Source organism: Camponotus vicinus, unplaced genomic scaffold, assembly GCF_025532165.1.
Source record: "Camponotus vicinus isolate PSW18456_S1 unplaced genomic scaffold, iyCamVici1.0 SCAF_7, whole genome shotgun sequence".
NCBI classification, from domain to species: Eukaryota; Metazoa; Arthropoda; class Insecta; order Hymenoptera; family Formicidae; genus Camponotus; species Camponotus vicinus.
This window is the reverse complement of record NW_028141979.1, coordinates 2,702,887-2,843,918: the sequence shown is the minus strand read 5'-3', so window position 1 is coordinate 2,843,918 and position 141,032 is coordinate 2,702,887. Positions and strand designations below refer to the sequence as shown.

The 141,032-nt window shown below is 32.2% G+C and overlaps 17 protein-coding genes and 4 long non-coding RNA genes across 44 annotated transcripts in view; 12 read left to right on the top strand and 9 right to left on the bottom strand.

Annotated features, from left to right (window-relative positions):
- The window catches only part of LOC145975160 (uncharacterized), a 64,824-nt gene extending 28,357 nt beyond the window's left edge, over positions 1-36,467 (top strand). Inside the window, exons 2-17 of one of the 4 annotated variants that reach the window (XM_083105427.1) lie at positions 8,413-8,456; positions 26,873-28,291; positions 28,677-29,448; positions 30,130-30,303; positions 30,498-30,668; positions 30,836-31,147; positions 31,393-31,714; positions 31,793-32,039; positions 32,178-32,361; positions 32,456-32,672; positions 32,793-32,984; positions 33,223-33,473; positions 33,677-34,215; positions 34,568-34,696; positions 34,941-35,118; positions 35,533-36,467. In XM_083105427.1, coding sequence (XP_082961553.1) covers positions 27,321-28,291; positions 28,677-29,448; positions 30,130-30,303; positions 30,498-30,668; positions 30,836-31,147; positions 31,393-31,714; positions 31,793-32,039; positions 32,178-32,361; positions 32,456-32,672; positions 32,793-32,984; positions 33,223-33,473; positions 33,677-34,215; positions 34,568-34,696; positions 34,941-35,112 — 4,653 coding nt within the window. In that variant the 5' untranslated portion in view covers positions 8,413-8,456; positions 26,873-27,320 and the 3' untranslated portion in view covers positions 35,113-35,118; positions 35,533-36,467. Of the gene's footprint in view, positions 1-8,412; positions 8,457-22,951; positions 23,066-26,872; positions 28,292-28,676; positions 29,449-30,129; positions 30,304-30,497; positions 30,669-30,835; positions 31,148-31,392; positions 31,715-31,792; positions 32,040-32,177; positions 32,362-32,455; positions 32,673-32,792; positions 32,985-33,222; positions 33,474-33,676; positions 34,216-34,567; positions 34,697-34,940; positions 35,119-35,532 lie in introns of those variants that run through there. The other 3 variants (XM_083105429.1, XM_083105428.1, XM_083105431.1) reach the window with 3 other exon arrangements.
- A 548-nt stretch (positions 36,468-37,015) lies between these two features.
- LOC145975164 (excitatory amino acid transporter 3) lies at positions 37,016-40,827 on the top strand. Its single transcript, XM_083105436.1, has 10 exons — positions 37,016-37,194; positions 37,793-38,053; positions 38,219-38,396; positions 38,754-38,796; positions 38,874-38,913; positions 39,111-39,294; positions 39,517-39,750; positions 39,829-40,020; positions 40,147-40,281; positions 40,418-40,827. Exons 2-10 carry the CDS (start codon positions 37,813-37,815, stop codon positions 40,548-40,550), a joined length of 1,380 nt encoding a protein of 459 aa, XP_082961562.1. The 5' UTR covers positions 37,016-37,194; positions 37,793-37,812; the 3' UTR covers positions 40,551-40,827.
- A 31-nt stretch (positions 40,828-40,858) lies between these two features.
- On the bottom strand, positions 40,859-47,156 carry Aldh (Aldehyde dehydrogenase). The gene is made up of 8 exons (XM_083105435.1): positions 46,762-47,156; positions 43,551-43,796; positions 42,561-42,807; positions 42,084-42,418; positions 41,840-41,977; positions 41,594-41,758; positions 41,351-41,508; positions 40,859-41,270 (listed from the first exon to the last, which is right to left on the bottom strand). Exons 1-8 carry the CDS (start codon positions 46,855-46,857, stop codon positions 41,123-41,125), a joined length of 1,533 nt encoding a protein of 510 aa, XP_082961561.1. The 5' UTR covers positions 46,858-47,156; the 3' UTR covers positions 40,859-41,122.
- A 996-nt stretch (positions 47,157-48,152) lies between these two features.
- Mybbp1a (MYB binding protein 1a) lies at positions 48,153-53,119 on the bottom strand. The gene is made up of 10 exons (XM_083105432.1): positions 52,825-53,119; positions 52,501-52,695; positions 52,009-52,407; positions 51,320-51,903; positions 51,057-51,169; positions 50,465-50,982; positions 49,674-50,369; positions 49,330-49,578; positions 48,818-49,254; positions 48,153-48,708 (listed from the first exon to the last, which is right to left on the bottom strand). The coding sequence occupies exons 1-10, from the start codon at positions 52,930-52,932 to the stop codon at positions 48,240-48,242; spliced, it is 3,768 nt and encodes a 1,255-aa protein (XP_082961558.1). The 5' UTR covers positions 52,933-53,119; the 3' UTR covers positions 48,153-48,239.
- Positions 53,120-54,709: 1,590 nt separating this feature from the next.
- On the top strand, positions 54,710-58,646 carry Eif4h1 (eukaryotic translation initiation factor 4H1). 3 transcript variants are annotated; one of them, XM_083103963.1, is made up of 5 exons: positions 54,710-54,994; positions 55,961-56,128; positions 56,295-56,495; positions 56,761-56,991; positions 57,135-58,646. In XM_083103963.1, exons 2-5 carry the CDS (start codon positions 56,041-56,043, stop codon positions 57,275-57,277), a joined length of 663 nt encoding a protein of 220 aa, XP_082960089.1. In that variant the 5' UTR covers positions 54,710-54,994; positions 55,961-56,040; the 3' UTR covers positions 57,278-58,646. The 3 variants fall into 3 exon arrangements, with proteins under 3 accessions (XP_082960089.1, XP_082960088.1, XP_082960090.1); XM_083103962.1 differs by having other exon boundaries at positions 54,712-54,994; positions 56,263-56,495; XM_083103964.1 differs by lacking the exon at positions 54,710-54,994 and adding an exon at positions 55,351-55,371.
- Positions 56,767-60,448, bottom strand: LOC145974136 (uncharacterized). Its single transcript, XR_014439634.1, has 3 exons — positions 59,786-60,448; positions 59,423-59,637; positions 56,767-59,326 (listed from the first exon to the last, which is right to left on the bottom strand). It is a non-coding gene; the product is annotated as an uncharacterized LOC145974136 (long non-coding RNA).
- Septin1 (Septin 1) lies at positions 59,108-61,422 on the top strand. The gene is made up of 6 exons (XM_083103961.1): positions 59,108-59,566; positions 59,850-60,042; positions 60,165-60,423; positions 60,586-60,951; positions 61,032-61,136; positions 61,210-61,422. The coding sequence occupies exons 1-6, from the start codon at positions 59,543-59,545 to the stop codon at positions 61,340-61,342; spliced, it is 1,080 nt and encodes a 359-aa protein (XP_082960087.1). The 5' UTR covers positions 59,108-59,542; the 3' UTR covers positions 61,343-61,422.
- Positions 61,423-62,913: 1,491 nt separating this feature from the next.
- On the bottom strand, positions 62,914-64,062 carry LOC145974134 (mitochondrial import inner membrane translocase subunit Tim22). Its single transcript, XM_083103965.1, has 4 exons — positions 63,808-64,062; positions 63,498-63,682; positions 63,278-63,350; positions 62,914-63,189 (listed from the first exon to the last, which is right to left on the bottom strand). Exons 1-4 carry the CDS (start codon positions 64,046-64,048, stop codon positions 63,107-63,109), a joined length of 582 nt encoding a protein of 193 aa, XP_082960091.1. The 5' UTR covers positions 64,049-64,062; the 3' UTR covers positions 62,914-63,106.
- LOC145974135 (uncharacterized) lies at positions 63,821-66,459 on the top strand. The gene is made up of 3 exons (XR_014439633.1): positions 63,821-64,405; positions 65,063-65,224; positions 65,331-66,459. It is a non-coding gene; the product is annotated as an uncharacterized LOC145974135 (long non-coding RNA).
- On the bottom strand, positions 64,204-66,963 carry Hacd2 (3-hydroxyacyl-CoA dehydratase 2). 3 transcript variants are annotated; one of them, XM_083103959.1, is made up of 6 exons: positions 66,793-66,963; positions 66,473-66,695; positions 66,228-66,344; positions 65,905-66,139; positions 65,723-65,827; positions 64,204-65,542 (listed from the first exon to the last, which is right to left on the bottom strand). In XM_083103959.1, exons 2-6 carry the CDS (start codon positions 66,554-66,556, stop codon positions 64,977-64,979), a joined length of 1,107 nt encoding a protein of 368 aa, XP_082960085.1. In that variant the 5' UTR covers positions 66,557-66,695; positions 66,793-66,963; the 3' UTR covers positions 64,204-64,976. The 3 variants fall into 3 exon arrangements, with proteins under 3 accessions (XP_082960085.1, XP_082960084.1, XP_082960086.1); XM_083103958.1 differs by having other exon boundaries at positions 66,473-66,963; XM_083103960.1 differs by lacking the exon at positions 66,793-66,963 and having other exon boundaries at positions 66,424-66,559.
- Positions 66,964-80,832: 13,869 nt separating this feature from the next.
- LOC145974904 (metaxin-1) lies at positions 80,833-86,239 on the top strand. Of its 3 annotated transcripts, XM_083104978.1 has the most exons (6): positions 80,833-81,047; positions 81,896-82,146; positions 82,815-82,980; positions 83,117-83,500; positions 84,083-84,134; positions 85,136-86,239. In XM_083104978.1, the coding sequence occupies exons 1-6, from the start codon at positions 80,961-80,963 to the stop codon at positions 85,150-85,152; spliced, it is 957 nt and encodes a 318-aa protein (XP_082961104.1). In that variant the 5' UTR covers positions 80,833-80,960; the 3' UTR covers positions 85,153-86,239. The 3 variants fall into 3 exon arrangements, with proteins under 3 accessions (XP_082961104.1, XP_082961105.1, XP_082961103.1); XM_083104979.1 differs by lacking the exons at positions 84,083-84,134; positions 85,136-86,239 and adding an exon at positions 83,894-84,057; XM_083104977.1 differs by lacking the exon at positions 84,083-84,134 and having other exon boundaries at positions 80,834-81,047.
- Positions 84,320-88,023, bottom strand: Vps45 (vacuolar protein sorting 45). The gene is made up of 8 exons (XM_083104972.1): positions 87,704-88,023; positions 87,419-87,617; positions 87,123-87,272; positions 86,667-87,046; positions 86,227-86,499; positions 86,003-86,167; positions 85,697-85,926; positions 84,320-85,624 (listed from the first exon to the last, which is right to left on the bottom strand). Exons 1-8 carry the CDS (start codon positions 87,794-87,796, stop codon positions 85,426-85,428), a joined length of 1,689 nt encoding a protein of 562 aa, XP_082961098.1. The 5' UTR covers positions 87,797-88,023; the 3' UTR covers positions 84,320-85,425.
- A 228-nt stretch (positions 88,024-88,251) lies between these two features.
- Positions 88,252-93,379, top strand: Tfiia-l (transcription factor IIA L). 4 transcript variants are annotated; one of them, XM_083104974.1, is made up of 7 exons: positions 88,252-88,480; positions 89,117-89,327; positions 89,517-89,807; positions 90,010-90,218; positions 90,335-90,484; positions 90,753-90,842; positions 91,015-93,379. In XM_083104974.1, exons 1-7 carry the CDS (start codon positions 88,457-88,459, stop codon positions 91,120-91,122), a joined length of 1,083 nt encoding a protein of 360 aa, XP_082961100.1. In that variant the 5' UTR covers positions 88,252-88,456; the 3' UTR covers positions 91,123-93,379. The 4 variants fall into 4 exon arrangements, with proteins under 4 accessions (XP_082961100.1, XP_082961099.1, XP_082961101.1 ...); XM_083104973.1 differs by having other exon boundaries at positions 88,253-88,480; positions 89,472-89,807; XM_083104975.1 differs by having other exon boundaries at positions 88,253-88,508; positions 89,472-89,807.
- Positions 93,380-94,040: 661 nt separating this feature from the next.
- On the bottom strand, positions 94,041-97,528 carry Pex13 (peroxisomal biogenesis factor 13). The gene is made up of 5 exons (XM_083104971.1): positions 97,419-97,528; positions 96,687-96,938; positions 96,049-96,296; positions 95,754-95,951; positions 94,041-95,399 (listed from the first exon to the last, which is right to left on the bottom strand). The coding sequence occupies exons 1-5, from the start codon at positions 97,484-97,486 to the stop codon at positions 94,984-94,986; spliced, it is 1,182 nt and encodes a 393-aa protein (XP_082961097.1). The 5' UTR covers positions 97,487-97,528; the 3' UTR covers positions 94,041-94,983.
- Positions 97,529-97,970: 442 nt separating this feature from the next.
- LOC145974900 (NADH-cytochrome b5 reductase-like) lies at positions 97,971-100,216 on the top strand. 4 transcript variants are annotated; one of them, XM_083104968.1, is made up of 5 exons: positions 97,971-98,176; positions 98,603-98,727; positions 99,062-99,296; positions 99,361-99,572; positions 99,795-100,216. In XM_083104968.1, exons 1-5 carry the CDS (start codon positions 97,986-97,988, stop codon positions 99,983-99,985), a joined length of 954 nt encoding a protein of 317 aa, XP_082961094.1. In that variant the 5' UTR covers positions 97,971-97,985; the 3' UTR covers positions 99,986-100,216. The 4 variants fall into 4 exon arrangements, with proteins under 4 accessions (XP_082961094.1, XP_082961093.1, XP_082961096.1 ...); XM_083104967.1 differs by having other exon boundaries at positions 98,603-98,826; XM_083104970.1 differs by lacking the exon at positions 97,971-98,176 and adding an exon at positions 98,202-98,341 and having other exon boundaries at positions 98,603-98,826.
- Positions 98,713-102,234, bottom strand: Fancl (E3 ubiquitin-protein ligase Fancl). Of its 2 annotated transcripts, none has more exons than XM_083104966.1 (8): positions 102,137-102,234; positions 101,388-101,778; positions 101,213-101,314; positions 100,880-101,127; positions 100,542-100,725; positions 100,248-100,451; positions 100,019-100,121; positions 98,713-99,946 (listed from the first exon to the last, which is right to left on the bottom strand). In XM_083104966.1, exons 2-7 carry the CDS (start codon positions 101,715-101,717, stop codon positions 100,023-100,025), a joined length of 1,167 nt encoding a protein of 388 aa, XP_082961092.1. In that variant the 5' UTR covers positions 101,718-101,778; positions 102,137-102,234; the 3' UTR covers positions 98,713-99,946; positions 100,019-100,022. The 2 variants fall into 2 exon arrangements, with proteins under 2 accessions (XP_082961092.1, XP_082961091.1); XM_083104965.1 differs by having other exon boundaries at positions 101,974-102,222.
- Positions 102,235-102,557: 323 nt separating this feature from the next.
- Positions 102,558-103,958, top strand: LOC145974896 (transcription elongation factor 1 homolog). The gene is made up of 2 exons (XM_083104964.1): positions 102,558-102,995; positions 103,263-103,958. Exons 1-2 carry the CDS (start codon positions 102,880-102,882, stop codon positions 103,393-103,395), a joined length of 249 nt encoding a protein of 82 aa, XP_082961090.1. The 5' UTR covers positions 102,558-102,879; the 3' UTR covers positions 103,396-103,958.
- A 756-nt stretch (positions 103,959-104,714) lies between these two features.
- On the top strand, positions 104,715-121,352 carry LOC145974895 (uncharacterized). Of its 7 annotated transcripts, none has more exons than XR_014439843.1 (9): positions 104,715-105,592; positions 105,704-105,885; positions 106,446-106,990; positions 107,572-113,147; positions 113,594-114,455; positions 114,571-114,948; positions 115,047-116,786; positions 116,990-117,349; positions 118,206-121,352. XR_014439843.1 is itself a non-coding variant. In XM_083104963.1 (8 exons), exons 2-7 carry the CDS (start codon positions 106,588-106,590, stop codon positions 117,235-117,237), a joined length of 9,207 nt encoding a protein of 3,068 aa, XP_082961089.1. In that variant the 5' UTR covers positions 104,715-105,885; positions 106,446-106,587; the 3' UTR covers positions 117,238-117,256; positions 118,206-121,352. The 7 variants fall into 7 exon arrangements, 1 of the variants encoding a protein (XP_082961089.1); XR_014439846.1 differs by having other exon boundaries at positions 104,715-105,885; positions 118,206-118,350; positions 118,802-121,352; XR_014439845.1 differs by lacking the exon at positions 105,704-105,885 and having other exon boundaries at positions 104,715-105,337.
- Positions 120,961-123,497, bottom strand: LOC145974897 (uncharacterized). The gene is made up of 2 exons (XR_014439848.1): positions 123,344-123,497; positions 120,961-122,968 (listed from the first exon to the last, which is right to left on the bottom strand). It is a non-coding gene; the product is annotated as an uncharacterized LOC145974897 (long non-coding RNA).
- A 221-nt stretch (positions 123,498-123,718) lies between these two features.
- Positions 123,719-127,020, top strand: Glyrs (glycine--tRNA ligase). Its single transcript, XM_083104705.1, has 4 exons — positions 123,719-124,035; positions 124,281-125,964; positions 126,147-126,334; positions 126,522-127,020. The coding sequence occupies exons 1-4, from the start codon at positions 123,790-123,792 to the stop codon at positions 126,630-126,632; spliced, it is 2,229 nt and encodes a 742-aa protein (XP_082960831.1). The 5' UTR covers positions 123,719-123,789; the 3' UTR covers positions 126,633-127,020.
- Positions 127,021-128,081: 1,061 nt separating this feature from the next.
- Positions 128,082-129,106, top strand: LOC145974820 (uncharacterized). 2 transcript variants are annotated; one of them, XR_014439808.1, is made up of 3 exons: positions 128,082-128,189; positions 128,378-128,513; positions 128,979-129,106. It is a non-coding gene; the product is annotated as an uncharacterized LOC145974820 (long non-coding RNA). The 2 variants fall into 2 exon arrangements; XR_014439809.1 differs by having other exon boundaries at positions 128,358-128,513.
- Positions 129,107-141,032: the final 11,926 nt, after the last annotated feature.

The following is a 141,032-nucleotide window of genomic DNA, read 5'->3' as shown; positions in this document are numbered from 1 at the left end:
TCCTCTCGTGCAACCGATGCGCTATAAGCGTCGCGTGTTTTCGCAGAAAACGAAGCAGATACGCGATGTTGCGTGATTCGTCACGCGCTTCCTTATAAAAATTGGACGGGAGCCTGCTGGAAATGCGATTCACGCAAGATTCAATTATATTTCTATCTCTCGAGAAATCTGTGTCCTCCATTCGTATACCCGTGACATTTTGCTGTCACACAACCGTCGGCGGTTTTAAGTGACACGTGGAGATGTGACGTTTTTATTTCCTTAGATGCGCGACGTGAGGGAAGGTGAAAAATGGAGAATATCACGAAGACTGTCGAGTAAAGTGGAGTATATCGATCGTGAGAGGAGCGAAATATCGTGCGGCGATCGCACAAGTGACTGGTAACCAGCGAGGTAAATTGCAGGATAACACGAGAGATGCGAGAATGGAGTCTTAACGAGTCGCGAAGCACCTCGTGGCGCTTCCGTGTCGTCGCGGTTGGTTCCAATCGTCGCTCTTCGTCGTGTTTGCTGCTGCTGCTGCTGTTACCAAGGTCACGTACACGGTAGTGTGGTGGAGATTAATTATCCGCGATGTAAACTGTACGATGTAATACTAGCGTGGAATAAATTAGTCTCGCACTCGCCGGTCTCGATCGCAGATTAGTGAAATACGAGAGAGAGAGAGAGAGAGAGAGGGGGGGAGACGCGGAGAGCTCTATCTTGGAAAGAAGATGAATTATCCTCGTATTAATCTCGCGCGCTTGTCAAGCGAGCAATGAGCGTAGGAGAGGTGCCGTGAAGAATAGAGTACCTTATCCTGCGCGTCGAGGTGATTAATTTTCAAATTGGGAATTACACCTTTATTGTAAAACGAGATTTTCAAGCTGAGACGAGCATGTTGCTTGTATTTACTCGTGTCGCCTAATAGCACTTTACTAACAAAAAGGACGTCTCTTTCTCTCTCTAAGATCCTTAACATATCTTTTAATACGTAAAGTGTATTAGCGAGTGTGCATCGAAGCGAATATGTATCGAGGCTGTAATCTTGATCAAGGAAAATGAATTGAAATAGGATTTAATATTTTTCTGTTTACGCGCATTAATACATATTGAACCGTTTGACACAAGCAATTTGTTACATTCAGTTGAGATGTTTTTTCTTCGAGAATTATGCAAGAGATGCAAGATTGCGGTCGATCGTTTATCAATCGATATATATTTGTATTGCGATAGAACTATAGCGGAATGAATAAAAATCGGAAAAGAGGGCTTCCTTAAATGAATCGTTGACTCTTTTGTCCGTGCATCGTTCAGGCCTATTCTCGCGGTTAATAAAATGTCACGTACAGAAACAGAACGAAATTGATTGTAGGCCTGTGCGAACCATAAAGTCCGAGCCAAACGCTAGAACGAACTAATTACTCGACGAGTTTTTGCGAACTGCGACCGGAAGCGCGGTAATGAACTTTGCGCACGATTTCGCGAGTAACTCTAACATTCTATGCAGTCCGGTGCGTGCCATATGACTGATTCAAATTAAAAGAGAGAAAGAAAAACTTTATTAAAAAAATACGTCTTTCTTTATCGTAAAAGGGGAAAATATTAAATTGCTCTTCCGCAGATTTATTTATTAATATATAAAGATTTTTATAATTTATATATATTTTTATATGTTACAATATTTATATATATATAAAAAATTTATTTTATATAATTTTATGAAAATATTAAATGTTAAAATAATTTTATTAAAATTTTATTTCATAAAATGTATTAATATTAAATTTTAAAATTACCAGACATAAGAATAAATTATAAATTTAGAGTACACCTTTTTTGGTCGACTTTTTGGCCTCGGCCAGAGCGTGATATATATCCATACGACACTTCCGCATTTGGAAACGTCGCGCGTCGCTGCGATAATTTAAGCGCGTATAATGTAACCTTCGAACAATGCGAGGAACTAGCGGCCCATTATAAGTGAGAGGGTATTGTACCGGATGTCTCGAGCTCTCCGATGTCCTCAACGACCGACAGTTGCACGCTCACGCACGCACGCATCGCGGAAACGTGTGCACATACACGCTTTTCGCGTGCGACATGCGTCATTATAGAACAGGCAATGTATGTACATGTGTGTCTCGTCGGCTCTTCTTACTACGCTTCTGTAGCACCATGTGTTCGCAACACGCTCGATCATGCTTGTATCACAACGATATGTATCACAACGATATGTAAGCATGGGGCTTGGGTGTTTTATTTCATTATATACAGAGTGTCCTGGAATTGATAGAAAGTTCTCGACAGTTATTGGATTTGCATAAACTTAGAGTCACTCTCTTGGTGAGAATATAAAAAAAATAATAGAATATTTATAAAATAAGTTTGTAACTATAAATCATTTGGTATAAAAGTGTCCTCACAAATTGAACTTTTGAGACAATATAAATAAAATTATCTATATTCGTAGATTACAAAAATAATTTTAACGTTTTGAAAAGAATCTTGAATTTTGTTGAGATTTTATTAAAGAATTAAAGAAAAAAAATTTTTTAAAGAAAAGCATATATTAGCAAGTCTGAAAAAAGTTGTGATAAGTGCAAAAAATTTTAGGAGAGAGATGATTCTTTGTCGAAAATTAAGGAGGGAAATTTATTTTTTCATATAAACATATACTTCTGCATCCCTCCCTGTGGAGTTACACTCCTCCAAAAATGGGGGTAAAAATTAGGTTTTTAGGTTTTTATTATAATTTTGTTTGTTCCAATTTTGCCAACATTTACTCTAATTTTATTTTTATTTTAAAATTTAACTTCTCGTAATTCGAAACCTATGCTATTTAGCATCGTGCTGTGTACGATAACGTATTTTTTTCTCTTGAAAACTAATTTTATGAAAAAAATAAAGGCAATAAAAAAGTTTCTAAATAAATCAAACTTTTTAATGCATATTTTTAGATGATCATATTCCGGCCAATTAAAAAGTTCTAATAAAAAATTGAATAGTGGTTGTTAGTTTCATTCCCTTATAACAATACGGGAGACTGAAAAAAATATTAATAAATAACCTTTTTATTAGTAGAAAATATCCACCTAATTTCGTTTCTTTAACTTGCTCCAAATTTGAGAAAAAAATAAAAACCTAATTTTTACTTCCATTTTTGGAGGAGTGTAACTCCACAGAGGAGGATGTAAGAGTATATGAAAAATCTCCCTTAATTTTCGACAAAGAATGATCTCCTAAAATTTTTCGAATTTATTAAAAAACACCCTGTATATGCTTCTCTATTTATTTCTCTATTGTTTTTCTTCATCAAGAAAATAACATTATTGTAAATAATGTTATCCGACTGATGATATCGCTGCAACGCGGATATTGAACAAACACAAATAGCGAGGAATTCCCCCTACAGTTTGACTCGTGGAGAGCTGTATGAACGCGCATATATTTATGCATTTAAATAACTTATTTCCAAAGTTACACACGTGACGCACGGGAGATACACCCCGAATCTGTATTCTCATCACGAATGCAAATGCACACATTTTTCCGATTGAATTCGATAACCCCGCATGTTTAATCCAGATTCAATGTCGATGGTTTCGGAGACGAAATGAACTTTTAGCCATTCTATATCCACGAGAATCGAATCTACCGAAAAACTTTAATCTGGCTTTCAATCAACTAAGCCTGCTGTCGGCAAACATCTCCCGCGAATAAATCGATCGACGAATATACACGAATATATCTCTATCTAAGGATACTTGTAAAATACGATATTAAATTTGTGCGTGCCTGAAATTAAATTTTTGCAAGACAATTTTATGAATTTATCGACGAGATTCTCGAATATATACAAGACTAGACGGAAATATATTGACTTGTAATTAAGAAATAAATATTTTTAGTGGAAAATATTAATTATATGTATATATCAAATTTTTTAGCAATGAAATTACTCACGTGAAAGCGGTTGTTGCGGTACGTTTGCTTTTGTTTTCATTGTTTCTATAAAGTATATCTTGGAATCACAAGTTCTCTTTTCTCTTCTTAGATAATCTTTGTACAACCCTTGGGAGCTACTTTTTTTCTATAATATCCGAGTTAAATTTTCCGAAATTGTTTCTCCTCTAAAAGCTTCTTTTCTTTATGTATTCCGAGCTTATGTGTAAGCGTTAATTTCTATTAGCCTCCCTTTTATACTGATATTTCTCAACGGTTTACTTTTTGTACCCTACGAAATGAAAGCCACAGCATTACGAGGAGTGTTACAAAGAGAAAACGAGACACGGAGAGAAAAAGAAAAAGAGAGCAAACAGATGACTGGAAGAGAGCGATCTATTTTTTTACACTTTAATCTCTAGACTTCCTTTTAAAACGAATCAAGTACTCTAGAACTTTTTTGGCGAAGAATCAGATGGAGAGAATTCTATCTGGTATGTATTAAAATTCTAGAAGTGTGCAAACTTTACAGAGATAGAGCAATCTTTGACGATCAATGAGAGACTAGGTTGACGAACATCTCGCTCGTCGAACGTAATTGCCACTTCGTTTTCGCACTTTATACAGTTCTCGTACCTGACTGCAATTAACAGCGTGACTCCATTGATGTAGGACGAAAATTCAGTTGCCCGGGCAACGGATGATACGAAAATGCCCGGAATTCTATCGGACTTGAATGCGACAGTACGTCGCGTTTCGTTCCGATCAAAATACTATGGACCGCTGCTGGCAGATTCCATTCCCTTCCTGCGTAATTACAATATTTTCGTGGAAATGTTTTAATAACGGATGACATTGATATTCGATATCGATTTTAATTAAATAAAACACCGTTATACTCTTTGCTTTTTTGCTGCGCGGTCGCGTTTATGTCAAACTCACGATAACATAATATGCATTGTTTGCTTTTTTCTCCATTGGAGTCAATGTTTATCCAGCTAAATGTTAAACAAACACAAATATGTATCTTATTGCGATAGTATCGTTTAAAAAATTTGGAAATGTAATTATTTTTTATGCGATAATAATTGATAAATAATTAATAAAATTTCAAATTGGCGAATTATTCATTAGCATAAAATAGATTTCTCGGAAAATAAAATTTCATCATTACAGATACATTTTGATACAAATAGCACCTCTATGGTCATAAATAATGGTAGTGACGTGTACGAAAATAAATCGGCATGAAATACAATTTCCATTTTCGCTAATTGAATTAAATTCGTGCGTGCTAAATAGCGCTAAAATTGTAGAGTGGCAAATCACATTTTTATTTAATGCCACGAGCTCGTCGTCGACACTAAATAGCGAATGAATATGTATTAGTATGCAAAATTTCGCCGTCATGTAATAGCACGGCCCAACATTAAACGTGAAAACAACGTTCGATCGATATTGTTTTCCGCGCGATTAATTAAATTATAAACACATAAAAAGTTGAAAAGCATGTTATTATAATTATTATTCTTTTTAATCGATTGCTGACAGTGATTTATTTCTGACAATAAGCTTACATTTATTTCTATTCCACGTTACTCGCATCTACTTTTTATGTCGTATCCGACAAAGTCGACAGAGCGTATCGAACACTTCTCTCGAAGGAATTTTTCCGTCTAGACATTTTGCTAATGATATTTATGCGAATAGTTTGTACGTAAAAGAACATGAAAAGCCCCCGAAGTATTGAATATACATAGTTCGCAAAATGGAAAAAAATAAGGACAGATTCAATGAATCAGCCTATCATTACATTTCATCAATGTCATAAGTATTTAAAGGACGTACAATTTTTTCCTTTATAAAAATTCCTCGACATACTTTAAAGATAATCCTATTTCAAATTAGCACCTCTGACAAGTCAATTTCGACTAATTCAATTAAAATTAATTTCGAAATTAAATGATAATAATCTATCTAATAAATCTATTTAATAAACGAGTATGAATTAATGCCAGTAATCTAATCCTAATTTGGGGACAAGAATAATAGTCGCCGCCAGGTATAATTCATCAGTCTCTCGCGATGAATTAAAGTGAGTTTGGCCGTTCAATTTTTTTCCTCCCTTGATACACGACGGAATGCATTCATTTGCCGACGTTCAATGAAAAAGCAAATACAGCTGCTGTTCCACGGAGACTGCGTCGTGCATACGCGAATATACAAAAGACGTGAAAAATACAGCGAACGTGATTTATTTGATGCCGGGCTTATTTTGTATACGGTCTCTTTATCGCTGTATATACCTCAGCTCCGCGTTATACGTTACGAGTGACAAGGGAAGTGACGTGGGAAGTTATACTTTTTATTCGTCTCTTTTTCTTCGACAGCACATCCTCCATCTAATTGCGTCTATCGATCTCGATCGCTGTATAATGTGTCGTAAATTAAACCAGACTGTAAGTAAAGCAGGCTGTATACTATTCGGCCTTTGTTTACTTCAATCTTAAACAAAAAAGGTACTTTATAAATTGCTAAAGTTATACTAAACGACCATTCCGGCTGCTCCATTAATTCAAGACTGCTCAAGTCACTTTTTTGTCTTTTTTTCTCTTTATATTATTTATATTATTTTTTATTATATTTTTTATTATATTTATTTTATTATATTATTTTTTATTATATTAATGGATTATATTATTTTGATAAAAAAGATAAACTGTGTATCAGTTATCTGTGGATTTAGATATTTTGTCTAGTTTACTATATTTAAATTAACATTGTACGTTTAAATGTAAAACTGATGTGAAAATATGAAGTACTATTATTTGTAAAAGGCAAATAATCTCATTATTTGTAGAGTATAATACTACAATGATACTAAGAGAAATCATGAAATTTAATATGAAACAGTTCTTTATTATCCACAACGAAAAGAAAATAAAAATTCAATAATTAAAAGAGGTATACATGTTATTGGAATAATTTAGAGATTTTATAAATAATCTTTGATATTTTTATTCATAATTTCTGGTTTATTAAACGTATTAATTTAAAAAATCTCTGTAATACGGTGTAAATAAAAGAACGAAGCGCATTCTCTCTGTTCCGTTGACTGTAAAGATAATGCGAGCTAAAAGAAAGAAAACGACGAAATACGCAACAGAATTGATGCTGGTGTAATGCTGGAGGTAAACCCGAGGTGAACCCCACGAACGTAGTGTACTCGCTCCTTAAGAGGAGCGCATTCGCGAGCTCGAGTCGAGATTTATGCCACGCGCCGGATTTACGCCTGACGTGGAATTAATCTTTAGTCTCTCTCTCGATCCGCATTACTTCGCAAAGTGAGAAACCGCTCATTACTGTATCTGGCTTTGTAACTACGGTGTAACCATCGCGAATATAATTCACGGAGCTGTCCGGAGCTGTTACGAGCTAATCGCATGCTCGGTCACCCAAGTGGGATTCCTGGCTTCTCCCTTGGGTCCAAGTTGAAATTATTATTCGGCGAGAATCAAAATCCTTCTCGTATCCGATAATGCGTAATTAATCGGTTTACAAAGTGTAATAAAATTGTCTTAGAGATATAATATAAAAACAGATAATATTCCATGTGTATACGAAAAAAAAGGACATTCTTGCTTTGAAAATATATTTAGTTTTAACATGGAAATCTTGAAATGAGATTATATTGCGTTAATTAAAGAAAAATATAATTGCTTACTTGAATGAAGCCATTTTATATAGTTCAATCAAGAAAAATATATTCTTATGATTTAAGATTTAACTTTCTTGAATGGAGAAGAAACAATGTTAGATAGAAAATAACATTTTTAAATCAAAGATTATAATTTTCTTAAAGTAGAATTAAATAATTGTATATTCTTGAGGTTACAATATTAAAATAAGACTATAATATTGTTGAAATTTAAAATTATTAATAATAAATTAATTATAAATTAATTATAAATTCTTCTAAGAAGATTATAAATTGTTGCGTATATCCGGAACAATGAACGCGTTACTTTAAGTATATAAATTTTGATTTGATATATTCTCTCTCTCTCTTATTTTTTTTCTGTGTAAGAATTCAAATATTCTATACAATATATTTTTATTTCTCTATGAAATACGATATTTTTATGCTTAAAGATAAAAATATATAAAGATTTTCGAGAAACGTGTCGTAATAAATTTAATCAATTTACTTATTCTGTCTACGCGAATCGCGGTAAGCGATATCTACGGTAAAAGGCTATAAAATTTACAGTAAGATAAGATATATATTACTTGCAAATCCCATCGGGAGAAGCTGTGCTCTTTTACGATTTATAGCGTATGCATTAAAAGTGGAACATTTCGAGTAATGCAGCGCTCATTAATCTATGTCTTTAGATTCTTTTATACGCATCGTATCTTTAATCTTACCAAATAAAGTTAGGATGCGGACGAAAATGTATTAAATGGGTCGTTCTTTTTTCTTTTCAGGTCACGAACTTCTTGAAAATTAGTCTACCTCGCTGGACTTGTTGGTAAGTAATTTTTGAAATCCTTGGAGAGTTACGCGTTCAACCAGGATAAAACTTATCCAGAATGAATCCCAACGGTAATGTGGGAAATATTTTTTTTGTTTTATGCGACGCGTCGTGCGCTAACGCGGAAAACTTTGTTACGTAGTCGATGCCTCGTAAAAGAGTTTTGGCTTCTCGCGGGAAATTCGCAGTTCCGCCGTATTAAGCTTTTCCCGTTTGCGATAAAAAGTAATGACGCGAAAGCCTTACGCGGGGCTATTAAGATACCTACACAATTACAGTTTCGAGGTTTAACTAGCGAAGAATAATTTCGCATAAATACAGTTTACCAGGAAAGTGTTTCCGACAAAATTGTCAGCGAGTCTGTATTTCGTTCATTTCTTCCATTATAATTTTCTGAGATTAATCAGTCTGTGAGATACAGAATAGAGATATCCGTATTAATTGCTTTTCCGATAAATCGGTTCCAATAGTTTAATTATTCTCTTCGCCAGCTTTCTTTTCTCGCATTCTCGATTTACTGCATTTTTTTTATTTGAAATTTTATTTGAAATTAGAACAAATCGATATCCCTCTATTATTGTGATATTAAAATATTACTTGGACGAGAAATAACATAAATTTGGCATTTCTTTCTCCCTCGATGCTCCTTAAAATGCGGATGAGAATCGAATTATTCTTTATCGTCGTCATACGCATAACATTGGATCGTCGCGAACATTGGATCTATAGGTGTCGCCTATAGATTTTGAAAGACAACACGTTTTCTTGGCCGGGTTGGGTAAAAAGGATGAAAGGTGGATTTAGGACTTCGAATATTGGCAACGTCGCTTGTACCGAGGGGGGGGTGGATGGGGGAGGGAGACGACGAAGGTACGACGCCCCCAGAATCGTATCCAAAATTCACAGCACGTGCTTCGAGCGTAGCTCCCCCAGGAGAAGTCCTTTACCTGAAGAGGTTACTGCCTATTTTTATGTGTACCTACATAGTTATCGAGAGGGAAAGGGATGTGAAAGCTTGAACCAAAGCTCCTAGGGATCGTCCCAGCTGTCGGGCAATTCCGAGGGACCGACAATAAAATACTTGAAGCGCATAATTTTTATTTTCTTATATTAGGTTAACCATTCTCTAGTCTCTAAAAATAACATCTATATCTATCTTTTTAATTGCGATCTATCGATTTAATTGCGATGCTTTTTAATTCTCTCTCTCTTTTTCTCACAAGAATAAACGTAATTTTTTCGCAAAAGGAAGATTTTATGACAGTGTATTTTGCAAAACCATCTTGCTACTGTTAAAGTACTTTCGAGAGGCATAAAAATGACACTCGGTAATCGAAAAGTCACTTGTCAAATATTAGCTCCGGATCTTGTTTTTTTTCTTTTTCTTTTTTTATTCGAGGGACATCGTTGTCGGGATGAGTTCACTGATAATCCTGTCGAATGCCAAGAATGGCGCATCTTTCTCTCACGTTTGACCTTTTCTGGCTTGGCATACGACTAAGGAGGATCATGGTGATTTTTTTCATCGTCCATCGCCCTTATGTAATGCCCTGACATTCTCGGATGGCCGGACAACCCCTATAATGCAGAGCACATAATGCGTGCCGTTTTCCCGCCGCGGCAATCAACGTGCGAGATGCGATATCAAAGCGAATAGGAACAGCGGAAAAAAATATCTGACTTACAATTAGTTACAATAGTGTATGTATTAAGGGTCGACGGTTATATACAAAATGATATATCTGAATAAATATATACTTAAGCATCTTTATCGCTTTCAGATGCGAAAGTATTACATCTACAAATAGAATTATGTAAATTAATTTTTTTTTCCTATTATCAATTTTTTGAACAACTTTCTTCTTGAACGATATTTCCGGTTGTATTATTTTTCAATTATCTTATATTTTTAATAGAAGAATTGTGCAATTTATCGATTACCGATGATCGTAAGTATTAAAAGGATTGCCGAATATCACGACGGGAGGAAGAAAAGAGGCAGGGAGAAGAAGAAAACTCGTTTGAGAGCGAGGTGGAGACGTCGCCGAATCCCCCCCTCTCCCCCGCGTTAATTAAGGCTTCTTAATAGACGGGACGGGACAGACGGCGCGTGTGTAATTGTGCATTCCCCTGTTGGCAGCCTCGTCGCGGGGGCTTTGTCTCGACGAACCAGACTGGATCTTAGAATTTAGGTTTGCTTGCACGACTACGGACAATGGTAGCCTATTACAATACTACCCTGCTTATAGTATTTCCAAGACGCGAATCCCGCCTCTCGATAACATCTACCTCTCCTCCATCCCTCGTTCGTCTACACTTCTTTTATTTTTTCTTTTTCCCTCTCTTTTTCGTCTGCTCTTTTTTCTCTCTTTCTCTTTTTTTGGTTGCTCTAAGTATTACATTAACGGGGAGATAATGGATCAATAAATTGTATTGGAATCGATTTATGAGAAAAGTAATTAATGTAAATATATTTTTATATCTCACGAACTGGTGAATCTCAGAAATATCTTCTAATTGAAAGAAATTGACGGAATATATTGCAAATTCGTCGACGATTTTTTCGGAAACAATTTTTTGTTAAGACGACTACTTTGTTTAAAAATTTGAAAATGTTTAGAAAATATCCCTCCAAGATTTTTCCTTCTCGAATATATTTTCGATAGCAAGAAAAATAATTTGTCAATACATTTTTATTTATACTCTACTCTTATTTATACTACATATGACTCTTTTAATTTCTAACGACGCATGCAAATATTTGCTATGAAATAGCAAGTCAGAAGTAGGTTTGCGATAGAGATACATAGAATCGGTATATCAATTTAATGAAAATCAGTTTTGCTGGGGGGGGGAAGGGGGCAGAGGACTTTCCTCGCGAGTGTATGATTGATGAGGTGCGCTGCTTGAGCGAATTCATTGTGAAAGTAGATTAGCATTGCTGTCAACGAAATGTATTACGCCAGTGTGTCGCCGGAATAATAAATGTCATTTAATATGGCGCAAAACTATGACTCTCATGTGGGTTGCTATGTTCTTTGATCGTACATTACACGCGAATGTATACATATTTTTAGAAAAGAAAGCTAAATAGGTCAGATGCACATGCGAAGAAATATCGCAATGATGTGGCACGCAATTAATATCTTGCAAGATTTACAATAAGCAAGATTTACAATAGTAAAATAGTAATTAATAATAAAATTAAAAATAATGAATATTAATAAATATGGATGTAAAAAATTCCTTTGCTTTAGGTTGCATTTATATTGATTGTAAAATATAAAGAGATCTGTATCGATTGTTTAATTTTTTTTCTTATAAAAATTGATTTAATCGCCAGTTTGCGCCAAAGTGTCACACATCTAAAAATACAGAGCCAACAATAAGACAAATATATGTAATTCCTCGATAAATTTGCGTGCGATAAAGATCAGACAATCGAGAATTGGAATTGTTGATTATCTTTCGGTGTGGTAAATCATGACAATGGTATTTCGGAGGAGTTTGCATTATTCGCAGATGCGATCTCGGCTCTTAGTCTCCCGGTTATCAGACGGTGATATCGCCCTACATGGAACGTACACTATCGTAATAGAAGTAGCAAAAAACAGAGTAGAGACTTCTCGTACAATTTTTTTTGCTCGTGAATTTGTCCCAAGCTATTACATTACATCTTCCAACAAATTAAGGCGAGTTGCAAAGAAATTATCGTATGCTTAAGTGTAATCAAATTCACTCTTTTTTTTATGCGAGAGATTATATTTTTACCGTTTTGATAATAATTTTTTAAGTATAATGCTGCGTGCTTACATTGTGGAGATATATGTTATATATTTCTGAGAGTATAACGCGCTAATAATATCTCACTCCAAGATCCTCATCCCACGATGGCTCGATCTTTATCGTACATTCGCGTCGTCGACACTTAGGTCGGGCTATGTTGAAACGCACCCCCAGGTTTGCTCTTATCGGCATCTATTCCGTCGTATGTCGTAGCAACGCCCATTTTCCATCCCTTGCCTTATCTCGCTAGCTCGCGTGAAAACCCTCTTTAGTCCGACACGTTTCTCTCCCTTTTGTGAAACTGGAAACAATACCTTCTAAAAAGGCAACATATACGGTAACAAACTTTTTAGAGGTTGCAGGAAAGTTTCGAATGATGGAAGAAAACGAGCTTTTCGTATATACCTTTTACTATACTTTATACATAAAGTATCGTATATATTCATCTAACTGGAAGCTTTATGTGTACTTACTTTTAAGACTCGCGCTATTTCTTCAAATCGTGACATATGAATCTACACGTAATGTCGTGAATGTTGCATAAAGGGAAAAAAATAGCGATTGTTGCATACACAGTAAAAAATTGTGTGTCTATATGTTAAAATTTTCTTGTGTTATCACGTTTTCATTAGTACTTTAATGTAAAATTAACATACAGCTTATATGTTATTATTTTTATAACGTTTTCATGTGTTACATTTATGTCAACTTCATAACTTAACACTTTGTATATGTCTCTTAGAAATGGAATATTTATTTTGAATACTTTTAACATAATCATTTTAAACAATCAATATGTCTCAAAGTCAATTTAACATTCTAAGAAAAGTTAAAGTAAATCTTCAAATAATCTTAAACTTTGATATACAAAATAATCAAATTTACTAAAATCAAATGTTTCTATTATAAATAATTTAAGTTAAAATAATTACTATTATATGTTAATGTCCTACAATAATTCTTACGAGTTATTGTAACTATTTTTTCATGTAATTTTTAATTAATTTGTGTGTTATTTTTATATTACACTTAAAGTCACAATAACAAGAATAAATGTAAAGTATTGTGTCAATTATTTAACATTTTTAGTTTATCAATAAGTAACATACGACGAATGAGTTTTTTAAAATTTAGTTTTTTTAAATTTTCTTAAAATTTAGAGTGGGCTTTCTGGGACATGTGAAAAATGTTATAATTAACATTTTATTTTTTACTGTGTATGTTTCTTTGAAGAACTGCATCGATAAACACTGATATTCTAAATTCATTTCAAGTACAATATGTAAAATATGCTCTTTATACCTTCGTTATGCAAATCATCTAGCGTGAATATATTAAAGTATCTTTATTTCGAAAGAAATTTTTAATTAAAAGTAAATACATGTAACGATTATTGTATATTATTTAAGAGACTTATAATCTGACAATGAGAGATTTTACTTGCGTAACGAGAGCAGTTTTATTGACTAAATTAACAAAGTATCGCTAAAGGGAATACGATAGTGGCATCGAAGCCAACCGCAGAAGGGTAGCTCGCGAATTGGTTATTAATAATCAAGAAGTTTCTTAGCAGAACCGGGTGAAATCAGCACTCTCGATAACATCGCGCTCCACAATCTTGATGGTAGCCAACGACGACGGTAGTCTTCCTTTCGCGCGCTGCCAGCCACGTCAGACGAGTTCATTACGGTTGCAATGCGGCTAACAGGATTTCGCTGGTTGTCGTAACGAGCTCTCCCGAGTCGTAATTCAAAAGTTGATTCGAGTAGCTGCAATTTATTGCTCCGCGCTAAGACTTTTCCTCGCGGAAAGGAGAGAAGGAAGAGGAGAAGACGGACGGGCAGGACGCGACGACAGGACGAAGAAAGTCATCGTCCCGATAAGGTCGCGGGAAATTGCATTAAACATCATAGGCACGTGCGGAGAGCGACAAGAAAGGAGTTTCGATCGTCGACGATCGACGACCGAAACTCCTCGCCGCAAATTGAAGCGCCCAGGTTGTTAATGCAAGCGGACACTCGCGAGCGAAATCGCCGACGAGCCTCTCGTGGACTCTCAAATTATTGAGAATTACGGGAATTACGGGTGAAACTTTAATGAAATTCTACTCCGAGTAAAGAGTGCATTTTTGTAGTCGGAATTCTCAGTAGGTTGATAAAAAAATTTCACAATATCTAAGCATCATCAAGAGGGTAAGATTCTTAGTTGTTCTGTGCGGAGAAGAGTGGAGAAATGTAGGAGACACTTTAAAAGCGTTAATATTTTAAATAAGAAGCTAAATAAATTTTTATTAATTTTTAAATAAGAAATTAAATGAATTTTTTAATAAATTAAATCGCATCGCATAATCTGTGCCTATAAAATCGATGATGAGAGAAAAAGGACACAGGGATTCGATCGATAACGAATTACGAATTGCGTTGGACGGAATCGGAAGTTACGATCGTATGGCACAATCCTTTCCGAACTTGGCAATCCGCTTAACTTGGCAAGATTTCGGCTGCAAAACTTATCGGATCGTACGCAGGCCGCACCGCAGTCAGATAGATGCGAAATCGCGGCCGTATATAATCTATTCGAATTTTAACACGGCCGAGTCTCGTACTTCAAGTATCAATAGACCCATCGAATGCAATTCTCACGACTTTCGACTAAACTTTTGACTTTACGCGTAAACTCTTTCTCTCGATTCAGATATCGATTTTATAGGCACAGATGCGATTTAATTTTTCATTAAAAAATTTATTTAATTTCTTATTAAAAAAGGTAATAAAAATTTATTTAGCTTCTTATTTAAAAAATTAACGCTTAAAGTGTCTTTTTAGCCACATATCTGCACAGAGAAAAATGTATACTGTATTCAAGTAAATATTATTTATTTTAAATATATCATAAATTTGTATATCCGCAAATATATCATAAATTCACCACAAGCATTAAATTTAATGGAATATATTCTGAATTCTAGTAAGTGCAGTTTTTTAGTCAAGAATATTAAATTAAATAAAAAATTTGGTTTGCTTACTACATAAAGTAAGTTTGATTTTTCTTTGATACAACTTTATAATATTCCTGAAGAGAAAATAAATTCTTCTTTTGAGTACATGTTAATGAGATTTTCTAACACTTGTGATGAGTATATTTTAAGACTATTATCAAGAATATATTCTTTGTTGAAGAAAACTATTACTTAAAAAAAGAAAAATAAACTGAGTAATCGCTTTTCTTGGCAGGAGAATGAATATTTTTCTCTGAGTGTGTTGAAAATGAAAATCTGCGACGAATCTCTACTCCGGTTTCAAGCTCCGGTATAAATATTTATAAGAAAATCTGTGTTACGCACACATCGTTAGAATTTCATTAGCAGCATCGTATATACGTGCGGTCGTTCTCCTCGCCACCCCGTTACATCCTTCATTTCCGGTCCTAGGCGCGTTTCCTGCGCCTGTGGCGGCAGATAGCGCGTGCACGCCGTTCCATATATATTTCCGGCATTCGTTCTCCGGCTTTCCGCTCGGAACGAGCCGGAACATCCAAGAGTTACATATTTCCATTGTGGGTGTGTACGAGCTCGAACTTTGCTCGATTCATTATGCGATAAACGACATTCGCGTACTCGGGATCTCGCGCGAGAAATCACGACGTGATCTCTCACTTTCGTGATGTATCGATAAATAAATTGAACAATCAACAATTAGAGTGAAAAGAGATATTTATGAGAAATATGATATTTATTTATTTAATTATGATATTTATGAGATATTTATTTATTTAATTATGATATTTATGAGATATTTATTTATTTAATTATGATATTTATGAGATATTTATTTATTTAATTATGATATTTCTGATATATTTATTTATTTAATTATAATATTTATGAGATACTTATTTATTATTCCTTTTTCTTGTCTTTAAAATTCCATGGTAAAGTGTGCGGTATTAATTCTATTATGACGAATTTTTAAATTTTATTCTGAAATGACAGATCGAATACCACAGATTGGAATTTAGGATATAGATTAGGCGAGATTCACGTAGAGCGCAAGGCGATGATTCATAACGCCTCCAGCTGCTCCGGTGTGAGTTACCTAACTTGAATTTACGGGGCGAACTGGAAAGGAGGGCTCCCGGGCAAATCAAATAAGACATCCAAAATAGCCGTGCCCGAACGCGATAACTCGATCCGAAAAGTTTGGCAAAACTATCGTCGTACGAGAACGCGAGGGCGCTTTTCGAAATACTCGAGTCTCGATGCGTGTTCGCTCGCTCTAGGAGCGTACAATCGAAACGGCTTCCGAAGGACCTATTTTTATCACATCCTCTTCATAAACTCTGCTCTCCGCGGAGCTCGCTCGCCCGGCATGTGTTATCTCTCCCGCGTGTTGGACACGTTTCGCGCTTCGGCTCGGCACGTTCGTCGTTGGAATTGTTCGCGGATCTTTCAAGGAGTTCGCAGCGCGAAGGCTGAAGTTGAAGTTTACTATATCCAGCTCCTGGAAATATCGACAGAAGCGATTGTCGCACACAAGGTGGAGATAGACACGTGTCACGCGTGTCCAAAGGATAATCAAATGATGATCAAAGGGGTGAAAGAAGATTCCGCCCTGAAACAAAGCAGAATTGTTCTGTTTCATGTCATAAACATGTAAGAATCTATGGAAATGTCAAAATATTCTTCTTCGGAATATTTCCTTCTCTTGGAACAAATATGTATAGCTAAGGCTTGATCTATTTGTATGTGTCTATGACATATTTTTCCTCCTAAAATGCGAAAATTTTATTCATATTTTCTCCAGATTGCTCGTCAATTTTCCATTCTTAAATAATATGCAATACACAAAAATTTTATTACATGTTGAGTTTATTTGACCATATATACACAGAAAAAAAATAAGTGTCAAATCAAAACTTATATACTTAAGCTAACGCGTTCATTGTTTCGTACAATTTATAGTCTTCTTAGAAAAATTTAATAATTTTAAATTTCAACAATATTATAGTCTTATTTTAATATTGTAATTGTCACCTCAAGAATATATAATTATTTAATTCTACTTTAAGAAAATTATAATCTTTGATTTAAAAATGTTATTTTCTATCCCACATTGTTTCTTTTCCATTCAAGAAAGTTAAATCTTAAATCATAGGAATATATTTTTCTTGATTGAACTATATAAAATGGCTTCAAGTAAGCAATTATATTTTTCTTTAATTAACGCAATATAATCTCATTTCAAGATTTACATGTTAAAACTAAATATATTTTCAAAACAATAATGTCCTTTTTCTCTGTGTATGAAAAAATATACAGGATCTTAATCGGATTAAAAGGAAAAAAATGACATACTTTTTGGTTGCTTTGTTACCGCAAAAATTTAGAGTGCGGTTTTGAGATATTTATTTGTTACTCTTTGGTCAAAGAACAACGTGCGTTTAAGCGTGGAATTTCCGCGGAAATAACGGAGACCATTATTTCCGCGATATCTCTCGAATAATTTAATTTGCGCTTTAACAATGTTCTTCTAACAGAAGAGCTTTCCGAGAGATAGCTGTGTCAGAATCGACGACTTTGACCGTTTTACGTTGCGCTTTTAATCTTGCTGTAGACGTCGTGATAGATGGTCGCTATTGCGCGTTCTATCGACTCATTTCATTTCCGTTGACATTATGCTAATTAGGTTAAAAGCCTTCAAGGGAGAACGCGCGATTGTAACATCGCGCTCTTGGTTTAATTGGGTGAGATGAAAGAGACAATGTGAAAGCTGTGCTTTGAATATTCATACGGAAGTCTTTATCCGTTCCTATTTCCGACGTATTGCCTTGCAAATTTTACAGAACGCACTTTTAGCGTCACGTAGACACGTTAATGTTCAATTAACGTCGCTCTCTTCAAATATCACGAATTTGGAAAAAAGTTTCGATAAATTAAAGAAAAATTGAAGAATATACTCACGTTTTAAAATTCTAGAGAGTCTTACGCGTGTGATTTCAATTAAGTGGGACAGAAATAATCTGCGAAATTATTACTCTCTTTAAATAGCACGAATTTGGAAAAAAAGTTTTGATAAATCAAAGAGAAATTGAAGAATATACTCGCGTTTTAAAATTCTAGAGAGTCTTACACGTATGATTTTAATTAGGTGGAACAGAAGTAATCACTGCGAAATCACTGCTCTCTTCAAATAGCACGAATTTGGAAAAAAAGTTTTGATAAATCAAAGAGAAATTGAAGAATATACTCGCCTTTTAAAATTCTAGAGAGTCTTACGCGTGTGATTTTAATTAGGTGGAACAGAAGTAATCATTGCGAAATCACTGCTCTCTTCAAATAGCACGAATTTTGAAAAAAAAGTTTTGATAAATCAAAGAGAAATTGAAGAATATACTCGCGTTTTAAAATTCTAGAGAGTCTTACGCGTGTGATTTCAATTAGGTGGAACAAAAATAATCACTGCGAAATCACTGCTCTCTTTAAATAGCACGAATTTGGAAAAAAAGTTTTGATAAATCAAAGAGAAATTGAAGAATATACTCTCGTTTTAAAATTCTAGAGAGTCTTACGCATGTGATTTTAATTAGGTGGAACAGAAATAATCACTGCGAAATTCGAGAGAAGAGACTTGAGTAAATATCGCGTGTTTCCGCCTAATGCGATTCACACTTTTTCATTGTCTGCTTAAATCTGGAGGATTCATTAAGACCGAGCTCGTGATAAACTTTCGACGAAAAAATTTCGGTTTCTCCGCAGTCGTCATTTGCAGTGATACAATGTCTTGTTTTTTAAGTTTTACCGCCAACGATAAAATTGTACTCTTTGCAATTTACATTATCATGTTTTTTTACTTCATCGTTTTATGCAGAGTGATTCGTATTTGATCTACATGCTACACGTATAAATTTATAGCTGGTTTTTTATTGAAGCGAACATATATAATGCGAAAGAAATTTTTATTGCCCGTGAACGAGTACAACAATGAGAAGCAGCTGATGATTGGAAGTTATCGCGGTCAATTAAATACAATGTGCAATATTGAACGGTATTTGCGACGTCAAAAGTCACGAGAACAAAACGTAACATGCTTGAAACATACGCGCTTTTAAGATTCGCGCATATCGTTGGAGCTTATTTTAAAAATTTAAATCGATCACATAAATTGCTTCTCTAAGATGAAAATCAAGAAGCAACTTTTACGTGTTGCATTTAAGCTATACTTGAGCCAAATCGAATCTAAAATGTGCATTATACATTACATTATCGATAATACTGAATAAAAAATTTGAACAAAAAAAAACATAAATTGGTTTGGAAAAATCAAAATGATTGTTGGTCATGTCAGACACTAATTCTTAATAGAAGCTTAAGATTTCAGAATATGATGAACGCTTTTGTTAGATGTAGCAACTGTAATTTTGGCACGTATAAATTTGAGGAAGGGAGAAAGACCAATAAATGACCCGTTAATTCGATGTAACTTACGTGCGGCCGATCTCCGCGACCATATGTAGCTATACGCGAAAGCAACCATTGAATGCCATTGGGAACCGGTTTAAGCTCGCCGTTTGGGACGCGATTCATTGCAAAATTTATGCGCACATCGTGCGGTGTCGACGCGTTTATACAAAGGCGGCCTGAATTAATTGTCGTAATCAGGCGATGTGTGTACGAGTATAAAGAGCGAATTTGGTAGGAATCAAAGGGATGAGAAAGGGGAGGTCGAAAACCAGGAAATAATACAATAACTCGAAGCGCCAATGCTTCTTTCAGATGCGAACTGCATCCTATATCGACTATACATGTACGAAAGCTCGCAAAGCCTTGTGTAAAGTGGTTGGAGCAACGCGGGAGTTAAAATGGAAATTATATTACCGTGTAGACCCACATCCATATATTGTAGGTTTGTTCAAAAGTCTCTTTTCCCCAAATGTTTTGAATGAGAAATACAATAGCATTTCGTTTTTAAAAAATACTTCTCTCGACGATAGAAATTTCTGCGTAAAAGAGATTCAAAAATAATTACGCACACTGTACTATATAATGAAAAAATGTGATAACGTAAAAAAAATTCCTTTTGTGTAAGTTTAAATAATATTGCTTTAAATATTTAATACATCTTGGATATAAAGGAATTTTTTTAAATAATTTAATATAAATACAATTCAATGTATTCCACTTATATAGCTCAGCAATATTCCGTAACACGCAATAATATATACGTCTTTGCCAATTTTATTTCATTCACATGCTCAAACATAAAGGCGATTTGCCATTTCGCGTTCTCGCGTAACGCGAACATAAAACTTCGCTCGATGCAAGGTATACGTGTCTGTGCTAAATAAGGAGCGAAGCGACGCCTTCGTTTCATTTAGTTATTTTATACATACGAGAGATATGAAAGCAAAATTTACCATTCCTTACTTTTCAAGATTTATAATCCAGTTGGAAATATCTTTTATGCACAGAGAAAAATATCATTCTAATGCCAAGAAAAGCGATACTCAGTTTATTTTTCTTTTTTTAAGTAATAGTTTTCTTCAACAAAAAATATATTTTTGATAATAGTTTTAAAATATACTCGTCACAAGTGTTAGAAAATCTCATTATCATGTACTCAAAAGAAGAATTTATTTTCTCTTCAAGAATATTGTAAAGTTGTATCAAAGAAAAATCAAACTTATTTTATATAGTAAGCAAACCAAATTTTTGTTTTAATTTAATAGAAAAATGATTTTGTGAAAGAAAATTACTGTAAATTATTTTTAGACTTTTTGTATTAAACATTTGGTTGCATACAAGGTAGAATATTTTTTATGTACTTGGCGTATTTTTTTTACCTTTGTAAGGTTTAATATTCTTGACTAAAAAACTGCACTTATTAAAATTCAGAATATATTCAATTAAATTTAATGCTTGTGATGAATTCATGATATATTTGCGGATATACAAACTTATGATATATTTAAAATAAATAATATTTACTTGAATATACACACAATATACATTTCTCTGTGTGTATGCATAGATTTGAATGTCAATCATCTGAAATTCTTTAATTTAAAAATTTATTTAGAAATTCAATGTGTGTTAAATATTAGTTTTGCTTTCGTACTTTTTATCAGAAATGTATGATAAAATTTATATAGTATAAAATTGCGCCCTCATAATCATCTCCTCCAGTGTCTGCGTTTTCGCGCTAATCGGAATGCAATTGTGATGGAATTGGTTCAACGAGCACGTACATTGTGACGTGAACGGATTAAGCGACGATCAGCTATTTTGTGGACAAGTTCCTGCACGACTTACGCCATCGGAAAGTTAATTCGCGTCCTCGGAGAGAATCGGCCAGACCCCGTTTACGAACTTGATTTCGGATTCTCGAGAGGGAGAGTAGCTCTCGGAGTAGCCACAAGAAATCAACGTTTTATCAAAACAAGTCGTGCACATTAAATTAAAAGCGCATCCATCTTTGACTTAAAAAAAGAAGTGAAAATGCTTTATTTGATACAAAAATGTTTCCACTAATAACACACAAGAATTTAAGAAATAAATATTTTCTATTTATATTTTTTTTTAATCTTGAAACGCAAATTGTCAAAGTATTTTTGTGCAACGCACATATAATGCAAATTCTGCAAAACTTTTCGTTCTGAAAGCAAGCAATTTTATAAAATTTTAGCCACATTGATGCGATACAAATTTTGTAAAGGAGATTTATTAAAAGCTGAATCACACAACAACTCGCTATAAATTGAAATAAAATGCGTTGTATTATATATTCTCGATAGCTTTTAACCTTCGTTTGCAGAATTTTCTCATTAATATAAAAAGCATTCATACAAAAGAAATTTATATATCTTCGATATTTTTTAACTCGTCTGCAGGATTGTCTCACTAGAATATAAAATTTATTCATACAAGAAACTCGTGCCCATTTTACAGCTCGAAATACAAAACGGCAAACGAAAGAGAGGTGTCTCTTTTCTCGCTCTTCATGCAGGAAGTTCTTCCTGTGTCTTCAAACGAGATCTCTAGCATGCATCGCTGCGTAGGTGTTAGCTAGCACGCGTGCAACCCGATGCATAATGTATTCGTGTGCAACGAGTGCGACGGAGCAACGCCGCGTGACCGAATTAAAAGAGAGAGATGAATTTGAGACGCCTCGAGGGATGCTTCTTCATATCGACCCTCGCACGTGGATTTCTTCTTTTATGAAAGCTCGGTATTAGTCAAAGCCTCCGATAATCGTGAAATGCATATTATAATCAAATTGTGATGAACCCTGCGGATATTTGGAAAATATGATTTTCAAGATGAAAAATTCTTTTCCAAATAAATTACAAAAATTGCGAATAAATAAGAGAATTTTGTACATATTTTTAAACACATTTATTTATTTATTTATTTATTATATTATATTATTTTTTTTATAAATATTTTCCAGATTTTAAATACTTAAATGTAACAAATAATTATTCATACAAAGCACTCTTGATTAATCTGTCAATGTTTTAGCCTCTCTAGCTTTATAAATCTAGCGTAACAAACATTTTTTAAATGTGTGTACGGGTATTCTTTCTTTTTCAATTCTATTCTCTTTTCTTTCTGTCCGAGGCGATCTCGGGTCTAGACGAACTTTTGCAATATCAAAGTAGACAGCCCCTTGTATATTCAGACAAACGACGAGATCATTCCACCTTGAGAAAATCACACGCTTTCATCTCCGTTTCTACTTCCATCGCGCGATGAGAAATGAGAGAAACGCGTCGCAGCCGCTCGCTATCTACCGAGGACTAAAATTGCGCCAGTATCTTTCGATGTAAGTCAGCATAACTTTTATACATGTGCGGGAAAATTCGAAGTTTTCCCTTCGTTTCTTTTCGCAAATAGAATATAGTTGTAAAATTGAAAATAGGTGAAAATATTGATCTTTTCTGAAATTACGAAAAAAGATACGTTCATATAAATTTATGTGTATTTGTTATAATAGCAAGTCATATAATAGACACCGTCAAACGATGAGAAACAAATTTAAACAATTAAATTTCCTGGTTTTTTATCAGTATTAAATACAGAAAACCTGATTAAATAAAAAAAAATAAATTTAAAACTCCAATCTCGCTTGAAAATTGTTCCTCTAGATTCTGTTTATCTATATTTCTTATGAAATGAATCGCGTTACCATTTATTGATGAATATCGGCGGTATTTCGTTTTTGCATGTAAATGGACCCAATGCGCCCATATTCGTTGATTGAATTCGGTTCCTCTGTCGAGGATAAATTTCGCATTCGTCGAGGTCGGCGGAGAGTTCACGGTAGGGAGCGGAAATCGATCAGTTAGGGCGCAAGACGGAATAGGGAGAAAGCATAACGTGAGAAAGGAAACATCGGGTATTCCCCCCTTCTCCCTTCTTATGCTTACAACCGTGACGGTTCTAACTTTTTATAGCATATGTGCACATCACACAACACACATATACGCATACATTTAAAAACAAAGTTGAATAAAAGCATTCAAGTTGTTCTCCTATTCTAAATTTCTTAAACTAAAAAAGATATCAAACGAAAATTCTTTTAAAAAAAAAAGATGCAAGCAAGTACGCAATTTTTTGTTTAATTGTAAATAACATACACGAAGAGACAAAATTGAGAAAAATTACAAACCGCGATATTGTTTCTTTTTAATCAAATGAAATAGAAGTTCTCATATAAAGAAAGAAATGAAGATCAATGAATAATTAAATACTTGATTAAAATATAAATTTTACAACAATTACTAACTTGAAAATATAATTTAATTATAAAAAAATATTATTTAGGGCGTATTTCTCAATATTTGTTAATTTGTCCATAATTAAAATCTTATTAATTACTTCTAATTATATTAAACAATTTAGTGGAATAAATGATTTTAATATCTTGTAACAATTTCGCTTTAAGAAATTGATTAACCAAACGTCGTCGCGGAATCTTTTTCGCGATTAAATTCTTGTGTTTTGTTTCTCGTCTTCAATTCACGTATTATTTGATAGTGTAATTATTGAAAGGAGACGCGATACTGATGCCGCATCTTGCTGATTACATGGGTCGACAATCGTGTAACGTGATGCATACGGTGATGGTGTCATCTCTTTACAACGATGTCTCCGCACTTAATAATAAACGGGTCGCGGTCATTGTTGGAAAATGGGTCGAACGTTGTGGCATTTACCGAGACACCAAACGTCAGATGTATATATAAGCGTGCATTTACCGCGTATATTTACTGCAACAATGTTGCGGTAGCAGTTTCCAAGTCTCTCTGTTTCCAAGTCCTGCGGCAAACATCGTCACAGGTGAATGGACTCGAACGAAGCGACATAGTTATTAACTTCGTGCTCGAACATAAGTTTCAAGACTATACAGGGCTCGCCAGGGAAATAAATCAAGATGCGACAACATGAACGAATGCTCGATGTATTGTATCGTAAAACCAGACGAGTGATAATCTTTTTTCTTCTTTTAAAGTGTCCAAGGTATCTCGCGTTACTTTTGGTTATAAATGATCGCGAGAGAGGAGCCTGGTTCCGCGAACCCAGCTTCAGGAAGACGAATGTAGATCGAGGGAAGCGTATATTTCCAAGTTGATTTGGAGCGAACTCCTCTTTAACGAAATTTTAATGCGAGGCACAAGTTACACGACGATCGTAAATAAACAGCTGTTCGATTAAAAAACAAAGAAAACCACCAGCGGTCCGATTGCCTTTCGAATGGCAGATAAACGCAAAATTTATCGCCTCAGTTCCCGGTACGAGTTAGATTTGCGGTCTTTCGTCCCTACATTATCGGGTCGACGTGCTGCAACCAAACGATCTTTCGTTACATGCGTTTGTGATACATACGTACACTCGCAAATACATACGCATGTACCGCTCGATGCGACAGTCGGATTTGTGGCTTTCGGTGAAACCATTTCCACGTTTTCTCGCGCAACATTTTCCAACCGCGTTGCAAAAGAGAAAGAGAGAGAGAGAGAGAGAGAGAGAGAGAGAGAGAGGAAAAAGAAAGATAGTAGCGAGATAGTTATAGATAGTCACGTGGCAATTTCGTCGCGCGTAACGCAATTATACGTTAACGGTCCTGGCCTCGCATCCGGGAACGTAATCAAATCGTTTCACGATATGCCGCGGAAACGCATTCATAATTCATCGAAGCGAGAGAGCATTTCTTGCAAAACGGACATTTGGGAACGAAAATGACGGTACTGTCAGAATTGTAATGTAAAAATTCTCAACTCATACACAGAAAAAAAAGAAGTGTCAAATCAAAACTTATATACTTAAACTAACGCGTTCGTTGTTTCGTATATACGCAACAATTTATAGTCTTCTTAGAAGAATTTAATAATTTTAAATTTCAACAATATTATAGTCTTATTTTAATATTGTAATTGTCACCTTAAGAATATATAATTATTTAATTCTACTTTAAGAAAATTATAATCTTTGATTTAAAAATGTTATTTTCTATCCAACATTGTTTCTTTTCCATTCGAGAAAATTAAATCTTAAATCATAAGAATATATTTTTCTTGATTGAACTGTATAAAATGGCTTCATTCAAGTAAGCAATTATTCAAGCAATTATATTTTTCTTTAATTAACGCGATATAATCTCATTTCAAGATTTCCATGTTAAAACTAAATATATTTTCAAAACAAGAATATTTTTTTTCTGTGTGCGTATCGAAGATGCATAAAAAATGCGACATCTTAATGTTGATTGCGCGATACTTATCTTCTTTCGCGATAACAAATCCGCAGCATGCGGTGGGATGCGCTTTAAGAGAGATCGCCGAACTTTCCGTCGAATTACGAGTATTAATTGTCGATTTAATGGACAGCGTACTAATCTATCTTAACTAAACGGAAGACCGCCTTAACTTAATATCATTTTACCTCAGGCTCTTGGGAAGAGTGTACGAAGTTAGGATGGCAAGGAATGATTAAAGTCTCGGAAGGGGCCATCTAACCGTCTAACGGCCACCAGAACTTATATAGGCGTCTAATCCAAAGATTAACACTGAACGAATCAATTAGACGGTTAGTTGGGTCAATTAATTAGAGGATCGAGGAAGTCGAGATTTTTTAAAAATTGTATCTGTAAAAAATATATAAGATATATTTAAATCGTTTATATAAGTTAAAAGTTTTTTGGAATTTCGCAGAGACCAGAAATACACATGTTTATTACGCGTATAAATAGATAAATTTAATAGATAATATAATTAATAAAATAGAGATATAAAATTAATAGATTTTTTAATATCGCATCTACTTAATTTATGCTCGAATATATTTATATTGTAAAAACTACGTTGCATTTTTTTATATCAATCAAATGATGTGCTTTGAATCTACTCGAAAACTTTCATTTATTAAACATACGCGTTATTTAATAAACTTGTTTTTATGATCCAACTGTAGCGAGAAATTCATTTTACATAATGTTACGTTCATGTAGATAATTTTATAATTGACAATATTTTTAAAATTATTTAATTAGTAATCATAACAAGTCAACTGGTAATACATTTACGTCTACGAGTTATTAAAAAGCTACAGGAATAATCTCTCTTTGTTTCAGATAGCATGCAAGGGCGCAAAACTCATTGTTCGCCGGTCACGAGGCGATGAGAAGCCTGAATGGAGTCAGAGGAAGCCTCAGAGCCCCCTGGGGCTCCCATCGTTGTTCCATTGACAGGGCAGCGCGGTCGGATCAATCTTGTCATAGCACTTAAACCGATCTGAAGCCGATTTTTTCATTTACACACACAGACAGGTATCCACATCAATCGCAATATTGAAGAGAATAATCTAGATCCGAAAGATAGACATCTCTCCGAGAAGCGCCGAGTTCAGGCGAGCCGAAATACACGGATCGATATAGTGAAACCTATGCCAAAGATCTACTCTTATGTCAATTGATTTACGCGAAAGAACCTTGATAAAACCCCACAAGTTGCGCGCTTCAAGGAAGAAGGAAACACGAGACGAATTTATCGAACGAAACGCATAGATATCAAGATTTCGAAATGGCGGCACCAGTGATCGAGAAGAAGCGTTTCTTCTGCCGTGAGTGGGCCTTCACGAAGCTGTCCCATTGTCTGGAACAGCGACCGCAATCGAAGACATGCGGTGCTCTGATCGTGGGCGGACCAGGAAGCGGAAAGACGGCGTTATGCGCCGAATTAGCGTGGCCGTCGAACGGCGCTTCCGCGAGACACCAGCGGTCCTTGAATCGCCGACTGCTGGCCCGACACTTTTGTCAAGCTAGAAGCGAGGCTTCTCTATCGCCCGCTCAATTCGTGCGATCTCTAGTCGCCCAATTGCTCCAGGCCAGCTGCTCCGATGGCATTCACCATCGATCGTCGTCCGTATCGACTTCCTCACCGACCACATCCGCGACGGCGACCACAACCACAGTCACCACGACCATGATGTTCACGACAACGACGGCGACTACAACGACTGCCACGTCTACAACGGCGGCGGCGACGACGACAACGACAACCGTCACGGCTACCGCACCGCCTCTCACCTCCAGAGAGGCCATCGCGGAAGCGTACGCCGAGAAACTGCGAACTGATCCGGAGATACAGGCCGCGTTGCAGCCGGATGTTTTAGACCGAGATCCGGACGACGCTTTGAAGAAGGCTCTATTGTTTCCGTTGCTAGAAGTGGAACCGCCAAAGAACTGTCTCTTTCTGTTGGTGGACTCGATTGACGAAGGCCAGACATTGAATCCACCGCAGACCGGCACCAGGGACTCGCGAAGAGAGAACGATAACGTCAGTCGCACGATAGCTGAATTACTGGCTAATCACCACCATCTGTTCCCACAGTGGCTCTTGTTAGTCTGCACCGCTCGACGACAAAGCAAGACTATCTCGCGCATGTTCACCGGCTTTCGCAAGATCTCACTGGACGATCTGAGAAAGTCTCAGGTCGTCAGAGATGTTCAGCAGTATATTCTTGCGCGGCTGGATCAAGAGGATGCGCTCAGGTAACGACGAGATTCTCATATTATCGTGTTTTATCTGTGCAACTCGGTTATCAACTCATTAGCATAATGTTATATTAACTTTATCAAAAGTTTAAAATCTATCGAATGTATAATTAATTAGAGGTAAATTTACAATTTAATGTAACATTTAATTTTTATATAATACATTTAATTTTTTCACTATTTATTGTAGATTTAATATAAAAATTTATAATTTACATTAAATTTATATACAATAAATAGTACAAAAATTTGCATTTGTTCACCAGTAAGAGAAATATTTCAAATAATTAAATGGTATAATTCAATATGTCAATTACGAAATTACTCAACATCTACATTAAGTAATCGCGTTTTGCTAATATTTTTATAAATTTGTTCTCAGACAACACATTTCGCGCGACACCGCCGAGATGCTGAATCAATTGCACATAAAGAGCAACGGTTGTTTTCTGTACCTGGAGAAAGTGCTCGATGGCGTGGCGGAGAATTTTATTGTTCTGCGCGAGGTACGCGAGATTCCGGGAACGCTGAACGGCCTATATCTCTGGCTCTGCCAACGACTCTTCAGCAGGAAGCAATTCAGCAAGGTGCAGCCTCTTCTCAACGTCATACTCGCCGCTAAATTACCCATCACCCAGGAAATTTTATATGAGAGCGTGAAGACGGCTTGTGTCGGCATCACCGTGGAAGATTTTAATCGGCGTCTTCATCTGCTGCGCCGAGTGATATCAATCTCGCGTGCCGGTGCATTGATGCTCTTTCACCACAGCTTCGCCGAGTGGTTGCTCGACGTCAAACATTGTACGCAAAAGTATCTCTGTTCGGCCACCGAGGGCCATGCCATGTTGGCGGCCTATTACACTCTTCGCGGTCCCGTGCTTAATCCTGACGAGATCTGCGTGCTGGCTCAACACTTGCAACGCGCGATTACGAGCGTTCCAACTAACACCACTCTAGACGTCCACACACTTCAAGTACTCTGGATGATTGGTAGTAACGCTCCCATCGAAGGCTGTTATTTAGATAGCTCCGAGTGTATTCTGTGGCCCAGGCAGGACGCAAAGCTCCTGAGACTGTTGATTGACGCTGGCGCTAAGCCCTCCGAAAAGATCGTCGATGACGACGCTAGCAAAGATGCCGTTTCTTCTAGTCAGGTAATTTTCTTTTTTGTTAAAAATAGTTATAAGGATGTGAGGAAAAGATAGATGACTTTTTTATACAATGACGTAACTAGCTAAGTATATACGATAGTATGCTCTGGATACTTAGCTTTTAAATATAATTGATATTTTATTCAACTGAAGCGAGCTTATTATAAATAGAAAGCTATAATTTTGTTGAATTGAATTAAAATTTAATAATTTTGCATCTGTCACGCTAATACTTCCATTTCTTCTTAATTTTATTTCTGCCTCTCAGACATGTTTTCTTGTATTAATTTCGATAACAATAATATAAGAAATGAAATATATGAATCATTTTCTAAATCATGAAAGTTTCTCAGAAAATTATAATAAAATATTTAATAGCAACATCTAATGATAAAAATGTGTAAATGACAGGAAATTATGATAAAATAATATGATTAAATATTATTTAATATATTAATATTTAATCTACTTTCATAATTTTTTTATGATAAGAGAAAACAATATAAGTTATAGAAGATTATAAATAGACAGATATTAAATTACATATTAGAAATATATATTAGATAGATATTAAATTACGATATGAGTTGTAATATATTCAACAACATATCGTTAAGTTGTAGCAGTATTGATATATAATAGAAAATAATTAAAGACAAATACAATTGTGTTTCTTGTGCAAAGGTTTCGCAAGATATAAGTCCTATTGATGAATCTCCAAATGAACCGTTGACGGAACTTCTTGGTGAAAGTGGAGATATCAATCAAGTAGATTCTTATGGACGAACGGTGTTACACACATTAGCCGCTGATGGCAATGCATCTCTGCTGGAGTTGGCGCTTGCAGCCTGTCCTCAGGTAGATAAATTCATCATAGATTAATACAAGTTTCAATTATAGTTAAAAAACTAACTAATTAACATAGACAATTTTATAAAAAAGTTTAAAATAGTCCATAATAAAATCCAATCAAGCTATGTTACTTTATTATTGATGAAATGATTTAACATCATTTAAAATACCTAGCTTGATATATTTTTTATTTTACATAGGCAAAATTGGAAGCTGTCGACCGGAATGGACAGACGCCATTAAATTTAGCCGCGAGGCATGGTTATGCGGACGTGGTACGTGTTCTTTTAGCTGCCGGCGCGAGGGCGGATCACGCGGACTGTGATGGCTGGACTGCCCTCAGGGCTGCTGCTTGGGGAGGGCATACACAGGTAGAATTAGATTTAATTGGTAAATTTCTGAGAGAAAAAGCGTGCAAATTTCATTAACTCTGCGTTACAAAAATCGTGATAATTTTTTATCGAATAAGTTAAAAAAATTAAATTGTAAGTTTTGCAGTCGAGAAAAATGGACGTTTCTTACGAGTTATTTATTTCAGGTGGTTGAACAACTCTTAACACATGGGGCTATGGTGGATTGCGCGGATTGGGATCAGCGTACCGCTTTACGAGCAGCCGCGTGGGGCGGCCATGAGGATATCGTTAAAGCTCTTTTAAAACACGGTGCGGATGTTAACAGAACGGACGATGAAGGTAGAACCGCTCTGATCGCCGCGGCGTACATGGGTCATAGCGAAATCGTGGAACATCTATTGGATTTCGGAGCTGAAATCGATCACGCCGACAGCGACGGTAGAACCGCGCTCAGCGTCGCCGCACTTTGTGTTCCTGCCAACCATGGATATGCAAAGGTATTATCTACCCTATATACAAATATTAATTTAATTAATTAATATTGATACAGGCTTTATTAAATTGCGTCGTAAATATCTATCATTCCGAGGGCTCTCGATTGTATCATGTTGTATATTGAATAGAAACAAGTTTATCGTTCTTTAGATGCGACAAAATAATTTTAATTCAGATGTTAAAATGTCAAACTACGCATGAGAATTAACTTTACATACATTAAACGTGTCAATTGCATGTGTCGCAGGTTGTCACGATACTTTTAGAGCGCGGTGCTACCGTGGATCACGAGGATAAGGATGGTATGACTCCATTATTAGTCGCGGCATTCGAGGGTCATCGAGACGTTTGCGATTTGCTTTTGGAATTTGATGCGGATATGGATCATTGCGACGTCACTGGGAGAACACCTTTATGGGCGGCTGCGAGTATGGGACATGGATCGGTCGTGAAGCTCTTGCTATATTGGGGCTGTTGCGTCGACACTATAGATAACGAAGGTAGAACCGTTCTCAGCGTGGCTGCCGCGCAGGGCGGTACGGACGTCGTAAAGCAATTGCTTGCTAGAGGTAAAATTGATTTAACTAGCATAAACGCTGCGTATGATCCGTGTAAGTGCATAAAGAGATGTAATTTCTTGACATAAGGCCTCGACGAGCAGCATAGAGACAATTCCGGCTGGACCCCTTTACACTATGCGGCGTTCGAGGGTCACGTCGATGTTTGCGAAGCGTTACTAGAGGCTGGCGCGAAGATCGATGAAACGGACAATGATGGGAAAAGCGCTCTTATGCTCGCAGCGCAGGAAGGACACACGTCGTTGGTAGAAAGATTGTTGGAACATCACGGTGCGCCTATAGATCAGCACGCCCACGATGGTAAAACTGCTTTAAGGTAATACACTAATGATTTATGTAAATAAGCAAATTTATATAAATAAGATATAGATAGAGAGGGGCGGGGGGAGGTTTAAATGAAATATAAAATGAAATCAGCGATATTTTTTACATATATTGTTTCTCGTATTTATAGACTTGCAGCCCTAGAGGGGCATTATAATACCGTGAAAATATTGTTATCTCGCAACGCTGATGTTAACGCGAAGGATGCTGACGGAAGGAGCACTCTATATATATTGGCGTTAGAAAACAGATTAGCTATGGCGAGGTTTCTGCTGGAACATGCAAACGCTGATATAGAAAGTAGAGATTCAGAAGTAATTATCAATTATATTTGAAGAAAAAGCTTAATAATTATTTTAAATTGCAGTTACAGAAATTAATAACGATTAATATGTTTATATTTTACAGGGTAGGACATCGTTGCATGTAAGCGCTTGGCAAGGACACGTGGAAATGGTAGCTTTGCTGCTAACAGATGGTGGAGCTAGCGTGAACGCTTGCGATAATGAGAATAGAACGCCACTTCATTCGGCCGCTTGGCAAGGACACGCAGCGATTGTTAGACTGCTTCTGGAACATGGTGCCACTCCTGATCACACGTGTAATCAAGGTGCAACAGCTCTAGGTATAGTCATTCATGAATAATTTATAATTGTATAAATAAAACGAATAATGACTCTGTGGATATTTTTTTTTAAACTATCAGACAGTAATATTTTAGTTAATGAGATAATGTATTTTGTAGGTATTGCTGCTCAGGAAGGACACGAGCATTGCGTCCGAGCGCTTTTGAATCATGGAGCTGATCCGAATCATTCCGACCACTGCGGACGAAACGCCATTAAAGTAGCTGCTAAAAGTGGTCACGATACAGTTGTCAGACTATTAGAAGAACATTCTGCCAATCAACGCAGTTTGAGACCCGGCATCAATGGAGGTTATATTCTTTTTTATTAATTTGTGTAATCAAATTTAAGAGATAAATTTTAGAAAAAAATAATGATATATATTCCATTTCGTAATGAAAAATTATAAATTTCCAAGTTATTTTTCTAGGATTCTTTTCATAATCTTTGATATGAAAACTTTTTGCATATTTATTTCTCTTTTTACTTTATCATAGATTTATAATGTTATAATAACAAAAATTGAAAGTAAATTGTTATAATTTTCAGGAGGTAGCAGTAGTGCTACTTCTGTAACATCCAATTCGACAGCTGAAACCAAACCTTCATCGGCAATCTTAAATCCTCTCTCTACGCAATACAGTCCAGCGGAATCGCCAGATTCCACTAAACGACGTAGTTGCGTCTCTTTAGGCAACAATTCGAGTAACAGTAAATCGAGCAGTAATTTAACCGGCAGCACTAAGAGCGATCAAGGAAAATTCAACCAAAATTCGATGGTTAACTGTCAGGTAATTAAAGTACGTGATAAGCATATATAAATAGAATAGATTTTGCTGTGCTCGTCATGTCATTTGGCAATCAAATTAAAAACTTGTAAAATTTTATACGCTATTTAGTATAATAATTTACATGTGTGTTGCATACATGTCCTTGCTTCAGGAAAATATCACGAGCTATTTAATTTATTGAAAATTCTCATATTCAATTTTTATAATTTTAGACACCATTATCTTTTACGCAACAACTACAACAGTGTTCAAGAGGAGCAAAAAGTCGTCCACTCAGTAAACTATTGTCACCTTTGAAGAGCGAACCGCAAAGTCCGATATACGCTTCACCTCCTCATTCTCCGTTAAGCGACAGCCTTATTCCTTATTCACCTACAAACACGAGTCCACCCAGTGCTCAAATGGCCGCTAACATGATACAGAATCAGCTGGGTGTATCGTTAATAGCGGCAAATCCAAACATGCCGTACAAAACGCAGTCAGGAGGATATAATCATGTACCAGTGATTTACGAGCCAATTAAGATCAAAACTGAAATCATCGACAGGAATAACATTAGTAAGCCGTTTGAATTGACGAATGAAATGTTGGGTTTGAGCATTGGAAAGGATAAGGAGAACGGACACGAGGAGAAACGAAATTCTGCAGATACGCATTTTACGCGAGACACTCATATGAGAATAATATTAGGAAATAGCGGCGCTGGCGTTGGTAGAAGCGTCAAACACATTTCCGATCACACACCTGGAAGGTAAGGAATTGATATAGCGTGAGCATTTTTCTACACTAAAATCCTATTCGTTTATCATATCACATAATTAACAATATCATCATAATTGTGTTTCTTGTTCATTTACAAAATGCACCAATCACAAAATGCACCAATCACAAATTTCTTTCAAGTATTCACGTACTTAAGTATTTACATTTCACATATTCACGAGATTCACGAGCAATGCAAGAGTATCAGATCACAGAGATATCATTTATGTTCATCTTATGTTTTATGTGTATGTCATCCAAAAGTCACATGTACATAATTCCATCTTTTCAATTGAAATTTAAAGCATTATCATCTTAATTTTTTCAATGCAATTCTTTAGACTTTGCAGAAATCACAATGGTCGTATAAGGAAGACACACCGCTTCATGAGCGATAGGCTTTCCTTCCTTTTTCAACCCTCCCGAGTGAAAAAAGATAGAATATGTAGTCAAGGAGGACATACGACAATGTTAGACATATATATCATGCTATGTATTAATTGATTACTTTAAATGTATAGCTGATCAGAAACACAGACATATTAACGATATATATAATGAGAGATACTTTTTTCTAAAATCTTACTATATGTTGCGTCTTTTCTTTTTAACTTGCATTTAACTTTTCACGTCAACTCTTCGACAAAACGAAACAATATATACATGTATATTATTTGTAAATGTTACATAAAGTGCTACTATATTACATTTCAGCGCAGGTAATTTAAAGCCAAAGCGTAATGGCTTGGTATCCAATCCAGCCATGAGATTAGTAGCAGGAGTTAGAAATGGAATTGAGAATGCCACGAATAGAAATAAGCCTATCACAACGCGTGTAAATGGATTCCAGTGGAAGGCGGAAGCGCGTAAGGAAACACCCTTGTAGGGACAGGTATTACTTGTTATTTACTTATCTATTTACAACTTGTCATTTTCTATACAATATTTAAAGAATGCTTTGTAATAAACGCTACAAAAAACAAGTATCTTGATATCACTTCAAGTTTTAAAGAATATTTCAAATATAATTGACATTTTATTTATTCATTATTGTAAGGCAGATATATATTTTAGAATTTTAGATATTTAGACATTTATTTTATTATTTTTTAAAAATGAAAAAGAATAATTATGACACAAAAAAGAATTTGAATATTTTCGAGTAACTATTTATACTGTCAAATTTGATATAATAAAATCAAAATCAAACAATCTCTGTATTAATATAAAGCTATAGAGTATTGTATAAATTATATATCTTTATATTTTAAAGACAATAAAATAAATTTTTTTTGCGTTAATACAGGCTGTACATTACGGATTGTCTCGGCGAAGAGCCGGAAGCCAACACCGTGGATCTGTCGCGAATAAAAAGCGAAAGTCAATAAACAAATTTTTCTCGGTTTATTTGAGCAAAATCAAATTACCTCGAATAAGGAAGAGAAAGGTGGAATGAATATTCTGATATAGCGTGAAAAATTGAAATCGCGTAGCACACAAAACCAAATATTAATTTGCATAGGGAAAGTATATAGACATAGATATATAAACTCATGAAACATGACTTTGTATAAACATAATGTTAACGAAATTATTTACTGATCTCACTAATATAATACACGCATACTTATATATACATACATTCATATTGGATGTATTTATATGTTTGTATGTAAAAATACTTATTATACAGGATATATCACAAACGCTGTCCAATCTCTGAACCGAGCTTAGACAACAAACAAACTACTTCTTCTGTTGCTCGGATCTTTGATTAGCAGTAGTCGGAAGTAAAAAATTTATCAATTTGCTAAAGTTTGTTATGGGAGAAATTGAACAGCTTTTGAGAGATATATACTGTATATATACTTACATAAAATCATTATTAAAATTTTGAGAAGAAAAAAAGAAAAAGAAATGTTAGCCGTGATGTTAATGCCAGATTAGATGATAGACAATGAAAATTTCTTCAGAAGACTGGATGCAAATGGAATGCATATGTGATCTTTTAATGGATAACTTTAAACCGAAGAAAATGTATAGATATGTATAAATTATATTAAGAAAAAAAAATTAAAAATGATAGAGTATAATAATATGGACTCATTACAAATACGTAAAGTTATGGCCTGAAAATGAGGATCGTGTGTAAATACAAATCTCTTGTAATGTCTCGTGCAACATATTTATTATACTGTAATAGGTGCGAAATAAATAAAAACTAGGAAATATTAAATGCAATTACGAATGATTTCATTTTTATCGCAATTGTCATCAGAACCGATTTTGTGCATAATAAACAAGTTATTATTTAACAATATATTATCAAGATAAGATTAATTTATGATAATAATGTCATAATGAAAGGTGCATTTATCTTAAACTTAGCTATCTTAGACTAAAAAAATTAATTAAAATACTTTTCACTTGAACATCTTTGGTTTAAGTTTTGATAAAAAAGTATAAGTTAGTGAAAGAGAAAGTAGTAAATTACAATCGGTATTAAAATAATATATATCCACAGTCTATTCTATCCACTTCTGTAACTTTTAATGACAAAGTTACTATTATGAGGCATCGTTGCATGGTTATTTTCTATATTTTAGTTGTGTAATAACACATAATGATATCAACATGTCATTACGAAGTAAAAGAAAAGATTTACAGTTGTCAAGTTAGTTTTATTGAAATACAACATTGATAAAACATTGATAAAAAGAAGCTTCTTAGATAATATATCTTGATAAAGTCTTTCAAGATAGAGTTTCTTGCTACTTGCTCAGTACTTTTTAAGTCTAGTTAAAAGCTTAAAGTTAAATTTCCAACTTAAATAATTTTTGAAAATAATTTTTATAATTTTAATGTCTAACATTATAAAAATTATTTACAAAAACCACGTTCATATTATATTATTTTAATGTTATATTGGATAAATAAAACAAAGGTGATACGTGTTTGAATATATAAGGTAAGTATATTTAAATTAAAATGGATTGTTGATTTTTGTTATTGTTAATTTTTTATTTTAAATCAATTTTAAAAATACAGTTAATTAGAGGTCAACACTAGATACAAACGAGCAAGACATTTTTCTAAATAATATTTGCAATGTAAATAGAAATATATTTATTGAAATTATCTTCAGTCTAATTGATATTTAATAGTATGAATGATGTTTAAAATTTATTAATGTATGTATAATATATTAATATTTTTAATAATAATTAGTAGCTTTTAATTATCAGAGAAACTCGCTATTGCATATCTTCGCATCTTAAATTATTTTTTTTGCATTTGATTCGCATTGGCATCTAATTAACGCTAGTTTAATTTCGCAATTCCATCATTAGCTCACACATTTTAATTTACAGAATTTATTATGTGTAAAATATACACGAATATTTTAATAATAATACGCGCAGTTTATAATTTCTTTAAAAAAAATACTTATATTTACTTTCTAATCATTTTGAACTCTAAAAAATTCGTTAGATTATAGATTGTTTCCCGATTCTTCGAAATTGTAAAATTTAATTCTTAATTATTATTTTAATGCTCTAATATAGAACTTATAAAGTCAACTACAATGAACAATTTGAGGCTTTTCCTATCGAAACATAAACTGATAGTATCGACGATAATCGGTGTGACTATTGGGATAACATGCGGTATGAGTCTTAAACATTTTAGCGAAAAATCGTGGTCTGATCGAAATATCATGTATCTCAAATTTCCTGGAGAAATGTTTCTCAGAGTGGTGAATTGTTTAATATTACCGCTTATTACGTCTAGCATTGTAAGTGCTACTTGTAATCTCACTAAATCCGGTAAGCATGTTGATCAAATTTTTTTAAATACGGAATCATAAATATTTAAATATTTATTTATTTATATATCATTTGTGTGTATGTATTGTAAGAGATATATAAAAAATTGTCGAAAATGTAGCACAGGTAAAACATAAGTTCTTAGAATTTATTATAATTATATAGGACCAATTGGATTAATGGCATTATGTTATTATTTAACGACTACTACGATTGGAATAATTTTATGTGTTATACTTGTTGAGACTATTCGGCCGGGCGAATTGATGAGAAAGGAGGATATTATTCCGCCGATATCTACAAAAACCTTTACGACAGCAGATACAATTTTAGATTTAATTCGGTAATTAAATGACTATAATCTGTTTTCGGTTATTGAACAAAATTTTCATTATTACATTTTTAGAACTTTTTCATGACATTAATATATATTCTCACAAGTATTAGTATATATTCTCACAAGTAATAGTATATATTCTCACAAGTAATAGTTTAAAATAAAATACATTATTTAATGAGAAACAAGTGTGTTGAAATAATTTTTGCAAATTAGAAATAATTTATTTAAAAGCTATAGAATTGTTTGTTTTTTATAAAAAGAAAGCTCTACTTTCAATGTGTAGAAATATTTTACAAAATAATCTCGAAGAAATCTCATTTATAAAAATATGCATATTACATTTCTTTTTTCATATTACAGTAATTTAATCCCTGATAATATAGTACTTGCATGCATGTATCAGGTATATACTTCATTACAATTTGTATACGGAAATATCTGACCTGCAGTATTAAAAAAAAAGTACATATTTTTTTCTAGTATAAAACCGTCTTGGAAAAACCAATTAATGCAAATACAGGTAATACATAAAAAATTTTTTAGACATTTTAGAATGTTGTAATTATAAAAAAATTGTTAAATATTCTAGAATATAAATATATGACATTGAAATGGACGATAACGAATAGATCACTAATTGTAGCTAAACTACTTAGCATATAGCATTAATATTATACAATGCTTGTGTAAAAACTAAAAATATTAATTTCAATACAGTACCAATAGAAGAATGGTCCATAACAAGTGAATATGTAGCAGGAACAAATGTCTTGGGTTTAGTATTTTATAGTCTATTATTAGGTGTGGCAATTGGAAATATAGGTACAAGGGGAAAGCCATTATCAGATTTTTTCAGTTGTCTAACTGATGTTACGACGAAAATTATGAAATGGATAACATTGTATGCATCAAAAACGTATCATATTATATTACTATTGAAAATTAAAGATAAAAATTTACAATATTTATTCTACTTTCTATATTAATCTTATACCTTTTATAATGTATATATTTCTCTAACTTTTTAATAATATATATTTCAGTAACATAAAACATATATACATTGCAGTATATATTATAATAAATTGCATACAAAAATAAAACGATGAAATTTTCCGTTTAGAATAGCACCGATAGGCGTATCATTTCTTATAGCTGGTCGAATTCTGGAAATCGATGATTTTGGTAATATAATAAGTCATTTCGGATTTTACATTTTAACTGTGTTTACTGGTCTAATACTGCAAGGTTTTGTAATAATCCCCTTTCTTCATTGGATTATTACGCGCAAATCACCGTATAAAATTATATCTAAACTTGGTCCATCCTTTGCAATAGCCATTGGAACATCGTCAAGGTACTACACGAGATAAAAAAGTTATCGATACAAAAAACCCTGAGAAAATTTTATTTTTTAATTATGTATATAATCTAGCACTGCCACAGTTCCATATACAATACGATGTTTAAACGGTTTGGGAATAAATTCTAAAATAACAAAGTTTCTTATACCAATTGGAGCAACAATAAATATGGATGGAATAGCCTTATACGAAACTATTGGAGCGATATTTATTATACAATTACGTGGATTGCAATTTTCATTATTTAAAATAATAATCATCAGGTTTGTGAAAAAAGGACGCAACTAAACTATGACATAATAGTTGGAGAAATATTCTCTGCATAAAATTTAAAAATTTTATATGTTATATAATTATATGTATGTAAAACTTTGTTATTTTGTTTTCAGTATTACATGTACAGTATCATGTGTAGGTGCTGCTGGGATACCTAGCGGTGGTTATATGATGTTAATAATGGTGTTAAACTCTATAGGAGTACCTGTTGAAGATGTCGCATTGATTATCGCTACTGATTGGTTTATGTAAGTGTATTACATGTATAGTGCATCATTTTTTTAATGTAAAAGTAATATTTTTTCCCTTTCTTAAATCGGAGATAAACTTCACAAAAATATAAGTTATCTATGAGTAATAGAAAGGAAATATATTATTTTTCAGTGATCGTTTTAGAACGACAATCAACGTTATAGACGATGCACTTGGCGCAAGCATTATATCTCACTTTTGTAAAGAATACTTCGAGGAAGATGAAATGCAAACATTGAAAACAAACATTATTTGCAATACATAATTTACATAAATGTATTTGTATAATAAAAGCTAAAATAGATGTTTTATGACACAGATACATGTAATAGGAAGATTTACTAAATATTGCATATTTCTCGACCAAATATTTCTTATGATGCTTATTATGTCAATTATAAATATAAATAATATAGGAATTGAAAAAAAAGCTGAAAAAATATTATGCCTTATACATAATGTAGCACTATAAAACATTTATTTTTATAAATGCCCATTGTATGATACAATTTCATATGTGCAATAAATTACATCAAGAATGATTTAAATTTAGTTAAAATTGATTAAACTAAATTTTTAGTTTAAATATAGTTTATTTAAATTATTGTTACATTACGCAGTACAATAATAATTCAATTATATAAATTAATAATAATTCAATTATATAGATGGTAATTCTCAAAATTGAATTATATAATCTTTTAGCATTTTTCTGTAGTAAAAATATAGTAGTTTGTGCATAAAAAGTTTAAATCTATAAAACTCTTAGAATCTATGTAAAAAAATATGTTTTTTTTTTAAGTAAAAAATTCTTACACAGACACATTGGTATAATATTTACGAATTTTTTTCACTCAATTGAACAATTACACTTTTTACTTCTGTATATGCTTGAAGACCATATTCTCCGAGCTCTCTACCATGTCCAGACATTTTATAACCACCAAACGGAACTTGAGCAATGATATCATTATATGTGTTGACCCTATATATGAAAATAGAACATGATTAATTTAAATTCTTTTTTTAATAATTTATTTTTTACGATATTTTTATATAATTTACCATACGGTTCCAGCACGAAGACCCTGCGTTATATAATTCGCTTTGTCGAGATCTTTCGTGAAAACTGCAGCAGCTAATCCGTAATCGGTGTTATTAGCGCGTTCAATAACTTCGTCCAAGTCGTCGAACTTTAGAATCTGCTGAACCGGTCCAAATATCTACCGACAAAAAGAATATCGTGTGGATTTTTTTAATAAATATGTTACATTACGTTTTAACACTTAAGTATTTTAAAATGCTCACTTCTTCTCTAGCTATAGTCATATCATCTTTAACATCTGCGAATACGGTTGGAGCAATAAAGTATCCTTTATCGCCAACACGTTCGCCACCTGTTACTAAGTTAGCACCTTCGTCTTTACCAGATTTTATTAAATCCATAATTTTGTTTAATTGCTGCTCGTCAATCTGGTTAAATAATAATTATATTAATTACAATTATATATAAATCGATTAATATTGCCATATATTGTATGAATTCAGATATACCTGTGGACCTTGTTCTACTTTCAAATCAAATGGATCTCCTACTGTCCTAGATTTGGCACGAAGCGCGCTTTTTTCTACGAACTCGTCATAAATCTTTGCTTGAACAAAAGTTCTAGATCCTGCACAACAGCATTGACCCTGACAGAAAAATTAGAAAAATAAGTAATAAAACACTAAAGAGAGAATGGAAAACTCAAATGCAGGAAATTATATATCAATAAATATATTAAATATATTAAATTACCATATTAAAAAATAATCCAAAATGTGCTGCTTCCACTGCATGTTTCATATCGACATCCTTAAGAATGATATTAGGAGATTTTCCACCTAATTCTAATGTAGTTCTCTTTAAATTGTTTATAGCAGCATTTTGATTTATTAACTTGCCGACCTCCGTAGATCCCGTAAACGCAATCTTGTCAACCTTATCGTGAGCCACTAATGCAGCTCCGGTTTTACCATAACCGGGAACAACATTGATTACTCCATTAGGGAATCCGGCTTCCTTGGACAATTGTGCTATATAGAGTGCTGTCAATGGAGTCTGTTCTGCAGGTTTTAAAACGACAACGTTTCCTACAAGAAATAAAATAATAACTTAAAATTTAATTAATCAATGGAGAACTCTTATGATTCCAAAGATACTGCAAGCATTTCGTTAATTAGTAATATAAATATGAAATACATAATTTATATTCATGATTATATTCATGATTACCTGTAGCTAAAGCTGGTCCTAATTTCCAAGCCATCATCAACATTGGAAAGTTCCATGGAATAATTTGACCACATACTCCTACTGGCTCGTGTCTAGTATATGCAAAGACTTTTCCATCAGCTGGTATAACTTTTCCATGATTTTTGTCTGCCCATCCTGCATAATATCTTAGCACTTTAATACTAAAGGGAACGTCCACATAGTATGCAGATGAGTAAGGTTTGCCATTATCTAAAGTTTCTAAAGACTGAAAATATAGCAAAGATAATAGAATTATTACTCATAAAAAATCGAATTATTTTTTGAAAGCCCGATTATTTTGAGCATAGTTTGCTTAATATCATTTTAAAAATTATTAAATATAATAAATAATATAATATCGATGCATTTTATATTAATCGTATTATGTTGCAAGTTTTCAAATATTTTTATGAGACAAATAAAATGATTGTTTAGAAACATATTTAAATTTTATGCTTACGCGTCCTCTTTTCAGTTAGCGGCAATTTATTTTCAAGTTATACATAAGATGGACAAATTTGAAAAAAGTCTGGAAATTTGGCAGTTTGCTGCTCAGCGAGCGCGTGATTAGATCGATAATATGTAATCATAATAATCGTTTTCTTAATTGCCTGATAACGTATTAATTGATCGATTATTCGAAACATTAAGACAAAGCCAAATATGAAGAGTGATATGATCTAGAGATATGATCTAGATGTAGAGTGATCGATATATAGAGTGATATGATCTAGAGATATGATGTAGAGTAATATCTTTTTTATCGATAAAACTTAATCATTTCCGAATTGTTTGACTTCTGTAGAGGGACACGTAATCTCTTAGAGATCTAATATTCAATTTATTTTATATTCGGTAAATGTTTAAATATTTATTCTAATAAATATAAATATGAGAGAGAGAGAGAGAGAGAGAGAATATTATCATATGAAAAAAAATATTAAATAATAAAAATATTAAATAATTTACCGCAAGATATTTCTGATCACGCTCTATCAAATCTGCTAATTTGTTCAAGAGAATTCCTCTTTGAGATGCATCCATAGTTCTCCATGGTGAATGCCTTTTAAAAGCTTTATTAGCAACCTGTACCGCAAAATCGATGTCCGCGCTGTCGCCTTCTTGTACTTCGGCGATTACTTCACCAGTAGCAGGATTGATAGTCGGAAATGTCTTTTCACTTTTAGATTTGTGCCATTCATTATTGACAAATATCTGTAACAAAACAAAAAAATATGTTTTTTTATAACGATTAATTTTATACTTATATATTATAAAGCACGAAATGTATTATATATTATAAAGAAATATAATTATGTTACGTGATTATTTCAGATCATGTAATTGGATTTCTTACAAAAATTATTGAAACACAAAAGTATATAATGATTAGATATCTTTTACATGTTACAAAAAGTCGTTAAAATTATTAATTGCTCATTATGTTCCTAAATATTTTTATATTAAAAAAGAAATATCTAAATATCTCACTATATTAAAAAAAATATCTAATTTTTCATACATTGAATTTGATTAAATAACAATGTGTTACAATCTAATTAATAACGGCATTGAAGACTTGCTGCAAGTCGTAAGAAATAGACACTGGTTAAAAATTAAAAACTGAAAATTAATATAAAATAAGAAAGTAAAAAAAATTTAATTAAAAAAACTTGGCGCTGCCAATAAAATTGGCATATATTCCAATTAAATATAAATTTAAAAAATGGAACATATTCTAATTATTAATTCTAATTATTAGTCTAACATTTAAATTTAATGACTTAATTTATTTAATTAATTTATATTGATTTACATTTGAAAATTTAGACTTTTAAGCTGAACAATATACTAATAAAATTGGCAGCGCCAAGTTTTTTTAATTAAATTTTTTTATTTTTATTTTTTTATTTTCATTAAATATCATTATTAACGTTAACGAATGCACAATTCTTTCTTCTTTTTAACTCGATGAAAAATATCTTCGCAAATATCTAAAAATAATCTCAAATGGCTGTTACATAAAAAATACATCATAAATTAAAACATAAAATATCTTAAGACTCGTAAAAACGCCTTTTATAAAATGACATTTCTTTTAACGATATAATAACTGACTCATTTGTTTTCTGCATATGTTTCCAAACTTTAGTCTTATTTGAAATGCTAATTAGGTAAGCATGCTGTTATAGATATTTTCGTCATATTTTATGTATTTTGAATAACACATATAAATCGTTAAGAGATGTGTCTGTTTGTAACAAATATATAAAATCGATAAAATCGATTATCGAATATCGAAAAAAAATATTTCAATAATGCACACTCTAAAATATTGTTTTTCATTATTTAAAATTATTATATACAATTCTCCATTATATACAATTCTGCTTTCTATGCACGATAACATTGCTTACTTAAAATACAAATATATAATACAATACAACACTTAAAATACAAATGTAAATACTACTATGGTACTTGAATAAGTTTCCGCCGTTTACCGATAGATGCTGTTAGCAGTACTGTGTGAATGTAGTTTAAGATTAACGCATCTATATAGAAGCTACAATAAGCAAGCTATAATATTCAATATATGCCATTTGAGTGCAGTGTAAACAATAAAGTTTTCTATTGCATTGAAAATGTCGAATTTCCTGCCGACAAAACAGCATTTGCGGGAGGTGTTACTTCATTATTTTATTTTAAAAAAAAGTGCAGCTGAAAGTTATCGTTTGCTCGTGGAAACTTATAGTGACAATGCTCCATCCGAAAGAAGTTGTAGAGAATGGTTTCAACGGTTTAAAGACGGTGACTACGACGTGAAAGACAAAGAGCGCTTTGGTGCGCCAAAAAAGTTTGAGGATGAAGAGTTGGAAACATTACTCATTGAAGATTCACATCAAACGCTTAAAGAATTGTCGGAATCATTAAATGTTGATGAATCGACTATAAGCAAACGTTTAAAAGCAATAGGATTTATTCATAAACAAGACTACTGGGTGCCACATGTTTTGAAAGACAGAGACGTTGAAAGACGTTTAACCATGTGCGAATTGTTGCTTCAAAGGCAGAACAGGAAGCCATTTTTGCATCGAATCGTTACTGGCGATGAAAAATGGATTCATTACGATAATCCAAAAAGAAAAAAATCATGGGTGAGGCCTGGTCAGCCATCAACATCAACAGTAAAACGGGATATTCATGGAAAAAAGGTCATGTTGAGTATTTGGTGGGATCAAAAAGGTGTGATATACTACGAGCTGCTGAAACCAAATGAAACCATCACTGCTGCTCGCTATCAAGAACAAATAGTCCATTTAAGTCGAGCATTGAGACAAAAACGTCCAGAATATGCTAAAAGGCATGACAAAGTCATTTTTCAACATGACAATGCTCGACCGCACGTAGCGAGACAGGTCAAGGAAGCGTTAGAACTGCTCGGATGGGATGTGTTACCCCACCCGCCGTATTCACCAGACATTGCTCCATCGAACTACCATCTGTTTCGATCGATACAGCATGGCCTTTCGGAGCAGCACTTCACTTTTTATGAGGAGATAAAAAATTGGCTTGATGAGTGGATCGATTCAAAAGAAGAAAATTTTTTTTATCACGGAATCCATTTGTTGCCTGAAAAGTGGCAAAATGTTATAGCTAACGACGGAAAATACTTTGAATAATATATTGTTTATTCTTCTATTTTAATAAAGTTTTAAATTTAAATAAAAAACGGCGGAAACTTATTCAAGTACCCATATACATTTTAATCTCTTTTAAATAAAAAGTTTTATATATAACGTTTTATATATATAATAATCCTAATAACATGTTCAAAAGATGAGGACATCCAGTGGACGTAATATGTATGTTATTAAGGAAATAAGAACACGCACAGACGTTATATTTTTTTCTCTATTATAAATATTTTTTTAATAACATACAATGGGGTCTCTTTATTTTCTAATCCTCTTCCGAAAGATATTCTTACATATTTCGATACAAAAAAATTGCGTCAGTAAATAATGCATGTCATCTCCGAGCCATCAGCAGTTTTATGCGATAGTCCGTCATTGATAAGTAGGATATGAGAGCTAATATGCCGCTTGCCATGAATAGCACAATTATATGAATATAATCATTTTTATACAGCTACTTATGGGAATTTTAATTTACTTACACCAGTGTATAAAATCGGCGGGCTTACATCCGGTGCTGGCAAAGCTGCAGACGAGAAACATCGCAGGTGTTGGAATTTTGTTAGCACACGCAGCATATTGTTGAATAACGTTTATACGCAAAAGGAGCGAAAGAAACTGAGAAATTTTCCGGCCGGACCAGGAATCACCTTCACTTGTGATAATAGATCTAGTTACTCGGACTATTGTATTTGCGCGTGCTCCATTTCCCTTATGTGATATCAATATACTAGTAACATTTGTTGACTGTCACCCTTCTCTTACGAGTGTTCCACTTGTCGTTTACCAGCATCATGTCTTTATTCAACTTTCGGTGGATCAAATGGGGTGCGTTCGTTTACGCAGTCGCTGCCGCAGACGTCATTCGTTTATCTATAGTATACGTGATGTAAACTATAGATAAACAAATGACATTTGCGGCAGCGACTGCATAAACGAATGCACCCATGGTTTCACGAGCATTGGCTGCGTTCAGCAGAAAAAGCTGCTTTGCAACTGTGTAAAATTCGTGAGCCTGATTGGTGTATGCTCTTAATTTTGACTGAATCTAAGAGCATACACTAATCAGATTCATGAATTTTACACAGTTGCAAAGCAGCTTTTCCTGCTGAACCCAGCCATTGCAAACGTCAAGTGGAACGCCTTATATAACAATGTTTGATAATTATTTATAGTTATTTAATAAGATAGCACTTGAATAAATTATAAATATCTTTTAAGTGCAAATGACTTACATTTAATTAACGATATAATTAATACTAAAATTGTATCGTCATACTACTAAGAAATGGGAAAATAGAATAAATGAGTTATATATCTTACAGCATTGAGTCAATTTGAAATTGATAGATTACAATTTTTAAATTTTTTCTCTTTTCTATATATACAAATAATATTATATATTATATTAAAAGAAAAGATATAAAAATGATATATATAATTATCGTAATATAACAAATTTTTACACACATTACAGAAGGGATGTACTTATTACAATAATTATATAAAGTTCAAAGTAGATTAACAAAATATTATGTATGCATAAAGTAACTGAAAACACAATGTACATTGTATAATGTAAATTGATAAAAAGTCATCTGTGTAAATGTATAGGTATATAATCAAAGATGTCAAAGATACAAAATTGTGGAAACCAATCATTTATTTTAAAATAATGATGACATAAAAAAATAAAGAATTCTCAATTTAGTTTTGCTTTACAAACTGAATATTCAATCAGTCAATCAATAAAAAAAGAAAAATTCAAAGTGATGTTGCTATTAATCACGTGTTTGTTTTATAAAGTAATAATTTTAATATTACATATACACAGATTTTTTTTACATACAAAAATATTTCGCCAAAACCGGAATAAACAGGCGTATTCTATTTATCTTAATTTCCATACATTATCTTATACATATTATCATTTATTATATTGGCAAATTTATAAGTAGAATTAAACACAATCGATACTTTTTCTTCTCTTTTTAGGTTCATGACTTTCCTCCATTACCTTGTCATGATTTCTTTTATTTAACGATTTCGAATTCGTGGACTTATTATGTGAATGTCCATTTTGAAAAACTTCCGTCTCATTTATGTCATTTTCTGATAAATTGACATTACTAAATTTAAACAATTCTATATCTTTAGACATTGCTTTTGCACGTAATTCACGTGCTTCTTTCTTTAATAACTGCTTCTCCTTTTGTTTATTTTTTTTCTTTTTCTTCTTGTGTACATTATCACTATGCACAGTTTCTTCTTCTTCTTCTTCTTCTTCTTCTTCTTCTTCTTCTTCTTCTTCTAAATCATTAGTTTTTCCATTTTGGCACATAATATTGTTTTGTTTGCCATTACTTTGTAAAGGAATATCAGTTGAGCCATTCAACTGATTATTATTTTTATTATTCTTTGTCGATTTCCTAATAACAAACATTATATTTAGAAAATGCAGAACAATTTCAAACTGTATATACATAATAGAAAAACATGAATTTCTACAAAAATCACAAATTATATTATTATACTTACACATCGAGTGAAATCCCTATCTGTTTTGCTAACTTTTTATAGGCATTTTTTAGATCCGCGGAAAAAATAGTTTGATTTTCATACATTGTTACAAGTATCGTTTTAATGTTTTGCCAATTCCATACTTGTGGCAAATGATGCGCGTAAACAGCATGCAACAATGTTAAAAGAAGACCAACGAATTTCTGCAGGACTTTCTTTTGTATACTGTTATCATTATATGAAATAAATTGTCCATTATCGCTTACATGCGAATTACATAATTCTTTACACATATTTAAAGTATTTTTGTAAAGCATTGTTTCGAATTTCATTTTTACATCAGCATTTTTTGTTTCCATATTCAACAATCGATTATTTTTATATAAAGTTATTAATAATTCAAGCGCCTGACTTCTACGGAAGTATCGAATATTGCTATCAAAAGCAGAGTTTACCTAAGTAATCAAATAAAATGATATATTATAACAAGAGATATTACGAGACATAATATATTACTTTAATATACATACCAATAGAAGTGCTAGCTGCCAATTATCTTCCCAGCATAGTTGTAGAACACTCTTAAATAATATAAGCGAAAGTGTGCAATCCCTTTTTTTCATAAACAAAGTTAAATTTTTACTATAAAGTTCTACAACATTTTTGCTACATAAATTTGCTTGTTGCATACATTTTACAAGAAAAGTACAGCATTCAGCCAAGTTTTCACTTATTTCTTGACAGATCAAAGTAGAACGCTCCCCTTTTTCAATTAGAGCCTTAAAAAGGAATATTTAATAAATTTATATTTATGTATAATTGTTAAAAATATAAATAAGAAAAATTGTTACATATATAAATAAAAAAAAATTACCTTTAACACTGTCATTAACAAAGTATTATCAACACCTGTTGTATCTTCAAACTTTTTTATCATTGATAATTTTTTTAAACAAGTCTGAACTCTATGTTTGAGTGGTTGTTGATGTGGATCTTTTATACAGAATTCTAAGAGAGCGAAAAGTGGTACAATCATATCTAAAGCAACTGCCATAGAGGGGGAAGATCCTAAATAAATATTCAACAAATCTATGACACGAATTCTGAAATGCGTCAATGCTTCACTTGTTTTTTCTTGTTTTTTAGAACGAGCTTGACGGTTCTCACGTAAAATTTTGAAAGCTGCCGCTAATGATTCATCTAACCGCTTGCCTTCTTCTTCATCTATTTGATCTACATCGATATCTTCATCATCAGTTTGAGTTGCAGCATCACCTAAGGCTTGACGCACTGCCATTCTCAATTTATCAGTCACTGTTTCATCATCATCATTATCGTTGTCATCCTCATCATCATCATCATCATCATCGTCATTCTCTTCATTATCATTGTCATTATCATCATTCTCATCTTTATTTATGTTAGATTCGGATTCACTTTCTTTCGATGAAACTTCACTATTTAAAACATCTTCTTCTTCATTATCTGATTCACTTTCTATATCTGAGAAATCTTCATTATCATTTTGTTTTGTGGTAAGTGTACTTTGATTATTTTTTACATCTAATACCTAAAACAAAAGTTATATTGTTTCTTTCTTTGAATCTTTTATTTCAAATTTAATAAATTAATAATTCTTTTCTCATTAATTAGATAATAACTTACAGCCAATATCTGATGAACAGCAGATGGAGTCAAATATGGACAGATATGTGGAAACACACTATCAACTAATGAGCGCAATAAATGATTATTCCTGGATAAAAGAGATAATAAAAGATCTACTATTACTTCAACCCATTGTGGTTCTTCTTGTGCATCAGCAAGCTTTTTATGTCCCTTGGATTTTTTAATTAATCTCTCATAACAACATTGAAGTTCATCAATTGACATAATTGCTATTTCAGGATCTGAGAATAATTGTAGACTCATATGTAAATTCATTGTATGAAATATTGGTAAAGCAACTGCATTTTTTGTATTCTTTTCTAGTTTTTCAATCAAATTTAATGCTTTTCTCCAAGCATCAGATGCTGCATCACTCAATGGTGATCTTAATTTCATTGCATTGGATTGTAATTTGGAGTTCAAATCATGAACGAGTGTACTTAATAAATTTCGCATGTCGTCCAACTTTGGCAATTTATGATCCAAAGCACGATAAAAAGAATTTTTAAATTGCGCTAAAAATAATAATTAAATATATTCTAGCACATAAATAAATGTAATAAGTTTTAGAAAAATATAAAATACATACGCGCTAATTCTATTCCAACATTTGACACTTCACACAACCCATAATTGAACAGAAATGTCAATTGTCCAAACTTCCATTCTTGATCTAAAAGTGCCTCTCGATGTCCTATTAATCTAAACCAGTTAAAGGATATGTTTAATATAGAAAAGATACATTTTTAATAGATAATATACTAAATACATGTTAAGCTGTATTGTGTAAGTTATTTGTTTTATAAGTATTGTCATTTTTATGCTATATAACTATTCTAGGTTTATATTTACCTTGTCAATAGTTGTGCTGCATAACTTCGCTCAGCATTTGTCCATAATTCTACTTTTACATTTTCTCTTTCTTTAATTGTTTTGTTTTCTATAATATCTCTGTACAATTGACATAATTTTTTAATACCATCTAATTTCAGATTTGCTGTGATTTTTTGGATCACCTTAATGCCTGTTTTCTTTTCTATCATAAGATCACCAGGATGTAATATAAGCTTCTTCAATATATTTAACTGTATTTTTGTCTTGATATCTTCATCATTTATAGCAGATATCACCAAATGTAAGACTTTTCTAAATGCTGTTAAAACTTCATCATTATTATTCCTCTTACAGTTAGAAAATCTTCTTAACATATGTTGCAAGAAATTTGGTGATAATAGTGATGGAATTACAGTTTTATCTGTAATATTAGAAAGTATCAATTGTAAAATTTCTGTAGCAATATATTCATCGCTCTTTGATGGTTTTGTAAATTTCTGATCAATGGCTTTCCAAAAGTCTGTTATAAGTTCAGTCAATGTTAGTTTTTCACAAAATAATTTGAACACTGGATGTTGATAGGAAACAATTCGAGGTAAGGCCTGTATAATAATAGAAAATTTATATAAGTATTATAAAATGATATATAATCTCAAATATCACTTCATTTTTGTTGGAGATTATTCAGGTTCTATTTAATGACATACCGTTAATAGTTTAACAATATTTTCCATAGATTCTTTAGCAATTATCTGTTTCACGCCAAAATGCTCCTTTAAAAATTTATGATTAAGTAGAGATGGATGTTTGTCGCCAACAATAAGTAGTAGATAAAATGTATCCAAAGTTTGTTCAGACCATGACTTGCCAATTTCCTTTTCGACAATTGGCCAAACAATTTTCTTCATAGATTCAATATCAAGCTGGATAATAAACTCATTGAGAAACATGACAGAGATAAATGATAGATAACTGCGTTGTTTGCCAGCATTCAAAAGAATCTCAGTGATCTGTTGTTGTATTTCAATAGTACTTTGAACAAGTAACTTTGACCTTATTATTGCTCCGCATAGTAATATACGTCCCATATATATATCAGCATTTTCCTACAATAGTTTAGAAAGATATTATATTAATATAAAATAACAATACACTAAAAGTATAAAACACAAAATAGAAAATTATAATAAAAATCATACACTTTTAGTATTTTTGCCAATTGGATGCAATTGAGTATTTGTTATGGATAAAAGTTTTTCTATTGAAGTTTCAGGATGCATCATTAAGAAAACTGTCAATGCGGTGTAATTCCCTTTCCTTGTAAGTGTTTGCGATGATCCTAAACTACGCACTAGTCTGCTTAGTGCATATTTTAATTCTTTATCATCTTGATCCTGTAAAATTAAATCAATATTGCAATCACGTAAACATAATAATTTATTGAATACTTAATATAAGCTTTGTTTCTTTAGCAAATATAAGTATAAATAATAAAATATGTGAGGTTATACAAATTATCTTACCGTATTATATTGACATAAGTGATTTAATAACGCTACTCCAGCGTTTAATCTTACAAAGTCGTTATTATTCTTCAGTTTGTCGAAGTTATCCAATATGATAGAATTCATCCTGTTAATTTTTTATCGTTTTACCCGATACCACTTTCCCCACACGTGTATATCGTGTGGCACGTACGGTGAATGCATCCGATCCATCATCCATCTTGGCTGCGTTCGGAAACCTCACCCGAGTGCCCCTATCACTTTATCCTTGTTGTTCACTGAATGTTAAACAAGGATAAAATGATACCCGGGTACACTCGGGTGTTTCCGAACGCAGCCCTTGATTTTCAGATATTCTAAAAGCTACGTTGATCAAATGAATGAATTGTAAATAGATATATGAAACAAAAACGGCAATGATTAAGAAAATCGTGATAAAAATTAGAAAAATGTGCGTCCAGTCAATTGTCTAATTTGAAAGTTATTAACGCTACGCAAACATTACATTGGGTCTGTTCTTTTTAGCTGCACTGCTGCACTAGTGCAATAAGTTGGAAAGAGACAAACATACTTTCTTTCACTCTAAGGCCCAGTTCAACAGTGGCCAGTTAGCTTAACTAGTAGTTAAGTAGTGATGCCAACCACTGAAACAAAATTCGGTAAGCTATTTACAAGATTAGATTTTGACAAGTTTACTCGTGCAATATCTTCAGCCAAGCCTCTTCTTTGGTCCATATTCTGAATCCTCTTTTATCAATAAAAGAGGATTCAGAATATGAACCTTTGTCTCTAACACTCACAGCATCAGTCCGCTTATTTTCTATTATCAATTTGTATTTTTTTATTAATGATACAAGTACCAGTTTTTCCTCATGACAAAAATTTGGTGTTCGTATACGATTTGTTTTGATATCCATTTTCGTTTTGCGATGATGTATCGTAATGAGAACGAAGCTGAATATTAATTAAAATAGCTTGTAAATAGCTTACCGAATTTTGTTTCAGTGGTTGGCATCACTACTTAACTACTAGTTAAGCTAACTGGCCACTGTTGAACTGGGCCTAACTAATTGCACTAGTGTAGGGCCGAATTCCGTAAAGTGCATATGCGCGTATTTACCTACAGTATACGTGACGGATACTATAGGTACGTGCGCGTATATGCGCTTTACGGAACTCAGCCTAGCAGTGCAGCTAAAAAGAACAGGCCTATTATTACAACAAACATTACATTATTGGCCGTATTCCTATATTTATTGCCACTATTGAAAATCCATAGTTTACGTCACGTATACTATAGATTTTCTGCACTGGCAGTTTATATCGGAACGCAGCCATTAAATCTAAAAGTTTGAGTAGATTTAAGACTTGTAATATTTTTTAGAATTTTAATTACATTAATTGAAGATCTTGGTGCATAAAAAATATTTATCTTTTGACGAATTTGCATATTAATTGTATAACATTAATGAAAACTCGAAATTACAGAACTGTTTAAGAGACCTATTGATAGTTTTTGTTTCGAAAGTTTTTTTCACACTTATGAGCTGGACTAACGTAAACATGACGAATAAATGTGTAAGAGTAAACTATAAATTAAAGTTGCAGTGCTTCTCTGCAGAGATACTACCGATAAAAAATAATATTGAAAAAAAAAAAACAATTTCAATTGAAAATGTCCAAAAAATCCAGCAGATTTTTATTGGCGACATTAATACGCACACCAGCCAATCACGCGTTCAATTTAAAGGAAGCTGCATTTTAGTCGCGCGATTGGTCGAATTTTTCATTTGTTGCGTACAAATAGGCTTGTTTTTATTCTTGAACTCTTTGTTTCTCCTCTCTTTCTTTCCAACTTCTAAATATAGATGCGTCTTATTTCTAGTGTACGTTAAAGTGCGGAAAGTTCAGGAATAAAAAACAAACCTAATACATTACACATTTCAAGCGAGTCCGTCTACGTAGGCCTAAATTATGATTTCGCAAGACCTGTCATTACGCCGGTTTCGCTGACAAGATCTAGTGCATCCGCACCCGCGCGAAATTCCTAGACTCGAAATTCCTCGTGTAATAAGCGATTAGCGAGAGCGCCATGATGCGCATGATACGGTGAGTGTTTCGACTCACGCGGTCCCGGTCAGTTCCGTGCATTCAATATGGCTGGTCGAGGTGGTTACGACGATTCAAGGCAAGTACAGCCGTATTTACGGCATAATTCGCGTTTGTCACGCGAACGAAAAAGCCTCGGGGAACAGTGCGCTCGCGACGTATGTGCGCCGCGTCCGGCCGTCGAAGGTGCCGCGTGTTTCTCGCGAGCATCTCGCAATTTTAAGGTTAAGGTGAGCCGAGGTATACGCGCGAGTGTGTGCGGCGCAACACCTTGCGGGATGCCGTCGACACACGCGGCTTTATTTTGGCCGGTGTCGAGCTTTATCGCGAGCACGACGCGTCGCGATTCGCGACCGTCATCCGCGATAAAGAGGCGACGAGGGTCGCGAACGGTGCACGTGCGTTGCACGCGCTGGAGAGGATAATCAGGCACGACGTTGTGATTCGGGAATTTCGGTGAGGCAGTCAAGTGCGAGCGGTAGCGAGAAGCTCGATAAATGCCTTCTCGTTTAATGCCTCTGCCACATTTCTATAGTTTTTCTTTAAACAATTGTATACCTTCTTTCATGTGCCTTTATAATTGTAATATTCCATTTCGTACACTTTTTCGACCTAAACGCATACAGCTGAAAGAATGAAACTATGTAAGAAAAGAATAATGATATATTCTGTCACATCCTGAATCTTTATATATTCTGAATTGTTTCATGGATGTGCGGTAATTCATGAATGTTTGGCAAACTGTGATTTTGTAGAAGCAGTCAATAACAAAGAACTGATTTATTATCAACATACCGCGCTAGTAAATTTATTTTGACAAATTGTATCAACATGCATTTATAATAATAATACTGTACCTTGTGTTGAATTTTTTGAATTTTTAAAAATTAAATTTTAAATGCAACAATATAAGAATAATATTGTGTATGTGTATTTTGCAGATAATCTATAATTGTATAATAGAATATATCACAAAACATCTAATAGAATAAAATATTTTCTCCTTTTCTTCTTGATGAAAATAATATTTTTTTTACATGTTTAGAGATTATTCCAGTGGTCACCGTAGCAGAAAACCATTACCGACAGAACCTCCATATACAGCATATGTAGGAAATTTGCCAAATGGAATTGTGCAAGGTGATGTTGACAAAATCTTCGAAAAGCTTAATGTCAAAGTCATCAGATTGGTTAAAGACAGAGATACCGACAAGTGAGTATTGTATGGAAAAGAAATATATTGATATATATTGAAATATATTGATATATATAAGAAATATATTGATATATATTAATAATATATTGATATATATTGTATTATTGTTTAATCCTTTATCTTATTTATAGATTTAAAGGGTTCTGTTATGTCGAATTTGAAGATCTGTCCGACTTGGAAGCAGCATTGGAAATGGATGGAGCAGTAGAAGTAGATAAATGCCTGATTAAGATTGATGTAGCAGAAGGAAAGCGAAATGATCGAGGTGGTGGTTTCGATAGAAGAGGTCGTGGTGGCAGCGGAGGTGGAAGCGGATTTAAAGGACGAGATTCTGGTCGTAGCGGATATGGCGATGATTTTGATAGTAAATTTACATATTCTAGTAAATATATGATACATAACATGTTATAACACATAACATGATATGAAACATATACAATAGTAATAGTTATATATATTAATTGTTGAAAAGTTTATATTTTATTATGTAAATATAATGCTAATGTTTATATGCTCAAAAAATACTTCCTTTTATATTGTTAAACAAGGGGTTTATTTAAAAATCTTATAATTTTTTATGATAAAACGATTTTAATGTTTTCATTGATGTTTTAATGTTTTCATTGCAGGATATGGCGATAGAGGCCCACATGGAGGTAGTAGGCAAAGTAATGATAGATGGGATTCTAGAAGTAATAGAGGCAATTATGGCCAATTCAATGATGACACAGGTGGAAATCGCGAGTGGTCACGAAGTGCATCTAGCAGATCATATAGTAATAAACCTCCATTACGTGCAAGCGGTTCGGATCGAAAACCCTTCCCTGATGAGACTCTTCAAAAAGATGCTCCCCCTCCAGGTGTGTAGATATACATACATATGTAAAAATTCCATATTATACGTTTAAAGCAAACTTTTATTATATTCATGTTACTTTTATTTATATATGATTACATATGATTATATATTTATATATGATTATATATTATACGATTACTTTAGATACTACTGGAAGGAAACGTTTGGAGCTGAAACCGAGGACCGTAAAAGAACCTGTAAATGCAATGGCCGAATCGAGTAAAACGAGTTCCATTTATGGAGGTGCAAAGCCTCGAGAAGAAAAATTGAAAATGATGGAAAAGTAAAATTAATGATATCATCAATATAGTCTCAATTTCCCTAAAAATTAGGGGAAAAAAAACTGAAATTGTTGACAAAATTTTAAAATCAATCCAAGATTCCCTTATAGTTTCCTAAAAAATCTAGTGGCGACTCTTCGTACATTACAATCAAATTGCAATGTCCTTTTTTTAACTCTTACAAGGGGTCACCCGCAGGAAAGGTATGATAGATCAGAGCTGTCCATGTTTTTGCACATTTCAGACGATTTCCGTGAGTCAACTTTTATCGCCTCCCACTTACGTCTTGAGATCTTGAGCATGAAACGCGTTACAGATGCGCTGTACAGATGCACTGTACATGAGACAGAGTACTGCGCGTCTTGTTTATAATTATCAAGTGACTCGTTGTTAAGATCTTAAGACATAAATGGGAGGTGTATGCGTGACTCACAGAAATCGGCCGAAATATGCAAAACATGGACAGCTCTGATGTAGATGATAAATTTATTACAATTCTTCTAGGTTTTGCGCATTTTTTAATCAAGAATAAACATTTTTCTTCTAATGTCTTTTGTATTTAAATTAACTTCTCGCGATTCAATGAAAATAGGATACTTGTAACTACAATATACATAAAGTGTGTATGCACAATGCATGCTCCAATAGTGATAGTGATTTATATACATAAACGATGATTATTAAGATACTACACAGCTGAGTACATTTTAATACTCGTGTCAATTTAATGTTGGGTTTTGTGTCTGTAATAATATCGAGGGTATGTGTACAAACTATCACAAATATAAAAAAATATCACGGCATGTATATTTCATCTTATGCTAGTATTTCTTATCTGTATTTGAGACTAGCCTGCGCGCGTGCGTTTAAAGAAGTACAAAGTAAAGTGGCGATCATACACTGGTTTCATTTCCTTCCATAGAATTTTTACGTTTCCACTATACACTGATCATTGTGTGTATCAATCATTAAGAGATCATACATTCGTTATAATATATAATAGCATAGAATTGATTAATATTACTAAATAATTTTTTTTTCGTCGACTCAAATGATGGATTATAATACATGAATATATGAAATATAATACATGCGAGTGATTCAATAAATTTCTACATTCTGGGAACGATATAAAGGGAATGCGCCGATTTATTATTATTATTATTATTATTATTATTATTATTATTATTATTATATATTAATAATTATGTAATGAATTAACTGTGCTAACAATGACGTTGAAGAGTTGAATTGCAAAACGTCGAAAAAATAGCAAATAAAACAAGAATTTGAAATAATAATAAATATTATATATATGTAAAACAATGCTTGTATATGATACTATTTCCTGAATAAAGTAGCTGTTTGCCTCGTATCTGTGCAGTGTATTAGAGCAAGCAATGTCAGTTACAGTAAAATATACAAAATATAATTTGTAATTGTGAATATATATGCAATGTGTATTCATATTTTGTAAACTGTATCTCTAAATATACTGTAAATTTAGATAAGAAGTACTAAGTTTTTTATATATATAATATATTCATCGAAAATTTTACTTGCTTAATCCAAATTTAAGCAAACAATCAATTACAAATACCACCAACAAATATATATACATGCGAAATATAATAAATATTAATAAACTATGTGTGTACATATTATAAGTAATATTATTTTTATATATATTAAATTTTTTTAATGATTTTTTTTTATCATTAATATGTAAAACTAAATGCATTATAGATTTAATCGATTGTAACATTATGAATATGAAATTTGATAAAATTGTATTGCAATTTTCTTTTTGTAGTCATATAACGGAATAGCGTTCAGCTGTTGGGTTGCCACGCCTTAACTTACTCCAATTCATAATGTCCTCCCCCACTTCCACCCTCTCGCGCCCAGATCCTTCCTGTCTAACGCTATGTCCTGTGTATAGCGTGTATTCTGCCTCCGTTCCCAAAATTTGTGAAGAATTTTCCATTATTTGGCAAGTTCGACTAGGATACGATTAAACGCGCTTCCAGTAGCTATCGTTGTACAACTATACTTCTGAAAAACATATCTGATGAAACTTTCGTACGTGAATAATGTGCCGATCAAAGCGGAATATCTTTAACTGAAGTAACCTGTTTTTCGTGTACATACTGTATTCTTTGTATCACATTCTGTCATATTTGACGCGACGTCCATTAGTCTTGAAATTGAGTCGAATTGCTCATAACTTTTAAAGAGAAACGTAGGTTGAACTTTTTCGATATATTCGACATGTCGAGTGAGAGTGTAAAAACAGTAAGTGAAAAATATTTTGTTCTTATGACCATCGTTACTGTTCAAATGTGTTCAACGTTTTTATTTTTCACCTTTAGATAGAATTAAAACACAAATTAGATGATATTTATATTCTTCTAGTATTTGTTTTTACTCTTAGCAATCGTAAACATAGATCTATTATTTTATGTATATTTTTTAATTCAATATAAAAATATAAAAAAAGTAGAATATACGTACTTATTTTCCGCTTCTCGAGTAATTGTAATTCTGAAATATACATACATATCTTTCTTTTCCCAAGTTTGCAAGTCTCGAGACACCTGGATATGTGGGATTTGCAAATTTACCTAATCAAGTGCACCGGAAATCTGTGAAAAAAGGTTTTGAATTTACACTTATGGTTGTTGGGGAATCTGGTCTTGGAAAGTCCACTTTGGTAAATAGTTTGTTTCTCACTGATTTGTATCCTGAACGAATAATTCCTGATGCAGTGGGTAAGCATAAGTAAATTGTTATTCCGATAGCTTTTCCTTTTTTTAGATGGATAACATTAAAGTATATAATTTTTGTACAACTATATATAATTAAGATATTCATTGTATTCATTGTTAAACAGAGAAAACCAATCAAACTGTCAAACTTGATGCTTCAACGGTCGAGATTGAAGAAAGAGGTGTCAAACTTAGATTAACAGTTGTTGACACACCTGGTTATGGAGATGCAATCGACAACACAGATAGTTTTCGAGCTATCATTCAATATATAGATGATCAATTTGAAAGATTTCTTCGTGATGAGAGTGGCTTAAACAGAAGGAACATTGTAGATAACAGAATACATTGTTGTTTTTATTTTATTTCTCCATTTGGCCACGGGTATGAATTATTTTATAATATTAATTATGTAGAATTAGAAACAAATACAATAAAATTTCTATAATTAAGATTTATTTTTTAATCAAGTTGGTTTTGGCTTACTTTTCATATGAAATTTATACAAACAAATTTGTTTTTCTTCAATTTTGTATTTGTTTTTAGATTGAAACCATTGGACATTGAATTTATGAAGCAACTTCATAATAAAGTTAATATAGTACCTGTAATAGCAAAAGCTGATGTACTTACCAAAAAGGAAGTCTTGCGTCTAAAAAAAAGAGTTATGGAAGAGATTGAAGGCAATGGAATCAAAATATATCCTTTACCAGACTGTGATAGCGATGAGGATGAGGATTACAAAGAACAAGTACGTCAATTAAAAGAGGCTGTTCCATTTGCAGTATGTGGTGCAAATAGCTTAATCGAAGTCAAAGGAAAGAGAGTAAGAGGTCGAGTATATTCATGGGGTGTTGTTGAAGTAGAGAATCCCGATCATTGCGATTTTATTAAATTAAGGACGATGTTGATGTGAGTTATTTTTTCTTATTATAATTATATAATGCTATAATATACATATGATTCTATAGGAATATTCTATTATTTTATAGTACACATATGCAAGATTTACAGGAAGTAACACAAGAGGTACATTATGAAAATTACCGTAGTGAAAGATTGGCAAAAGGAGCTCCAGTACCGCCTCGACGTCAAATGTAAGTAGAATATTTCGTTTATTATGTTTTTTTTCATGTATGCACGATATTCAACTTTTTTTTCTTTTTATAGCCTTGCTGAGTCTGATAAGAATAGCACAGTGTCAGAAAAGGATCGTATTTTGCAAGAAAAGGAAGCAGAAATACGACATATGCAGGAATTGTTGGCTGTGATGCAAGCACAGATGCAACAACAACAACCTTGATTAAACATGCATTTTATACCGATGTGAGGAAAGTCTGTTATGAGTGCCAAAAAGATTTATAAAACTTTTTTAGTAATTTACATGACCAAGAATTTTTAATTTGGTATTATTTTTCTAGATTTATCTTATAAGAATAATCTCATTTTGATATACACATTACGCGTTTTATAGATACATTTCATAAGAATATGAAAAACAATAGAATCTTGATATTCACTTTTTGACAAATGTGCATTGTGTACATTGTATGTAAGAAAGAGTTCTTGATATTTGTTAGCCATCAATATCCTGTTTAAAACAAATAATCAAAACTTAAAACTGATATAATATGAAACAAATGTTTTCGTGTATAAAATTAGCAAAAAAAAACAATTTAATGGCTTATTTTTATCGATTTTTCTTAACAAAATTTGACTTTTGTTTTATCCTTTTTTAATTGATGGCACTGTTTAAAATTTTAGTTATATCAAATTTATTCATATGTTTAATAATTAATTATTAAAAAAAAATATCTCATTATATATAATTAAAAGAAAAAATAAAACAAGATCGATAAGTCAAGATTGCAAGATTAAGATTATGAATGCAAGTGTCTAGTATATAAAATATGACTAAGTTTTAATAATTTTATTCGCAATTTTTTTAAATATGAGAGAAGGAAGAATTTTTCTATACTTTAACATATATTTTATTGAAAGGAAAAAATCTCAAACGTCATATATATAATGTATAACATAGTAAGAATTTTATCTCAGGTAAAAAATAATTATGTAATGAAACAAAAAAAAGCAGAATTGTGGAAAGTGCCTTACAATTTTTGTCATTATCATGGTTTAAATATTAACATATGTACACATGTATAAGAAATGAAATTTTTTTATATTGCATAAATATGTAACCTATTTGTTGGAAATCAATGAATCATTTGTTATAGATACTTGCAGAAAGAAAAAGAATCATTATTTCCATTGAGCAATATATCATAATAAATATCTTATAGATAAGACTTATATATCATGCTAATATTAAATAAGAAATCTCGAATTGATGTAAGAATTCATGTAACTTGAATCTAAATTTTAAAAGATTGACACAGTTCTCAAAAATATTTTTGACAAATCATAAAAATATGTTGGCAATATTTCATCTTTTTATTTTGAGAGATGCAATCTTGTACTACTTAATTATTAAGATTTAGAAACAATGTGCAAAATCATTTTGAGAAAAATCCAAAGCTACTTTTAAATATATTTATATACTTAATCTATATGTATTTTGTTTCTTGGTTGAATATTTTTAACTTTTTTTTTTAAGTTTTGTATTACATAAAATATGAATAATAGGAAAAAGCTACATGTATTTCTAGATATTCACATTATCAGTATGTCGATAGAAATAAAAATCATAATGTGTAAGATGAATGTGGCTAAAAATTTTGTAATTTTCTATGTGTATTACATATAGTGTGCAAGTTGTATTTCATACAATATAAGCAACGAAATATGTGGAATGTGATTATAAATAGGAAAAAAGTTCATATAAATTATTATCATATTATATTAGGCAGTGAATTAATATAAAAAACAATATATTTTATGCCTCCAATCTTTCAGTCATATGATACTAGTTTTATGAGCATTTTTACATTTGAAATATTTCTGTTTTTACAAATTTTGTACAGATATATGATTACACACACATAAACTTTTATATATCTTTTTTATACAAATATATGTATATTCTAACTAATGTAAATTGTGTAGTTTAAGATCTGTGCATGTAATAGTCTATTGCTGTTGAGAATGCTGCAAAACCTGCAGCACCAACTATTCCTGCTTTTATACCAGCTGTAAAGAATGATAGGAAATTAAATGGCTTAACAATTGAACAGAATACATAAAGGAATAATTTATAATGCAAGAATATTGTAACTACCCCTTAAACCGATTAATCCACCTGTTAAGCCACCTGCATATGTGCCATTTTTCCAATCAGTTTTACCTCTATACTGAAATTAACAACAAATAATTAAGAAGATAGTAATGAAATTAACAATTTTTACAATACACAAAGATATGTATAATTAGGCAAAACAATCAATTATTATTATATGAAAGTAAAAATTTCTCAACTTGTTCAGCTAATTGAATATTACCGATTCTATTGTGCATTCAATGGCAGAAAATATACATCCAACAACTGCAAAATTTTTCGCATAACTAAGCGTTGTGCTTTTCATTTCTCTTAATATTTCTCGTGCGCTTTGTTGCTTTTCAACACTTGCTATATTAGGATTTACACTAGAAGAGAATAGTCCAATAGCTGCTCCTAAGCCATAGCCTGAAAAAAATGGATGCTTCAATTAGTGCGTTATATAGTTTTGATATTTTTGTACTTTTTGTTATTTGTAATTTTTTGTATTCAATATATTTATATATACATATAATAGGTAATAGAATATATACCAATAACACAACTCATGATGCTTTTAAATGCACAACTTTCCATTACACTTTCTATTCTTTTCTCTTCAATAGTTTTTATTTGCACAGGTCCCAGTAGTCTGGGAATTATGATATTTTCTCTAAAACGTTGTTGATTTCCAACAAGAAATAGAGCAATTTTGTCTAATTCGCCGTCATTCAGAAACACATTTCTGTTTTTATTGTCTGATGGAACTGTCTTTGTCAAATCCATAGGATACATTTTTAATATATAATTTAGATAATTTAAATAAAAATATATATCCTCACTTGTGTATATCACGTCACATAACGAGTTTCGTATATTTAATAAGGTTAGAAAATTTATCGCATAACACGCACACTAAATGAATAAAACTGAAAGAATTTTCTGAAAGCTAAATATTAAATATTATTTATTTCATATATATCTCAAATACATTTCTCGAATAAATCGTATACATTGCATAAGATCAGAGAGAAACCACGTCGCTTTAACTAGAAGCTTTAGAATAAATATATATATTTCCCCCTCTACGGAAAATGTGTCCGCTGCGGCTGATGGCCGCTCTCAAACTCTCAAGTCTCTTTCTAATATTAGGTATATCTTCAATTATCTGTTCTTTCAAATAATGAATATAAATTTTATATCTTGCTGTTAACATGCAACAAATTACATCATCTTTTCACACACGACAATGTTTTTTTATAAATCTATATTTTATATCAATGATATATTAGATATTGTAGATTCCAATCTTACATATTATTTTATTTACATCATTTATTCTATTTTGTCCATATACAGAATTTGTCTGAGACATATGCAAAATCAATGTCTTAATATTAACTTTAATATTGCTTTCTTTGTTTGAAATATATACATTAGTAATAAATGCATATTTATAAAATAAAATCAGCTTAGGCAACTAAATTTGAATGCACAAGATTTAATGTAATTTTGTTTAAAAAAAAAATTATGACTTAAAACAATATAAAACACCTTTATACAAAATTACAGCATTATTAAAAAAGCTTTTCTTTACTCTGTTAAAACAGTAACCATTATACCATTATATTATGCTCTTTTTTATTTACCTTTTCATAATAATAGCAATTATAAAAGATAAAATAAAGAATATGGTAAATGAGCTTGAAGTTATTTACACAAATCATTTATATTTTCTCTTAATAGTAGATTTTCCAAGTTTTCTAGAGCGTAATTGACTCATACGAGACATTAATGTATATATTCCAGGCAAGAGCAATAGAAGTAAATAAAGTCTCATGACAGACGGGAAGTGGAGAGCAAAATTATAAGTATTCGGTAAGGAAACTGTGAATTTCTGAGTTTCCTCAAAATATGGAATATTTCGCAATATTACGATACCCTCGCATACAAAACCTAATGGATATAATGGTATCCATATAGTATATCTTAACCATGTTAAAAAGGATATCTCAATATTCAATAACTGTGTAATGTAGTATGGATATCTAACTATCTCTATTGTACTCCATATTAGGAATAGATAGAAAACGACTGGCTTAATTTGCATTCGAGGTTCGGCATCAATCATGAGAAACAATACAAATCCCCTACCTCCAACTTGTAAGAAAGACACAAGTATGCTACTTTTTGTATATCCAAATAGAGGATGCATTACCTCCAGAAATTGTAAAAGTTGTATAAACTTGAGTGGATTGCCAACAGCTGCATATGTTTCTTTCATGAAATCTAAAAAATATATTTTGTGTTTAAGATAAATCTATTTCTAAAAAATTTCTTATACTATTATAAATTTCCATGCATACAAAGAGCTCTTGCTAAAAGAGCTTCAATAAAGTCTCGAGAGTTTGTTTCTCTTGTACCAAAAGATTGAAAATATTTTAGAAATGACCATGTGTATGAATGTACCTGGCCCATCTCGTGAATATCTTATACACATTATAGCAAATATATAAATAAAGCCAACAAATTGACAGAGATTATATATCACTAGATACACCTTAGTAAGATCCTCTGAAAAAATAATGCAAAATATCAATATTGTAATATCATTATACAATATATAATTTTTATTCATATTAATTCAATACCTTTTCTATAGCCAAATTCTTCTTTGTGCAATTTATCATACATGTCAGGATAATCATTACGAATATCACGCTTTTCATCATCATTGTCATCCATATCCTCACTTTTCCATTTATCAAAATCAATCTTAAGCCATGAAGGCTTTTGCGGTTGACTTGTTAATCTTGGCCACCAACTACTAGATTTCTTTTTCAAGATAAAATCTACTTGACGATCAATTACTTTGTAACTACTTTCCTATAGTATTACATATAAAACATACTTTTAATTTAACAATTGTATTATATAGATATATGCAAAAATTAATTTATAAACTTGTTATTACATTTGGATCAATAGGTGAATAAAGATTCAAATTAAAACTGTAATTATTTAGACCTCTAGCTCCTTGGCCATAAGCTGTAACTTGCAATGTAGTTTCCTTTAGATCAACATTAAAATCCTGTAACAAAACATAAATAGATTACTTTTACAAATTTTTTTTCTAGGAGAGATAGAAATATTATTTATAAAAAACACACGTTTTCTCTCTTGCTCTCAGGTATATTCAACATACATCATATATCGTACCTTTACATCTGTTAAGTCTACTTTTAATGTGATTTGATTCTCTGTTTGAGCCCAGTATACAAATGGTGTGAGTGTGTTAGACATTTTATCATAGCAATGTGATCAAGACAAGTGTTACTATCAATTATTACTTTCTTTTTTTGCAAATTCTAAAAATTTACGTTATTCGTGATAACATACGCGTAACATTTTCCACAAGTCATTCTCTTTAATTTATGATTAACTAAAAAAAAATAGAAATGTAAATTACTCCTTCATTACTATGTTTACGCCGCGGGGCTATGCGTTTACGCAGTGATTAATGTACGGTAATCTTTTACCGTTTACGCATGCGTAATATTTTACGATAATTCCGAAAGTTGTTTACGCAGGCACGTAGTATGTAATGCAATTACTGTCAGTAGTAATTATGCATACACGATTGTACACTGTATGTGTACACACAAAATAATCATTACATTATAGATAATATAAGTCATAATTAAAGAGCTATCCACATAGATTCGAAAATGTGTTGTCGAGAAAAAGAAGCGTTTAATTAACCAATCAGGACGAAGTATATTTACTCCCTTTGGTCCCTGTGCGCATTTGCTTTATTGTCACAATTCATGTGAATGGCTGCATTCAGCGGACTCAACCGCTAAGTAGCAATCGAACATGATTGGTTTCTACTTTCAGGTCCGACCAATCAGCGTCGAATTACATCGGAAAATCTAGTAATGTTGCCCAACTGTTGAGTCTGCTGAATGCGGCCAATAGGTCTTTATAAAACTTCTAAGGGCTTCTGCACACAGGACGCGGCAACACTTGCCGCGCGGCAGAAGCCGACGCGGTAAGCCAATACAAAAGTTGGATTGAGTTCAACCAGAGAGAAGACTGAGAGATGTCATGGCCCGCTTTTAGGTGATCCCTGGAAGCGATACTCCCTCTGTGGACATAAAAACGTGAACATGAACTACAAAGCCAATGTCCACGAATGTTCTCAGAGGGTAACATATATGTCTCTCTGATAATATAAATAATATAAATAAAAATATAAATAATTTAATTAATAATAATTTATTATATAAAAATATTAGTATGTTCTCTCTTTCCACGCTATTATTTATTTATTTATTTATTTATTTATTTATTTATGTGTGTTCTTTTTCTTCTCAACATCATTTATTTATTTTTTATTTATTTATTTATTTATTTATCTAGCTCGCTCTAAGTCAGTCTTCTAAAATGCAAAACTAAATATTATAGAATTAGACTTTGAAAATAAAATAATCGAATAAATTCAAATAATTAGCATAACGAAAGGTTCCGTGATAAGTTATTTAATAAATAATCAATTTTAATTAATTAATGAAAATACTTCTATAATTTAATATTCCGCGTTAGCGTATATTTTATAATATATAAAATATTTCGGCAACGAATTATCGATAACACGGTGTTCGACTTTGGTAATACAAAAAATAAACAGTAGCGCGCTATGTTAAAGCTTTAATATTAGAATTAATTATATTTCGACCAATGTTTTAATTTTCTCAATCCTTGTTATTAAACAATATACAATTTAATCGAAAATCGATTAAATGATAGAAATCCAAAATATTAAATAATTACTTCGATCGTTGCGATTTTTACGGACAATAATTATTATTATAATATTTAGAGTCACAAATATATTTCATCCGTGTTACTTTATCGTTCTACTTGACAATCTAAATGTAATTTGGATTGTGAGAGAACACGAAGTAAATCAATCGAATTATAGATGCAAATAATTAGCATAATGAAAGGATAAATTGTTTAATAAATAATCAATTTTAATCAATAAATTAAAATACTTCATTAATTTAATATATTCCGCGTTAATGTACATTTTATAATATATAAAATATTTTGGCAACGAATTATTGATAACACGGTGTTCGACTTTGGCAATATAAAATATAAACAGTAATGCGCTATGTTTCGGCTTTGTCATCATTCGCACGGTGACTCTCGAGTAATAAGGTAGTGGTGAGAAACGTATTGTATTGTAATTTTTTTACTAAACACGATTACGATTAGTATCGAAACATAATTTGCTTTAAATATTAATATAAATTAATTAATTAAAAATTAATTCACGACATGAAACTGTATCGCAACTATAAATCTTTATCGAATCGCAATCATTTATTACCGTGATTAAAAATTGAAACAAAATAATTAATATAACACATTAGAGAAAATATTAGACAATAACATATGAAATTATATAAATGAGATACAGATAGCATTGTAATATCTGCATGTCGATTGTGAAACGATTTATATAATTTCATATGTTATTGTCTAATATTTTCTAACGAGTAATATAGTGATACGCCGTTAAATTTCTTTTCTAGATACGATCGCGATTAACATCGGAAAATTATTTATTATAACAATATAATTAATTAACTTTTATAAATAACACATAATTAATATCTATATACATACCGCGACGAAAATTCTCGAATCGCATATTTCGTAATTTATTCATTTAATTAATTATAATAAGAATCATATATATATATGTAGTAACAGAAATCTAAAATAATAAATTATTATTTCGATATGAAATCGATTTTTACGAGCAGAAATTATTCCTTTAATATTTATAGATATTTATAGAGTCGAATATAATATGTCTGCGACGTTTTATTGTTTTATTTTTCAATCATTGAAATATAATTCGGATTATAAGGACGCACAGTAAAATAATTGAATCGTGGATCTAAACAATTAATATAATGTAAGGCTCCATGATACATCATACAATCTTTTAATAAATAATCATATAATTAAAAAATCTATATAATCTAAAGTACTTCTATATATTTTAATATATTCCATATGTATATGTATATGTATATATATATATATATATATATATATATATATATATGCGTGTGCGTGCGTGCGCGCGCGCGCGCGCGCGCGCGTGTGTGTGTGTGTGTGTGTGTGTGTGTGTGTGTGTGTGTGAGTGAGTGTGAGTGTGAGTGTGTGTGTGTGTGTGTGTGTGTGTGTGTGTGTGAGTGTGAGTGAGTGAGTGTGTGTGTGTGTGTGTGTGTGTGTGTGTGTGTGTGTGTGTGCGCGTGCGTGTGTGTGTGTGTGTGTGTGTGTGTGTGTGTGTTAAAGTACGTAAAATATTTCGATGACGAACAAGACAATAACACCGACCTTGGCGGCGTAAACAATAGCGCGCTAATGTTTATATGCCATAGTCTTGAAAAATGTTTCGATAAAAAAATAATAATAACACGGTCTTTCGGACTAATTTTCTCGGCTCTATTATTATTCGCGCGACGACACTCAAAGAGTAAAGTAGTAGTACAAGGCGCTCCGTTAAATCCTTTTCTAGACGCGATCGCGATCAATATCGACGAATTATTTGCTGTATCAAAATACGTAAAATATAATATAATATAATATAATATAATATAATATAATATAATATAATATATATGTATTGTTTACGCCAAGGTCGGTATTATTGTTTGTTCGTCATCGATATATTTTACGTACTTTAACATATTTATATTATATTATATTATAATATAAAATATAATATAATATAATACAATATATTTCGATATGACGAACGGACAATAACACGGTGTTCGGCCTTGACGATGTAAACAATAGCGCGCTAGTCATACGGTCTTGGTATCATTCACACGGCAACACTCGAGCAGTAAAGATCGTAGTGCGAAATACGTCGTATATTCTTAAATTAATTATTAATTAAACGATTATTGGATCATGACTTTCAATTATATTAAACTTTCGACTATAATTCGTATTAATATACATGTATTGCATACATATATCAATAATAAAGACAACATTTGTAATGAATTAGTATTTAATTTGATCTTATAAAAACGTCGAGCGAATCGTACTTCTCTATCCCTTATACTAAAAATATATTAAAGTGTGTTTCTCGTAATTATTCGCGATCGGGAGTGCCGTGCAAAGTGTCTCGTAATCGTTTCTACATATGACTAAATATAATTAATTGTTTGTTCGCGAGTGAACATGAGTGCTGTGAAGGTGCAAGCAAAGGATGAAGAAAGGAGAAGGATATCTGGAAAAGTATCGAACAGCCAGAGAACAGTGAGAGAGCCTGAAGCAGCCAGAGAGATATGCGGTTAGTAATTTATAAAAATTATTTATTATTTATATTGTTGCGTCCTCGCGTCTCGTTCGCGGATGTATACGCCATCCGTTATTCTGTCGGGAAGTACGTCGATGGAAGAAGATCGTCTCCGCGCGCGTTGTTAAGAGGTTGTTTAACATCAACGACGATCAGCTGAGTCTGAGCCCAGCTGTCAAGCTGAGCGGTTGCGCGTTAAAATCTGTGTTTCGTTTTACGAATTATCTGAGTTCTTGTATGTTTCTCGTGGTTCTATGTTTCGTGGTTCTTGTGTTTCAAAGAACCGTATTATTATTTTCGAGTGCGCGAGTGCGAGCGTGTGCCGATCAATTGTGTCGCGCGCGCGTTCGATACATATCGTTCCGCGGACGCAACAATATATATTAATTTGAAAATAGATATATTGCTTTTATAATAGATATATTATTTTTTCATTTTCTCAATGGTATATATAATTCGCTCTAAAAATCACGTAATATAATGCATGTATAAAATATTCCAGGTTTTATTTTAACACATTTAAAGTATCTATAATAAAGCATCTATAATATTTTTGTTATTAATTAATACTTTTATATAGAAATATTTTAATATTTTAGAAAATATTTTTAAAATAATATAATTATTTAAATATTTCATATATAAAAATTAACATACTCTCTTTATTTTTAATTACATTTTTTAAAAATTTATAATAAAAGAAAATATTTTTTGCTACTTTTACATTTAAAGTATCAATATCAGAGATAAAAGATCAAACAATTGATTGCGCGTAATAATTAGTTTTACAAAATGAATTATTTTGAGTTTTATAAAGAATAGATCTATAAAGAGTATTAATTGATTATACTTGTATTTAAATTTTGACGTATTGTTTTAAAAATAGAAGTGTGTGACAAGAATTAAAATTATCGTATTAATTAATTATAAATTATCGTTTTATTGTGATCTTTATAAGAATAATTATTTCTTTAACGATACTTAAAAATTAAGTGTATTTATTCGAGTGTTTTATCTCTCTCTCTCTCCCTCCCTCTCTCTCTCTCTCTCTCTCACTCAACTTTCTAACAATCTAAATACAATTCAAATTGAGAACGCGTGATAAAGTGATCGAATGATAAAAGTCATATAGTTAAAGTTTTGTGAGATATATTAATCGTTTAATAAATAATTGATTTATACTTTAAAATATTCGTATAATTTAATTTATTCCACGCATATATACATGAATTATCAATAACACGGTGTTCGACTTTGGCAATATAAACAGGAGCGCGCTATTATTAATATGTTACGGTTTTATCATTTGCACGGTGACACTCGAGCAATAAAGTAGTAGTGCGAAACGCTTCACATATTGTCGAATTTTTTTTTTCTAAACACGATTACGATAGTATCGAAACATAATTTGATATAATTATTAATAATTAAAAATTAATTAATTTATGATAAACGACATGAAACTGTATATCGCAACGATAAATCTATCGAATTGCAATCATTAATTACTGCGAATAAAAATTGAAACATAAGGGATACATAAAAAGGGATAAAAAAATTAATTTTGTTATAATCTTTCGATTATTGATGCTTATTATAATAATTTCCCTTACAATACTTATTACAATTAAATAAATTTCAACCAATGCTTTAAATTTTCTTAATCGGCAATCACTTATAGAATATTTCAACGATAAATTATAATAATAACGTAGTATAAGTTGACTTTGGCGATATAAACAGTACCGCGGTAATGTTTTTGATTTATGGTCATTCGCACAGTAACCTTGAGCAATAAAGTAGTGACGTTTCATATATTATCAAATTCTTTCTTTACATAGTCGACCCTGGAGATATAAACAGTACCGCGGTAATGTTCTTGACTTACGATCATTCGCTCAGTGGCTCTTGAGCAATAAAGTAGTGACGTTTCATATATTATCAAATTCTTTCTATACATAGTCGACCCTGACGATATAAACAGTACCGCGGTAATGTTCTTGACTTACGATCATTCGCTTAGTGGCTCTTGAGCAGTGAAGTAGTGATGTGAGACGTTTCATATATTATTAAATTCTTTCTCTAAACACAATTGCAAGTGCAACAAGGAACTTTTCGTGAATAAGTGTAAGTGCAACGAGGATTAAAGTGCCACGAGAAAAGAGCGAAGGAAGCAAAAGAAAAAAGGAGGTTTTGGAAGTGGATGGATCAATAAGATATGATGTAAGTCATTAATATAAATTATTTATCACATTCATTATTTACTATATTGTTGCGTCCCCGCGTCCCGTTCCGCTGAATGTATTCGTCACCCGTTGAATTCTTTCGAAGAAGATCGTTTTCGCGCGCGTTGTCAAGATATTGTTATAAACAACGACTGTCAGAGAGTCTAAGCCCAGCTGTCAAGTTGTGCGGGCGCGCGTCTATTTGTGATCCGTTTTACGATTATTCTGAATTCTTGTATGTTACTCGCGATTTATTAAAATTCGTGTGCACCTTAAATCGCGTTATTATTTACGAGCGTCAGCGTATGTTATGTATTTTGCCGATTGTGTCGCACGCGTTCGATATATACCGCGTTCCGCGGGCGCAACAATATATAAATTATTTATCAATAATATATTCAAAATATACATATTTCTCGTTTTGTTTTATTTCATTGATTGTGATTTAATAGTGATTTTAAATTGTAACATATAATATATAATACATATACTTATAAAAAATATTCCATTATATTTTAAAATAATTAAAACATTTATAAAATTTTTTATTAATTAATATTTTCAGATACTTTTATGTTTTATAAAACATTTCAAATTAATATATTTATTTAAATATTTCATATATAAAAAAATAGAAATTTTTTTATTTATCATATTTTTAAAAGTTTATATCTAAGAAATATAAGTTATTTTGTAATTACGCAGTTTATAATATTAAAATATATATATTTAAAAGTAAAAATGCAAAAATTAATTGCGCGCAGTAATTAGGTTTAAAATCAATTATTTTGAACATTGCTTTGTATAATAGATGTTCTCTTATCCTTTATATTTTTATTTATCGTTTATATTTGCGAATTTAAATTTATGTACTATATTACAAAATAAATTTCAAATTATGTATTATATTATATATAAAATTATATATAATATAACCCTCCCATGGGGTACACCTTGTCGCGGTGGGAGGGCTTAGTACTTGGATGGTGCCTTGTGGTTTATCTTAAATTTTTCTATTTATGATAAATCTTAAGGTGCCTGAATGGGAAGCTAAGTACCCTTTCGCGTCGTCGGTGCCGTCAACGTGCCGCGGACGGCAAGCGCTTCGTTACCGCGTTTTCGCGTTGTAGTATTCTCGCGTCGTCGCGTTTTCGCGAAACTTTTGGACTTTTTCATATAAAATCCCAATTTCATTTATTGTCACGAGTCTCTACTTCCGATGCCAACTAACTGGGATGTTTCGAGTTTGCACACATTGCTATGCAACGTACACTCTTGCTTCGTGCTTCGTCAAGTGATTCGGCCCGAATTAGTAAGTGAAATGGGATTTTCGCTCGTACCGAAACCGGGAGTGTCGTTGAAAGTATATACATATTAAGTATATACATCGCGCGATCAAATAGAAAATTTTTTATCGTACCGAAATAGTGCGGGAGTGCCATTCAGTATCGCGCGTAAAATAGCGGAAATAGCGATATAAAAATATCGCTCGCGAGTGCGGGAGTGTCGTTATCGCGCGCCAACAACATGAGAGGTGGAGGAGGCCTGGGAGAGGCATCTTACATCGGCGGAGCAACCTGATGGTGAATATCTATTATTTATATATTAATTGTTATAAATCGTTAACTTGTTATAAACGAACAACAATTCGATCTTATTATTTAAATGAATTAAAGAGAAAGATTTTTATAAAAGTCATATAAAATTTTCTATTTAAAAAACAGTTTCAACAATTTATAAAACTTTTCCATACGTGTTTATCTGCTTATTATTTTACACATCGGATATAAAATTCCGCGCGATAAAAATTTTTTTAAATATTAATTGCATTTTGTGAGCATTATTATAAATGAGTTTTATATTTGTATGTTACAGACAACTAGCTTCGATAACAACAACTCCGCTGTTGCGCATCAGTGTCGGTGAGTGAAAAAAACTTTTATTTAACTTTAAGGTAACGGATTCGTAGAGATTGCAGATGTAGATATAGATGTAGATTGTAGATTGTAGATAAATCCGTTGCCTTAAAATGGATGAGCCAGGATGGATTAAATTAAATAAATTAAATTAAATAATTTTAATAATTTCTTTCGAACTTATGCTTTACATCTATTGCGAAAATATATTGAAATATTAATTTTAAAAAAAAGAGATCAAGAAAAGATTTTTTTGTAAAGATTTTGTCTAATTTATTAAATAAAGGACACGCATTAATAATTATCAATTTTATCAATTTTTTATGCTAATTTACTCTTATAATACGCACTTAGCTTCTAATTGCTCATAGCTCATCCATCGTAGAATTTGTTTGTAGATATTGTTTTTAAATTTTACTTTAACTTAATATAAAGCCAAATAATTAATTAATTAAATAATTTGTAATATGATAAATACACACATTAATTTTATATTTTATTATAAAATATAATTTATAGAAATTTGTAGTAATTTGGCTTTATTTCAGTTAAAATAAAGTTATATTCAATATTTAATGAACGATCGTGAAATCGAACGATCGTTACTAAATGAGCGTAAATATTTCACGCTCTTTTGCCGGTAATTATCCGGCAAAAGAAGGAGTAATTATCTCCTTCTTCGATCTCTGATTAGAGATCGAGAAAGAAAGTGGCCAGGATCAACGAAAGGTAGGTTCAACTGGCCTGAAGAGTACGGTTAGGGTACGCGGTTAGGGCACGCAGTTAGAGCACGTGACTAAAATATATACATGATTAGGTGAGGTGATGATTAGAGATAGGTTCCTCAAATCTCGAATAATTTTAGTTAATCAGGAAGTAAGATTGTTAAGGCTATTAAGTAAAATCATTAGAATTTTTCTATTAATATTAGGGTTGTTAGGGCTCTTAAGATCATTAGAATTCTGTAATAGTAGGATTGTTAGAGCTATTAAAATTATTAGAATCCTTTAATAGTAGGGTTGTTAGGGCTATTAAGTAAGATTCATTCTTTCTTTTAATATTCCAATAATCCTAGGGGTAAATTAAAATTATTTTCATTAAGTTGAATTTATTTTTAAAAACGTTGTAAAAATAAATATAACATGTTTTAAAAATAAAAATGTTTTAAAAGTGAAATGTAAATTATCAAAATTATCTTCAGAAATATTAAAGAAATTGCATAATTATTAACGTTTAAGAAATCTTAACATGTTATATTTTATTTTAAAACTTAAAAATATATGTGTATTAAATCAAATATAATATTAAATCCAAATGTTAATGCTATCAATATCAAATTATTATATCGATGTTATTAAATATTTGAATAAATGGAATATTATTATTTGATATTGATAGCATCATAAATTTATAAATTGTAAATTGTAAATTATAAATAGTTATAATTGTGTTTTAATTATAATCTAACATTAATATTTTAATTGTAAAATACAATACAATTATGACTATAATTATATTATATGAAATTGTATTTACGATTGTAAATTCTTATGTAAATTACACGAAAAATTATCGAAAGTATACGTATAATGATTACATAATAGTAATTAACATAATAGTAATTCATTAAATTAAAGTATTTATTTCTGTAGTATATATTTTTGGAATAATCATAAAAGAGTAACTGTTTGTATTTTCATGTCAAAGAGTCATTAATAAATTCGGAAAATTATGATATAATACATAAAAATTCGATGCTAAATTAATGATTAAATATAAGCATTATAAAATTTGACGGACGCCTTCGTTGCAGAATCGCGAGTCAATTATTATAAATTTTATGATATGCTTTCCGTTAGCTTTATTTATTTATGAATTCCATATCGCGCGGAACTGAATATTCTTAAAATAAATTATTAAATTATGATTGCGAAAATACCGTGTTCTTTCCGCGTTCTCTTCGCGTCCTTATACAAGATTATCATTTTAACAGAAGAATTTTATCGCTGTTCCTCTCGTCAGATAATATTCCGAAATATTGCTAATTAAATATAAAGAAATATCGAATAAGAGAGTGGAGATTCGATGTGATAAGTCAACGGTTAAATATTATCTTCACAAAATTTAACGATCACCTTCGATATTATATCATAGAATCGCGAGTTAATTATTATGAATTTAATAATTTGTTTTTTCAGTTATATTTGTATTTACGAATTTTTTTTTTCGTATCGGAAAATATTCATAAATGAATTAATAAATTACCATTGCGAAAACACCGTGTTTATCTCGCGTTCTTTTTCGCGTTCTTAGACGAGATTGTCGATTTTAATAAAAGAGTTATCATTGTTCCTGCCGTTAAATAAACATTAATGAAAGTTGCGTGGCTCGTACCGCCGAGAAGTCGAAACGATTTTTACCATGGAGAATTATTTCTCACCGGTTCTTGTAAGATCCATTCGCGACGTCTAGTTCGGTACTCTGTTGAAAATTGGGAATTTTTATTGTAAGATTGAAGAAACTAATCCCAGGTTTTCCTGGCAATTTCCGAAAGCAATGATTTCGGTAGTAATTCAACGACGATACGCTTCTTTAACGTCGAATTAATTTAAATAATACATATCTAGATGAGAAAAATGTATCTTTTCTTTTCTTCCTTAAAAATGTTCTATCATTATTAGGATTGGTATTATTATTGTCTATATATATAATACCAGAAAGATTTAATAGTAGATTAAATATGGATATAGCGTTGTGTATACATTTTTATTTTTCAAGTAATTTCATATTGTAATAGTTTTTATTAACTGTTTGATAAAAATGATTACGAACGAATATATTTTATTATTAATTATTAATTATTTCTAGGTACTGGGGATATTAATATTAGTTTTTAGTTTCTTTTAAGAAACTATTTGCAGGTATTGGACCCACCGCCATTGTAGAATATTAGTTAGAATTTTTAGATATATACCATTTTATATATATGTATAATAAAATACATGCACAAATTAACGTATCCAAAATATTTTTATAATTTTTATTAATATGATATATTATATATACGCGAAATTATACATGAATGTTACATAATATGTGCGAATACTTAAAAATTTTGAGACGAATCGAATGGGTACCCCTATATCAGCAAGATATTGATTAAAAGAAAAAAAATTATTAATTTAAACATTATAAGAATAAGAATCTAAAGAATTAATCTAGAATTAATTATATATTTAAAATTATTTGATTTATTTTATTTTGCACACTATTCGAATTGAAATTTTTTAAATCTTGCTGTTATCGGGTTCGATTCGTCTCGCGCGCGCAAACGGTACCCCAAATTATATGTATTCGCACATTTAACACAAACTCCAATAATGCATGTATTTTATTATTTATAAATATAATCGTTCGTAATCACATTTCAATAAAAAAGATCGTTATATCCATTTAATTTTCAATAAAAAAATATATTTCTTAGTAATGGAAGAACATGTTTTCCGACGTGCATATCAATTTCGTGAATTGAAGATAATGACGAGGGAATTGTCGTTGATTTATTACTGAAATCATTGCTATTGGGAATAGTCCGGAAGATCCGAGATTCGTTCCCTCCTACAGTGAAGTTCCCGACTTTCAATGGATCACTTAACTTTTCTTCGCAGATTGATCTTGTGAAATCTGATGTAGAAACAAGATGTTAATCGTTCTCCATTTTTAAGATCGCTCCTCTTTTTACTGGTATGTCACTCGCATATTTGCAATTAAATATTCTGAATATTATCGATTTATTTATTCGTCGCGTTTTATCGCGAATTTTAAATCGCGATTTATCTTATAAAAATTCGCAAATAAATCGGTCGGTGAATTGCATATTCACAAGCATGACAGACCTCAAATGTTTGTTGAAATATTTTTGATTTTCTATATTTATGTGATAATAATTATATCGCGCACGTATCTATTGAGAGCTTCGATTATTATATTATAAAAATTATACGTATCGCGATCGAATATTCCGCATATTATCGACTTATTTATTCGTCGCGTTTTCTCGTGAATTTTAAATCGCGATTTATCTTATAATTTAATCGTTGACTTATACATTGAAGCTTTGTTTATTTTTCCACGTCTTTGAATATTGTTTTTAATAGTTCGTGCAAAATGCTGGTAGTGCAAATATTTTCTTCTATAATTTAAAAGACGATCGATAACTATATTAATGAAAATCATTCATTCCGTTATTTTCTGTTAAATGTTAAATGCCACAACGCGATTTTTAATTATATTTTAAAACTTATAGAGCTCATTTCTTCTTATTCAGCTAATCATGCGCGAAATAGGATATGTATTTTATTGTCAATCGTGAAATTCGTATAAAGTCGCGTATATATTAATCACAAATAAATCGGACAGTGAATTTTATGTTCATAAACAATACGGATCACAAATGTTTGCTAAAATATCTTCGTCTGTCAACATTTGTGTGATAATAATTATATCTCATGCGTGTCTATTGATTCGATTATTATATTATAAAAATTATGCGTATCTCGCAATTGTGTGTGAATATTCGATTATTGTCGATTTATTTATTCGTCGCGTTTTCTCGCGAATTTTAAATCGCAATTTATTTTGTAATTTAATCTTTGATTTACATCAAAGCTTGTTCTATCTTTACACGTTTTAATTATTTCTTTTCATGGTCTGCACGAAATGCGTCAATAATGCAAATACTTTGTTCTACAATCGAAGAAATGATCAATAATTTTATTAATGACTCTTTTGATCATGATTATTTACGTTATTTATATAAAACTAATTAAATTCTATTATTTTATGTCGATTATTAATAATAAATACCGCGTAATTAATCATCACTAATCAGTCTTGTCTGGTCTCTGTGAAAATTTTTAGTAAATTTTATATTATACGTATACTTTGGACACTTTCGTGTAATAAATTTTATTTTGTATTAAGTTTAAAATTATAGTTTATATTAAATTTGTATTATATTTTGTAATACATATTTCTAATGCATTGTATTTTATATATTCTGCATTAAATTTTGTAATATATATATTTGTAATGTAATTATTTTTATATTACATAATTTAATATTTTGTAATGTGTTTTTTATGTAATTGCAAATTAATTATAATTTACGTTGTATATAATTATGTAATATATTTTTTTTATATGTTTTATATTCTGTGTTTAAAAACTCTATTAAAAAAAATAAAAATAAATAAAAAAATTTTTCCCCCTCAATTTTTCCTCCCCTGTATCTCCGCCTTAACGAAGGCATTTACCAGGTGAGGAGGTTTCAGTACTCTCATGAACCTGAGAGCTATGCCGGCGGTAACATATTCATATAGTCTATTCTTATATTTAAAATCATTTGGACAACGTATGGGTACACATACATACACATATAGGTAATTTATAAAAATTATTTTTATAAAAATTATTATTTATCATATTTATATATTATTTTCAAAATAATGATTGTTATACTCTGGTGCTACCGACATTTCGTGCACATAGCACGGAACAAAACCAGAAATTGTGCACATTATATATTACCCTCTGAGAACATTCGTGGACATTGGCTTTGTAGTTCATGTCCACGTTTTCAATGTCCACAGAGGGAGTATCGCTTTCAGGGATCACCTAAAAACAGACCATGACATTTCTCAGTCTTCTCTCTGGTTCAACTTTGACGCGCGGTGGATGTTATGTATCTGCTGATTGGCTATCGCGTCGACTTCCGCCGCGCGGCAAGCGTTGCCGCGTCCTGTGCAGGAGCCTTAACCTTGTATATACATTCAATGGGTGCATTCAGAAGCACAGCCGCTCACTGAGCGGCTAAGTAGCACTCGAATGTGATTGGTGAATTCAAAGATAGAAACCAATCACATTCAATGGGTGCATCCAGAAGCACAACCGCTCACTGAGCGGCTAAGTAGCACTCGACTGTGATTGGTGAATTCAAAGATAGAAACCAATCACATTCAATTGCTACTTAGCCGCTCAGTGAGCGCTTGTGCTTCTGGATGCACCCAATGTGCAGCATGTTACATTGTTTACCAAAGGGTTATACAGTTATGTGCTAAGAATTTAATTGAGTGGACGTGATATTTTGCTGGCGATGCGAATTTTCAGAAATGGATAATGCCGAGATATTACAATTGGATATATGGAAAGGTGACTGGGGTCTCCCGTCAGTTGATATAGACTGTTTGCAAGTTCTGGTATGTAAAGGTTATGACACGCACATGTATTAGCCGATTAACGATCAATTTTTATATGACAACTATCATTTTTACACGATATAAAAAATTCGCTGAATTCTACAAGCGATACGAATATCTAAAATGTCCCGCGCTTATCAAATGTCACTGTAAATTCTTTGGTCAATTAAGAATTGATTTTTTTTTTCGATGAAAATATCGAGACATGTATAGCTTTCCAGGGATTAACTGACAGAAATGAGGAATTTTTATCAAATGGCGAGAGAGAAAACTGATTAATAGAATGATTTGAATTTATACAATTTCAATTATTGATAATTCTTTCGAATAATTTCAATTTTATTAAATTTTAAAATAAAATTTTAATTTGAAACTTAATTATATATACACAAGGATATGAAATAATAAAAAGTGCAATAAATGATCTCACTCGATATTTTTATCGAGGAAAAATTATCTTCAAATTGGCTGAAGATGTTAAGAAAATATCTATTAATCTTGGGAGATATATTAAAAAGTAATGTAATATAGAAATATACACAGATGTTGAAATGCTTAAATTATCGACTGGATGATATATCAACGAAATAAAAATGAAAAAAAGTTCGTGTATCACAAACTTTTGTCTATCTCACTGTATATTAATGTCTAAGTCTATTTATTAAATACTAGATGTTATCAGTCATCTTGTCAGTTTTAACTACCTGAATATACTGTCAGTTTTAGCTATAATAATATGTATTTACTATCAAATATTACAATTGTGTTTTGCTATCAGGAACTTATATTGCATGTCTTATTAATTAATTAATAACAGCATTTGTTTCCTAATATGATGTTATTTATAGGCATATGCTAAATTCAGTGGAATACCTTTAAAAGTAAATTTAACAAGCAATCCATTTAAAACCCCAAATGGTCGATTACCATTGCTTAGAGCTGGTCTAAATACTTTGGATACGGTTAAAGATATATTGCCATTTTTTAGAGCAAAACATTATAATTCTGACTATACGTTAACTGATAAGCAATGTGCAGATGTCTTAGCGTATGATGCTCTACTTAAAGAAAAATTATATCCAGCTTTGCAATTTATATGGTATGAGATATACAAAAAATATATATATATATATATAAATGTACCTATAGAATAATATGCAATTTCCCAGATTCTCATGAGATTAAAGTGATGAAAGAATGTATACTGTGAGACAGTAGACATTTTCATTTGTAATGAAAGATATTTGAAAATTTTATCTGTCAAATAAATTGATTGAAGAATTAATTATTATGTCAATATTGTTGATAATTTTTCTGCCTTTTGCTTTTAAAGGCAAGATGTTTTTCTGGAAATATTGTCAACAAAAACTATTTATAACTTCAGAGCTTGTGTAGAAAAATTAATTTTCTGAATAACATGCAAAATAAAACATAAAATGACTGATTATTTTTTAGAATTATATCTTTGATTTATATATCATTATTATTTAAATAAATAGATTATAATAAATAGATTTCACTAAATAACTCAGCTTAAAAAAAATAATATTAAAAAATGTCCATTCAAATATAAATTGTGCATTATTCTGGTCAATATATACATGTTTATTCAGTTCTGTAATTTTGTAAATATAATATTAGTAGCTAAATAGATACATTAATAAATATATTTGATTGTAATTATCGTTTTTATAAACATCTCATTATAATTTTTTTACAACAAATATATTAGAACACAGAATGTACCATTATTACAATTATTTCTAGGTGGATAGACAAAAAGAATCTAGATGAATTAATTAGACCATGGTATTGCAAAGCACTGCCCTTTCCATTTAAATTCTATTATCCAGGAAAATTCGAGCGGCAAGCACAGGCGTTGATGCAAAGTTTATATTCCATGGAAGATAACATTGATGTTATTGAAAATGAGGTATAACATATAAAACAACTTAAAACTTTTTAAATGTACTTTTAAATGTTTCTATAAATAGACAAGATATAATTTAAGTACAAAAAAATTTTAACAATTTTATTTACATTAATTTTAACAATTTATGTAACAATAGATATACTCGGAGGCACAAAAATGTTTGACATTATTATCTATGAGACTTGGAGATGGAGATTTTTTTTTTGGACAACAACCTAGTACGATAGATGCCATTGTGTATTCGTATTTAGCATTATTACTCAAGGCACCATTACCAAATCCAGTTTTACAAAATCATCTGAGAAATTGCACAAATCTAGTGAAGTATGTATCGCGTATATCACAAAGATACTTTGAATATGAATATCAGACTTATGAAAAGGATAAAGCTGAGAAAAACGCTGAAAAATTAGGGGAAGACGAGTGTGAATTTCCAAATAAAAGAAGGAATCAAATTCTTGCTGCATTTGTTGCTGCAATGGCAATGGCAGGATATGCGTTATCTACTGGTATTGTAGAGGTAAGATCCTTTTTTTTTATATAGAAAAAGAAAATTTGACTATTTTATATATATGTATATTATAGCACATATAATGTCTATATAGATTTATATTTTTAAAATCTTTCTGTTTTTGTGTGTTTGTTAAGATTAAGACATAGAGAGTAATAGACAAAGACACAGACAAGAATAGGAACAAAGAATTATTTCTACAAGTATAAAGTTTTGTTAGATATTAATTGGTTTTTCTATTTTTTTATTGAAACATTCTTTTATTATATATGAAATATCTGTATAACAATTGAAATATTTGCATTGATACAAATTTTATTTATGTGTTTTAAAAAATATATTTAGTAAATATTGCAAAAAAATAAATAGCTATATGATAATTTTTCTGTGCATTTATTTTAGCGTTGGGTTGCATTAATGTTTTACACATAACAAAATGCAATAATATTTAGTGAAACGTATATTTGATATAAGAAATGAAAAGCTGCTTTATATTAGAAGAAATTACATTTTCTTACATAGATCATTTTAAAGATAAAATAAAAAAATTGCAAATATTGACATTGAAGCTACAAGTAGCTTTATTTGTAGGTGCTAATATATTTATTAAGAAGCAGAAAATTTATTAAGAAGAAAAAAAGACGTGAGTATTAGCTGCACGTTGATAATATATTTTCATACATGGAAATTAACCAATTAATATCAACTTTTATACACATAATACATTTTATACATTATTTTTGTATTTCATTACATTATAATAAGCTTACTTACAAACACATACATATATACAATCAGTTATTTATAAATAACTTATTTTTATATAGCTTATATGTTTTTTGACATTGAATAGATTATATCTTTATGTAATTATATATAACAATATAGCCATACACATAGAATCATATTTGTAAAGTATTTCAAAAGAAGATATAAAATATTAATACATTTAATAAAAACATTCGATTACATATAATGCATATTAACTCTTTTATATTATGTGAATCAATATTAAGCATAAAATAATACAAATAATTTAGAATAACATTGTTCTTTAATAAAATGTTGAGAGATAAATATTTAAATTCGGTCACCCGCACTATATCGCATTAAGGCAAAAATTGTTATATATGAAGTTACTTAAATAAAAAAGAATAATATGAACATTTTAAGTAATTAAAACTCACAATCATGATTATATTATATAATGTTACTTTTTATGATTATATATTGATATATTTTTAGAACATATATTATTATTTCATTACCAAAATGTTTACACATTCAGTGTATCACTGCATTTAGATATATTGCATTCTTTAATATGCACTAATGTAGTGTAGTGTGAGTGACTGAATTCGTTATAAGTAATAAACAATTAAGAATATATTGAATTTCAGAGATGAAAAAAATCTTATTTTCTATTTAGTTTTAAATGAAGTTTATTTTAACAGAATTTTTATTTGAAATTTAATTATTATATTATCAGGATAATTAAGAAATTGCTATAAAAATTACATTTTTTTTAAATTATGTAAAAAATATATATATAGGTGAAAAGACAAGTTTAACAAATAATACATCGTGTACTTTTCATATTACCATGTTAATTAAAATAATGATTGTTAATAATGTTTGTTAAAGGTATCAGCAAAGGATGATGAAACTTTAGATATGTCAACGGAATACATATTGGATGATGAGGATGCTGAATAAGAGTAAAAAGGAAATTATGTTTTCATGGTAAAAATAGGAAATATATGTAACTGCAAAAGAAAGAATATCTTATTTCGTCGTGTTGCAGTGATTTATGTTGGAAATTTTGGATTACTATATTCGTGATAAAGAGAGAAAAAGATATTATATGATGTATAGATACCAAAATATATAACAAATAAATATTTTGGAATATGTGATGATATTTTTCAATATTGTTAATTTTTTCCGATTTTATATCGCATTAATATTCCGCTAGTAGCATGGTGTACCTCTTCCGCAAAGCTTTTAAAATTGTGAATGGTAGTACCACCTAGAACAATTTTTATTCCCGGATTTTGTCTGTTTAAATTATAAACAGCCAAACTTTCTTCGTAAGTAGCACCTCCAATCATGAATACTATTACATCTTGAGGTCTAAAAGTGGAATAATTCATTAATATTTAATATATGGCACATACATTTCTATTTAATATATAAATAGTTTACCTTCTTGACATTATCATATTACCAAGATATGGAAATATTTGAGTGTTTAACTTTCCTTTTATTAAGTCCTCTAATGTTTCACTTATCAAAGGACAATGCTGCGTGTATATATTATCTACTCCACTTAATCCTTTGAATAGTTTTTTAGTTATTTTGGCAACTGCTTCTCGATCAAATAAATTACTCTGTCTTGTATTAACACCGCTATACTCTAATATATTATATACAAGCTGAAAATGTGTGAAATTTGAATATTATATACATATATTTTTTATGAGAATTTCAATTTTATAATAGGAAAAATACCTTGATATATTTGTCTGAAACATTCCTTTTTTTAAGCAATTCTACTAAACCATTTATGTCATTATTCGCATATTTTTCATAATGAAGCGCATAAAGCATAACAAGCCGGACGGTATCGATATCTTGTACTTTTTGATTATTGATAAGTGCTTTTATCTTTTGCAGCTATAAATAGAACAATTAATAAATGTAAAAACAACATGTTATAAGTATCAATAAATTACCTGTGAGGAATGATCAGTTTGACAACTCAATTCCTGTTCCAGTTCTGATACTTCTAATAAATTATGCTTTTCGACAAGAGACGAAAGTTCTCCGACTACCGTAACATGTTTTGATACAGTGCCCGAAAGTTTCTTGAAAAGCGGATATGTTTCTACAAAATGTTTCATGTCGGCAATACTTTCAACTTTTTGATGTTTTTTTGCTTTCTTTTGAAACTCCTCCATTAATTCTTTTATCGTTTGTCCAATTTCACCAAAGTTTAGATACAAATTCTATTTAAGAATATATTTTTTTAACATAAAGTTTCCCATAAAGAGTAATATATATATCATTATGCAAAGTATATAAATGCATACAAAAATATTTTTATCAATTCATTACTATTTCTGATTCAGATATATATGAATACAGTACATAAAGTATTGAAGAACTTTCTTACATTTGCATAAAAATCATCATGTTCTGCACTGAGAACAACTTCTTTCAGTTCTTTTGAAATGCCTTTCACATGAGATAAATTAACGCGATTGTTGTTGATTGTCAGCAGTTCATGTACCATTGCTTGATATGTCCATTGGTTTAACAAAGGTGTAACAGGATCATCTCTTCTATCGACTATTAGAAGGATAGGATTAGATTCCTGTCTGAATTCAAAAGAGCTAGATTCTTTACTGAGCACTTCCCTTATTTTTTCCGCTAATCTCTTTGCCATATTGGAACTATTTTGATATCTAATATATGGACATTTCTTTAATGATAATAAAACTGAAGTTATTCCTTGGACAGTTCTATGCAAATGCACTGGATCCCATGTAAGCCCTTAAAAGTCATAATTATAAAAAATTATTTTCATTCAACAATTTATTAGTCTATCGCACAAGTAAAATTGAATTACCTTCAGAACAAGCATTTATTCCAAGTGAAAATAAATGTGGATTAATCGCCAGATAATCTGCATAGTATTCGTGTACTTCTCTAACTACCTCTCGTTCATCACTTTCTGCCAAAAGCTTTATATCTGCTTTTGCAATAATATTACTAAAATCTAACAAATAAGTACATGTATCATACAAATAAGTGATATTAATAATTATTGTTTTCTCTTATCCTACACTACATTATTTTCTAAGTTATTTTCTATAATTAGAGATATAACTCTACATATGCTCCACTTGTATCCGTATTACTTACAAATATAATATACTCCATATTTAGGGTATTTAAGCTCTTTACAAAGCAAGTCGATATTTTCCTTGGTTGGTCTTACAAATACTATACATGTTAAGTGTTTTAAAGTATCGTTATGTACAGCAGTATCTATTCGCTCGAATAAATATACCTCTTTCATCAATATTTCAGATTGACTATAAAGTAAGCTGACTATACTTGTCTAGAAATAAAAAAGGTGAAATTTTTCTTCTTTTCTCAAACTTATACAGTACATGTAGATAACGATTTATGATTTTTTATTCCTACCGTTTGTTTATCCATTAGCAAAATTTTCATACCAGGACCACTGTCTTCTGTCATTTTCGTTATATAAAACTTCAAAGCGGTAACAACATTCATTTTGATGCCAGATAGTGTGTTAATATATTTTTATCGTGTGTATATATGAACATATATTTATTTTTTACACTAAATCCATATATTTACTAAATAAGATTTAATTACTTTGGTGACAGATGTATCTATATCAGCTGTCCTCTCGCGCAGATAATCTCTTTTTTTATTAATACTGACGCATGCTTTGATAAATTTTGACAGAACCAAAGTACAGAACGGGTCTGTTCGTTTAACTCGCGCTTTTTACATCCAATCTAGATGCATTCGAAAATTCTAATCGTGGAGTAGAATTAGCATTGAACTGGCCAATGGGGATAAAGAAATCCTTTGCTCCTTTTCTCCTGATTGGTCAATTAGATGTTACTCCATCCCACTAATAGGATTTTCGAACGCATCCTTCCCGATACTGCAATTTCGCGCATGCGTGCAAAAACCTAGTCTAGCCTAACAGGCTGACTGAACAGACCAGTAGCAGCTGTTCGTGGCGAGTGATGGCGAAGTGGAGCTGTTGTGCGTTGTGTGAGTGCGAACGGGTATGAGCGATCAGCGAGCGACGATGCATCGGTGTGGCTTCTAAGAAACAGGGGGGATTGTCATTTAGATTATCGTCGTTGTCGTTGCTTCCCCGGTTGAGCGACCGTGTCTTTGATCGTCAGCTCCACGATGGCTCTCAGCCAGACAAGCGTAGTGAGTAGATGAACAAACGAACATAAATGTATGTGGACAGGTGAAAAGGCCTGTATGTATGTACGTGGTTCTAGTTTTCCTCGAATGCAAACGCAGTTTCCGCTTTTCCTCGACGTTCGAACATCGCGCGATATTTCGCGTCCGTTCGATGTCTTTCTACCGATTCCCGGCTGTCGAAAACTCGTCTCGACGTAGATAGACAAATGGACTTTCTAACCTCATACGTGGACATCGAAGATTGTGCATTAATGGAAAGATAACAACGTCCGGATAGACTGCCAAATATACAAATATAAGTTTGAAGTTGTTTCGAGGGATGGGTCATCATTTTTATCTCTATTTGGGATCTAAATATTTAATTCATATTCTTTCCTATGAGATCCGAGGAATGTTAAATGCTTATGCGCGCGCGCGCGCTCTGTGATTTATTCGAATATTGAAATCTTTCCACTAATGTATAATTTTTTCGATGTCCTTGGAAAGAATACATTTTGCAAACTCATGCTTATATAACATATTTCTGTAAATATAATTACTAGAACAGACTGATTGAGTTAGTATGGAAATCTGTCAACCTTTTTTTATCTGTATCTTTAATATATTTACGATACTAAAAGAATAAATTTTTTTTTACAGCTGAAATTATACAATACTGTGATAGAGGATGTAATAGCAGGAGTACGGGAATCGTTTATAGATGAAGGGGTGGATGAACAGGTTCTCCAAGAACTTAAACAAATATGGGAAACAAAACTGATGGCCAGCAAGGCTGTAGAATTAAATCCAGATCCACCAGAACCGCAAGTTCCTCAAATCAACACGCACAAAGCTGTGTCTGTCAATAAAGGTACATATATTTACTAGAAACCAATATAGCAAATATTAGCGAATTTTTATTGAAGTGCAACTTAAGTTATACAAGATGCCCCACCCCTATTGGATCAGTGTATCCTGTAGATTGTTGTTATATGTAAATTTGATGTTGTAACAGCTAATGTAGGAAATCATTTTGTACAACCATCTGCTGGAAATACAGTGCCGCAAACGCAACCTCAACAATCGCAACAACAGACGCAGCAGCAGCAAGCGCAATCGCAACAGCAACAACCGGCACAATCGCAGCAACACACGCATCCAACTGGAACATCGTTACAACAGCAACAGCCCCAACAGCATTCGACAACGCCAGTGCAACAAGTGGTAACTGCACCTGCTGCTGTACTTGACCGACAAGTGCCCATACAGATCACCCTACCTCCACAAGCTGGCATTCCGGATGGACCACAACGGATTTTAAGCATACAAGTTCCTGCATCTGCTCTTCAAGGTGAAAATCTTACATTCATATTTTAGTAGAAAGTTTATCAACAATTTGTGTAGTAAGAATTAAATTTTAATAGTTATTATATAATTATTTTATATATTTTATTATATATAGTTTTTGTATGTGAATAAATCTTTTATTATTGAACTATATTAATGTATTAATTATGTAAATAAAAAAGATTGTATATTTTTTTTTTTTTCAGGAAACCAGTTACATACGATTTTAACAGGTCCTGTAATTTCCGCGGCTATGGGTCTTCCAGCAAATTTAGCTTCGACTTTGTTGCAACAACATGTGAACTCTACACTGCAAGGGCAAGCAACATTAGCTCCTTTGCAAGTAAATCAGCCACTTCAAGTGGTCACCCAAAGTACAAATAGTGTCGTAACACAGAGGCCACCTCAAAATCAAGTAAGATAATGCAATTGTAGACACTGTGATTTATGCTACGAATAAAATATAATAGATAAATATATACTTGTATGTGTATATTATAAAGAAATATAATGCCTCTTTTACTTTTCTAGCAACAAAATAATATAAATCAGTTAGATGGAGGAGTGGGCGATTCTACTGACGACGATGATGAAGAGGAAGAAGATGATAACGATGATGATGATGAAGATCTTGATGAAAAAGAGGAGGAAGAAAATGATGAAGCAGCAGCTCGTGAAGAGGTTAATAGTAATAGTAGTACATATATTTTATTTTGCTCTCAAATCACAAATAATTTCCTGATTTTTTCACATTTTCTTGCGCTATTAAATTTATGCTTTCTTAATTCTTAATTAACAATTAATATGTGTGTGTTTATTCGCTTGCTTGTGTGTACATGTATACACATTTATCACTCACATATTTGTGTATATATGTGTAAGGAAATTAATGTTTATAGATAAATTTTAATTTCGAATTGTTGTCTAGCAAAGAAATTATTTGTTCTAGGAACCCTTAAATTCCGAAGATGACGTTACAGATGATGATCCCACTGATCTCTTTGATACAGACAATGTAGTAGTCTGTCAGTATGATAAGGTATGAAAGTGATATGTTTATCTTTAATGTGTGTGTATGTGTGTGTATATATATATATGAATAAATATTATTTTAAATATATAAATTTGTGTAAGATTTTATCTTATAAATTTAAAACTTATAAATTATAATTTTACTTAGATTTTAACTTATATATCGTTTTTGTTTCCAGATTACAAGGAGTCGAAATAAGTGGAAGTTTTATCTCAAGGATGGCATAATGAATTTAAGTGGGAAAGACTATGTATTTCAAAAGGCAAATGGAGATGCTGAATGGTAATTCTAAGTGTGATGTGAATATTGTGTTGCCTACAGGAAGCTCAGGGATGTAAAGGCAACTTGATGTGTTCACGTGAAGTGTTTCATCTTAATAAAAGATGATTCTTGTATGGATTGTGCAAAGCTGCTGCAACTGGAATGGCAATACAGGGGAACAATGGCAAAAATTATTACATTATCAAAAATATGACATTATTTAATAGCTTCAATATTGCTACTCTAATTTCACACATTGACTTAAACTAAATTTATCACAGAAAATGTTTTACTTTATTCTTTATCAGTTTCTCTCCCCTATGTTCTAAATATATATAGCACATTATCAGTTTTGAGTATTTTTAAATAAATATTTTTGTTTTATTTCAATTTTTTATTAAAGAAAATTCAAGATCGAATGTTAAGTGAGTCATAAAAGTTTAACACATTCTTTTATGTAATGTATATTATAAATATACAGTATAAAAATTTATATATATATATATATATATATATATATATATATATATACATAAAAGATTTCTATTGTTACTCATATGTTACTTTTGCATCAAGCATCCTTCCGAAAAAAGAGAACCGCTATTGATTAGTTAGTTTTTCTTAGTAAATAAGTAAATTTTATTGAAGTGGAAAAATAATACGTTATGAAATACCATATCGATTAATAGTTTTGAAATTACATCACAAACAATGATTGTGAAGATGATGAATTGTGAATTTATACCAAGAATGTGTGTGTTTGTGTGTGATCTGTTTCTTGAAGTCTTTGATTATAAGTTTTTTCATATGGAATCAAAAGTAAAGTTGAAGTAAAATTTACATTCATCTCTTTTCTTGAAAGCTGAAAACAAAATGATATACTATATATGTTTGAGTTCAAAAGCCTTAAAAAGATTGCAAAACTATGGCTCATATGTGATGCTTTGAAATAATAAACATATATATATATATACGTCTTTTACATATATATAAAATATCTTGTTGAACATATTAACAAGATCATTTATCGAATTATTAATGAAGAAATGAAGGATAATTTAGCATTTAGACAATTAAAATTGGGCATATCACTTGAAAAGTTTAAATTGTTCTGGAAACCGCAGGATTTTTATCAGTTTTTTCTATTTGATTTGATATTAAAAAAATAATTGCTTAATATTTATCTAGCAATTCATTTTTAAATTTTAAATCAAATATACTGAATGATCAAATACTAAATATAATAGAAAAGTACCTGCAATTATTAATATACTTTGACATGTACTTTAACATTAATTATATTTGTAAAAATTATATGTTTAACAGCTTCCAGGATAATTTAAACTTTCCTCAATCAAAGACATTATAAGACTCGTAAATGTTTCTCGCGAATGTTTATCACAAAGATTATTTTTAAATTATAATTTAATTATTTTTAAATTAGAATTTAATTATTTTTAAATTATAATTTAATTATTTTTAAATTATATTTTATAGATAAACATATCAATATAATTTATGCAATTGCATTTATAGAAATGCAATTTAAGACATCTTTTCTTTTTTTCTTTTTTTGTGTTACAATTAATGTTTAATTAGTTTTCAATAATAAGGATAATGGTATATAAAAAAATTTTTCTATGATATAAACTTACAATGTGATTATAAATATGCCAAAACAATGTGCAATTTTTAGATTGTATTGTATCATTTTGCTAAGTGTTACAAATATTTGGCATATTTTAAAACTTGGATAGTATATTTTAAAACATTGGCCAAATTTTTAATGTTACCAAAAAATAATATGTATTTTATGAAGATTTTGGTTAATATCGTAGAAATCTTATAAAATATAATTACAGGTGCTGTCTGCATAATATTACGGTATCTATATTACATTGTTCATATGCCTTATATATTTCGAGTTTAACTTATAAATAAAATTTTTTGGAATTTGTAGAATAAATATTTAACAAGGAAACTATTCTCTTGATGGATAAATGTGTATATGTATGTGACATGTAATATGTACATACATAATTAACTGCATTTTAGCTTAAAAATTTTTCGACAATTGTAATCTTTTAAACGATGAGTATTCTTAGCTTGTATTCATATCCTTCATTTTGTTCTGCATTTTGCATTAAATGTAATTTAAATGTGTCTAAATCTTGATACATATACATATCTGTGTGATTCTTTTTAATTGAATGAGATTTATTTTATTTCATAGACAATTTCTTTCTTTTTTTCCAAAATACATTAGCAGTATAATTGTAAAATATGTTTTATATTTAACTACATTCCTTTACAGATTAATGCAGTGCTCTCTAAATAAATCATAAATGTAAGTATATAATATCAACTCACATAATGAACTTTTTGAATTTAAAATATCAATTTTGCGTAAAATATATTAATTTTTTAACAAATAATATAATTTTTTATCTAAAGCAAAAGAAATATTCTCAATATGAAATATTGAAAGATATCAAATTAACTATCATATCTCGCGAATTCAATATTTTCCAACATTACATGTTTGTAAGAATAAGTGTTTATAAATTGTATTTATGTACAATGTTTCACCTTTATCCTCATTATAAAATATAACAACTAAACAAAGCTAGTAGGAAAATTAAAATATTACAAATAATATCATATCCTAAATATGAGTCTTTAGGATATGTTTTGAGCAGTTTTTTTTTTTAAATTTAATAGCTTAGAAAATGCATTTTAATTTATTAATTAAAACAATGATTAAACAATGATTAAAACAATAATTTAATGAACTTTTTCTATTACATTGAAATTAATGTTAAATAATAATTACATACACATTTAGATATACAATTTTTAGATATATAAATTTAAATATACAATTTTAAATAGATAATTAAACTAGAATTTTTATATAAGATTATATATTGGAGTTTATTATAAGTTTACTAAAACCTGGTAATTAATAATGTCTTTTTTTATATCAAATATTTTTATTCTAGAGAGATTCTATATATATTTTATCTTGACCTTTAAACTTTTTTGGTGTAGTATTAGAATTAACTTTATGCCATTTGGTTGATTTTCATGTATAAAATACGATCTGTGTTTGAATATTTTATAATACAAAAATGTGATTCTATATTACTATAAATATTCACTTATTTACAAAGAGAACTCAGGATAATTTAACAACTTTATTCGTTTTTTACTAATGAAAAGCAATCAAATGCAATTAATAATAATTGGTGGAAAAAAGTACACACTTTATAAAAATATTACAAAAATAAAAAAAAATTTAGTTTTGATATAATGGTCAAACATTTATCAAATATTATTGTTATTATTAAATATAATTTAGTATTTAAATATGTTGCATTCTCAAAATTGGCTACAAATATTAAGTCGTTTATGTTTATATTTATAATATAACTCCTATTTGTCCCTTGCTTTTTTTTTCTTTAAATATTGAACGAATTTTAATATCCTTAAATAAACCCATACATATTACAAAAATTTTTTCTATTGTAACTTAGTGTTAAATATAATATTATCATAAATTAAAAAATAGTGAAGCCTCTGATATTCTCATTTTACACATAATAAAATCTTCATTGTAATAAAAACATTCTTATTACAAGTCTCAATAAATGGACTTCTATAAGGTTCTTCTTTCCTTTCATTGAAATACAGCTCGTCTTACTATACCCAGTGAATATATGAGATGTTGATACATACACACATATATATATTATATTTTTAAGAATATCAGTCATGTTCTTTTTATGAAGATATAGGCCACATATATATTTAAGATTGTGTAACAAACTCTAACTATGAAAATTGATAAATTTAGATTAAAATAAACCCCCCAAATATGTTTGAACTAAATCAAGTCATTTTTAATATTAGTCTCAGAAAAATCAGTACTTTGTTGACTGGTGCTAGGTTCCAGCATATTTACACATGTCGTTTCTGCCTGTTCATTAGAAGCTGTTACATTTTGTACGGAAGTTGGAATTAGCGCAGACGCGGTAGTATTTCCATTACTTTCTAATTCTGACTTTTTCTTCAATTGTCCTACTATAGTTACATAGTTGGCAGGCACTAAACCGACATTTCTATTGTCGGTGGCTATCCACCAACCTGGCATACTTTTTGATTGTAGAGACCGTGGCGCCAACCATATTTTTTGACCGGTTTTGAGACTCAATTCTTCATTGGATATTGCCGTGAAATCGTACATTGCAGTCGCTACGCATACAGGATCCTCGCACTTGACCCATTCCTTTGGATCATTAACTGCAAGTTTGCCAATATAATATTTGTATATTTATAGAACATATAAATATTTGTATATTTATAGATAAAGAATATTAAAATGTTGAATCATATTTCAAAACTATCAGAAGTTAGAACAAATTTAAAAACTTGAATGTTTTGGAAAATATTTTATCTAAAAAATACAAATATTTTGATAAAAATAGGCTTTTTCTAAATACAAAAGTTTAGTGATAAGAGATTAGATACAAATCATTATTTGAAGAAATATATATTCTGCTGAGCACATTTATAAATTTATGAGCGTTTATATTATAAATTTATTTCATAATTTTCTTCAATTTCATGGAAATGCAATAAAAATAATATAATTACCTTTTATTTCAGTCTGCTTTATACTATTTGATATTTTGTGAATTAAATATGGAATAGCCACAAATATACCGAGAAACAAAATATTTATCCATGAAGAAATGTGCCCATTCGCCGTTACTGTACGTTCTCCGTTTGTCGTTTGTGATATTGATTGTTGCCACAAATCTTCAGCTATAACATTCTGCATATTTCGAAAACCTAAGAATAAAAAATAATTAAAATATCAATTATGAAAGTTATGTATGGGAAAATGTAATTATAAAAGTAAGAGTGTCAGTTGCAATAATAAGTTTACCGAGCATAAATAAAATTTTTCTATAAACCCATTTCATGACTCGAATTAAAGCAAATGTGCTCAGCAGCTGCCCAAGCGTCGAACGTAGTCTGCCGATATTATCTGCCACGCTTAAAATCGCTCTGAAGGAATTTGTCAAGGCAAAATATGTCGATTCCAATAACATTGTGATAGAGGAAAATGTATGTAATACTGTTTCAACTACGCGGAAAGTCGACCTCGTACTTTCTTCTGCGTACTGTTGAAATCTATAGCAAATGAAATAATTCTCTCTTAGCTAAAAAATATTGGACAAATTTGAATATTTTTTTCTAAGTAAAAATTTAAGGCTGTAATATTCGAGGAGTATATACTGACTAGTTTATGATATTAGAAATATTTATCTTAGTCACAATCAATCTATACTTTTTTTTCAATTTTCTTAATATGTACCTATGAATAGAATCAATTGATAAATATTACACTATTATAGGATCACAATATTATATATAATAAAATAATTATTATAATTCCTTGATGTCTTTTTAAATAAATTATTAATGTAATGTTTTATATTATTATTATGTATTTTTGTTTATATTAGATACTTGATAGTTAAAACACAAGCTAAATATTTATAGTCTTTTTTTATAATGTACCTGTTTTCCACATCACCACTGGGCCCTCCAAATTGTCCATAACTATTACTAGAATAAGGAATATAACTTCCAAAAGAGCCATATCCATTATAACCTCTATAACCACTACCATATCCATAATTTCCATAATAATTTGAACCATATGGTCTGTAATCACTATATCCTAAGTAGTTTTGAACAGGTTGACGAGGTGGCAATGGAGGTGGAACAGTTGTCCCAATAGTTTGAAAGGGTGAGTGTGGTCCTGGCATACTGAATAAATTTAAGATTTTTACTGATATTATTTATTTTGGTATATTCTAATTAATTGGTATCATAATTTATATCATTTCAATTTCAATATTATTAAGGTAGAAATTTATCTGATTAACATTTAAATTAATCTGGATAAAGAGAATGTAAAGAAAATTACGTATTCCAAACACATGAGTAAAAATAGAAAAAAGAAATTTAAATAGACATTTTAAAATTAATTAGAAATTTTGGAAATGTTTACTAGACTATTTATTTTTTAAATCTTTTTTTAAAATGTTATTTTAATATTAAATACAATTAAATACAATCATTGAATATATCATTGAAAATACTATTGATATTTAGATCTACACGACACAAAATTTATAGTCGAAAAAAAATCCCTTAAAAAGTTAATGTGACCCCATAAATCTATATAAATTCGAGAATTGGTTGATTAAACATTAATATATAATAAACATCTATATTAGATCTTACTTGGACGAAAAGCTGGAAGAGTTTCTGAGCTGATTGCTATTGATAAAATTAGTTCTTCCTGGTGCCATTGCTTGAATCTTACGTGTTTCTTCAAAATTCTGACATTCAAAATATCATGTATCTGTATAAATAATGACGTGGTATATTTGATTTATTATGTATCGTTCAAAGTTCACAGTTGACAGGTTATCAGCAAAATGTATGCATGCATATATATCACGTTATTCTGCTTGAAAAATACTTGGAGCAACAGGATGTCTTTTCAAATCGTGTTATGTATGTACAGTACGCGTCAATGATTCGTTCCGCTTTTCTAGCGAGTTCTGATTGGCTTCTGCTGAGCAGATTCCTTTGTCCCGATTGGTCAATTGGGCTCTACTTCACAGATAGGATTTTCGAACGTATCCTAACATATAGGGTGCATTCGTTTACGCAGTCGCTGCCGCAAATGTCATTTGTTTATCTATAGTTTACATCACGTATACTATAGATAAACGAATGACATCTGCGGCAGCGACTGCGTAAACGAACGCATCCATATAGATAAGCTACGTAGACCTTATAAGTATGGACTGGCAATTGCCTATAGTTTCTGTAGAGAAGCAGTGTCCGGAGGAGGTTAGAGGGAGAAACATACTTTTTAGTACTTCTCTTTCTACAAGTGTCCGAACACTTGTAGAAAGAGAAGTACCAAAAAGTATGTTTCTCTCTCTAACCTCCTCCGGACACAGTCTGATACGTATTGCCAGTCCATATCTGTAAGGTCTATGATAAGCTACTAATAATGGCCGTGTTTCGAAATTACTGCCAGTACTGCAAATTCTATAGTGCACGTTACGTATATTATATATTTTCAGTGCTGGCAGTAAACTGGCAGCAATTTCGGAACACGGCTAATGTATCTGCATGAAAGATAATATACTGTTGTATTTTTTATTTTAGAGATAAAATTAACATATTTTCTGTATAAAGATCTATTTGTGAAGATGTCTAAACGAAATTGTATTTGCAATAAATATGTTTTTTTATTTATTTTTTTATCATATGATACAATTTGATTAATTTACTTGGATTTGTTTTGAAAATAAAATTCTTTGGAATCGATGTTATACATTAAATAATTCAATAAAAAGTGCACACAAAATGAGTTTGAATAATTATAATAATAATAATGATGATGATAGACCTAAAACTCCACTGGATGAAGATTGTTGCGGCAGTGGATGCACACCATGCATCTTTGATGTTCATAAGACATTATTGAAAGAATGGGAAAGTAGGAAGACACAGAATGTAAAAGTGAAAACAAGTAACAATTTATTATCTCCTCTATCTTATAAAGTATTTATTATCACTGATATATCTGAAACTTCAGAGGATTACTTTTTGGTTTACTTGAAATATTCAGGTATTACTGTTATCAAATCAATAACAAAAATGTAATACATTATAACTTAAAAGAATGAGTAGTTACATTACTGAACCTAACAAATCTATAATATATATATAAAGTTATTAATACTATTCAATTGCATGCAAAAACAATTATAAAATTCTAAAAAAACAAAAATAAAAAAAAAATCTGTCGTGTGTATAATATATATCTCATATATTAAAAAACTATTTTTACTTATTATATATAGGATGCGAAACAAAAAATGATATTAATTTGTACATTGAGCCTGGACAGCATGTTATTTTACATTCCTGGTGCAAATCTCGTCCATATACACCAATTTCTTGGACATGCAATAGTTTAGTTTTTTTGGTGAAATTATACAAGCAGGGTGAATTTAGTTCGCGCCTAAAAAATGCATTAATTGGTAACGCAATCGATATTAGAGGTCCATATGGAGATTTCAAATATAAAAGTAACAGGTGAAGATTCATGCAGATAATTCAAAAATTATTTTTCTCACAAGTGAACACATTGTTATGATAGTTTTCGACAGATCGTTATGTTCAGTATCGGGTCGGGAATAGCAGCACTTTATCCCATTACAAAATCGATCGTGGACGATGAAACAGAATTGACGAGGATACATCTTATCGCAGGATTTCAATCGGTGGCACAGGTGCCTTTGAAAAAAGAATTAAGAAGTCTAGCAGATTATTGGAATTTTAAATGTACATTACAGCTGTCTCAATTAAATGGTATATTATTAAGTCACATTATAACAAGCAAATTCATAATAAAATTGCATGCATAGAATATCCTATAATTTACGATACATACATTTTCGATTATAAATTCTTTCATAATTTAATATGAAGTAGTATAAAAATTGATAATTTGTTTAAGCAAATAAATTGAAATAGAAATATATATAATTTATAAGATATAAGAATGAAAAAAAAATTTTTTTTTTATTTCAGATGAAACAGTCAACCTTCATGGTTTTAATATCAAAGCCGGACGTTTAAGCAAATCACTTGTTGCTGATTATCTCCAATGTAACGATACAGAAACAACATTAATTTTGATATGTGGAACTTTAAAATTTAATCAATCCATGAAAGAATGGCTCCTGGAAATGAATTATTCATATATACATATATTCGAATAAAATATAACTGCTCTAGGAAAATTCAATATCTACCTTTTCATTGTTCAATGGAACAAGAAATCTTTTCCTTGCAGTATGGACAAGTGCCATAAATATGATTAAACACAACTTGATTTCCAGTGATTGTTTGTAACCACTATTGTAAAAAAATATATTTTTGTTAGTATTATTAAAGATTATTTAATAAAGATGTATATATATTATGCAAATAAAATATTTATGTTATTAATATATATTGTGTATATGTTCCAATCACACATACCTTTGATAAACATACTGAATGAAAGTATCTCATGCATTTTTTATTATTGCATATCTTGTCTGGCAATTCATCTGAGAAACATATACCACACTCGTTATTGATAATGGCTTTTTTTTCTTCCATACTTTCTTGTTGTTCGGGAAATTCATACATATTTAACAGCATTTTTAGATTTTCTAAAATACTGCAATCATGATCCCACTTCTGTAAAATCAACATATTAACATAAATTAAATTGCTAATAAGATTAGTATTAAGATAGTTATACACATCATGCATATATATGAAACATACATGAATGTTATTAGAAACATCGTCCGTTTGCCGTTTCACTTCATTGTCACAACCTGAGAATTTAATTACTGGTAAAGGATTCAATGGATCTATTGTAATTGTCACAGATAAAGACTGAGACAAGTGGATACGTCTATACAGGTGGCTCTTATTTGGTTTCAATGGATCGATTACCCAGCAATTCCTTGTAACATTAGTATAATTAACATGTAATAATGATTTGATATAATTTTAACAATAGAATAATTAAAAAAACAATATTATTTTCATATAGAAAAATTCTAGAAATTAACAAATATATTCTCTTTTAATGTGTGAATAAAAAATAAATTATTTACTCATCAATTTCTTCTAATTGTTCCCATGCTTTTTCCAATATTTCCATTTGCCATTTAAACTTAGTCTTTGCAACACTTAAATTAGTCACATTCTTCTCAAAATCTTTAAATATTGGAATATTGGGCATGTCAGAAGCAATAACTTTCCAAGGATGTTCAGCGCTGTTACATCTTTGCAATGTAACAGATACATCTCTGTAGTGTAATTTAATGATATTTAAATTTTGATCAGATGATATTAGCACGTCCTTTAACACAAATATTTCATCTTGAACTAAAATTAGGTGAGAATTTACAGAAAAAAGAATATATACTTTACATAAATCTACATACAGGTAAATGTTGAACAGCTGCTTTCAATTCTTGCAGAAAGTATCTTACAGTGTCAAAATTAGATACAAGAATTTTAGTATCTATATTGCACATATATTCTCCCTGTTTGCAAATATATAATCATAATAGAATTGTCAAAGGAAAAGTATATTTTATATCTATACTTTATACTTACAATAAGTGATTGTAACTGTGTTAAAAATGACGACACTGTTTGTTCAGTTTTGCATGCAGCCTTTATTAATCCATTCATCCTTTCGTGAAATTCTTTATTTTGCAGAGAAGCTATTTGTCTACCAAACTTCACATGTACATCGTCAAATAATGGATAAGCAGGCATGATTAATTTTAATCTTATTCTAGAACTTTGGAAATTGTATGCGCATAATGAACGTGAAATGATTAAAAAACCATGCCAAGTGACAGGTGATTCTGATACTAGTATCATTTCAGGGTGCCGTTCCCAGATTGCTTCATAATTATAATAGCTATGTTTTGTCACCATTATAAAAAATTAAAAAAAAAAAATGTAAACCCTGTGTTATAAAAACATAATCGTTCTTTTTCTGAAACAAAGAAAATTAATTCATAATTATTTACTATATAGTATTATATAGTATTTATAATATTATGTAGTATTTAGATTAAATGATTAGTATTATTTAATTAAAATATTTTTTCCATTATGTATTAGAAAATTAAAGATATAAAATAAAATTTACTTATGTAATCAAAGACATAAATTATAGACAAAATCTTACTATTCTCTGTATTTTGATTTCAAAATATTAAAAATTGCTTAATGAAAAATATACGAATTAATGGAAAACAGAATCGAATGGAAACGTGTTTGAGGACGACACTCATATGTCAAAAGGTAACTTGACTCGAGAGAAGAATATTTCTAAAATTTCTAGCGTAGACCTTATAAGTATGGACTGGCAATTGCCTATAGTTTCTGTAGAGAAGCAGTGTCTGGAGGAGGTTAGAGGGAGAAACATACTTTTTAGTACTTCTCTTTCTACAAGTGTCCGAACACTTGTAGAAAGAGAAGTACCAAAAAGTATGTTTCTCTCTCTAACCTCCTCCGGACACAGTCTGATACGTATTGCCAGTCCATATCTGTAAGGTCTATGGTTTCTAGAAATTCCTTATATAATAACCAATCAATATATAGAAAATTCATCGCATGATGTAAAAGTACCTTTATGCTTTGAATTGACCAATCAGGTTAAAGAAATCTTTACTCCTTTTCTCCTGATTGGTCAATCAAACGCTTCATCCAAAGCGTCTTCCCAACCGCAGCTAGGTCGATTTCGCGCATGCGCATGTAGTGATGGCAAATCACTGACGCATACAAAGGACGCATATATATACGAAAATGTAGGCGCTAAAATCTTGAACGGAAAAACAAAATGGATTAAAACAGTGGTTGCAAAAATTAAATAATTTTATGTTAAGGAAGACATATAGGATTCTATAATCCAATAATGAACTTTGCACTTGATTAATGATATCGTCGATACGCGAAAAAGATCGACCTAACCTAACAACGCGGCTCGCTTCCTAAACATAACCTAGTGAAACACAACGGAGAAATTATCGGTATCGGTCAACCGATATTTCGTCCGATCGAAATACGTATAGTTTCGACCGATTGGGACGAGATGGGTCGACGAAAGAGTAAACGAAAACCACCTAGCAAAAAGAAGGCTATTCAACCGTTGGATACACAATTCAATTGCCCGTTTTGCAATCACGAGAAGTCGTGCGACGTTAAGATGTATGTGGACAACTCGCGTATATGTGTCGAAATTACAACACAAATGTTGCTTTTTAATAACACTCGATTAAGTTTTCTTGATATTTCCTTGATAATTATAATGTATAAAATAATTAAAGTCGATTTAGCTCCTAGAGAGAATCAGGTTTACTTTGTCAATTTAATTACATGAATTTTTAATTCATTAATTTGGTAAAGTAATATAATAAACTTACTGATAAACTTAAATTAATATTTTTTTATTAACAAAACTCTTTGTGATTTCAGGGATAAGTCGAAGAGTACTGCCAGGATAACTTGCAGAGTGTGCTTGGAGGATTTTCAAACGACAATAAATTTATTATCGGAACCTTTAGATGTATATAATGATTGGATTGATGCCTGCGAAAATGCGAATTAAAGAATTGTCAGATGTATATCTATGTAAGATTTATATATATATAAGTGATAAAATTTTTGTTGCATTTTTAAGATTTTTACTCAAGTACTATTTTTCAAATATAAGCTATGTGTTTTATAAACAAGATATTCTTTAATGTACTACTAAATGTGGCATTGATTGTAAAACAATATTTATTATCATTTATTAATATCTTAAATGTATGTACGCACATACAATGCAATTCTATTAAAAAATAATCTTGATCTTGTGTGGAAATAGATTTATTATAATTATACAGTCACATTTAGTACTTAGTAGTAATGTTAGGTATGTAATCTTTAAGATAAAAAGAAATTCAAATTTTTTAAGAAGTTTAGATAAGATATTTAAATGAAACCTTACAGAACATAATTTTTAATATACATACACACACACGTGTACATGCGAGCATATGTGTGTGTATATGTGTAATATGTGTCGATTTTTTTAAATATGCAATTACTTTAATATAAGTCATTTGTAATATAATGTATATATGCATTTTATTTTATTTAAGAAAATTATGAGAGATATATATATATAAATTATAGATATAAATTATCTTTCTTTTTCCAATTGTCAATAGCAGCTTTAGGGTGAGAATTGAGATTCTTTCTTGTCATTTTCACATAACTTAAATCATAAATAAAAGTGATTCAAGTTATATAAAATAATAAGGCATTTAATTTTGAATAAGAAAGGAGGATCTTTCCTATCAATAAGAATCTTTAATGCATTGACCGTATGACCCTCATCGATAAAATATTTTAATATTAATAAGAAAATACATAACGCGCTAAAAATGGCATGCGCAAATAAATAATTGCTTTAATCGAATATTTAAACATGCGCGGTTTTCAGTGATGGAAGACCATCGATAATGTAACAAACGGAAAGATTAGAAAGTCCCATCCTCTTAGCGACCTTGGTCCATATTCTGAATCCTCTTTTATCGATAAAAGTGCCTCTAAAAGTGGCTTACAGCCAATCAGAAGGCTTATAAGCCACTTTTAAAGGCACTTTTATCAATAAAAGAGGATTCAGAATATGGACCCTTGTCGCTTCATGATAAATGATCATAAATCACGGTCCGAGTGTAACTCGAGAGGCTGTATTTAAAAATGTCTAGCAATAGTGAAGCATAATAAATCTCACTCGTACTTAGAAAAGAAACATATTTCCATGTGTAACAAAAATATAGAATTTTTCCACCTGACAACCTACTAATGATCTTTTGACGGAGCCGCATCTACACCGCCCGCCTAGTTCCTGGATCAGCCAACATCCCGCGGGCCATCATTCGCGCGCTTATTCGTGGCGGATGTGCAACGACGGTGGTGCAGTCAAGATGGCGTTTGCCGAGCGGAGTACGCTGTCGGGCAGGAACGCGTGAGGGTAAGAGAAAAAAAATGCCACGGGGCGCCGTCGACGCTTCGCGCGGGGTGCTCGCGTGAGGATCGGGCCCCTCGGGAGTTCGGGAGCAGTGCGCGGTAATCGCAGTGGTACTCGGCATTAACCTAAGCGTGGTTGCGCGCGGGGAACGACGGCGAATACGGCGTGGTGAGGTGAGGTGCGAGACGGCGCGACGCGGACGGGCTCCTCGCCTCCTCCTCCCTCTCCTGCCTAGGGGACTGGCATGGAAGCGCGACCTGGTGCTGCGACCGAGCTCGTTGCACGCGAGGGAACGACGGCGCCGTGACGTCGCTCTACGTCGGCTACGAGAGCACTCGACGAGCGAGGATCGAACGCGCGAGCTAGAGCCGGCCATGGCGTCTGTCGCGCGCGCGTGATCGCCGATCAAGCGGTGGATCGACAAGGAAGGTGAAGCAAGAGAGAGGGTGAGCGGAAACGCCGGGACGCGTCTACGACGAGGCGGTGATAGACGGAAGGACGGTCGAGTGGGGACTCATCGTGTAAACACGTAAACAAACATTCTGGCCTATTCCCTTATCTTCTGTTTTTCCTTTCGCGATTACATTTGACAGCTACTCACCGTCGTCATCGTGGATTATCCTGGACCTGTGGATTATGCGTGCCCGATATGCGAACGGGATGTTTAGATTACACGGTTCACGTGTACGATATCGTGTTCCTGGACTGAGTCATTTGTTTGAGGAACAGTGTGGTCAGTCAGTTTCTAAGGAAGCTGTGAGAGGATACTCTGTCGAGTAAAAAAGTGTGTGTATGTCTTTGCATACTATGTCATTCTCGAAACATTGATTCTGGAAAGATTCTGTGAGATTTACGCTTGGCAAATCTCTCAATGTTCTCTCTTGGTGTTCCATAGATGTATCGGATGCTATTGGCACGTAGAATTTTTTCTCATATGTGAGTGAATGTTACGAGTTAGCTAAATATTTTGAGAGATTGAAATATTCTGAGAGATTACAAAGTTTTTTTCTGTGAGATAAATTTAATATCTAATGCTGACCAAGCATTTTTCAAACGATCCTAAAAAATCACATTTATGTGAGTACTGTTGCATACTTTTACATATATATCTTGATAAACATATCATTTTACATTGCGAGTTAAAATAATCTAGAATATTTTTTAAATTTTATATATGTCTTGTTTTGTTTACAAATATAAATTAATTTTTACTAAGAAAAATGCTATCAAATATTCAGTCAAAACATTTAATTTAATAGAATCCTTTATTTGGCAAAATAAAGTTCATTGTATATTTTTATATAAACTTGTATTTTTCAACTGTATTACTGAATTATTTACATATATTCCAATTGTTTATAAATTTTATGTATTAATAATATTGTGTAAAGCTTAAGTTACTGAAGAGAATTTAAAAAAAACATTTTATTATTTTAAAAATTTTGATCTTTTTTCCTGAGAAATATTTTCTCATAGGATTATTTCATTTCATATCATGCATCTACAATATTAAATAGTAAGAATTTTGTGACTAAGAGATTTTACTATTTGATATCTTGTCTCTTTGTCAACAAATGGCAGTTTCTTACTAATGTATCTGATAAAGTAATAGATATTAAGATTATATATTATTACAGGAAAGAAGAAATGTGTTAAATGACATGTAAAGAGAGTGTTAAACTCAATAGATATTAGTATCATGTTTAAATGTGTGTGAGACATTCCATGATGATATGTATCAATAAGATATACATTGTGACTTAATGGACAGTGCACACCATGTCTAATAGCCTGGACAGTTTTTTGACACGCATCGGGGACGTCACAATCGAACGTGTGACTCCTCGCGGAGGCTCTAAGCCCATTGAAACGAGTATGATGACGAATGAGACTACAACTGGTGCAAACATGAATGCGGAACCGCAGACGGCCAATGATGAAAGTTCGGATGAGTCGAGCGGTGAAACAACAGACGGAGAGCAGGAAAAGAAACTCGACGCTTTACAATCCGAGGAAATAGAAGAGATACGCTCCGAAGGTTCGGGGGATGATATGGATCTGGACGAAACGATTGACTCGCAGATCGGTGTTAGAATAGATTCAGACAGGCAACAACATCATCCATCTCAAGAAGAGGATGATGAGGAACAAGTTAATATCTTGGACACTTTGCCATTGGAAGGTTGGTCCCATAAAAATGTTGATCAGTATACATTCTATATTACACATACAATTTGAACATATTTAATCTAAAATATTATATTATGATAAGATTTTTTATTATTATTTATTAAGTTATTTTTTATAAGTATTTTATGATTTTGTATTTAATGATTCTAATTAAAGTTTATTAATTAAATAATTAGCATTAAACTTAATTAATAGAATAAAATATAGAAAAAATTTATTTTAATTTAATCTAATTTTGTATTATAATTAAATCGATTTAGATAATTATTAATAGTTTAAATTATAAGTCTGGATTCAAACTTTCAAAGAGTTCCAAAAATATGTGCTCAGTATTACTTTTTATAAATTATAAAATAAAAATAATTATATTTCTCTTTCAAATCTTTTTAGTATTATAGTTTTTTAATTTTTTATAATAGTTTTGTGTGTGTGTATGTATGTATGCATTATAATAATGTGATATGACACAGCATGATATAATAAGTAAATATTTAATGAGATAAATTGTGAAATTATATTTTTATCGCATTACATTATTAAATTTTAATGATTTTATTTTTGTATTATCAAAAGGAGCGCCCATAGAAGGCCAGGAAGTATCCGAGGCTGATTTACTAGGAAAACCGATATCGAAAGATTCGGAGGATGAGGAGAGCATGGATAATGAAAAAGCGGATGGACAGTCCGCGGGGGAGGAAGACGCTGATAGTAACAAGAGACATGCCGATTCCGATCATTCCGACAGCGCGAAGAAAAAAGCGAAAAAGGAGGATAGTAATACAGAGGGCAACTCATCAGAATGCGAGTTAAAGTCGGAAAAGAAATTAGCCAACATGCGAAGGAACATCCGGGAAGTGATGGACGAGGCGCAACTTGACGAGGCTACGCTTTCCGCTCAAAGACAGGAAATGGAACGTCTCAGGCGAGTGCAGGAACAACAGAGGATCATCCGCGAAGTGCAGCGTCAAATAGCGATCAACCGGGCGCAAAGCAATAAAACGCAGACACGTGTTATCAGCCTTTTACAGGCAAAGCAAAATCAGGCTGGCAGCACCATGATCTCGCAATCGTCTTCTCCGTCGTCGTCATCGTCAACTACATCGTCCACCCCGGTTCGTTTGCCGAACACCGTACTTTTGAAAGTGAACTCTGGCTCTGGTACTGGTGTTCAGACTACTCAGACAGCCGGGATGCAAGCGGGACAAATTCAAAGGAGATCGGTGGACAGTGGGATGCGTTGGCAGAAAGGCAGAGGCGGCTACCAAGGAGCACAAACATCCATCTCGCGGGTTCCGAATCGCTCAGGTGCGCCCAATATGCTGCACCAAAGAATTCGTATGATGACACCATCTGTGAGTATATCACCAGTGGTGCCTAAGAAAGAACCGATGGACCGTGTGGAGTATTATTCCGACTCCGAGATGTCTGATGTAGAAGCTGAGGAGATGATACGCGAAAAGCAAATACATGCGATGCGAAAAACGCCTGGCGTGCCCAAGTATCAAAGGCCGCCTAAAGGTAAAGATGTAGTAACGATATCCAGTTCGAGTGAGAGTTCAGACGACGATTGTATAGTCCTGAGTGATCCCAGCGGTGAAGAGGAAACTGACAATGAGGACGATCCATCTAATTCCGGCATGCACACCAATGATCGGTACAATGTTCCGGATGAGCATGGGCGGGTATTAATAAATGTTGGCCATCCTGAGACCGAACCGGACGTATTCTTGGCACCACAAGTGGCCCGCATCATCAAGCCGCATCAGATCGGCGGTATACGCTTTCTTTTTGACAACATCATCGAGACTATTGAGAGGTACAAAACTAGTAGCGGTTTTGGCTGTATCCTCGCCCATAGTATGGGTTTGGGCAAAACCCTCCAGATCGCTAGTTTTTGTGACATTTTTTTTCGATGCACCACTGCCAAGACTGTTCTCTGCATCATGCCTATAAATACGCTCCAGAATTGGCTGGCGGAATTTAACATGTGGTTGCCGTATGAAGATCCTGCCATTACTGCCGAGAAGGAATCTAAGGCTACAAATGTCAAGATGGAACCCGGAATGGATATGAAGCACGAGATGAAAGAAGAAAGTTGCGGTAATCAGAGCGATATGTCGAATATGTCTCGGCCTATCAGCACAGAATCTGCGCATCGTTTCGGTCAAGACACCGTTGCTGCATCACAACAACCGATGAATATTATGCCGGAGAATCCCTATACGAATCCTCATCATGGTTATGAACCGCGTAACATAATGTCAGGAGGTTATATGCAGGATCCTATGATGAATAAGAATATGAGTGAGCCGCGTGCGCCGCATATGCCACCGAATTATCATCAGGGCGAAGTACCGCAGAATCCGTTGTACAACGCGAATCCGAATCCGCTTCCTAATTTCCCTGATCCAATGAAGTCTGATCCAGGAATGAATTGCCATAGCATGCCGCCCGGACAGAATATAACGGGACCAAAATTCGGCATGGAGCATCAAGCTATTGGTGTTATGTATCCTGGAATGGAGAATCGATCGCAGGGTAATTCTATGTATCCTGATATGGAGAATCGAAATGTGGCGGCGATGTATCCGGGCATGGGTGATCATCATTCTGCCTCGATGTATCCAAACTACAACAACGCTTCTAGCACTTTTGCGAGTTACGGCAGTCAGACTAATCAACATGAATTGGAACAAGAATCGAAGAGGGAAAACATGCTGTCAGGAGGAATGTTGCCGTCTCAGAATGCGGAGGTGAATGTGAAGAAGGAACCAGAAGAAACGATTAAGAAAGAAGAGAGTACATCGACAACGAAGGAAGAGTTGACGGAGGAAAAGAAGGAAACAATTGAGAAAGTGAAGACGCCATACAGTGTGAACACGCCCATTGGCATGGAAGTACGTCCGAGACACTTTGGCTTGCATATTCTAAATGATTCGCATAAAACCATGACAGCGAGAGCGAAGGTGATCCAAGAATGGCAGTCGACTGGTGGCGTTCTGCTGATAGGCTACGAGTTGTTCAGGCAATTATCTTTGAAGAAGCCCAATAAGGCGAAACGAAAACGCGGTCAACCCTTCAAGGATACCGTAGACGTAGAAGAGGAAGATAAGAACAAAGGTCTGTTGGACGAAATGCACACAGCTCTTGTGAATCCTGGACCGGATTTGGTAATCTGCGATGAAGGTCATCGCATTAAGAACTCGCACGCTAGCATCAGTATGGCATTGAAGCAGATGCGCACGAAACGTAGGGTTGTCCTGACCGGTTATCCGTTGCAGAATAATCTTTTGGAATATTGGTGTATGGTGGATTTCGTGAGACCGAATTATCTGGGCACTAAGAGCGAATTTTGTAATATGTTTGAGAGACCGATACAGAATGGCCAATGTATCGATTCCACGCCGCAGGATATACGCTTGATGCGATATCGCGCGCACGTTTTGCATGCTTTATTGGAAGGTTTTGTACAGAGGAGATCTCACTCCGTATTGCAGATGTCATTACCGCGCAAGGAAGAATATATTCTGCTCATTAGAATGACGTCTCATCAGCGTAAATTATATGATACGTTCATGAATCAAGTAGTGAAAACGCGCGCAGTGCCGAATCCGTTAAAAGCTTTTGCCGTGTGTTGCAAGATCTGGAATCATCCAGATATTCTGTATCATTTTCTTCGCAAACGTCAGGCGAACGAGGAGGATGATTTGGATTTGGAAGAGACAATTGGAGAGAAAGCTACGGCAGGTGGCAAGAAATCTAAAGCGCGTCAGTCAAAAGGCGAGTCAAAGAAATCCAAGAAAGGTACGACGATAAAGAACAAACCCGCGGCTAGCGTACAACCGAATGCTTCTTCATCATCCAGCACTGATAATGCGGAAGCTGAAACTACACACAGTACACCGAAGCAAAATAATTATACTAATTATCCCATGCCGGTTTCCAATTCGGGATACTCCAACTCTATGCAGCAGGGATCTTATCCTCCTCATAATTATCAGAACTACCGTCCGAACGATCAAAGCACATACTATAGGAATGATAATAACAATCACGGCGAATATAATCATGGAGAGTTTTATAATAATCAAGGACAGCAGAGATATGGTAATCAAACTTTTCAATCATATACTCAAACATCGGGCTACAATACATCACAGGGATACGCCAATCAATCGCAAAATTACATACAATCGAATGAGCAATCGACGAATCAGAGATACGGCGGTGCAGCGGCTGGATCTGACTTTAGATCAGATCAAAGTCAAGGAAACAATTACGAGGCACCGGGAATGTTTTCGCGACAAAATTATCCTTATCAGGATCAGCAACGTAATTATACACCGAATATGAATCAAGGGCCTAACAACTATTCCCAAGTCCCCAATCAGCCATCTTTCCAGACTCAAATGCCGAATCAATCTACGAATATGCCGATGACAGATTACTCGTCATACACCACGAATCAAAATCAAAATTACACGCCGACACCGAGTCAGACGAATCCGATATATCCACGAAACGATGCGCAACCATTGCAGAACACAACAATGGGTTATTCTGTACCACAAGGTCAACCTCCAACTCAAAATCAAACTCAGACTGGCTATCTGCTGCAGCCGCAGCAAGGTCAAAATACTCCATCCGGTCAAAATCGAGGCTTCTCGCCGAACCAACAGAATCAACAGAATCTGAGCTTGCAGACTCAATCTCATTCATACACCGGTCAGCAGCCTCAAGGTATGCCCCTTCAAGGTCAGTCACATGCCTATCCTACGCAGGTAAATCCAACTCCGCCACAAACTCCGCAGCATGCGTTCAATCAGGCATCAACAACTCCGATGCCGCAGGCTTCATCTCACGGTTATATACAATCGAATCAACCGAATCAAGGACCTGTAACGCAAGGTTCAATGCGTGGCTATACCCCAGCACCACCGGGTCAAATAAACGTGCCGCAAAATCAGTCCAATTATCCGGCTAATCAACCCGCGTCAAATGTCAACACTCAGAATCAGACGCATAGATATCCTCCGGATCAGCAAGGTTCGGCATCGAATCCACAGAACGCAGTCCACGCAGGGTACGCACATCATATGGTGTCTCAAGCAGCAGCTTCTAATCAGACGACGTCATATCCTCAGCAGAATCAGCAGAGTCAGCAGAGTCCAGTGCCACCTAGTCAGACTCACTCTGGTTATTCGTCAAATCATCCTGGTCCGATATCGCAGATTCCTGCTGCCCATCGATACGGCACTGCACAGCAGACGCAAATGGCTCAGAATCAGACTATGACCCAATATCCACCGAATCAACAGCAACAATCCAATCCCTCACTAGGTCCGAATGATCAACTCTACTCCAGATCGGACGTGACAGCGGCGTCGCAGCAAACGCAAGGTTACGCTCCAACTGCGAACGAGTTTTCAAATGATCGCTCGAGTGGAAGTACTGCTAGCAATTCCGGCAATAATTATACTGCCAATCAACCGCAAACGCAGAACTCCGTTATGTCAAGTTATTCATCGGATGGCTCGAACTCGGCGACGTCGATCGGACAGATAAAGAATGCGGATGATCCCTATTGGCAACGTAATTACCCGCAAACGTTCCGATCGGATCAGCAATGCAACGATTCGTATTATAGAGATCAGATGAACCCGGGTGTGAATCGTTATCAGAACAATTACTTTCCACCGCAAAATTATCCGAATCAATCATACGATTACACTAATCACAATTCGGACATGAACTCACGGCCTGACGAGTCCATGAAAACTTCTCAGCAGTCCGGTACTCATCCTCCACCATGCGATAAAAGCAATAAAGATATGACATCTAGTATTGGCGTACAAAGTCAACCGATGCATTCGAGTAATTTTACCGGTACGTTGAATTATACCGCGGAATCAAATCGTCAGAGTTCGGCAACTCCTGCACCCAGACAATCAGGACAGGGAATTAATTCAACGAACAGTCCTCGATTGAATCAAAGCGAATTATTAAAGGAGGAAGAGAGAGAAAAAGAAGATCAACTGGAAAAGGATAAGGAAGATAAATCTGATGATGAGATTCTCACGAAAGACGAGGAAAAAGATTGCAAGAGTTCTCCTATTGGGAAAGAAGATCCCGGAATTCCATATGACTGGGTATATTAATATTATTAGAATATTACTATATTTCGTTTATCTTATATAATACATTATGAATTAAAAAATTGTTTAAAAATTAAATAATTGTTTTATAGTGTACACACACATATATATATATATATATATATATATATATATATATATATATATACATACATACATACATACATACATACATACATACATACATACATACATACATACATACATACATACATACATACATACATACATACATACATACATACATACATACATACTATAAAACAATTATTTAATTTTTAAACAATTATATATGTATATATTATTTATGTATATTATTTATTTTATATTTTTATTAATATACATTTTTATTTGATTTTGGATAAGCATTAATTACTATTTTATATCTTTCAATATGTGTGTGTATGTGTGTGATATTATAACGTCTAATTTTGTTGCAGGCGACAGAATTGATGAAGAACTATATACCCGGGTTGATAGACGCGTCCGGGAAAATGTTGATCTTCTTTTGCATCCTTGAGGAAGCTATCAAATTGGGAGATCGTGTGCTTGCATTCTCGCAGTCGTTGTTTACGTTGAATCTCATAGAAGACTTTTTAGCACGAAATAGCGTAAAATATCCAGACGGCCAGACTGACGCTTGGATTAAAAACGTGAATTATTATAGATTAGATGGAAGCACCAGCGCTTTAGAGCGCGAAAAACTCATCAACGAATTTAACAATAATCCAAAGATTCATCTATTTCTAGTTTCGACACGGGCAGGTTCATTAGGTATTAATCTCGTCGGTGCGAATCGCGCGATCGTATTCGATGCTTCTTGGAACCCGTGCCACGATACGCAAGCTGTGTGTAGAGTTTACAGATACGGTCAACAAAAGCCGTGTTTCGTTTATCGATTAGTTACTGATAATTGTTTGGAGAGGAAGATCTACGATCGACAGATTAGCAAGCAAGGTATGGCTGATCGGGTAGTCGATCAATGCAATCCTGATGCGCATCTCTCGCTAAAAGAGGCGACGACATTGTCATGGGATTGGGAGGAGGATAGCCAAGTACAAGATTTCTCGCAGACTAAGGATAGTTACACGGACGAAGTTATGCATTGCGTTCTAGAACGCCATTCCTCATTATTAACCAAGCAACCATTTCATCACGAGAGTTTGCTTGTTGATCGAAAAGATAAAAAACTTAGCCAGGCTGAGAAGCGATTGGCTCGTCGCGGCTATGAGCTTGAGAAGATGGCAGCTAATTGTTCGAGACCGAGTTATAACTATGTTCCAGGAAATACAGCCACACGAGGTATAATTTATATTTAACACACACACATACATATGCAAAAAATTATAAATTATAAATTAATTTATAAAATTATAAATTAAAAGCTAGCTATATATATTGCGATTATTTATTTCAGCAGGTGGATTACAAATCAGAGCGATTCGCGGCGGCGATGGAGGAGGCACTACACCGAAACCCGTTGCTTCTGTGAGACCGATGCAACAGCGAGGCGCTGAAGGATTAGGTCCACGAAATGTAACTGGTAGCAGATGGATTCCAGCAGAGGTGTGGCAAAGACAAGGAATGAGCGCGCAAGAGATGACGCTACCTTTAGATGTAGTTATTCCGACTAATTCTCCAGACAAAGGAAGTATTGTTTTAAAAGCGGGACAACGAGTAATGGTGCTGAAGAGTCCGAAAGGCATTTACATGCAGCTTGAATCCGGCAAAATTATTGCAATTCGCACTGCGCTTAAATTGAATCAGCAAAAGCGAGAGGAAGAGCCGAAGAAAGGTGAATTAATATATTATTGATGATTAATTTATTATATATTGTATTATATTTGTATAAGTATTGTATCATTTGAAAATTTGACATTTTATGTTTGGCAGGTGTTTCCTCGATGATACAGAGAAATTCTAAACCTGAAGTTGGCTTCCCTTTACGAAATAACTCTGCCATTTCCATAATACCCAAATCATCTTCGAGTAACCAGACTGGTAATCGACTTCCCAATAAGCCATCACCGGCTTCGGGTTATAAGCCATTCGGCGATAAAGAAATTTCTAAGAGACCGAAACCAGTCGCTACAGCGGCTGCCAAACCTTATCTGAGTCAAGTAAACTTGACTAACCAGGTTTCTCTATCGAGGTTACCGAAAGTAAAACAAGAACCGGTGGATCATTCTACGCTCGGAGACAACTCTAATTCGTCCGATGGTCAACTAAGAACTGAGCAACGAGTTGAGGAAGTTAGATTGGAAGATGTAGTGGCTGAAGTGAGCTCGAACACCGACTACAGTCCATCTAATCATACTCGTACCACCAATTCAGATACAGACACATCTTTGCCAAAATCTTCCGAAGAAGGCACTCAAGTTTATACACCCGATACTGTTTCCTTAGTGCAAAGCGTGCAAACACAACATGACCAACCTGAATCGGAACTGCCGTCGACTGTCGACAAGCAATGTTCACCATCAGAGAAGGAGCCTCCCAAGCCAGACACATTAACGAACTATGGTCGGTCTTTTCACAGCCAGACAGAAAAGCGAGACACTTCCAATGACGATATTATCATCGAGGAATCGCCGCAGGTGACGCCACAGGTCGCGACACAAACGCACGTGGGCACTCCTGGATCGATTCCATCATCTCTGTTAATACCGTCACCAGTGCCGTCAGCCGGGCCGGTACCATCAACTATGTCGGTGTTGCCGAATATTCCAGTAACATCAAGCATGTCAATACCGTCAAGTATGCCTTCAAGTGTACCATCGAGTATGTCATCGAACGTGCCATCGAGCATATCATCGAGCATATCATCGAGCATGCCGTCAACTATGCCGATACCATCAAGCATGTCGTCGACTATGCCAATACCATCGAGCATGTCGATGTCGTCGATGCCGCCGGTGCCGGCGATACCGTCGGTGCCATCGATGCCGTCAGTGTCGTCAATGCCATCGATGTCGATGCCGCCAGTACTATCTGTACCTGTAAGAGCTCCGGAAACACATAAAAGCAATGTTGATTCACCCGTCGTCGCATCATCGACTGTCTCAGTATGCACCAGCACTAATATTACTTCTCCGAAGAGCGCCGAATCGATTTCGAATATGCGAGATAATATGATTCAGGGAGACCCAACAACGCCGATACCCCAAGGATATCCTTACGCCCAATATCCGAGATACTACGACTACAGTGATCCACGATCTCGGTCGCTATCTAATCCTTACGGGACTTACTTCCCCAGCGTTCCACCACACACGGCGAATCCCAGTAGCAGACTGCCAATAGACACGACGAAGCCTCAGCCGGATCTAGGAAAGCCTACGGACGAGAGGAACGTAATGAACGTGCCTACCGCTTATTCTTCTCAAGTATCAAGCATTACTGCCAAACCGCTAACGAGTAACTCCGCAACGGAGTCTAAGGGTACGGATACCGCAATAGCCGTGACCACCACGGTGACCTCCTTGAGTAGAGATGAGACTGCGCATATACCTACCGCGTTTAGTCATCCAACTAGTACGCGGTATCCGGGTCCGTATCCACCGGGTCCGTACGATCCATACTCGCAGCATTATCCACCGGCGCCTGGTTCATCCGCAGCGTATCCTCCAGGTGGTGAGAATCTTACATTTTTAAGTAAAATAAGACAAAAAGTAAGGTTTATCATCTGTTTATACATCTCATATTAGATTTGTATATTTTTTACAATATCTTTCTATTTTAAAGAAATTTTTGTATTTTAAAGAAATGCATTGTTGTCTCTTTTTTGTATATTTGTTAACAAAAATAAAAATACTAATGGCGAAATTAATTTTCAGGAGCACCCGGTTATCCAGCATACGGTGGACCGAGCTACAACACGGATTACGCTCGCATGTATTCAGCGTTTCATGGTCCGCCACCTTCGACGGATCCTTACATGCATAGAGGATACGCTCCTCCTTCCTCACATCCCCCTAATTATTATTCGCCGTTCCCGCATCCTCCGCCGCCCTATCCTAACTATTCTTTTCTGCCGTATCCGAATCCAAATATGTCGAGTGAGCCTCAGCCACCCGCTCAATAAAGAAGCAACATGTCTAAGGGTAATCCTAGGTTAAGGATAATGAAGAGCGAGGAAATTATCGCAAAGCCGCGGCTCTGAAGCTTAATAGACTGAAGCTGTAAAACGCATCGATGTAAATATTTAGTCACAAATATTGAGATATATTAAGAAGATATGTTTTTGAATTGTGAGGATTACTGGAGTAGTTTGCGTTATTGATATACAAGATAATCAAGAAGGGTAATCACCCTAATTAACATTGAACCGTGCAATTTGTTAAGCTGTTCAGAATATTTTAACTTGGCTGTCAATAGCCGTTTTTTGCGATGCATTCTTTGTTCACTAGTTAACTTTACTGAAAAAAATGTATCTGTCGAGCGATCAAAACAAATCACTTCTTTGTTTGATCCTCCAGTCTCATAAGGATGATGTCAAGTAAGATTTTTTACGAATGCTTAGACTATGCAACTTGGATTGCGATATGTTTCACGCTGTAACCGATTAATTGCGTTTTTCGCGATTTTTTCTACTTTTTGTACTTGCATGATGTCATTTGCCGAGTTAGTCTTTTGTCAATAGTCTCTTAATGTTGGAATTGATAAGTTACTGATACTGGTATAACTTTGATTAAAGATTGAAGTGATTAAAGGTGAAAATTACATAATTAAATGGAGAAAAACCTTATACACGTCATTTAGCTTCATTGTTACATTCAGCCGTTTATCTCATTTTTATATAACTTATAAAGAGGGGGAAAGAGTCATTCGAACAGAACAAAATTCTCATGACTGACGACACTGGACACTGGCATTCAATTGTATAAAACTTTTACAAATTAGTAATGACAACATGATTAAGCAAAGTTATGAGATTTTTTTCAACTTATATTTTTTTTAATGACTCAATTATGATATTAAGATAATGTTTTAGAATAAAAGTAATATATTAAGTTTAAAACTTAAATTTAGTTTTCGTAATTTATTTTCCAGGTGACTTTTAGCTTGTTACTACCTGAGATTCTTAATTTTTAAGAGTGAGATATATAAGAAATATACTTCCATGACAAATCTTTGACGAAAATTAATCGATTGATCCCCCTCGAATGGTACGCAAGAATAATGGATTTGCAAGCAAGTATGAATTACTTGAAATTATACTATAAAATGCAGGTGTTCGTTAAAATATTTACGTGCATGAAATATATTAGAATGTACTTGTCCATCGAAACATTTTTTTCTATTCTATCACATTATATATTTTATATATTAGCGATACATTTGATTGTTATGTAATTCTTGGCGATTCACTGATTCTATTCTGAAGTTATTTTTCTAAAGATTTAATTTGTATATAATATACGTTTAGTTTCGTTCGAAAAATATAATTTCTGTTCGAGCCATAATTGTGATTTTAATATAAAATATTTTTTTGGGGTATTTTTCTTCCAATAATAATTCTTTCATTATAAAAAAATTTATTTTTTTGCACTTTTTCAAATGGAATTATTACTTGGATTAAAAGATTTCAAAATATTTTTTCGATGCCTGTTTGAAAAAATCTGATTTAAATAATAATCTTCCTTCAGAGGCGATTTCAGGGCAAGAGCAATGAATCACAAAGAATCAAGTTGATTTGCATCATGTATTACTCTTCTGTAAATTTCATTTTCACGATGCGCATCATCGTTTCTTTTATTTTCTCGACGAGCGCCGAAATCAATTGCTATTCTTCGTGGCATGCGTTACGCTACATCTACATGTCATCTTGAATCTTTTTCCATTTACATATATATTTATACGCGTAACATAAGTACATACAGTATTCACCTGAAACATTTAGCAGTCAGTAAATACAGTCTACAGCATCCCTAGCGAGTTGTATATGGATTACGTATTATACTATTAATCGTTACGGTTTCCGAAATAGATAATCTTACAATAGAGCGTAGGATTGTTGTTAACTAGGATGTCTCTTATGATTAAAAGAAGGAATTCACATTATCTCGGACACGTAGCATAAACGTAGGGAGAGCCATGATTTTCAGGAGCGACTCTTCAGAGACTCGGAACTGTGATATTTTATTATAATCTCGTGTCGAATTTGCGCTCTTGTCCGGAATCAAAGTCTCGCCGACCTTGATTTTGCGGGAATTTCGCGAGCAGGTCCAGAATCTCGACCTTCGCGATGCTCGATCGAAATTGTTGCATTTACGTTTAGTGTAAGTCAATCCGGGTGCACGAGATGGCTAATCCATTTTTCCAAGTGGGACACAGAGGCGCGCACGGGTCTATCATGGTGCTCCCTGTAATACATTATACGGACCAGTGGTATTCAACCCTTTCTGCATTGTAATCCTGAAAGCATCTCCTTCAGATCTTTGCAAATATGTTTTCAGAAAATTTTGTACTTCCGAATATATGTACATATATATCTTCATCTGAGAGATTTTTGTAAAACCATTTTTGTATCCTTCTTTATATATAATATAATACTTTATATTTTTATTTAAAGCCATATGTTGCCTTATATGTGCAATGTTCCTTTATATTTTGTGGGAAGCCAACTTCTCACACAAACTTTATAAACATTTTTCTTTATATTTCCTTATTATAGTCAAAGTTCTTAAGATTTTCTCTTAGAATGTATGAGAATTGCTCTTCCGAGAGTACTGTAGGTTGAATACCTCTGATTATAGGCGAATTATTCTAGCGAGATAAGCGTTCATGCTGGATATATATAATTAGTATACTGTGTCTCCGTGGCCGGTCTCAGTGTCGTCTGTTTGCCGCGCAAAGAGACCTCGGCGTCCTCAGCGTTTACTTGGGACGCTTTGCGGCCACACACGTTTTGTAGGTTCTAAGTGTACAGGTGTTACGTTTAGCGCAAGTAAGCTGTGCAATCCTTCGCAAACAGCCGACAAAGAGCCTGTCGTGTAAAACGCTCGCGAGAGCCATCCGTTCTGAAAGCGTTGCAAAATTCAATTACGAAGTAACAACATTCACATCCCGCATTTAGTGACTAAATGTGACTGTTGAGCTTTGTTTTATGTAACATAAAAAATGTGATGTTACACGCATTCGATGTTACCTGTGTAAGCTGAAGAATTATATGACTACATTTTGCGCTAAATGCGGTGGCCCGATTTCGAGTTTTATTCGTGCACTTTACAATAATTGCATTTCATGTTATATTTATAAATGCAATTATTTAAGAGCTGTATTCATACACTTAGCGTTTTATTTAGTGTTGAATATATACGAGTGGGTTGTGAATATATACAAGTTAATATGTGACTTGATATTTTCATAACGTTTAACGATAAATAATAAAAAAAGATGAAGATGAGTGTACGGATTAATGAATTTGTAATTAAGATGTGAATCTCCAGAAGCGATATGTGCATTTAGTGAGACTTTCGGGATTGACTTGCACCGCTCTCAGAACAAGCGGCTTATATATTTGCATAAGAGCAAAATATATTTCTTCTCTGTTATAGTTTTTTTGCCATTTGCATATCTGTAAATATCCATCATTTACATTTCATATTTTATTTATTATTATACATTAGCCATTATGACCGCTTTTTTTTGATGTCAGAGTATTGCTTTTATGTAAAATAAATTGTTTACATCGATGAGAAAAGAAATTGTTTCCATCATACTATTGTTATGTAGAAAGCGAGAGAAAGAGAGGGAGGGGGCGGGGAGAGATAAAGAAAGAGAGAAGAATGAGAGCCTACATATATATTTTTTTTTTATAACATTCATTTTTACATCTGTGACCAAAAACAGGAATTAGCTCATAAGCCCGTATTTTCGCCGCACATTTAACGCTAAACGTGGCCGTCTGATTTTATTAAAAAAAAAGCTATTCTTGTCTGATAAATAACAATGAAATTTAATGTGAGGTATATAAAATTGTTCAGTAGATTAAATAAAAACTTCACAGTTCTTTATTCTGCTCATAAAACGTTTCAAAAATTGTAGAAAGAGAAAGTCTATCGTATAAGAGATTTTGAAATTAAAATGTAAGATTCGCAAAGACGTGTAGAATTCTCGATATACCAAATAAATTAGGAAATTAGGAATATCGGAAAATGTTCTCTATGTGCAAAAATAAAAAGATTTTGCAGCTTAGATTTACGATTATATGTAAGATTCAATTGTAATGATGATTGTAATGAAAGCATCAGAGGCAGCTGCCTTTAGCGTACGGCTAGAATACGCGCCGCAGTGTACATGTAAAAATGCTTAGTAAATGCATAAGGGATGATTATATGTCGACTTATTATGGGATTATAAGTAAACAGATTCATCTGATTAGTACGAGAGAGATCTGTCTTTCAGTCCGAAATTCTCTGTATCGACGTGGTAAAATTTTCGCTGTGTATACACACGATAGGATGATTAAATACATGTTACACACAAAAACTGGATTTATCGAAAAGTTATAATAAATTTGCCAGCGAAGAGGAATAAAATAACGCTCGTGTCGCAATCTCTGTTTCTTTTTTCACAAACTTCACGTTTTCTAATTGTGATTTTTCTATAAACCGCGCTACGGTGTATATGATACATAAGATGAGATAATTAATTAATGAAATAAAAGTATTCTCGATATACATATACATATATTAAACGGGTTTGTTCTCTGTTGCAGTGGATAAGATTTGAGATTTATTGCGTCATTGTATATAAAAAACTCATATATACATATATTAGCATATATATATATATATATAGTATATAGTAATAGTGAACTGAGAGATCTTTTCTAATTTGAATTATTTTGTAATAAGTTCTTTATTTGAAAAAGAAATACTTCTCTCTGTAGTGGATCCAGATCAGTATCTTTAATCAATATCTTTTGGCTTAATTATTAAAAAAAAAAGTATAAATAGGAAGTTAAACATAGGTAACAGTATTACTGTTTGTTACATCACTATTAGCATTATTTATTTTCTTTAATTATATGTTTTCATTAATTAACTATCCTTTTCGTCGAATTTTTATCGATAATTAAAAAATTATTAAATTATTATTAATTATAAAGTAAAATTAATAAATAAACTATCTATGTCTAATATTTATTTTATAATTTAAGATAATTTTATGAGATAATATAACCATCTCTATATACTATTTATTCTATGATTCAGGATATTTTTAGTCATAAAATGAATAGTAGGTATAGATGGTTAGTATTAAGTAGATGGCCTGTTAATAATTTTTTTATATTATATTTATTGGCAAAAACTTGACGAAAGGAATAATTAATTAAGTGAAATAAAACTCGTTAACAAATGAAATAGATAATTAATAAAATCGACATCTGTTGTAAGATTAATTTTTCTGGTATTAATTACCAGTCATATAATTCAAAAATTAATTTTAAATTATTTCGACTTCAATTTCCCGCGTCGAAACAAATTCTACACGAACACTTTATTTTTACAAAAATTAATAAATATAAGACTCGAAATATAAAATTAACAAAACAGTTATAATGGCAATACGAGTCTAGTGTCGATGTTATAACACATTTATTTATATTACAATCAAATAAATATTGGTATTAAAGCATACAAAGAGAGGATAGCGAACGTTTCGACCCTATTTTTGGGTCATCTTCAGCGCGAAAGTATATAATAAAAGATAATATAATAACAATGTGTTTTATATCGGAGTCTGTTACAAAGGTTGCTGTTTAAAGCGATAATAAATGTCTCGGTATCTCATTATCTTGACGATGCCTACGTAAAAACAAAGGACAAAAGTAAAATAAGTTAAATAAATAATGTAATTAATATGAACAAAGAAAGAAAAAGTACTAAATTAAACATGAAACTATGAGATTGGAATGTTAATTTATTAAAAATGATCTAAATATAAACTGAACATAAAGTCAAAGAAATAAATAAATAAGTTATAAATAAGTTAAATAAATAATATGACTAATATGAACATAGAAAGAAAAAAGTACTAAGAATTACATGAAAATTACGAGATTGAAATTATTTTAATGTCAATTTATTAAAAATGATCTAAATAAACTGAACATATAGTCAAGAAATAAAAATTATAAGGTTAAACATATAAGAAGTTAAAACTACGGAAATAAGACTTACTTCCAGGCATCGAAGATAATGACGCGCCGAGGAGATGAATAAAGACAACTTAACATCTCCGAAGACAAAGATCGACTCGTCTTTAACGGATAAATGTGACTTATATATAAACGGTAAAGAGAGTCAAATAATGTATAAATGTACACATACGCAAAGTCGCAACCTATTTGTTATGATAGAAACTGTGTTAAATTTTTGGCAAGTTGTTGACAATATTTAAATAAATTTCTGGTAATATAAATAAATGTGTTATAACATCGACACTAGACTCGTATTGCCATTATAACTGTTTTGTTAACTTTATTTTTAGTCACGTGACGTCTTTTGAAAATGAGCGTGAGCATGAAAAGGCGCCTTAAAATGCCTTGAATAATCTAACCTAACAAATCTGATAAAACGGCATGGCGAATGCGTGAAAGTGCACAGCGCATTCACTTTCCCAGCGAATGCAGCTTCTCAAGTGCAGTTTGCATCATATCGCCCGTAGAATACGGGCGCATCACGTTTTCAGCAACCCTTCACTTATTAGGCTACCTGTCAGAAACGTCGCTACTACTGTCAGCTTATTCGATTTCAGTCAGTGGGGCACCAAAAAGGCGAATAGAAAGCTAAAGATTGCCCTCGCGCTTGATATGATGGATCCTAAAGTCGAGGAAGCTCTGACAAAACTCCGCGCCGACGTCAAAGAGCAAGTGAGTGCCATATGGATGCACAGTAGAAATAGAAATCTTGAAGGAATCTTGTAATATTGTCAATTTCTTAATGGTTTGAGCAAAATTAATGCTTTGAATGTTAATAAATTTTGTAAAATGGATAACAAGTATCTTTTAAAAATTATTATGTTAAATGTGCTGTATGTTTTTACACTATTGCATCATACTTTAATTTCATTTAATTACTTGTGATTATTTTTTTCACAAAATATTGTCCTTTGCAGGGTGATTATGTACGGAAGTTAAAATCAAATGGCGCTCCAGAATTGGACATCAAAAAAGCTGTCGCAGAATTGAAGTCGCGCAAAAAGATACTAGAAGATAAGGAACTGTCTTTAGCTTTCAACCATATAACATTTGATAGGGCAAGGATGGAGGATCTCTTAAAACGTAGATTTTACCTAGATCAATCCTTTGCTATTTATGGAGGTGTCACAGGTCAATATGATTTTGGACCTATGGGTTGTTCCCTGAAAACAAACTTAATTAATGTTTGGAGAAATTTCTTTGTTTTGGAGGAACAGATGCTTGAAGTTGATTGTTCCATTTTGACACCTGAACCAGTACTGAAGGCATCCGGCCACGTGGATCGATTCGCCGATGTGATGGTGAAAGATATGAAAACTGGCGAATGCTTTCGATTTGATCATTTAATCAAAGCACATCTAGAGAAGATAATTTGTGATAAGAAAACAAGTGAAGAGACACGTCAAGAATGTAGAAATATCATCACCAAACTTGATGGCATGACAGAGGATCAAATGATTACTGTTCTACGGAAATATAACATGAAATCACCAGTTACTGGTAACGACTTATCGGAACCAGTAGAATTCAACCTGATGTTTGGTACTCAAATTGGACCATCTGGACTTGTCAAGGCTTTCTTAAGACCAGAAACGGCTCAAGGTATCTTTGTGAATTTTAAAAGATTGCTGGCATTCAATCAGGAGCGGTTACCATTTGCTGCAGCACAGATCGGCAACGCTTTCAGGAACGAAATTTCGCCACGATCTGGTCTCATACGTGTCCGAGAATTCACCATGGCAGAGATCGAGCATTTTTGCGACCCAAGTGATAAAAGTCATCCCAAGTTCAAGACAGTTGAGGATATAAGCATGCTGCTGTATTCGGCTTGCAATCAGATGGATGGTATAAGGGCGCAAGATGTTACTATAGGCGACGCCGTTTCAACCGGCTTGGTAGCTAATGAAACGCTAGGTTATTATATGGCTAGAATTTATCAGTTCCTGGTGAAGATTGGCGTCGATCCGAGTCGGTTACGATTCCGTCAACACATGAGCACTGAAATGGCACATTATGCTAGCGATTGCTGGGACGCCGAATGTCTGACTTCGTACGGATGGGTTGAGTGTGTAGGATGCGCTGACCGATCAGCCTACGATTTGAGACAGCATACTGAAGCCACCGGCGTGAAACTAGTAGCGGAAAAAAAATTGCCTGCCCCGAAAACGGTGGATGTTTGTGAGATCGTGCCAGACAAGGTATTGATCGGTAAAACTTTTAAGCAATACAGTAAAGCTATTCTAGACATGTTGGCAAAGTTAAGTGAAGATGAGATTGTAGCCTTAGAAAAAGTTCTCACAGAGAGTGGAGAAAAAACATTGGAACTGCCTAATCATACCAGCGTACAGATTACCAAAGCTATGATAGAAGTAAAACGCTATCAAAAGACCGTTCATGTTGAAGAGATCATACCCTCGGTGATCGAGCCTTCTTTCGGCATCGGTCGCATCATGTACACCTTATTTGAACATAATTTCAAAGCAAGAAAAGATGACGAGAAGAGGACATATTTTTCTCTCCCACCGGTAATAGCGCCGTTGAAGTGTGCGGTGTTGCCACTCAGTGGTAATGAGGAATTCGTACCGTTTGTAAAAAAATTATGTAAGTGAAACACTAATTATATTATACTGATATCAGAACAAATTTTCTTTATATTTCTTTGTTTTTTTCTTTGATTTTATCTTTGGTTTCATTAGAAAATGTAAATAAAAGATATAATAACTATCTATAAATACTATCTAACTAGAGTAAAGATGATTATATATATTAATAATATTTTACAGCCCAAGATCTTACGAAAGCGGAAGTCTCGCACAAAGTGGACGATTCTTCCGGTAGCATAGGACGCAGATATGCTCGTACTGACGAAATAGCGATACCATTTGGCATTACTATCGATTTTGACTCCTTGAAGGTGCCTCACAGCGCAACACTCAGAGATAGAGACAGCATGGAACAAGTTCGGATAAACGTATGTATATTTTTCTGTTATGAATAAAAAACCATACATTTATATGTAAAACTTGTATATATATATATAGATCTTGAATATTCAAAGAAGAATAATTTAATAATTGCTAGTATTAAAATAAGCATTAAAACAAATTATTTTGCTTTTTTAATTATTATTCTTAATATAATGAAATGTTCAATTATAGTTAGATGAATTGCCTGATGTTGTGAGAGATCTTTCCTATGGAAGAACTACTTGGGTAAAGGTGAAGACAAAATATCCCTTGTTTGAACAACAAGAATCAACAGAATCATAAAGAATATAGGTCTGAAAATAATTTCTACTATATAGGAAATTATATACGAAAATTTTTTATATATTCAGTTTGAGGTGCTTATCAATGTATACATCATTAATTTATGGAAGTATTAATATATTCAAGATTTATTAATTAAGAAATTCATGTTTTCATCTTCACAGATTTTGCAAATTTATATATGTATTTATATATTTAGCCAGAAGAAAATATGTGAAAATTATGAGCATACATAGCTAATATAAAATACTGTTTGATATAGATCATTGTTAATTTTCTATTTTCCAAATTATTAGTGTTACAATTAAGTCATCCGCATTTATCAAAGGCATTTATCTAAAAATTTTTATGAATATTATGTAACAAATAAAGATGCACTTCTATAAGATTTTATATCTTTTAATGTAAAATTTTGTACCTTTATTGTTGAATTTTAAGAATATTTATTAAGGAAGGTAAAAAAACATCAAATGTAAGATTAACAAAACGCATTTGATAAATATATATATATATATATATATATATATATATATATAATAATTTTTTTAAATTAAATGGTATATTTTTAATTACGGTTGCAATTTTTATTTCTTTTTAAATACCTATTTTACTCTATTACAAGAGTATAATATTGTATATAAATCAGTTATCAATAATTCAAAATAATTATATACGACAATGATGATCATATATAATTTATAACAGTATAATTATTAACGGTATATTTATTTAAAGATGAGTAATAATTATATTAGACTAAACAATTTATTTTATTCGTGAAGTCGCTGTTATGTATGCAGGATGCCAATCGTAGTGTTCAATTATACTTTTATGTTGGTAATCATGAGTGGCAAATAGGTACGTTGTGCACAAGAATCATCCGATAAAAAATCTACAGAAATTTGGTTTAAAAAAGTAATCGAGTAATTATTACAGTAGAATCACGATGTGTTACGTATCGCAAGTGGAAACTGATCAATATCTTTCGAATATCGTCAATAGTTTATACGTATAAAAGCAATATTATGTATGTGATATATTTCGTGGACAGAAATGCGTCGCTACAAAATTGAAGTAAGTCTAGTCAAATAATGACGTGAATAATAATAAAAGATAATTGAGATAATTAAATGGTCATATATTATTGCAATGAAATCAATTTATTGTATTCAATGTATCGAAGATATCTTAATAACATGGTTATATTCTCGAAATAAATATATGATCCCTTTTATCTCGTGAAGTTAGCGACGTTTGTATTAGTCAGGAAACGCGGGAATCGAGTTACATCACATAGGATGTCACGACTTCATGTTGGTAACCATGAGGAACAGTGGACGCGTCGCGCGCGCGGAAAATCGTTCGGATAAAATATATACGAAAATTCAGTCTAAAAAAGTAATCGAGTAATTATTACAGTAGAATCACGATGTGTTTCGTATCGCGAGTGGAAACTGATGAATATTTTCCGAACATCGTCAATAGTTTATGCGCATAAAAGCAATATTATGTATGCGATATATTTCGTGGGCAGAAACGTGTCGCTACAAGATCGAGGTAAGTCTAGTCAAATAATGACATAAACAATAATAAAAGATAATTGAGATAATTGAATAGTCATATTATTGCAATGAAATAAATTTATTGTATTCATTGTATTCAAAATATCTTAATAACATGGTTATATTCTTGAAATAAATATATGATCCCTTTTACTTCGTGAAGTTAGCGACATTTATAATTAGTCAGGAAACACGGGAATCGAGTTACGTCACATAGGATGTCACGACTTCATGTTGGTAACCATGAGCAATAGTGGACGCGTCGCGCGCGCGGAAAATTGTTCGGAAAAAATTTGTACGAAAATTCGGTCTAAAAAAAGTAATCGAGTGATTATTACGATGGATTTATGTGTATCGCGAGTGGAAATCAATATTTTTCGAATACTGTTGATAGTTTATGTGTGGGAAAGAATTTTACATGTACGATTTTATAGACGAACGCGCATCATTAAGAGGTAAAAACACAAATAATAATAGGAGATGAATAATATTGAATAATCACTTGCAATACAAAATAGATCTATAATTATTATATTAGATATATTAAATAACATAATTATATATTTGAGACAACATATATGATCCGCTTTTTATTTCATAAAATTATTGGCATTTGTATTAGCTAAAAAACGCAGATATTAATCAACATTTTCTTTGCATTCGATATCATGGTTTTATGTTGATAATTATAAGAAATGATATGATAGACGCATCACTTGTGAAAAATTTACATAATTTCTAATGAAATAATTATCACAATAAGCTAATCGAATAATTATTACAGGTAACGTGTTATGTATCGTCTGTGGAAACACATCGATATTTTTCGAGTAGCATCAATGGTTTGCGTGGGAAATAACTTTGTCTACGAATTTTGAAGACAGGGACATCATAGGCGTCGTTATAACATTGAGGTAAGTTAATTGAAGTAACGGCATAAGTAATAATAAAATATAATTAAGATAATTGAATAATCAAGCTGTTGCAGTAAGAAATATGCTTATGATCATTGTATGAAAGATATTTATGCGTGTGTAAAGATATTTATATATACGAGGTTTCTACGAACGAGATTCTAATTAATCTGTTTAGAGTTTGTCAAACATGTTGTCTACGAAAATTGGTTGGATTTAAAACAATACAAGTATATTACATTCGAAATAAGCGCGCATACACACATACACACACACACACACAGGATTTTTCTTATTTCATAAAATTTGCTTTTTATTATTAGCCAATATACACCAGGAATAATCAGTATATAATCTACATTCACATTTAATATGAGCACAGTATAATAAACACATGCACAAAATTGCTCGTAAAAATCGATGTAAAAATTCGAATTAAAAGAATAATTAATTATGACAGTGGGATTTTACGCATCATGAAAATGCTTCAATATTTTTTAAATATTTTCGAATAAATTACGTGTAGGAAGTAATTTTGCACATCGATTTTTGGGAATGGAAAAAATATTGGATATCATTAAAAAATTGAGATAAGTCAATCTAGTCAGCGTTCGTAAAATAAACTATGCTTCAAATATTTCTGTACTATATTTTACGAAATAAATATTGAATAATAATTATAAATTAAATATAATAATTATATAAATTAAATATTTTATGGCTCACAAAAGATAAATTCGAATATCATTTTATTTAATTCATAAATGTAACATAATTATAAAATGTTTTTTATATATGTATATTATATATGATTGTGTATATATGTATATTGTATCAGAGGATTATTCAATTATCTTAACTATATTTATCTTGCACAAATATAACAATTATAAAATGTTTTTTATATCTGTATATTATATGTGATTGTATGTGATGTATATTGTATCGAAGGGTTATTCAATTATCTTAACTGTATTTATCTTGCACGATTGCGCTTTACATTCTCGCGTATATTATTTTATATACGCACGACAACCGTGCCGCATTCTTGTGCACCTCTTGTGCGTGTCGGATCGAAAGATTTCGTGGGAGCGGAAGAAAGAGAGGACGATAAGAAACAGAGAGCGCTTCGTGGGTGCGGGCCCAATTATCCACAGTGGCTCTTGAAAACGAAAAAGAAGAACCTAACCATGTCTTTAGGCGGTAGAAAGGACGGAGCCACGGGATTTTTCTTTTCTTTCTCCTTCTCGATCTGCCAACAACCCTTCGCGCGAGAACGTGTCGAATCGATTCTTCCCGACTCGTTTACAAGTTGTTCTGCGAATGGCACTTCGCGAACTGCCGTGCGTTATTCGCGAATCCGCGTAGGCGAGACAGAAATGCAGAATATCTTGCTTTATTGCGCGACTCTTTTGAATTTCGAAAAATATGCACTTTAACATGGTCTTTAGAACATCTCTTTTTCAAACAGCAGTTCATAAAATAGTACTATATTTCGCGACTATTCATTATTTAAATTATTTATGAGAAATATATAAGACATTTTTTATATTTTTTTATTAATTAATAGCAGTAATAATAATAAAGTTAGTAAATAAAATTATAAAAAAATAAAATAATGGCATTTTATTTATGATTTATTAATTTTTTCATTTTTTTTGTTAACTGAATTAGGATGACGAATTTTTGAAAATTTTGTGTATTTTATTCTGTTAGAAAAAGATTAAATTTGCTATTTAATAATTTATAAATTTAATTATTAAAATATTACTTAAACATACGATATGAAAATTTTAAAAGATGTAAGCAATGCGATAGCATCGATGATTGTTTAAGAATTGACCCAATTGTTTTATTGATTATTTTAAAATAGATTTTTTTATTCGGAAAAATTGCCAGAATAATTCGTTTCTATTTTTTCAAACCTGAAAAAAAGAGAACGGAAAAAATTAATTTAAATTCTCTGCGATGTCGGAAATAGCTCTTTTTTTCATATAGAAATAAATGATCGAGCTTTTTTGTTTAGATTTCATATTTTATATATATGTATCCACAAACCGAATTAGTTTGTCGCTCGTATTCTTGGCATTAGGTTATGAAAATATTGCTCCACTTCCTCTGTCGTTGGAGCGGTTTTGCTTTGGAACCCATTCATCGGGAATGCAAGCATTGTTTTTCTTTTTCTCTCTTTCTTCCGCAAACTCTCCCTTCCCATCACTATTTCTTACTCGCTCCTATTCAGTCACAACCCGTTGATGCGACTCGTTGAATTACGACTTTTGTCGACGTCGACGTTCCCGAAAATAGTTCCAGCAGGAAGAGCTTCTATTTGCGTCGTGACATTATTACTTTTACACAGGCATCTACAGAGTGTTTAGGAATTTTAATCAATCTCGGGATACAAATTGAGAACAATAGTTCTAAAGGCAATAATTTTTGAAATATTACATAGTTATAAAATTTAATTATATTTAAATACAATTGATAAACGAAAAAATATGTAAAACAGAAATCTCAAGTCAAAAATATTTTATCATTACATATATATTTTTATATTATATATAAAATTAATATTAAAAAAATTTGAGAAATAAAATTGATATGATAATAATTGAGTATGATAATGAAATCGGATTTTCTATTTTTTTGTGTTAAATTAAAGTTTGAAAATTTCAATGAATTATAAATATCCTTTAATATTTCGCTCAGCCTGAATAATTCTCTAGCTCTTAACAGATTCATAAGAAGAAAAGTGCGATAGTTCGGAGACACTCTGTATATGACTCGTGGCTTTATAGTTACCGTGAAAATGCTTATTAGAGCGTATCTAAAGAGTACACATTCGTAAATGAAAAATCGCTCCAACTGTTATAACTTCCTTGAATAGTCCCTAACTCTTGTTCATTTTCTCAGCTTATTCGCTTTTCAGGATATAACTACTTGTGCGTGGGTGAATAAAGATGTTCGCGCGAACGGGTTATTGGCGCGTGAAAAATCCCGCGGGCTGTTTCTCGAGTTTTAATTGGTACCGCATAATGCGTCTGTACGACATATTATGAAGACGTGCATACATTATTAATTGAAAGTTCGTCTATAGGGAGATTCAGAAAACAATGATCAGAATGTATTCATCAATTACATCATATCGATATTAGATATGATAAGTTTCTAGTCATCGACATTACGTGTTCTGATAATTATATTTCAAATCAGATCGTTTTATTTTTGGATTAATTTATCATAATTTTATTTCATTTATTTCTATTATTATAATATTATTCTATTATTGTTATCTTTATTTTCTAATATATATATTATCGTTTGTATTAGCAAGAAATTTGTGACTTTTGCCAGATTGTTTGCATAATATATTTCAAAAGTACGGAAGGTACGGTTTCTCCTGGTGCACCTTATATGTTGAAAAGATCTTCCCTGCATCACATTTGTGCTACCCGAGTTTTAATTGCGTCGCATAATGCATTCATGCGACACGTTACGAGACGTTGCGCACATTAGTATGCTCCTAATTGGTCACCTTAAAGCGAAAATTAGTCCACGGTCGAGAAATATTCGTTGCTATATTTGCAGACAGATATCTTAAATAATTCTAGGCCGAGTGTCACACCTTCTTATTGACTTTATTCAACCATTGAGATTACCATTTAATATCTTTATCAGATAAAATAACATTAATTTATAAACATAATTATACAGCAGTATATGATATGTGCATAAGTTGGAAACATGGTGAAGCTATTAAAATTTTTAAGAGACGTACATATAAAGTGATTGTAAAAAAGTCCTTTTATAATAAAGTAAATATCTGTAACATGAAATCTGTAAGATACATGTGAAGTTTTATAATAAAATTTGAATAAAGTGAATAAGTTTTTTGAAAAAGTGATTATAAAGAAAAATGTATAAAAATTAAAACTAACGCTTTCTCTCTCTTTCTCTTGGTTTTCATTTCATATAAAGAACATTCAGTGTTTCCAGCTTTTGCTTTTGGAATACGTTTTACAATATGGTTCTCGTGTTAGTTACATTTTGAAGAAAATTTGCCTCGTACTATTCTAAGAAGAGCGTAATAAGCATCTTCGCATGTTTGTCATTACAATGTAAAAAAGATAACGAAGGAGTATATTGTGTTGTTTATTAAAAATTAATCGTGAACATTTTAACTTCTTATATTTAAACGTTAACAAACGCGTGTGTTTTAACATTTTATTTATAAAGTTAATTTGCAACATGTATAAATACATCTAGAATATATAATTATTTTGCAAAATTTATTATTTCTACTTCAAGTGAATAAGTCATGCAAAATATGCACTTGTTATAAAAACAAGTGCCGAAATTTATGACATGTTATGTTAGTAATTATCTCATTTTGCTATTTTTTATAAATAATTATTTCTTTAATAATTATATTCGAATATATATCTTGCGTTTTGAAATTTTTACCGAGATTTAAGTATATATATATATATAATTTATCTATTATTTAATTTATTATTTAATTCATCTATTATTTTTTTTAGATTAAGAAAATGTGTTATTACAAATCGCAGAATATAATTTAATATTATATATCTAATATTTTACTTAAAATATGAAGAACAGAGTATATATTTCGCATAAATTTTTATTTGACACCTTAGATATTTGCTCGTAAGTCTATGTATTGTTTTGACCTTTGCTTTTCATGGCCCATAGCGCGCTAATATGTATACATATATGGCCTTCGCTCAATTCTATTATTCGTGATAACACTATTGTTTATATACAATCGTCTTGTCCTTCGCGCGACGAGACTCAAACAAAAGGTAGTCATGTTCTGTGTAATGTTGTAGTATCCAGTTAGTATCTCTCCAAATGCGATCGCGACAAGTACTAAGAGACGACACGATTCTTTATGATAATTATAATTAATGATTAATGATTCTATACTAAGCATATCGAAGTGACGACTATTTACCAAATATTTCGCATGATTTATTATTTAAAATAGGAATAATACATTGATTTTGCATAAATTACGTATTTGAAATGTATCGTGCGTGCAATATTTAATCTTGATTATTACTCGGTCTAGCAAATCATGATACTCGCGTTGTTTTCTCGCAATATAATACAGTACGCGTCGCGATTAATATCGGGAGTACCATGTTCGATGCCATTCGATTGTTGTATTCTGTTAATTAGTGTTCGCGTATCGTAATTAACTGTGTTTTCGCGAGTGAATATTGTGTAAGTGTCATGAAGAAACAAGCAAACGATGAATGAGAGGAAGACGAGGCTCGAGATGGCATCGGGCAACGGCGGAGCAACCTTATGGTGAGTAATTTATAATTGATTCTATTTATTATTTGTAAATTTAATTGTTTATATTTCTCTATTAATGATTTATTTTACATTATTGCGTAATATGCACATAAAATATATTCTAAATTTTATTTTGAATTATATATATAAAAAATTTCTAGTGAAATATTTACAATTAATATTTACAATTTTTATACATATAATAAAATATATGAATATTATTTAAAAAATTTATAATTATTTAAATTCTTTATATTGAAATTTGATTTCTATACTTTTGCGATATATTCTTATTAAAGCTTACATTAAAAAAAATACCTTTTGGTAAAAAATTATATAATCTTTTCTATTAAATAATTGTTTAAAAGTTGAATAGAAAATTCGGTTCTATACACAACATTAATTTTTTTTAAATGTTATTTGTCAAATATGTATTATTTTATTAAATAATAAATTTATTATTAATTTGTTATTATTTCATTAAATAATATTCATATATTAAAATATAAGTTTTTTAGTGTACTTTTTAAGATCTATCCAGAATAGAAAAAGAAAATAATTTTTCAAGTGTCAGGCATCATATCTGCCTCTCTCTCGCTTTCTTTTTTTTATTGTTTTCTTTTTTCCTCCGATGGAGACAGAGAGGGTTGCATTATCGCGTGCAGAACTTTGTGTAGGATTTTATGTGGTCACAGAACTGTTCTAAGTCTCTCGTGTACTATCCGGTTTATATCGCGTAAAAAAGTATTAATCACCCCGGTTTATTAAGTGCGCCCGTTCTCGCAGGACATTATCCGATAAATTATTACCGAGACATCAAGATTAATTAACAGAGGCGTATCATTGCGCTGATAGAAGCGGATTTAATGTCGTTCGCTCGGCAGGAAGAGCAAATAGAGGCTTAACACTCTCTCGCGTGTACGACAGTGCCTATTTTTTTGCATTAAACTTTTAGTAAATTTTCGAAAAAAAAGTTTATATTTTTAGCACAATATTTCTGGCTCAAGTCACACATATCGCTATATATATATATATATATATATAATTCTTATAAATCAAAGTTACTTAGCATAAAGCTATAATAATTAAGAGAGAAATCAGCTTCTATATATTCCGGCTTGTTTTGACCAACCCGTGTCAATTTTCAAAGTTAATTGCCGTAACATTCGTTCCTCTTTTTTTTTTTCTTTTTTTTTTACAGAACATATTGAACGATCTCGATTTTACACGGTCGTTCGAACGAAGTCGGGACACATTCCAAGGATTTCATCGTTCGATCGCAAGCATGTCGTCGGCGTCCGACAGCTTTTCGATCACGCGGTTGTTTTACTTGTTCGCGTCCCGGTACGAAACAGGTACAGAGCGAGAATTTATAGGCGTTAATTAATGTTATTCATTAGGATTCTGGTCGCGCGCCTCAGTAGCCGAATTCAAACGATTAGGATCCTGTAGTACGCGTTGGTCTGGTAGACCACACAGGATGGACACACACTTGTGTCCTGCGATACTGAAAAATGTTGCCCACACGCTAAGGGATGCGAAAGTGTCCCGTGAGAATCTATTTAGACTTTGTTAACTGCGATATCCCCTTTTGCAAAATTGCGATATAATATTGCGGTCACAATGCAAACTTTCTTAGGGCTCAATCGTCAAATTTTTATTTCTTTTCAAACCATCCGAGACATTGTATGAAATTTCTCTGAAATTAGAATTCTATTATTTTTTAATGAAAAAAAATATATTTGCATTTCTCTATAAATTTACAATACTTTGCAAAGAACTATAAGCATTTGAAAATCTTTCTATATTTATTTATTATGCAATAAAGAATGTTGATACGTTTATATTTACTAATATTTCGATCAACTCATTTCGATCTCTCGACTAACTTTTGGCGGAGAAGAATTCGAGACTCGCCCCCGCTCGAATTTCTTCCTCCTCTCTCATAACTTATCGAAAAGTGGGCCTGATGAAGCGGTCTGATTAGGAGGCTTGATTTATCGTTTCTTTATACATGTATATCTGACGCTCGCAGCATCGGGTTCTTCTTTTCCTTCTCCTTTGCTCGCGGTCTCGTTAAAATTTATTCATGATTCGGCAGTGAGGCACCCTTATGTCTCCCGGAAGACTGGTTCGACTGGTCGCGGTTCGAAATATTCGACGGACCCCGGCCTATTTTCCGCATAACGCGATAGGGGCTTAATACTACTTTTGAACCGGTCGCGATGTCTGATTTATTGATCGGCGGTATCGACTTTATTCAGCTCCGGTTAATTCCTCCGTGTTTCTTTTCGAGCCCTTATCGCGGTGCTCTTTCATTGCTCCGCCGACGTGCACGGGATATTTTGCATATTAAAGACACGAGTAATCAAATCAGTCTTATCAATAACTTTTAGAAAAATTGTGATTTGATTTATGGCGTATAATGTATGAAAATTCACATTGCTGTAATTTGATATGAGACAAATCTTCTTTCATCTAACAAGACATTCCGCGGACGTGTTACGTTATAATTTTAATACTCAGACTATAAGCCTGTAGGAGATTTAAATTCGGGTAAGTCTCGACCGAGAGGAGAGAATCCCATGTACTTCGAAAGAGTGTTGTGTCGTGAGGCATCTTCGGTTTTGTAGGCGTATGCCTGTCTTTCTTCGTGCCTTCAGCTTATACAATGGGTTACATGGTATCAGCGACACGAAGAAAGAGGAAGAGAGCGAATCTCGCCCACCTCCGAAACTAATAAGTATTGTCCATCAGGCGCATTGTTTCAGTGCCCACGTACGGCGTGTAACACATTCAGAACAAGTTATACTTTAGATCACTTGTGTTGTTTAGACAATCGGTTATTTCGCTTCGTTAAAACGTACGTGTTACATAAAAATAAAGCTTCCATTTATTCTTTCAATTATAGGTATTTGGTACAATCAAAAAAGAATCTGGAATTAAAATTTTAATGAAATTTGAAACTAAGTCTCAGAGTGTTTTGAAGAAACATGTAGTTCTTATATTAATATGAAATAATGAAAATTTCTTTAATCGTATCGTTAATTTTATTTTAAATATTCAATAATTTTTTAAAATATCTATTATTTCTATAAAATCGTTTTTTGTCATATAAATTTATGGAATGATATGACAAAATTCGATGAATATTTAAGTAGTCTATGGCTGCATATAGTATAACATTAAATATATATGCTTGCAATACGGACTGTTTCTAATTTCACATCAATTCATGATTGATGTGCTCATAATTCTCGACATAATTCCTGATTCTGTTTTATGGACCTTATTTAAGACACTTTAACGCACTTGTTACGACTATTCGCATCTTTAATTTTTGCTTTCCTAAGAAGTCATAAATCAGCTTCGCGAATTAGCCTTAGAGCTAGTTATTATTTAATATTTAATATTTTATGCGATCAATTTTTTACATATCTTATTTTTCAACATAAGATAAATAAAGAATACAGAGTGTACAGAATATACAAGAATTCAATGAAAATTCTTTTACTTATTAAAAATATTTTCTTTTAATTCTTGTGTTGTAATTGTTCCTTGATGTTTGTCACATCTTCAATTATCTTTTTTTTTTCCAAGTCAACTTTCAAAGTCATCAATTGTGTTGCTTATTCTGTAATCTCTGTGTTTTACATTTATCTTTATATTCATTTAATACACAAGTAATGCTTTTATATAGTTTTTGTTTTTTAAACGTGTTTCCAAATCTGGAATATGTCAGTTATATGCGTCAGTTATATGTTGAAAAGTCTAAAATAAATATATTATGAATTATGATACACTATTCGAGTTATCTTCATAGAGATGATTCTAAGTCGTGTGAATCATCAGTTAGAAGTTAGTCTGTTGACCAGGACCATATTTCTAGGATTTCCGTCGTGCGCTTTCCGTCAGTGCCACTATTTACATAACACTCGTAAGCGCCACGTCTCGAGTTTAACCACCACTTCGGGAAATTATATTAACCAAATACCGCGGTCGTTATGCGCGCAGGAAATATATTACCTCAGGACCCCCTCGGGGGGTCCGTTCAATGGAACGTGGAAAGGGAGGAAACGGTTCTCCTCCCTCGCGTTCGTTGTTTGCAGGGACCCACCGCATCTCGGAATTCTTTACGATTCCTATTCAATCTCTTTATCGCCCTTTTTGACTCGAGAATTCCACTCTCGGGCCCTAATATATAATTGTGTGGCGCATGGATATTTTCCAAGGGATTGCAAGAGGATATACTTGCATTCTTTTCCCTCTTGAATTTTCCAAAAAGAAGGAAAGAGATCAATATAACTTAGTCACTTTTGGGAGAAAAGTTTAAAAATATTTGCCAACATTAATTTGAAAGAAAATTACAAGCATTCATTTCATTTTAATGTAAAAAGCATGAATTAAATATGTTAATAAAAGATATATAACCATTCTCGAAACAACATTTTATTAATTAGAATCTTATGAAACATTGTTACAACGAGAATGTACATATAATCTTCACAATCCAATATATTCGAGTCAAATAATTATAACGGAATCTCTAAATTCTCATGTGGATAGATTCAAATAATATCATCTGCTCCTTTGTACATACGCTTCTCCTGCATCCTAAGGGAGGATGTCACGGTGGTTGAATATGAATCATACAATGTTGAGCATTGTTTTCGCGATAAATTTCGTCGGTGTGTACGAAGTTATCTCGCATAAATTGCATTCTGGTGTCCGATTCGAAACAAGTGGGGCGAAGGGGACGAGCGGTTGCCCCTTTGCCGGTTCTCCTTCGCCCGCCCCTCTCGGGCGCGAAATAAATTGGCCTTTATATTACCGCGAGCCGCGGCATAAATCCCGCATGCTCATTGTATCGGCCCCCGTGGGTGGACGACGTCGTGCACGTGGGCAAAATCCGCTCCCTCGCGGTCGTCGCAAAAGTAGCGCGCGATCGCGCGGGTGAAGGAAACGCGGAAGAAAAGAGGAGTGCGTTTATTACCTAACACGGCAACGATATCCATGGATTGCTCTCTGTAATTATTACTAAAATAAGGCTAAACCACGAGCAATCCAGCAACTGTATGCATCTTAACAAATTTAATTACTTATCAAACTTGCAAGATTTACCTTTATATTTTTTAGCATTTTAAATTTTAGAAAAGTGATGCGATAATATTTATCAATTAGAAGATTGCTCATTTGTATAAAACGAAAAATATTTTACGCAGGACGAAGTAAAATACATCTACTATTTGTAACTTTCTTTATTTCATCAACAAATATCGGATGTTTCAATTTTGCAAATAACGACTCGTATTGTCATTTCTGCGTCGAAAATTATAGCAGTTCAATGCGTGACACATAGGTCTACGGCAGTTGAACATGTAACATCGCACATTTGTGGGTAGGAGATACTCATCTCTCGTCCCACGTCGTCAGCTTGCTGACAAAAGTCGCAGTAAAGTAAAACGCGCGCATATGCAACCGATAGTAAATCCATTCGCTGATCTGGGAAGTGACTTCCGAGTCCAGTGCTCGCCTTTAGTCCGATTTTATGCGCGACCGGTATTATAGTAAATGGCGCCTACGTTTTAAGCCGCGATTGACTCCAGGAACTGGCGTAGGAAGACTGTAAAATTGGAGCCAGAGAGAGAACTAACAATCAGCAGGTGCATTTCGCGTTACTAAATTCTCGCTTTTCGTTTGGAAGAGTAAAGAGAAGCATATGTTACATATGTTACATATGTAAAGACTTTTATCCGCTTTATTTTTGTAACTTTAAAGAAACATGAAAATAAGATTAAGAATTATTCCTGTTTTGAAAAATTATTGAATTTAAATCATTCTTTATTCTATAATAAATTATATATTTTTTATTATTTTTAATTATTATGTGATTTTATAGATGATGTAGTATAATTTATTACCTTATGTTTTATCGATGTCAACATAGCTTTACGTTATATTTGCATATGTTATTTAAATCTCTTGTTTTACATTATTTTTCGGGCTATTAAGAAAATTCTTTCTGCATATATCAATAAAACGAAAAAGAAATTTATAAATCCGATCGATTTGTTGCAAATTGCAATCGCGAGTGCAAGAATTGTATATTGTTGAGGAGCGACATGTGCGATTTGCAGTAGGCGGCTTGCCGGATATACGATATACCGAGAAGATGCCGATTTATATTCATCGATAAATCGCATAGCTACAAATAAGGGGAGGTAATCTGCCGAAGAAACGATTCTAAAGGATTATCCGCATTATTTAATATTTATCAAGATACACTTGAGATAAATGACAGTAAATAACGCTCTAACCGTCGTGAAATCTTTTAGTCTTGTCATTACGCATTGTATATTGCATTCCAACGGATCAATTTGTATACGTACCGCTTACGAATATATCCCACGATTACTTTATCTTCCTATATATGCGTGAATATAAATGAAATGTAGCAGGATGAATATTTTATTATATTTTATTATTAATATCGTATTTGATATATCAATTTATTATATTTGATATTATATTTGATTATTTAAATATATGAATAGATATATAATAGATTTATTATATAAAAATATAATTCTTTATAAAAT

What these genes read in the sequence shown, in the direction of transcription:
- Glyrs (XM_083104705.1), top strand. Translation starts at nt 123,790, where the DNA reads ATGCAGCTTCTCAAGTGCAGTTTGCATCATATCGCCCGTAGAATACGG. An exon ending in GCGCCGACGTCAAAGAGCAA is followed by an intron (nt 124,036 to 124,280) that starts GTGAGTGCCATA and finishes TGTCCTTTGCAG; the next exon opens with GGTGATTATGTACGGAAGTT. An exon ending in TGGAACAAGTTCGGATAAAC is followed by an intron (nt 126,335 to 126,521) that starts GTATGTATATTT and finishes GTTCAATTATAG; the next exon opens with TTAGATGAATTGCCTGATGT.
- Hacd2 (XM_083103958.1), bottom strand. Translation starts at nt 66,556, where the DNA reads ATGTCTAACACACTCACACCATTTGTATACTGGGCTCAAACAGAGAAT. An exon ending in TAGACTTAACAGATGTAAAG is followed by an intron (nt 66,345 to 66,472) that starts GTACGATATATG and finishes GTTTTGTTACAG; the next exon opens with GATTTTAATGTTGATCTAAA. An exon ending in ATATTCACGAGATGGGCCAG is followed by an intron (nt 65,543 to 65,722) that starts GTACATTCATAC and finishes TATATTTTTTAG; the next exon opens with ATTTCATGAAAGAAACATAT.
- LOC145975164 (XM_083105436.1), top strand. Translation starts at nt 37,813, where the DNA reads ATGAACAATTTGAGGCTTTTCCTATCGAAACATAAACTGATAGTATCG. An exon ending in ATTATGAAATGGATAACATT is followed by an intron (nt 39,295 to 39,516) that starts GTATGCATCAAA and finishes TTTTCCGTTTAG; the next exon opens with AATAGCACCGATAGGCGTAT. An exon ending in ATCGCTACTGATTGGTTTAT is followed by an intron (nt 40,282 to 40,417) that starts GTAAGTGTATTA and finishes ATTATTTTTCAG; the next exon opens with TGATCGTTTTAGAACGACAA.
- Mybbp1a (XM_083105432.1), bottom strand. Translation starts at nt 52,932, where the DNA reads ATGAATTCTATCATATTGGATAACTTCGACAAACTGAAGAATAATAAC. An exon ending in TGTTGGAATAGAATTAGCGC is followed by an intron (nt 50,983 to 51,056) that starts GTATGTATTTTA and finishes TATTATTTTTAG; the next exon opens with CGCAATTTAAAAATTCTTTT. An exon ending in CTGTTCATCAGATATTGGCT is followed by an intron (nt 50,370 to 50,464) that starts GTAAGTTATTAT and finishes CTTTTGTTTTAG; the next exon opens with GTATTAGATGTAAAAAATAA.
- Aldh (XM_083105435.1), bottom strand. Translation starts at nt 46,857, where the DNA reads ATGCTGCGTGTGCTAACAAAATTCCAACACCTGCGATGTTTCTCGTCT. An exon ending in GTGATCAGAAATATCTTGCG is followed by an intron (nt 42,808 to 43,550) that starts GTAAATTATTTA and finishes CTATATTTTCAG; the next exon opens with TCTTTAGAAACTTTAGATAA. An exon ending in CTTCGTGCTGGAACCGTATG is followed by an intron (nt 41,271 to 41,350) that starts GTAAATTATATA and finishes TTTCATATATAG; the next exon opens with GGTCAACACATATAATGATA.
- Septin1 (XM_083103961.1), top strand. Translation starts at nt 59,543, where the DNA reads ATGTCGAGTGAGAGTGTAAAAACA. An exon ending in CGAGTGAGAGTGTAAAAACA is followed by an intron (nt 59,567 to 59,849) that starts GTAAGTGAAAAA and finishes TCTTTTCCCAAG; the next exon opens with TTTGCAAGTCTCGAGACACC. An exon ending in GTACCGCCTCGACGTCAAAT is followed by an intron (nt 61,137 to 61,209) that starts GTAAGTAGAATA and finishes TTCTTTTTATAG; the next exon opens with CCTTGCTGAGTCTGATAAGA.
- Fancl (XM_083104966.1), bottom strand. Translation starts at nt 101,717, where the DNA reads ATGGTGACAAAACATAGCTATTATAATTATGAAGCAATCTGGGAACGG. An exon ending in CAGCTGTTCAACATTTACCT is followed by an intron (nt 101,128 to 101,212) that starts GTATGTAGATTT and finishes TTTGTGTTAAAG; the next exon opens with GACGTGCTAATATCATCTGA. An exon ending in CAATTAGAAGAAATTGATGA is followed by an intron (nt 100,726 to 100,879) that starts GTAAATAATTTA and finishes TAATGTTACAAG; the next exon opens with GAATTGCTGGGTAATCGATC.
- Pex13 (XM_083104971.1), bottom strand. Translation starts at nt 97,486, where the DNA reads ATGGCACCAGGAAGAACTAATTTTATCAATAGCAATCAGCTCAGAAAC. An exon ending in AGTGGTGATGTGGAAAACAG is followed by an intron (nt 96,297 to 96,686) that starts GTACATTATAAA and finishes CATTTGCTATAG; the next exon opens with ATTTCAACAGTACGCAGAAG. An exon ending in AAAGCAGACTGAAATAAAAG is followed by an intron (nt 95,400 to 95,753) that starts GTAATTATATTA and finishes GCAAACTTGCAG; the next exon opens with TTAATGATCCAAAGGAATGG.
- LOC145974896 (XM_083104964.1), top strand. Translation starts at nt 102,880, where the DNA reads ATGGGTCGACGAAAGAGTAAACGAAAACCACCTAGCAAAAAGAAGGCT. An exon ending in AAGTCGTGCGACGTTAAGAT is followed by an intron (nt 102,996 to 103,262) that starts GTATGTGGACAA and finishes TTGTGATTTCAG; the next exon opens with GGATAAGTCGAAGAGTACTG.
- LOC145974904 (XM_083104977.1), top strand. Translation starts at nt 80,961, where the DNA reads ATGGATAATGCCGAGATATTACAATTGGATATATGGAAAGGTGACTGG. An exon ending in TTGATGTTATTGAAAATGAG is followed by an intron (nt 82,981 to 83,116) that starts GTATAACATATA and finishes ATGTAACAATAG; the next exon opens with ATATACTCGGAGGCACAAAA. An exon ending in TATCTACTGGTATTGTAGAG is followed by an intron (nt 83,501 to 85,135) that starts GTAAGATCCTTT and finishes TGTTTGTTAAAG; the next exon opens with GTATCAGCAAAGGATGATGA.
- LOC145974895 (XM_083104963.1), top strand. Translation starts at nt 106,588, where the DNA reads ATGTCTAATAGCCTGGACAGTTTTTTGACACGCATCGGGGACGTCACA. An exon ending in GGACACTTTGCCATTGGAAG is followed by an intron (nt 106,991 to 107,571) that starts GTTGGTCCCATA and finishes TATTATCAAAAG; the next exon opens with GAGCGCCCATAGAAGGCCAG. An exon ending in AGGAAATACAGCCACACGAG is followed by an intron (nt 114,456 to 114,570) that starts GTATAATTTATA and finishes TATTTATTTCAG; the next exon opens with CAGGTGGATTACAAATCAGA.
- Vps45 (XM_083104972.1), bottom strand. Translation starts at nt 87,796, where the DNA reads ATGAATGTTGTTACCGCTTTGAAGTTTTATATAACGAAAATGACAGAA. An exon ending in AAACTGATCATTCCTCACAG is followed by an intron (nt 86,168 to 86,226) that starts GTAATTTATTGA and finishes TTCTATTTATAG; the next exon opens with CTGCAAAAGATAAAAGCACT. An exon ending in AATATGATAATGTCAAGAAG is followed by an intron (nt 85,625 to 85,696) that starts GTAAACTATTTA and finishes TTCCACTTTTAG; the next exon opens with ACCTCAAGATGTAATAGTAT.
- Tfiia-l (XM_083104973.1), top strand. Translation starts at nt 88,457, where the DNA reads ATGGCTCTCAGCCAGACAAGCGTA. An exon ending in CTCTCAGCCAGACAAGCGTA is followed by an intron (nt 88,481 to 89,116) that starts GTGAGTAGATGA and finishes TTTTTTTTACAG; the next exon opens with CTGAAATTATACAATACTGT. An exon ending in AGCTGTGTCTGTCAATAAAG is followed by an intron (nt 89,328 to 89,471) that starts GTACATATATTT and finishes ATGTTGTAACAG; the next exon opens with CTAATGTAGGAAATCATTTT.
- LOC145974134 (XM_083103965.1), bottom strand. Translation starts at nt 64,048, where the DNA reads ATGTATCCTATGGATTTGACAAAGACAGTTCCATCAGACAATAAAAAC. An exon ending in TTGAATGCACAATAGAATCG is followed by an intron (nt 63,351 to 63,497) that starts GTAATATTCAAT and finishes TGTTAATTTCAG; the next exon opens with TATAGAGGTAAAACTGATTG. An exon ending in TGGATTAATCGGTTTAAGGG is followed by an intron (nt 63,190 to 63,277) that starts GTAGTTACAATA and finishes CATTCTTTACAG; the next exon opens with CTGGTATAAAAGCAGGAATA.
- LOC145974900 (XM_083104967.1), top strand. Translation starts at nt 97,986, where the DNA reads ATGGACTGGCAATTGCCTATAGTTTCTGTAGAGAAGCAGTGTCCGGAG. An exon ending in CGTATTGCCAGTCCATATCT is followed by an intron (nt 98,177 to 98,602) that starts GTAAGGTCTATG and finishes TGATGATGATAG; the next exon opens with ACCTAAAACTCCACTGGATG. An exon ending in GGTTTACTTGAAATATTCAG is followed by an intron (nt 98,827 to 99,061) that starts GTATTACTGTTA and finishes TATTATATATAG; the next exon opens with GATGCGAAACAAAAAATGAT.
- Eif4h1 (XM_083103962.1), top strand. Translation starts at nt 54,963, where the DNA reads ATGGCTGGTCGAGGTGGTTACGACGATTCAAG. An exon ending in GGTGGTTACGACGATTCAAG is followed by an intron (nt 54,995 to 55,960) that starts GCAAGTACAGCC and finishes TTACATGTTTAG; the next exon opens with AGATTATTCCAGTGGTCACC. An exon ending in ATATGGCGATGATTTTGATA is followed by an intron (nt 56,496 to 56,760) that starts GTAAATTTACAT and finishes TTTTCATTGCAG; the next exon opens with GATATGGCGATAGAGGCCCA.